The 144,179-nt window shown below is 36.4% G+C and overlaps 1 protein-coding gene across 2 annotated transcripts; it reads right to left on the bottom strand.

The window, feature by feature from the left end:
* Positions 1 to 24,956: 24,956 nt before the first annotated feature.
* Positions 24,957 to 105,684, bottom strand: SLC16A7 (solute carrier family 16 member 7). 2 transcript variants are annotated; one of them, XR_004253005.1, is made up of 6 exons: positions 105,464 to 105,684; positions 58,217 to 58,459; positions 32,671 to 32,814; positions 30,302 to 31,114; positions 26,382 to 27,700; positions 24,957 to 25,670 (listed from the first exon to the last, which is right to left on the bottom strand). XR_004253005.1 is itself a non-coding variant. In XM_032183366.1 (5 exons), the coding sequence occupies exons 2-5, from the start codon at positions 58,428 to 58,430 to the stop codon at positions 27,429 to 27,431; spliced, it is 1,443 nt and encodes a 480-aa protein (XP_032039257.1). In that variant the 5' UTR covers positions 58,431 to 58,459; positions 71,317 to 71,338; the 3' UTR covers positions 26,790 to 27,428. The 2 variants fall into 2 exon arrangements, 1 of the variants encoding a protein (XP_032039257.1); XM_032183366.1 differs by lacking the exons at positions 24,957 to 25,670; positions 105,464 to 105,684 and adding an exon at positions 71,317 to 71,338 and having other exon boundaries at positions 26,790 to 27,700.
* Positions 105,685 to 144,179: the final 38,495 nt, after the last annotated feature.

Raw genomic sequence — 144,179 nt, 5'->3', positions numbered from 1 at the left:
TGGTGAATTAATAGAGAAGGTTATAAAAATAAATTGCTTTTTATTTATAGCTCTTTTAATACCTGGATATGGTAGGGTAAGCTCCTTCATTCACCTATTTATTACATTATTATTTTTTATTATGATAATTTATTTTGTGTTTATTAAATGTTAATGATGGGAATTCTTCTCATACATCTGTCTCTAAATATTAGTCAGTGCTGGACCTGCAGACAGTCAAAATTAAAGAAAATAAGATGGTTGTTTTCAGATGTTTAAAACTGTGAAGGTGATTTTTTTTTTCCCACTTTGGTGCTAACTGAAAAAGATTACCTTCATTTTTTCCAGGACTTTAACCTAAATTTTGCTATGGAATGAAACACCAATGAAATTAATGTCTGTGAAATTTCAGAGGCTTTTGAGGGTAGAAGAAAAAGTGTACAATGAAATGTTAATATGTAGTGATATTCTAATTATTCCCATGGGCTTAAAATTGTGAGGGAGACGACAAAGATATAATAAGTAGATAGAGCAGGTTTTGTGTATTGTTCTTTTGAACGTATTTTTCAGGACAGCTCTCTTGGTATTAGCACTAGCTCCTTCCTGGTAAGATTTAAAAAAAAAGCAACTAACTTCAGTACACTGAAATTATTACATGAACAGGACTTGGCATTCTTTAACTTTGGAAACAACTACTTTGATGTTCTAGATGTTCTCTGAATGCAAAGTCTCCATGAAAGTGTGTTAGCCCTTGAATCTGTGACTAGTAATGAGTTTTAGCTTTACTCTACCTCAATTCATGAACACTCCTGTATTACAATTTTGTATCAAAATGAATAAAGAAACCTCTTTTTCTTTTAGAATTTTTTTCATGCTATCTTTTCATCTGTGAGTACTGAACAACCGTGGACACATATATATAATTGGTTAATACAATTGCACTATTATCTGTATTTTTCTGTTCAAATTCAGTGAACTTTCTACAAAGGTTAGCTGATTCATATATGCAATTTATTATTTCATGGTAAAGAAGCATTTTAAATACAAAGAAAAAATAAAATACATTATGCAAACATGCACTTAAAAATTATCAGCAGATAAAGATAAATCTGAATTTTGCATTCATAACTTTTTCAGGAACAGTTCAGAAAGCCATGAATATAGTAGTCAAAGGCTATATCTCTATGGACGTTCATAGAGATATGTTGTTTTCATGCATGTTGGTCTACATGCATGAGAACTCCACACCGAAAGTTACCTATCTCACTCTATGGCACATTTTTTTTCAACTAATCGCAATAACAATAGCAATAACAATAATAACAACTAGATTCTTGGAAGAGAAAAATATGTTACAAATATGTAATCCTCATCGTTATTTTCTTCATTTGTATCCAATGCTCACACAATCACAAATAAATATAAATTGACCAAAATAATTGATTTCCGTTATTGGGTAAAACAAGTTATAGCTAAGGAAACTTTCTAATGAACTTCCCAATAAAGTTTTATTTTAAAACGCACAGTTCCATCATAAGCATATAAATATTGTCAATGTCCCTTATACAGAGTAAGGTTTCTTCTCTCATTTTAAAAACCATCAGAAGTGTTGTCCCACAGATAGGAGCAGATTGAAAAAGTTTCTTGATACAAAGTATGTAGAATACATTGCCTTGCATTAAAAATCTCAAATGTTTCCCATTATGTCAAATGTAATTTCCTTCTCCAACTCCTAGGAGGTTTTGAAGGAGATTGATTCCTATAAATTTTACAGGCATATCAAGCTACCTTTTCTCAACAAAATAACTTTTTTTATTTGACTTCTGAGCTGCAACTCACAGCAACTTTTATCTTTCATGTAGTCTGTTTCTCTTAAAGTTTCAGTACAAGACATTAGGACACATTTAATCACATTTAATCAAGAGACTTGCTTTTTAATGAAGTAAGTCAAAAAAACAAACAAACAACAACAACAAAAAAAAAATAGCATTTTACTACTATAACTTAGAATGTCAGTGGATTTAGTACTCACAGAAATAAAACTGAATTTCAGCAAATCTGTCAGTGCACACTACCACACAGTGCAATCATTGTTGAAGGTATCCATGTCACTGTATGTGATTCATCGCTGAGACACACAGTAGGAGGCTAACAGTCATAAATGTCTTCTCAGGGTCTTTTGATGCAGTTGTGAAGAATGACTGAGTTGGAAACATTGACTTCTCTCATTTTCATTTAGTAAACCGAGACAACATGTGAACAGAGGCTACACAGATTAAATAAAATGTATTGACTGACAGTGTCATTAGCCACCAGCATTGCACGTATGGAGTTGGAGAATCTATTTCTGCTTGGAAAAATGCAAAGTTTTATAGAAAAAATATGTAAATCAATGGAGTTAGAGTACTGTTGCACTGACAAATTGACTCAAGAAAGTTTGACTTTCATAGCTCTGTGTAACAACAGGAAAGTATTTTTGACCACTGTGGGATTTCTACCTTCACATATTTGTAGCAATATTGTCTGATCATTATACAGATCTGATGAAAACATGCAAGACAGGAAGTGAAAATAATATCTTAGTTTTGGTTTAGTTTTTGTTGTTGTTGCTGTTGCTGTTATAGTTTATTTTCCATTCTGAATCTTTTTATATCATTATTGCTTTTTTTTTTTTTTTTTTCCTTGAGAATGTATTCTTCTAAATAAATATTCTGTTTCTTTTCATTCAGTAACAGCCAATTGCTTACTGTTTTCTGGAGGTTAGAATTAGATATTTTCCTCTTCACCAAAATAATTATTAAAAAAACCTTTGTTCTAGGGGGGAAAAAAAAAATAAAAAAAAGTTTTCCTTTCCTTTGCTGTTTAGAGCACTGACGAACAAAAGCAACCAGCAGATTTGGAATTACATTGGTAAATATTTGTCAGCTAACACAAAAAGTAGGAAGCACCAGTAGCACTCTTTCTTATTTCATGTGTGTTTACAGTATGTGGTGTCCCAGCTTGCTTCCACAGGAGGGACTTGAGAAGAATCGTGTGTATCTAATGCTGACCATCATCATCAAGAAGTGCTGTCTGTCAGATTACATGACAAACACTGCCAAAAGTGAAGTGGTTCTGAGTTCTGGAGTGGAACAAGGTGGGTGTCTCACGTGCTTGTGGTGCTAGCACATGGCACAATGAGGGTGTGCTCTCAGTGTGTGATGCTGGCCTGCACCGAGCTGGACCAGCTAGAGAGTAGATCAGGTGCCTGGGGCCCAGAGGAGGGTGTCCCTAGAACTGGGACATGTGGAGGCCTGGGGTGCTCAAGAGGCCCAGACTGCTGAAGGCAGAGCAGGAGGCCCCTCAGCCCCATTACAGGGGTATGTGACTGTGTGACTTGCTGGACAAGAAACAGCTCTCCAAATGTCACCGGCACTGTGCCTGTGACTCAGACTTTTGGAATCAATCTTTGACTCATCTATGGTACTTTGACTCATCTGTAGTACTATTACTGAAATGGAACTTTATTTTCCAATGAAATGGAAATTACTGAAATAGGGAACTTTACATTTCAGATTTGAATCAACATGACAACATTTTAAATGGTGGGTAATGTCATCTTTCAGTATTCCATTTTATAAAGTGATTTCCATCTGTTTATGAAGATTTATGTAGTAATGGGGAAACTCTTGAATTAGATCAAGCCTCTCTAGGAAGAATTGGATTCAGGTAAATCAAAATGGAATATTTTAAAAGATTATGGGGAATTGAAAAATAAAGGGTGGTGGAAACGTGACAGATCACACTGATCTGTGCGGTCTCTGGCCTTGAAGACATTCATGACCCAACTGGATAAAGCCCTGAGCAACCTGCGCCCCAGAGCTGATGCTCAGGGTGCCGTGAGGCTGGTGGCTCCCATGGGCAGGCAGTGGTGGTGTCTCCCCATGGGGTCTCTCATGGCAGGGCTTCCCAACCAAGGCCTGTCCCACCACCCCAGCAAGGAGCAGGACAGCCAGGGTCACTGGTATAACCTCTGCCCCAAACCTGGCAATGGCTGAGCCTAGGCCAGACTGGGCCCACAGTTGGGCCTAGCTCAGGAGGGCCTAAGTCCGGGCAGGACAGATCTGTGGGGAGCTGCAGCCCAGCCCTGCTATGGCCTCACTGGGGTGGGGGCTGGCAGCCCAGGGGACAGACATGAGGCAGGGAAGGGCAGGGGAGGGGAGGCCCTAGAAGATCAGGTCAGGGACAGTCAGGACTGTGATGAGATTCAGGACCCAAACAATGACCCTGCCTTGAGCAGGAGATTGGACTATAGATATTTTAATTTGAACTATTTTAGGATTCTGTGACCTTGGGAATCTCAGTTGCATTAACAGTAACAATTAGTATAGCCAGTGTTTTTTTGTTCTTGTTTTGTTTTGTTTTCCACAAAAAAAGCTGAAAGAATTATTTGTCCAAATACTCACAATCGTTTTTTAGTTAGTGGTGTGTACTCCGTTCATTAAGTTGGCTTTGGTATGAGAGAATGGAAGTCAATAAAAAGTGACGATTATTATAAAAATGTTTATGGGCTTCTCAGAAATTACTGTTCAATAAATCTGACTCTTTCTAAATCTAAAGCTAACTGAAAATATATATTTGACAATGGTCAGAAATAGAATACTTGGAAATATGAGCAGCTGCTCTTGTGAATGGATATTTGAGAATATCTGTAATACTATTTCATTTCACAGAGAAACAAAAGAAAAGCAGCAATACAAGAGATGCTAATACATTCTGAATCATTAAAGAAAATCCACAACCTATTATACCTGATTCATTTTCACTGGTTAAAACACAACGTAACTTCAGTTGTTTAAAGTGCTTTCGATTTACACTGTCAGATATAGTAACTGGATTGGGAAAGCTATTGGATTTTGCATATAAATTTTTATTACATTATCTGCCTGATGCTCTAATGAGATGAAAGAAAGTTAGAATAATAACCTTCTGTAAAAAGAAAATAAAGTCATTTTCTTCGTTGTTTTTTTTTTTTTTTTTTTTTTTTTTTATCAATTATAGGCTTTAGATGTTTGGTTTAGTCAATGTAATGTCTTCACGTGTTACTGGAAAAGAGGAAATTAAGTCTATTATTTGCTAATACTTGAGGTTTTATTTTCTCTCTTTCTCTCTCTCTCTTTTTTTTGGGGGGGGGGGGGGGGGGGGGAGGAGGAGTATAATCTCTGCCTTAAGGCACTTGACTAAAGTTTGGATATGTTCACAAAAAATGTTTAGTAAGGTTAAATACAAAATATAACCTTGCTGTTTTAGCGGATTTTAGGTGCTATAATGATTTCAGTCAGTAGCATGGGCACACTTTGAATGCACAATATTATTTAATTGTCCAGGGAAGAAGCCGGTGGTGATAGGTGTGAAAATGGAAGCTTTCTCTGGAAGAAGTGGGAAAACAGTGGTGACTGTGGAGTAAATTTCTAGAGGCTCAATGGTAAGTAACTGCATTATCAAGTTGATTTACATGTTGTACACTTACAATTACTTTTATAAGGAAGTCTGTGAGGTGAACTGACAGGAGAAAACATTTATTTGCTTCTCAAATATTTTTGCTTCCTAAAAGCATTTCTGATTCTCTTTGAGTTGCTTATCCACTAGGAATGTTTGTGACTAATAATGGCTTTTTGACACTCTGTACAAGAAGTGCACATGACCTCTTTTATGTTTTTAGGTTTCCATTAAACATGCATCCAGTCCCAGCTCTTTATCAAGCAAACAAACAAAAGATGATCTTTTTAAAATGTGTGGCCAGCAGGGCTAGGGAAGTGATTGTCCCCGTGAACTCGGCTCTGGTGAGGCCACACCTCAAGTACTGTGTTCAGTTTTGGGCCCCTCGCTACAAGAAGGACATCAAGGTGCTCGAGTGAGTCCAGAGAAGGGCAACAAAGCTGGTGAGGGGTCTGGAGAACAAGTCTTACAAGGAGCAGCTGAGGGAGCTGGGATTGTTCAGCCTGGAAAAGAGAAGGCTCAGGGGCGACCTTATCGCACTCTACAGGTACCTTCTTAAAGGAGGCTGTAGTGAGGTGGGATCTATTCTCCCATGTGCCTGGTGACGAGGTAGTGGGCTAAAGTTGTGTCAGGGGTGTTTTAGGTTAGATATTAGGAAGAACTTCTTTACTGAGAGGGTCGTTAGGCATTGGAATAGGCTGTCCAGGGAAGTGGTGGAGTCACCATCCCTGGAGGTCTTTAAAAGATGTTTAGATATAGAGCTTAGTGATATGGCTTAGTGGAGGACTTGTTAGTGTTAGGTCAGAGTTTGGACTCAATGATCTTGAGGTCTCTTCCAACCTAGACAATTCTGTGATTCTGTGATTCCCAAGTCCCTCTTATGCTGGAAGTTAAGTTTTCCTAGGAAGCATAGATATGAATTCCAGTTTCTCCCAGAACACTGAACCAGGGTATTGCTCTTAGTGATCCTTCAGATAAAAGGATAAAAAAGGCAAGCTTCTTGTACCACTGCCATCATACACAGACACAGAATAATTTGTATTCAGCTAAATTCTGATTAATAATCTTATGAATTAATTTCAGGCTCCAGTTCCTAAGTAGTAGTTGTTATACTTGTAATACAAGTTGTTATACTTGTAATACCAAGTAGTACTCAGTAGCCTGATTCTGATGATAAACTCTGAAGATGAATTGTTTAAAGGCACCAAAAATATCTGCCTTATTTAAGTTGAAGGCACCTAAGCATGTAACAGGGTTTAATCTAAGAAGATATTTGCAGGACTACCCTCTAATGCATAACAGGCTGTTTAAATGTAAGACAAACAATGGGGAGCAAAAACTTGGTGTTACCTTAATTAGTAGGCTGCTCAAATTCTCAAAAAAGCTGTTTTGTGTTTTTGTGTGTTTGTTTGTTTGTTTTTCATTTAATCCAGCATCAAGTGGAGATTATCTACGTGTTTTGTTCAAAGGAAAAATGATATTAAATAACCACCAGTACTAATTCCTGTATCATACAGTTTCCTTAAGGGTCTCCAATCCAAACTGAATGTCTCCACTTCCTTCCACACACCCTCAATTAATTTATTATGTCTGACAGGACAACAGTTGGGAGTAATATGGCTGTGAGGCATAAATTAATATTTAATATCTACTAAAGAGAAGATATTACCTTTGTAATATCACTGAATTTTACAAATGTAAGTCAAAAGAGGGTAAAGATTCTTCACAGCACTAAATGAGGTTCCATTCACATGATAGAACTTACTAATATACTTTCCAAATGGAAAACTAAGCAAACATGCACTTTAGAAGTTGACTGAGTCACACTGTTCCAAGCACTAACTCTTACTACTGGCAGGACAGACTGCACTTGTATTCCGGAATCCCTCAGAGAGTCTCAGTGCTGTGTGAACAGGACAATTTATTCTTTTTTTTTTTTTTTTTTAATATATTTGTCCAAAATACAGAATATGGAGAGATGCTGCATTCATGTACAACACAATACTACAAATAACAAGTGTGTCTACATAGCTTATTATTTCTTTATTAACCTACCTTACCCCTCCCCCCTTCTGCCTGCCTCTGGTTTCCCGTGTTTTTTCCTCTACAAACCACCTCAATCCCTCCCTTTCTGCACCTTCACTACATCTTCTAACAATTCCACAGCTAGTCCTGTGCAGTCCCAGTATCTCTTCCTTTCTCCCCAGTGGGAGCCCTGTATCCCAGACAATGTCCTTGGGCTGTGGGGCAACCTTCTTGGGCTGTGGGGAGAACCTCCTTGCTGATGTTGGGGCACCTGGCCTGTGGGCCTGTGGCTCCTCTGTGGTGGTGGCTCCTGTCTCTAGACTAGGATAATGGGTTTTCCCCCACAATCACAGCTTTGTCGTCCTTCAGGGCTGTGGCAACAAGCCTTTCTGCTCCCCATGAGACAAGACTCTGGTAACAGAGTTTAAGTGACTCAGCTTCAGAGTGCAGAGGTCTGCAGCAGCACCTGGAAATGGTGGCATGAAACCTCCTTTTTTTTTCACTCTTCCAAATTTAGAAAATTCCAAGTATATGTGAACCTGTGCAGGTCTCATATAGGACTCTGTCTTATAACAGATTTGATATTTTTTTATCTTTTAAAAATGAAGTTAGATAACAAGTATGTAAGTATATGCCTTATCCTTTATATGCAGTTTTCTTAAATAAGTTAAAAAATGAATTACAGCTTTGCAAATGTAATATTCTTGTTCTGTCTTGACAATGATTTTCTGAGCTCCATCAAATGCAACAGGTGAGACTGCATTTCCCAAAGTAAATCAGGATCTTATATTTGAGAAACCCCTCTGGGACATAAGAGAATGCTCCTTGAAATATTAACATTATTTTTTTTCTCTATTTACATTTGGTCATTTCTATTCAAATTGATGTTTTAATCTTGGCCTAGATACGTCACTCTTCTCAGATGCAGTAATGGACAAATTTAAGCACCTGTTATTGAATGCAAGTTCAACAAATCATCAGACACTTCAGTCTTCCTGCTGCCAGACTTAGGTCATCACGTATCTATTCAGCTCTACTGCCCACAAACAAGGCTTCCATAGTCTGCTATCACTGATAGTCTGTGTCACTGAGACACAATTATGCAACTTTGCCTCATGATGGGATACTTTGTTTCCACTAAAATTATGACGCAGTTATCCTGCATTCATTTTATTTTCCTTGCACAAGAAAAAGAAAAACAAAATCCAGAGTCTCCAAACCCTACAGGAGTTTGACTGAATGCTGAGAACTCTGTGGTAGAAGTTCCATAGGAATAAACTGAGAAGAAAATGATTTACTAGGAAAACAAAAACAATTAATCAAACAGACAAACAAACAAACAAACAAACCCTGAAAAAAAAAAAAAAAGTTCTTAAGTTTGAGACTGATTCAAAGACATAGTATTTGACTCCTGTATTATTTTAGTGTTTTTTGTTTGTTTGTTTGTTTTAATATTCCTGGTTCAGTTAATATTTTTTATTGATAATCAGGAGGAAAAAATAATTACCATTATCCTCCTTCCACCTCTGAGACATTATAGTAAAGAGCAGCACATCCTTGCAGGGGTGGGAAGATGAAGTTCAAAAATAAATACAGAAAAAAGAGATAGGCAATCATAGCAATGACTGGGAGAGAAGGCAATATATAATATCTACAAACTGGAAAAGATTGAAATAGTCACACAGATTTCAGTCATTTCTTTAGTGACAAAGAGAGTACATATGGCGCCAACCAGTTTTGTTTTCCTTTGTCTTTCCTACCAAGGCTGACCCAGCCTCACACTTAGTAATTACACATCTTTTATCACACACACACACACACACAAAAAAAAAAAAAAAAAAAAGTACATCTTTAACGTGTGATTTGATGAGACAGTTAGGCAGACTAGTTTCAAAACACACAGGGTGTAGCAGTTCTCATTTGGTGACCCTTGGATACCTGTGCTAATGGCTTTGTCTCGATTATCAATGTCAATTGTCAATTGCAAGTACTTTCATTACATATATATGTGTGTGTGTGTTAGGAACTTGATAAACTTTCCTAGCCTACCTGGAATACATGGACTGACATACCATTTTTATCTTCTGTTGCTGAGCTTAAAAATCAAAGCTGAATCAGTGAACTGGTGTGTCAGTCCAGGCCTAAATGCTCCTAAATGTGATCATTCTATCTGACACTGTGAACAGCAATTTTCTTTGTAAACAGCATGTTTAATTTAGACTGGACCAACATAATTGACAGAAAATGTTTGTATTTTTCTCTTATTACATAAAGGTGATGAATGAATCCTAGCTTGATTTTTTTTTTTTGGAATGTTTTTAATTTATATGTATAGAATCAAATGGAGTAGTCATTGTTCTTCAGTACTGTTATTCCTGTCTTGTCTTGGATTTTAGAATTATTTGTAATAAGGTAATAAGGTAACTTCACCAGTAAAGTTGTGGGGAATAGTAAACTTTCAAAGAAAATGTAAGGCTTGCACTTTAATATTTCGAGAAGAATAAGTCAGCATAGCATATCATAACATACTCTCAGGCATCTGAATTTTCATATTGAAATAGTACAAGCCAAGAAAATAACTAAGAGATAAAACATGATAATTTTCAAAATATACAGAACCTATGTGAAGGCTCTTGCATCATTTCCTCTGTTTTCCACTACTGTTGTAGGGGAAAAGGCACCCAGACCAGACTCTTCTGGTCCTGGTGATCACTGTACTGAGAAATCCTTGATGACAGTGAGAGTGAAAATAGCTTTGAAACAGACTGGTCTAATTAAAAAAAAAAAAAAAAAAAAAAAAAAAAAAAAAAAAAAAAAAAAAAGTTTTACTTTTTAATTTGAAAATAGCTCTTTTTATCTGAAAATAGCTCTTTTTATTTGAAAATAGTTATTTTCTTCCAGGATTTTTTCACTTTGGTGAGGTGTTTGTTTATTGTTGTTGTTGATGATGTTGAGTTTCTGGTATATTTTTTTCAGTGGAATCTGAACAGTGAAGAAAAATGAAACTTTACAAAGATAGAATGAGTGTGGAAGAAGGAGAGGAAGAGGGAGAGGAAGAGGAAGAATGGACACTCAGTTTGCAGATGAGACAGATGTCTCTACACGTAATTAATCTCACCTCACTTAGAGATATGAGGACAGCAAAAATCCCCTTTATTAATAGGATTAATGACCAGAAGGAGAAAAGTGGCTTATGTGTGAAACGAATTAAGTATCAAATACTAGCAGTTCAGAGAGAGAACTCTCTGAACAGAGCAGTTCAGAGAATAATAGTGGTTATTTTCCAATAGTACAAAACTAGTTCAATAGCACAAGACATACATTAAAAATATTAGGTTTATTGTGAGTACACAGTCAGATTTATCATGTAGCTAGTGTATTTCTACTGAAAACGCTGTATTTGCTCTCATGGAGAGCAAGAGCTCCTGGGTTTTGTTGTTGTTGTTTATTTTTTTTTTTGTATTTTCATGTTTTTCTTGTTTTTTTTTTTTTTTTTTGTTTGTTTGTTTGTTTGTTTGCTTGGATTGCCTTGTACCATGACTAAAAATATACCTTCATCAAACCCCATTGATTCTAGATAGAACTGCTCTTCTCTTTGTTTCCTTATTGAGTGCAATTATTGTGTAGGAAACAGACAAACAAAACTTATTTTTAAAAAAGAAATATACTGTCTTTGTGCTCTTTAAAACTAATGTAATTGTTCTAATTCACATCAGACAACAGTCTTAAAGACAGCATTATTTAATCAAGTGTTAAGGATATGATTTTATCTAAATCTATTTTTTCTGTAACACATGCTTTTCAGTCTGTTTTCAATCAGTTTTACAATTTAAACTTGTGACACATCAAATCCTCTTGTTTTTCCCTGAAATATTATTTATGACAAATTCACATCTCTTAGCACCAGGCTTGAAATGCTTTAGATGATATATGACTTACATAGTGAGATTTTCAAATGAACAAATATCAGATGACATATCTCTTTTCTATACTAGTCAAATCTCATTTAATTCTAAGAGTGTACTTTTATTTTTAAAGCTATTTCCTTTATTCTGCCAAAAAATTATTTTTCCCTTGCATACAACTATGTAGAAGGAATAATCCAAACATTTTTGTGGAAAAGTGTATGCTACTGAGGCTCAAGGAAACTTGTTACAAGATAGCTATGATGGAAATATTCTCCATAACGCTACTGGAATAAAAGAATCAGAGATGGAGGATCACTGACTTAGCACAGGTTTTCACTGCAATGCGCTGTGCAGCACGCTGGGAGATCAGGTGAACAGAAACATGCTGAAAGGTCAGAAATTTGTAGATGGGCATAAACTTTAAAATTCTCAGATGACTGCATATAGTGTTGTTCCAGCACATTAACATAGTCTTTGATGAGATTTAAATATGATTGTTTTGGAGTGGGTACATCTTGTACTTGGGTGTGCCTTGTCAAATTATTTTAAAAGATGTAGAGTCTAGATATCTTACAGGAAGACTTGAAACACTCTTTTTAGGCTTAAACCTAACTTTTTATTCACTTCATTTCAATTCAAAGCTTAAGAGTCTTGAAGTCTGAGAAGTCCAAGGATGCCTTTCATTTCTTTTGTTAAAGTACGGATTTCATGAACAGAGCAGCAAGTATGCTTTTTGACTTTACACAACTACGATTACCAGGATGTTTTAGGGACATTCTTTTAATCTTCTGAGAAGATTCACCTGATAACTCAGATTATAAGGATAGATCTCATTTAATGATCAGTGCAAGCAGACTAAATTTGTTATAATTTCAAATATACCCCCCCGGCTTTTTTTTTTTTTTTTAATATAATCTTCCTAACAGAAGAGCATAAGGAGCTGAAATATAAAATAGACAGTTAATTATGTATATAGAAAAACTGCCTGAATGAAATGAGGATTGTTCCCTGTGAGCAGGAAAGCTTTAAAAGTTGAAATATGAAACGTTTTATTTTTAATAATTAATATTTTAAAATTGAAATGAATCAAATGGAAATTCAGCTGAAAGTTACCTAGAGAGTTCTGCAGGAAGCATATACTCAGTACAGTGGATTCCTATGGACCTTTACACATACTTGCTAGAGAAAATGAAAGTGAAGTGATATAAAAGCTGTATTAAACAATGGAATTTTTAATTTACTTGATTGGGATTTTTAACACTGACAGAAAACTTGCCTGATCTTTTCTATATACCAATTTTCATTAAATGTAAAATGCAAATTAAGCAAATGAGTTGTCTTTTTTTTTTTTTTTTTTTTGGAGGGGGGTGCAAGGGAGAGGAAGGGGAGAATATTTACAAGATATTGAATACCAAGTAAAATGTGTAAATAAATGTGATAAAACACCTTTTATAAATGTATATGTGTTTCTTTCTGTTTACAGACATATGTAATTGAAATATGTGTGTATATATACATGTATTACCTCTCTCTCTCTTTCCCCCCGGGTCTTCATAGGTATTTAGAAATTCAGTTGTAAATCCAGTGTTAAGTTAGAATGTGTATCAGAATGGACATGTCCTATCCTAAAACACAACTGTAAAAGTGCTTCAACTAGCTTCCTAGAGGTTTGTTTCAGCTGTTTTGTAATGTAAAAGAAATAATATTTAAATAAAGAGTAGCATTCAAAATTACATCAAAATTAGTAGCATACAAAATTACAAATCAGCAGATAGAAACTCGACATTGCAGCTGAGGGTTGGGCTTTCATGTAATGCAACTGAAGGCAGTGAATGTGATTTTCATCAGTTTACAGTGGGTTTCATAAACCCACTTGTTAACTGAAGACACCACTACACTTTGAACTTCATATATCAGACCATAACTAACAACCAAACATATCTTACCTTTGTGGTTTGCATCTGTTGTTTCCTTGCCTTTGCACTGTTGAAATTAAGGCTTTGGAGAACAGCTTATTTCCTTTTCCTGAGAAGATGCTGTATTGTTATTGTAGAGTCCCAACAGGCAATTCATCTATGACAGTCTCATAGACATATGTAAGTTGGTAAAACTGAAGCAGTAGCAGAATGTGACAACAGAAGACCTCCTCATTCTCTCTTCCTCTCTTATAGCCTTATGAATGAAGAGTCAGACTCTGTTTTGAAGGGCTGTTCATCAATCCATTGCTGCCTGAAAGGACTCCCCACACACACCTTCTTCAAAGTTTCTCACCTTTGTACAGGAAATTTTTGCTTTCAAATGGGTAGAAACAGCTTTAGAGATAAATTCATTTGGTGATGTAGCCAGGCATAAGGACATACAGAGATGAAGTGAAAGATCTCTTAGTATAGTAAGTGATCCGTTTCTTCACCTTTAACATTGCGTAAGTGAAAGGGCTTCTGTTTTTTGTTTGTTTGTTTGTTTGTGTTGTGGTGTTTGTTTTTTTTTTAATTTTTTCTGTTTTAACATAAGTCTCTAAAAGTCTGCCATGAAAATCCCAATTGCTACAACATGCACACGTCACAACCCGTCATGCAGCACCAAAACTGTATTGCTGTGAAATTATTCCTATTCAGCAACTCTTATGTATATTTTCAGGTGGATTGCACTTTGAGACACAGAGGTGGATTGGGAAAGCCTCTGTGAAAGGAAACAGTGAGAGAAGAGCTAACCCAGCTACTATGTTTCATGGTAGATGCTATTGACATGTCACTGGGAAGGGTGAGTCTTACCCCTTCTGACCCTGACTGGGAATTCTGAGATACAATACTTTAATTTGTGAAATGGGGGGAAAGATGTAGTGGGAAAAGAAAACTTTATACCAGCCTTGCAACATTTGATCTTATCTTCAACTGTTGGTAACAAAAAGAAGCTGTGTCTCATCACAGCAGCTTTGAATGTTCAAGGGAATAGGCAGCTGTATGAACATTCCCTTGCTCCACATCCTCTAAGCTATGCAAGGCTGTATAGTGTTATCCAGTCAATACAATTTACGGGCAACCAGCAGATGCGTGTTTTCATAGTAAAAAAAAAAAAAAAAAAAAAAAAAAAAGGAAAAAGGGGTGACTGTAAGCAAGGTAAGTTATGTTTTCATGCAGACTAGATATTGTTTCTCAGGTACTTGGCTTACATTTTCAGTTTTGTCTCCTATGATAATAAGCTTGACAGAAATAACAAACTGAGCAGAGAAACAGTTGTCTTTAATTTAATATGTGACTGTGAGTGTTCTGAACTATGAAGTTATTCCTAGCTTAGAGGTGTTAGAAAGTGAGTAGCTGTTCTGGTATTCTTTCTTCAAGGATGTTAGCAGCCTCATGCTGAGAACATATTGTCTGCAATTCTGTAGCACGGAAAGTGGTTCTTCAGCTGCTACAAAGGTGACAAAGAAAACAGTATGTGTTTTGAGAACATAAAAATATCAGTAATCACTGATATTACACCTTGAATTCATAGGTCTCTCTCTCTCTCTCGGCCCCCCCCCCCCCCCCCCCCCCCCCCCCCGAGGTCTTTAGACATCATTTCTTGTATGCTTAGAAATGTAGGATAATAGTCCAGAAAATCACTAGGACACTAGGAAACTTCCTAAAATAATCCACTGGACAGATACAAATCAACTTCCAGTTATCTTATATTTTAATCTTCATTTTATTTATTCTGTGGTTCTATTTTAAAGATAAACTTTCTAAATATACAAGTTTTTCCAGAAAGCGTGTATGGACTTTCGAGAGAAATGATATAGGAGTGGAGGAAAGACTCCTGGGTGTGCAAATTCTGATTCTTCTTAAATTCGGTCATTTTTTTCATATTCCTTTCACCCACCCATCATGGGATAGCTAATGATTTTCACAGCCACATGTGATTGGTCAAAAGAATTATTCCCAAATGTATTCTTCCATACAGTGACTGAAAATTTCTTGGCAGAGATGAAATTATCTTAAGGACAGGTTGCGTGAAGTGAAAAAATCTATTCAGAAAGCTTTTTGATTCCTTCCAAGTGAAGAACTTAAGGTCTTTGGCAAAAAAGAGAATTCCCCATATTTAAAAACCTGGTGTTTCTTCTGGTGGAATATATTCATGCACACTGAATTTCATGACTAACAGAGAGAGAACCCTCTCACCACCACCACCACGCCTCAAACTGTTTAACCTATAAACTTTGTGTTTGTCCTTTGAGATGGTTTGGGGCAAACAGAGGAAGAATTTGGACTGTGTTTAAAACACATAACTTTCACTAACATAACTTTCAATGAGCTGAGCCACTGAACTGAGCAACTTGCAGACCTGATGTAAGGCATTGGTTAGTTATTTTGTATTTTTTGTATTGTGGATGCTTAGCTATAAGCTGGAGAAAGTGGGGGGAAAAAAAAGAAAAAAGAAAAAAAAAAAAAAAAAGAGAGAGACAAGCGGCAAGCTATTTTCACCTCAGGCTCTCCAGGTAGCTGTCTGATCTGCACTTGGAGGAAAGTGAGAGAAACATTATCATGGAGGCCTCTCAGTGACTTCCTTTGGTAAACAGAAAACTCATTGCTAAGACTGATGACACAGATGTGGGAATAAGTTATTAACTGATATACAAAATGGAGTTGTAAATAGTTCCAAGGTGTTTCATGCTTGTTGATGATGCCCTTCAACACATGCAGAACTTCAAGCAGTCTGCTGGCTGCAAACTTGTGTTAATTTCAAATTCTTGAAGGCTATTAAGCATGTCACACTTTTGAAAGCCTGTGACTATAAACTTCTGTCAAAAGCCCACTTGCAACCCTCTACCAGCTGCACTGAATCTCCAGGTTGCTGCTGCTGCTTTTGTTAAAGCAGAGTTTAGGAATGAGTTTTTAGTATCTTTTCACTTGATCCCTGAATTGAGATCATTTAGTGAGATCATTTAGGCATTTGAGATCATTTAGGCAGTATTTCACATTTTCTTTTTGCATACTTTTTATATACAGATCTAGATCTGAGGATGGGAAGAGAAATATCTAGTTGTGTGAGGTAGTCATTTTCAATCAACTCAAGTTCTGAGTTTGATACAAAAAATCTAGTGTCCACGTAAATACAAAATGTCTGACTGTGAATTTTATTAATATCCAAAAATTAAAACTTTTGTTTGCAGTGTACATCAACCAGGTAAAAGAAAGAGATCATCAATACAATCTATTTTTTTTTCATCTTTCAGAAGTGATGCATAGTGTATCTTTCTAAAACAATGCATTTCCTACAATATTACCCAAACACAATTCCATAGGATTTTTCTGGGTCTAGAGTAACAGAAAGTTCTTTCACTGGTGCTGTTTCACTTTGCATAAAATATTCACTGTTGAAAGACTTATAATCCAGGTGCTAGAGTCCATCCATGTGAAATGGAAGAAAAGATTACCAGTCACAGTGGCAGTAAAAATTACGTAGAGCAGAGAACAGCAATTCACTCACTAATCCTCAATTTTTTTTGGAAGAGGGAATCATGAGTACCTTCACAGAATGTACAGGCAGAAGAACTGAATCTGTCTGTATGAATGAATAATATGATCATGAATGAAACCTGTTGTTTCATAAATAGTATCCAAATCTTCCTTTATTTCCATTCAAAAGGTCCAAAAAGTCATTGAGAACATGTGTTTTGTAATTAAGGCAAAGAAACACTTTTTCCGGGAAAAATAAAAAAAAAAAGTTCAACCTAAATCATTTTTTTCTCAATTATTCAGTTCAGTGATTGAACTGAATAATTGCACTGCCTAAATGCTACTCATTTATCATTCAGACCAAAATGGAATTGCAGTTATTAATCAAAGTATATTATGATGGTTGGCAAAATGAATCACTGTTCCTCCAAAATAAACTTTTTGTCAGTAAAAAAAGATATATGTATGACACTAAAAATTTTGCCATTTCTTTTGATGCCTAGCTATGGCTTTAGGGTTTAAAAGGACCGTTTCTGAAAATGTTTGTTTTGTGCAAAGTATGAGCACATAAAAGTTAATTATTTCTTTTACTGTTTGGTTTAAACTTATTTTAATAGCCATAAGACCTGACTGGGAGTATGTATTGTTGGTATAGAAGGCACCAAACTTTTCTAGTATCACAGTAAATTGGCAACAGTTTTATACAGAAAATGGACTCCCAGCTATTGCTTGATTTTCTATAATTGAACAATTTACAGGGAGGAAATTATATACATACATATATATATAATTACATTCAGATTAAAAAAGAAAACAAAAAGAAAAAAAGAAATAATAAAAAAAAAACAACAGACATTGAAAGAAAGAAACTTCATATATTTTGTAAGAAAACAAAGCCTTGCAAAATACTGATAGATTCTGTTGAATAGAAGTCAACAATATGCTGTGGTGGCTGAAAAAAACAACTATATCCTGAAGTGCATCAAGCACGACACTGCTAGCCAGTCAAGAGAAGGGATTGTCCCACTCAGCTCTAAACTGGTGTGACCTCACCTTGAGTACTGTGTGCAGTTTTGGGAGCCAAAGGACATAAAAAGTGTCCAAATGACACTGTGCAGAACCAGAAGTTGAACTTGATGATCCTCATGGCTCCTCTCGAAGGGAGCCATACCGTACCAAGATGGGGATGCTAATACCACTTGAAAGTATTCAAATTAAAATTGAAAAAATCAAAGCAATAGCATCTTTATTATAATATAAATATATTGCAGTGTATTAGAATGGCTTTTATGAAAGCTGAACAATATGTCCTCCAGTCATGCTTTTTTTTTTTTTTTTTTTTTTTTTTCCCTTTATGGAGACATTGCCATTCCCAAGAATTTTCTGAGAGATTTTTATCACATATGGTATGACACTTCTTAATTTTCCAAGATGTTGGAAAAACAACAACATTTTTTCTTACAGTTTTTATTTAGGTGTTTGTGCTTTTGTTTCTGTTGCTGCTTCATTTTGTTTAGCTTTGATTTTCTTTTTAAATAAAATCAATGTCTAGCAGCTAAAATGTATCACTTTACTTGATGGGTATTTGTTTCAGCATGGCTAGTGTGGAAAAGTCAGGAGGAGAAGAGTACATGAAAGAGGAAAAACTACTTGGTTACCCTCCAGGTCAATTTACATATTAAAGCTCTAAACAGATGATAAAGAAAAAAAAATACAGACTGAGGTCTCCATCTATCTTGCCACTGAACTATCAAAATACAAAGGCTCAGAAACAAGTACATTTGGTTAAGTGTCTATTGGTCATTGTCTACTAATCAGAAATATATTTTAGTCAAGCACCTGGATTCCTTGAGGCAACATAGGTTCAGCCATAGAAGTGATAGCAACAATGTCTTTGATCAAGCTTAAATATTATATTGACATGGAAAACAAATGGGAAAGAGCAGTATTGGACTACATTCATTCTGCCATTTCTTTTACCACTCTGTATCTTCAATTTTACTTTTAGTCTTTGTTTGGTCTATGTCTCAAAATTGATTATTTATGAATATTACACATATTGAAATATGTAAATATTATAAGAGGCTAGAATCTAAACAAGATCTAAATATAGTTTAGCTGAATCAACATTTCCATATCAAGAGAATTATTGATAACATTATTTTAAAATTTGTTTTGCAGTTATTAGAAATCTAAAAATAAAGCCCATTTGCTTTCATATTATTTATTTATTTATTTATTTTGTATTCAGTAATTCAACTTTCTTTAAAAATTTGGCACATTTGTTTGCTACTAGCTTATTTTTCTTCCGTGTAGAAGGTTCATAAACTGTATGTAAAGGATATTAATCAATATCTCTAATTTTAAATACCCAATCACATTCTATAAATAGACACTAATTTAACTGGGGCAAGCAACCATAACATTAAGCCAATAGACAAATACATAAGACCTTAAACACTTAGAGAGATGAGAAGGAATAGAGTTTTCTATATCCAGCATTTCAAGCCAAATTCCTCTGAATTCAAGGACAAATTCCTCTTCTATATGAAAATGACTGTCAGTGATACATTAATGATATTGCATGTACATGGAATATAGAAAAACATCCCAACCAGACTAGTGGGTGTCCAGACATTTTTTGAGTAATGTACAAGATTCAGTTGTAATTACAGAGGAGGTAGGGACAGCAAAGGGCTGGTAGCATCCTTCCTATACAGGAAAATTTTTAGTTCTGTTTCTGTATGCAAGTGTAAGTGATTTTGAGATCTTAGCTAAATCTGAATAGTGACTCTATGAATATCTGCACATTTTAAAACTGCAAAAAAATTACTACTAAAGAATTAAATAATTAAAAAAAAAAAAAAAAAAAAAGGTCTTACATCTTCTCAGAAACTTTACATGGAAATTTTATTTTAATTTCTCTCTCTTTTTTTTTTTTTTTTTTTTTTTTTTTTTTTTTTTTTTTTAATTCTTATCATACACATTTTTTCCTTGTACTTTTCCATAAATATATATGGACAAACTGGACATTAGACACTACTACAGGCCTGGAATAAAGGTTTATGAGCAAGAATGCATTTAAGTACAATTTAATGCAGTGCATAAGCATTTTACAGGGTTAATATACATTATGAACAATGAATTTTGTCAGATCAAAAATGCATTTGGCATGTAGAAAGAGAATGTTATGATCCACCCAGATGTCTTTGGAACATAAATAGCACCTCTAGCTAATAAATGATTGTCAAAACAAAACAAAAATAAAAGCCTAGCCAATATATTCAAGTAAAAACCATACAGTATTGCAAAATACAAAAAAGGAAGAAAAAAAATTGTTAGTCAACAACAATGGCTACTGCATGTTGAATTATTGCATAGCAATACCAAGTTCTATTGGTAGACTGTAGACACGGTGAACTTTCCAGGTAAGTGGTAAGCGGAAAATACACCTATGTCACACTTAAGGAAGGGTATTCATTTAAGTGCTTTATGTACCACTCTGAAAATTTTCTCAAAAAAAGCCTTAAGGTAGAATGTTTTAAGAGTCAGAGACAAATGTAGACATTTCACTGACTTGCCTATTTGCAGACAAAATAAAAACAAAATGTGGAAAAGATACAAAAAATTGTCATTTTTTTATAGCCTCGTGTTCTGGAGAGTTTCCCATAATAATTTTATGGGAGTATTGTTTGCAGGGCCTTCAGTATCCTCATTTTCCATAGTTTTTACAAGAGTATCATGTCCATCAATTTTTCATATGATCTTGTCCTACATACTACAGTAGAAGAAAAATCAGTCTATATTTTACAGTCTATTCAGAGATCAAGTAGATAATACTTCCACAGCAAAACCAACCAACCAACCTCTCTACAATGGAGGATTTCTGCTGTCTAACAACAATGATAATTCTCGATTATTTTAAGCCAGGTGAATCATTATTGAAATATCAGTGTTATGGAATATTTCAGTTTTCTGAATGAATTTCTAATATAAATGAAACCACCAGAAACTGAGAAATAATAAAATATACTCTTGTAGAAAACATTTAAAATTTTCTGTCATTTGCTGCAGTCTTTTATCTGTTTACAAATACATTTATCAGGCACAGTATGCAACGTACTCTAAAACATTATATATATTTTATATATACACAAATATATATAATATATATAAATTAGAGTTGTATATATAGGGGAATACATATATACACACATACACATGTGTGTGTCTATATTCCCATATATATTTATTAATATGTACATTCCAAAAGACACAAACTACTTGCTCTGGAAAGAAGAATGGGGGGCAAAAAAAGGGAAGAAAAAAAAAAAAACAAAAACAACAACTGTTGAAGGAAGGCTTGATTGGAAGGAAATAGATAATTTCCTTAGGGGCTGAACAGATTAGATCCGATATATATTCAAATATATCCCCTATATTTATAATCTACATTCAGAATGTTTTTTGTTTTGTTTTTGTTTATTTACAGACTATTAAAACAATACATATTGTGCGTTAACTTAGGGACTGAGTCATTAGGAATATTATGCAGGGATAGCTAAATTTGCCAGTTGCAACAAATCTTGCATTTGCTGTTTTATATCTGACATTCCTGAGATTTGATATGGAGAAAATAAGGCTGAAGCCTCCACTGAAGCCAGATCATTTCCCATGTTTCATAAAGTTCTTTCACTTTGATAGTTTGTTTATATTGGCTTCAGTGGACTCTGTACTAGGTCCTAGAAGGCAAGAATGGTTTGCAGACTAAAAAGAGTATCTTTGAAGAAACAATCATCTCTGGTTTTGTAAAGATGATATGAACAACAATCATTTTTCCTTGGCCCCAGTGCAATATTTTGTGATCATCTTCCCCAACTACCCCACAAAGGGAAAGAAAGTTAAAATTCTGTATGAATTCCAAATCAAATAATTTTATTTATTTATTTTTAGGGGTGACGAAGAATGTGAAATATTCTGTAATACTTTTTAGAAATGTGTGCAGGTATTAATCATGTAATGTTTCCATTTAGTTGATTCCATTAATTCAGAAACTGGGGAAAAAGAAAAAAAAAAGGCAACATCATCTCACAGAAAGGGCTTTGGATACTTAAATGATACTTTTTACACTTCATTTTTTTTTTCTTTTAATGACACTTTTTACACCAGTTCCGTACTGTAAAAACTATACCAGTATGGCTTAAGTCTTCATACTTACTAAAACCTATTCCAATTGATTTAAAGAATTTGGTCATTTGGTTAACGCACTGCCTTAGAATATAATAGAATATAACTGTAAGCCAAAAATATTGGGGAGACTTTATAATATTCTGTATGTTTTACCACTATGCTTTTGTTAGCTGTATTCTTCCAGGGTCATGCAAGTCGCCAAACTGTAATTGAGAGGTAGATGACAGAGAAAAAAATGATTGCAAAATAATAACATGCAATTTATGTTGAAATTATATAGCAATACTTCTGCAAATTGTGATTTAAAAGGTGTCTATACATGCAAATGCTTTTAAAGTATATATGCACAAATATCAGAAAAGTACCCACTCCCCCAAAAAATCCAGAGAGCCTTGTTAAAATTGATGTCATCTCTGATAACAATAAGTATTTTTAAAAATTCCCTTTATATTCCTCAGTGTGAATAGAAAAATAGTAATCTATAGAGAAACTAACAAAAATTGCCATTTTTTTGGCAAAATTGTCAGTATCAATTACAGCAAGTTCATCTAAAAAAAAAAAAAAAAAAAAAGTAATTTGCTTTGTTTAATGAAATCCTGATGGCAGCACCCAATTTAGCTATGTTGTATCTGTAGCTTCCAAATATCTGAATAATACCACCCCACAACCACACAGACTTGAAAGCAGCAAGTGAAAAACATTACTTAGGCAATTGAGGAAAGACAATGAAAAGAAAGCATTTAACAGAAGTCACTACATGCCAGGTACAAGATCTTTGTGTCACATCAGAATGGAAAATTGGGGGTGGGCAGAACCTTCAAGAGCAATGAGAGTGGAAATGAAATTATAAAAATTGCAATTAGGTATGCATTTCTAATGGGAAATAAAATCAGTATGATTTCTACATGGGTAAAACTAAGTAAGATTAATCCTACTTCTTAAGTGAGTATAAGATGCATTGTTGCTTCATGGAATCTTTATGAGCAGTTGTACAAAAGTTGTACATTTGAAACTCCTCATTTGCCAGCACAGCTTGTGACTCTACAGAGTTCTCTGGGAGAAGTTTCAAACAATTATATACACACTGTCAAGTTTTTGTTTTGTTTTGTTTTTTGTTGCTTTTTTTTTTTTTTAAGTACATTGGATGCTGGCATGAAAAAAAATAAAATTAAATTAATGTGAATTTTAATTCATGAAGTTAGTGAAATTGCTGTCATCAACTTCAGCACCAAGTAACATTGAATTTATTCTCATAAGAAGAAAGTAAATAAAAACAAACAAACAAAAAAATCTATTTGAAGATAACTTTTTCCAAAGCAGTTCACAAATCACACTCCTGAAATAAAAGCATTGCAGTCTAACTACTTATGCTACAACATTTCTTATAAAAAAAATACTTTTGTGAACTTGAGGGAGATACAGAACTGGCAACAATTGCAAGCACAGTTGAATGGTGAGAAGTGGCAAGGGTGAACGTTTGTTCTTGAACAAGTACTGAGAATTATTGGTGAAAAGTCTTTCTCTGGAGTTGGAAAGGGCAATGCAGAAGAACCCTCCAGCTACTAGAGAAGTATGCTCCCCCCAAAAAATAAAGAGATAAAAGTACCTGGATATGTACTCTGAAGTATTTGAAATTTAACCTTGATGTTAAAAAGGAAAAATATGATTGATGTAGGTTCAACCTCCTTTCCTACAAATTTTAAGATTTTGGCATTACTTGATTGATCAGATAAAATTAAGATGATAATTTAACTCAGTGACACTATGGCAGAGGTTTGAAGAGGCTGAAGTATAAAGGAGGTTAAGACCAACTCAGGATTTGCTTGCATTGACTGACAGACTACTGACTCTGTACTGCCTAACATGCATGTGGTACATCTTCAAATTTGAGAGCACATTTCTTGATTGTAGGGCAGAGGCATCTCTTAATCTAGACCCTGCAGTGGTGCACACTGGAGGCTGAGGTAACTAGGAGGGTTTAGAGAGACAGCGTATACCCAGGTCTAATTCTGAAAGCAGAATTATAAAGAAATGATATGCAGTAAAAATTAGTGCTAGTACGAATGATATTCAGCGGGTTGTAAGCAAGTTATACTCATTTTGAGACTGCTGCTTAATATAGAATTGATGCAAGGCTATTTGTTATTACTTTTAGAAATAAGACCTACATATTCAAAGCAATTGCCTCTTTATAAGCTGTTACTTGGAAGACATAGTTTTTTAATTCCAGGCAGTTTTTGCATAGATATGGTTCCAATCTTCTTCATCCCACTACGGATTCAGAATTCCATAATACTCATAGAATCATAGAATGGCTCGGGTTGGAAGAGACTTCAAAGATCATGTAATTCCAACCCCCTGCCATAGGCAGGGATGCCCCCACTAGATCAGGTTGCTCAGGGCCTCTGTATCAAGTGTATTCTGATTTTTTGTTTTGTTGCCAGTTTTAAGAGGAAAAATAATGAAAGAGGTGTAAAGAAATGTTTCGCTTGAGTCAGTTCACGTTTTATATTGTTTCAGTTACTTGCTACATCATTTTACCTTATTGTATGATTAAAAATTGTACATTGGTGAGTGGTGGTGAAGCAGCTCTTTCATTCCTAACATAATTTACTGGTAATAAAAGAGCAAGAGCTCTGCAGAGGGTTGTGTTTATATAAATTTTGATTTCCTTTGAGACAGGAACATCATTTTTGTTACTCATGGTCAGGTGTGTCTATGGCTCAAAGAAGCTTGTTTTTCCCTTATTTCCTATGCCATGTGTATTCTGCAATCCTGCACAGAACAGATTAGATGCCTGCATGTTTCCTAAGAGCCTTTTTGCCCTTTTTTATCATCTTTCTTCTGAGTCTCTTATTTACCCAACAGCATCTTTTAACAGGCTTAAATCAAAAGATGATGCTGTCTTCTACCCTGTATTTTTTTATTTTTATTTTTTGTATTTTTTTTTTTCCCAAAGAGATAATGAGCACCTCAGTTATTTTGGCTCATTCAAGTACTCAAGAAAGGCTTCAAATCCTTTCAAATAATCTCTGCCTTTCTACCACTTGCTGTCAAGAATAGAAAGAACAGAGTAATGTTCCTGATGACTACTCTTTAGCTGAAGTTTCGGTTCATCTTTTGCAATCCAACCTTTATAGCTGATATTCCTAACTCTATGAAAGCTTAGTGCTTATGAAACTCTTCCTCTCTTTCTGATTCTGGGCATGTAGGGCCTTCACAGACTGGATCCTAGAATTCACCCATTATGCCCATATAGCCAAAACGAGAGAAATGCTTTTACCTCATGGGGTGTTGGCAGGACTACATCCTGGAAAGAGGTGTTTATTTGTTCTCTGGAACTGAGGGTTGGCAAAGGAACTGGAATTTTACTGAGATTAAATCATTTTCCTTTACACAGTTCATTGCTCAAATCCGAACATGTAACCCTTATTTTCTCCCAAAACTCTGAAATGCAACTATTTTCTTGTTAGTGTACCTACAGAACACATAGGAGGTGTTTAATTTTCCTGCACATAATTAGGTAAAAAGAAGACATTTATTTCTGTACCATGTTGCCAGTAGATTCATGATGTCTCTTCCCCAAAACTGCTGAGATAATGAAAAAGATCAGCACTACTGTGGAAAATCATAGTGGAATATCATGATGATAACCCTGCAAAACAGAGGCAAGCACTATCAATATTTTTTGGAAAAAAAAAAAAAAAAAAAGAAAGGAATTAAAGGAATTAAGATAATTGTATTGAACACTATTCTTAAGAAACTGCTTTCTCAAAAGCAGTAACATCTGCTAGTTTTTACTATTGTTCTTCTTTTGTTATTGGCACTTCAAAGTGTGTTTAAAACATCTGTTAGTCCAACATATTTGCAACTTTTTGATATTTAAAAGAGGGCTAAAATGAATGATACTATTTTTTCCTAAACTGAATGTACGTGTATCCTGCATAAACAGTGCATGTTTTAGGAATCAGACCCTTAATTTTCACAACATCCAAAGTATTTATATACAACACTCCAAAACAAATATCACCCTTCCTCACCTATAAATAGAATAAAAGTACTTTAATTTAATACCTTCAGAAGATTGCAATGCTAAATCATTTTTGTAAAGTAAAATTTTAGGCTTTGTTTTCCTTTACATAAAGGATGAGGAAAAATTGTGTACATTTTAATTGGTGTAAGTGAATGTGTGAAACCATAGACACAAGATCAAATACCCTGCACAAAAAAATGGTATGTCGATACAAAGCTCCCAGAGTGGCACTGTCAATGTGCCTTGCAGCATTTTTGTTTAAATCAGCAATATGAAAAAGAAGTAGCTTTTTACTAAATGCATAGGAAAAGGAGATAACTAGCATGAAGTTACCTGTCTGCAAGGATCAGGATCAGTTAGACCTTTTATCTCCTCTTAGGAGACCATCAACTGATGACTTGCCAATAAAGCCAAGCAGTTACACTGATGCCACTGCCATGAAACTGGTTCAGGCCACAAAAGACAAGGGTGGCCTGGATCCTTTTAACATCAGCAGGTTAAATCTAGTCAGCAGGGTTAATCTAGTCCCTGTAGAAAGAAGGCTTCACAGTCTGGTCCAGTTCCTTCAACCATACAGGAATACGCAACTGAACAAACTAATTGATGCTCCTGTTAGCAATGTAAATCCTGGTTCAAAATTGTTTCATTTAGGTTAGTTCAAATTAGTGAGCTGTGTTCAAATACATTTGTTGAAGTACAACATAGCCACCTATCACAGGAGGAAATAACCTCCAGAATATATTCTAATTCAGCTGTTTATTGCATTTTAGAGATGGTGCCCAACAGTTGTTTGTCTTCCAACCTTAACTTTTACATCCATATTATAATTCTTTATACAGGTGTAATGTATATTTTGATCATACATTTGTATATTTTGAGCATACAAATGAGAAAAAAACGTTTCCATTGTGCTTCACTCAGGTACTCTTGTTTCCTTTCAAACAGACCTTTGAGCTTACATTGGTTTTTGACGTAAGTGGTAAGTACAGTTTGGCCAGATTTTTTTTGCAGACATTAACAATAAGGGTGAACAAAAAGCATCCTCCCATATAAGAGTAAGAGATACTTTTGTATTAGATGTACTTTTGAAACAAAACTGTCACTGGAAGTCTTACGTGTGGTTTACCTGACTCTTGATTGTCCAGAGTCATAGTTTGGATGGGCTCATTGCATGGAGTCACTACCTCTGTAACCTCAATTTTGTATCTCTGAAATAAATAATCTGTAGATAGTAATTTAACTTGGAGTCTTGCCATGGGGCAAAAATCTGTTCCCATCCAATATAGTGACTGATCATTATTACCAGAAAACCTGTCCTGTGTGTTGAAGGCATATTTCTAATGGAAGTCATAAATGTTGCCTTCTGAGATACATTGCAGATTAAATATTGGTTTCTCTTTCTGAAGGATCTTCAAGAGCTTTGTCTGCTCTGCTGGCAGCATCTTCGTTCTCATTGTTTGTTAATGGTTCTGCCTCCTTCGAGTCAGCGTTCTTCTCGGCTTTCTGCTTTTCATCTTCTAACTTCTTCTCTTTTGCCAAAAGCCTATAGTTAATGGCATTACCAATGAACAACCAGATGCTGGCCACAATCACAATCACTCCACAGACAAAATACATGTATCGATATTCACCAGTAACATCCACTAACCAGCCTAGAATAGAAAAACAAGAGGAGAGATGCATTTTTAGAATAGAATACTCAATACAATACAAATATTTCCTCAGGAAAATATTTATATATGGCCTGGTTTTGAAGTTGGAGCAGAAAAGCTTTTTCAATTCTATATTCAAATTCTATAAAATACAGAGTGGACCTCTAACAAAACCTGTATTAACCAAACTACCAATTGTCACTGGAATCAAACACAACAATAAAATATTGAAGAATGAAATGAGTAAAGCTTAATGAATAATGATAGACATTTCCATTTTTTTTCATTTTCATTTTTTTCATTGTCTTATTATTTTATTCACCTCCTAATTTTGTTTCCTATTGTTTTGGAGTGACTGTCTGACACTCATAGAAGCTGCATAAAGACAATAGGATGAGGAGGAATGTGCCTTCTTAGGCTGCTGTCACTGTGCATCAAGTGCTTGCTTTTCATTTTTATTTTCCAGTGAGTGGTGAAAGAGATAGAAAGGCTTGTCCCTTCAGCCATCACCTTCAGCTGCTGAGTTTAGATGAAGCCTGTACCTTAAAATTATATTCACAACTCTCAGATTAGTTTGGTCACAACAACGAAAATAAAATCTAAGTGTGGTTCCACTTTATTAGCCATTCTTTCTGATTTTTTCAACTCCCTAATCAACATCTGTACATACCCAAGTAGTTAGCTCTGAACTCAGCTACACTAGCACTGAAATTCAAAAGATAACCTGCCCATTACAATGTATCTATTTAGATGCTTTTACTGGGTTGCAGCCATAATGCCGTAATTCACCTGAGACACACTTACAAGCCGTCAAACTATTTTAGTCTTTTCTCTATTTCACAAACCTAGTATTAGGAAACACTCAAGTAGCACTGCAAGTGTATAATTCACCTATTAGTGTAAATAGTACTATTTACCAGTTTTTATCTCTAAGTAGTCTTGCATAACATTAAAAATGAGATTCTGCATTAACATTACTTCAGCATAATATTTGAAAGGATATGAACTAGTCAAAACTGGAATTTAGCTTTTCCCCATTGTCTCTATTTAACAAAAGGAATCAATTACTCATACAGTTATAGCACAAATGCATGCCTTTCAAATTGTCTGCAAACCTAATATATTGAAAAATACTCATATATGCTATTGCAGCATTAATATTAGATTTATATCCTTAGAGTTAATTTTAATATCAATTTCACAGCTGGAATGAAAAGGCTGGACTCTGTAACTCACGGGCTCACTCCCCCCACTAGGTGGCATAGGCAGAGTCTGTGTGAGAAGAATGCATTTCTTCTGCCATTACCAAAATGAACTCGTATGTTAAAAGACGAGGAAAATATGGAATATCTTGTGGACTATTGAACATTTACTTTTACACATATAATTGTATTGAAGTAAGTGGAATAGTTTTGGCTTATTTAAAATTTCACTCAAGAATGCTCTTTTCTTACAGATACTGACAATAATCCTTAAAATATGTGGACGTGTGTAATGGCCTTTAGGCACATATGGTCTTGCTGACTTTTCTGGCACTGCTTTGTGTGTAGTGCATATTCACAGGACTGGGAATCTCAGTATCTTTGTATTTTTTATTGTTAGGCTTACACTGCAACACATGCACACACATATTTAACCTATACTTTTTAGCAAGATTTGAGCATCTATGTCTTTAGTCTCTTACATGCTAAGAAACATAATGATTATAAAACTCACTAACAGCATTATTAAATACTTACCAAAAAAAAACAAAAAGGAAAAGATAAAATAATCTAAGAGAAGATGCTTTTCATCATTTTTGGTGCCAGAAGCCCCAAAATTAAAAATAGCTATACACCAAGCTATACATCTAAGTTCCTTTTGAGATCTCCTTACTTGCAGTGAAAAGAGAAGTCAGTAATATTAAGAACTTCCAATCCAGGCAGGATGATTGAATTATCTTAAACATATCTACTGGCTATAGAAACAGGCTGGACAACAGGCTGATCGTTGGAGGTATGGTGTGAAGTCCATGCCAGAGCACAACGCTCCACAGCACAGCACTTGGAACCCTGCCTGGGCTGCCCTGTCCTTTCCAGCACCTCTCTACTGGTCTCTTCTGTTTAGATACACAAATCCTCTTCATTCAGACAAATTAAAGTTGCTACTTTAAATGTAAGCATGTGCTTCTCTAGCTGTAATGAGGTTGGAGGTTTACTGAGATCTTCATAAAAACTGAGCAGTGGATTTGATCAGTTCAGGAGAGTAAGAATTGTGCTGCTGAAAAACAAAGTGGAATTGACTACATGTAAATTAAGACCACAAAGATAGCACTAAGTGCTATCAGGAAAGCATACATCTATCACCTGGACTTATAGGTCAGTCGAGATATGCTCTTAATCTATCTATTGCATATACATGCAATACACCTTTAGATTTTCATGTGGGTCTGAAATTGTAAAGTGCAAAGTTAATAGATATAGTGCAGTGTTCCTATAGTTCATTCCTATTCACAGAGAAAGTGTTACATAATATTAGGTATAAGTTTTATATTAATTCAATACTATACTGCAAATTTCATGCTGTCATGTCTGGAAAACAAATAATAAAAGAAATTCTTACCTCCTAGAGGAGGGCCTATGAGCACAGGGCAGCATTCCACAATGGTAACCAGTCCAACCGCACTGGAAAATCTGGCAGCCCCAACGAGGTCCATCAGTGTCTCAAAGAGAACACTGCTAACCATTCCAAATGCAAACCCAAAAAATACAGCATATATCACCAAGCCAGTGTAGTTTGTTGCCAGAGGACACAAGATATGACAAACGCCATTGTAGAAGACAGCAAAACTAAAAAAGTACTGGATCTTTGGCCGGATAAATTTGGAGTTTGCTACAAGTCCCATTGAAGGCCTAGCAAACATGTCTACAAAGGCTAAAATAGATAGTAAAAAAGCAGCAGAATATTCATCAATTCCCTTGTGCTTGGCATAAGGAGCCAAGAATACTATTGGAGCAAAGAAACCAATAAACATAATGACATTTCCTGACAAATAGATCAGAAACCCTCTGTGTTTGAATAGGGATAAATCTAGGTATTTATTGATAGTTTGCCAAAAAGACTTCTTGTTGTTTTTGTGCAGGGTAGAATCTCCTGTGCCTTTTTCAACATCTTTTTTCACAGGAGGAATTGGTTTTGGTCCAACAGGTCTCATAAGTGACCCAGCCACACAGCAGTTCAAAAGAAGTCCTCCCAGAATGAGAAAGCTTCCTTTCCAGCCAAATGCATTAAAGAGGAATTGATTGAGAGGTGCCAATGTGCTCAAAAACACTGGACTTCCAGCCATGGCCAGTCCATTAGCAATGGGACGCTTTTTATAGAAATACTTGCCGATCATGGTCAAGGCAGGTTGTAAGTTGAATGCCAAACCCAGACCTAAACAACACATAAAACAAAGTATTATTGCATTTCATGCACTAAACAAAACATATCATACATTTACCAAGCTATTTTTAAAATGACCAGTATCTAATCTAGTGATTTTCAGTGAAGATTAAAACCAACTAGCATAAAAGAATGAAAAATACAACTTCTTCATGGCTTTCCGTGTGTGTAAATGCCAAGACTATGTCACAGTGATATTCTGTCATTTCTCCCTGTAGCATTGCAATAAAAGCCCAAATTTCTTGCTGTGTTTCAGCAATGATAGAGACAGTGGAATGACAGAGGAATGATGGTGTCAGTGCCATGACTCTCTGTTTTTTATTTACTAAGCTATAATACAATTCTCTCTTGGCTCATTTCACAAAAGTTATTAGATGTCATCTCAGCTACAATGAAAGCAGGGTGAATTTAAGTGCATTAATCTCCTCACTTTATATTTCCCAGCCTATTTAAGATTGAACTTGTGTATAAAACTGGAATTTAAAATGGCTAATTCTTTTGAAACACGTTCAGCTCTACTTCCTCAGGTACTGAAGTCCCCACTAAAGGAGGAAGAGTTGTGGAAGAGGGCGACAAGTATGGGAGCTGACCACACATCCACATCAGCCAAGTGCATGAGCTGCACCTCCAGGCCTTCTCTCCACATTAAGACATCTAGGCAATAAAGGCTAAGTAGCTATGAATCTTCGTGATGGCACAGGAAATAAGTTTTCTTCTCTGACAGACACATTACTGGCCCCAGACTTTACTGTTTAACTGGGAACAAGTTTAAAATGTAGTAAATTAGAACTTAAAAAAAAAATTAAGGAGGAATCCTTTAGACCCAGTGTAGAGAAAGGTAAGCTGCAACACAATAATAAGTATTATTCATTCATTACATGCCAATATTTCACCTCTAATCTCATTTGCCTTCCTTATTCTGAGGAGATAGTTCTTTTAAGGTACTTCTGGTAAAGAGGTTATTTAATTTACTGGCTTTATGACTACTTTAGTTCATTGCCTTTGGCAATATCCATATCTTTAATGACATTTGAATAATTTTATTTGGGGTTTGACATGGATTTTAAACAGAAAGCCATTGAGCTGAAAGTTGTCATGTTTTCTATGGGAGTTTATGTATGTATAAACCTACAGAAAGCTGGGAGTGGGTTTTGCATTTTCACTAGAATTCTGCTAGCCTCTGCCACCCCATTTGACATTTAATGTGATTGAAAGCTAAAACAATGAATGTGAAATTCCACACAAATTACTGTAATAAGTGCTGTCACAAGCCAATCAATTTTTATACTATAATTACAGTGAAGCATGAAACAGTACATACATACAGCATTTATTGAATAAAATCATCAGTTATTCCTGGAATATCCTATGAAATAATTTAACATTACACCAGCTAATTTAAAAAATTAGGCAGTTCAGCTAGCTAAAATGAATTGATCTTGCTACCTTCTTGTATTGCATTTGTAGAATGCCTTGCACAGTGGGTTCTTGCTCAGTAAGGTAAAACAGCATTAGAAAAAATAAAATATTTTAAGGAACACTCTTACCTCCAACAACCCCAATACATAGATAAAGCTCCAAGACGCTATTGCAGAAAGAGGAAGCAATCATGCCAAATGAACACAGGATACCCCCTGCTATCATAACTGGCCGGCTACCATACTTATTGACCAAAATGCTGCTTATGGGACCTGTTGGTAGAAAGAAAAAACATTAGCAGGTAACAAGTAACTCCATCATACATGCCATTTTCTTCAGGATATGTTGGAATGTCTTACTATTCCATCCTAGAAAATGTTTAGCTGTTTCTGTACCAATTTGTTGAACAAAAACTGTTTGTGGCCACGTGAGCCTGGATGTGGATACATATACTGCCTCCATGACAATATAACTATTGATTAGTCATGGAGATGGATCAAAAGATTAAAGACATCAGACAAGTGAGAGGGATCGTTACAGTTCACAGGGAATCAATGCTGAGATCAGTCAATGGAAGTTTTGAAAGTGCAAGGACTGAAGAATTTCACATACGAGACAGATATCGAAACTCCAGTTAACAGAGCAGAGGGAAGCTCCAGGCAAGCAAAGTAACAGATCTTCTTGATCCTGTAGCATGTCTTGGATACCTACTTAAAACTACACAGAGACATAGAAACACCATCAAATGAGAATGTAAATCTCCGGCCCCTGAGTCTCATTTCCCTTACCTGACCCAGAGAGGAGCATTAAGGGGCAGTAAAATGACTATAGGCTGTCTAAGAAAATCTAAGATGTGGTTTAGCAAAAAGACCTATAAACTTTAAAAATATTGCTACAAGCCTGTTTTTCAGTTTCAACTGCAGTTCAGTTTATAGTGTAATTATGTCCACACTAAACAAACAGCTAGTGTCCAATTTAGCATGACATGCATTATATGTTTTTTAAATGACCGTGACTAGAATAGATGGCATGCTACATATCAAGATTAAGAGGTTGTCAAAGCTCTTTAGGAAAACCTGCACACCATCTGATTGTACTATATTTGGCCCAAACCATTATGAATAGTCTTGTTTTTGCAATAACTAAACTTATTTGATTCAAAAATAAAAATACCCATAATAAAAAGTAATACATTTCAAACTGTAGCTGGCATAAAGTGGAGAGCCAAGCACTGAACCTGATTTCACTGCAAAACAGTTTTAAATCTCTCTGTATAGATATATTACTATTTAGGAATAAATGCCAGTGTTTCCATGATGCAAAGAAGCCAAATTCCAACAAATTTAAGAATGTGCGCTTCATAGGTACACTGTCATTTTAGACTCCATTGCTTGAATTGCTTTAAATATATTAAATTACTATTGTGAACATACCAAAAATGTTAATTACTGTATCTACAGCAGAAGTCTTAGGCATACTCCAGATGATCAAAATTTAGCTTTCTTCCTTAAGGAAACAAGCTTCTACCATAGTGTTGCCCTTTGCCTGTCCCCCTTTTGTGAATCCTGAAGTCAGTTTGAAATTACATGTATCTTGACTGACAAACTTTTCAGCTTGACTGACTGAACATTTAAAGTTCTAATTTACTACAAAATTTCAGTGATATTTAGATCTTACAGTCTGTGTATTCATTCAATAGTATAGGTCTCAAGGAGCCCGGGATCCCAGGGAAGCCTCTGTTAATAAAAGGGCAGCACAGACACTGGGAAATGTGCTCAGCTCTGCCCGAGTAAAAGCACGGTACATAAAAGCACTTTATCTTCTTGCCCTGGCAGCTGGGCAAGGCTGATAGGTGGGAGCATGGATGATAAACGGGATGGCTATTGTACTGGGAAGGTAAAAGATACTCAAAGTGAGGGTGTTAGGGCTCATCTTGAAGACATATAAAACAAGAGAGCAGGCTCTGTTAGCTCTGCTGCTCACTGAATTCTAGGTTAAGCATAACCATGTATTGAAACCAACAAACAGAATCCCACAGCACAGAATGACCCACCAAATATATAATAGCCTAGAGATTTAATAAAAGACTTTAAATCACATAAGAAGCACTAAAACATTTAGCTGACATGACACCTTATAGAGATACCCAACACTTTTTTTTTCTACTTGAAGAACTACTACTTTCATTTCTACTAAGAACTGTAGTGAGGTGGGGTTTCTCCCTGGAAGGCGTATGCAGAAGGCAGTGAATGATGAAGGACTGACAACGTATGTTCAGAGTACTTCCTAAAAGCACCATTCTTACCTCTCTTGTCTTAATAAGCTTGTGCACTTACAACTACACATAAGGATAATTTTGATCATTAGTTTTTCAGTAAACATTTGTATGGACAATTGGTAGTTTGGCCCATGTTTGAATTACATAGAAAGCCCTTTTAAAATACATGAGTGGTATAAATATTTTCTCTGGGTCAATAAAAAATAATAAAAAAACACTTTTAATTCAACTCTGTTTAACTAAAAGCAAAATGTTTCATCCCAATATCAATGATATTCAATATTACTTCAATATTATAGAAAAAAAATGAATTTTAATGTAATTTCCTGACAGAAAAAGTTGAATTGTTCTCATTGCTAAACACAGTAACAGTATTTCACTTCAAACATTCCAAATTAATTAATTTTTATTATTTTCAAGATCCTTTTTTTATGATGAGATGGAAGTACTTCTAAAATTGAACTGAGTACATGAACAATTTTTAGTATTTGTTAATATTTTGACCTCCCCTCAAATCACTGCAGTATTAAATGTTGCCTTTCTGTACTCATAATTAAAATATTCCTTACCTCATCCTTAGGGGAAAAAAAAATCTACAAAAGAGGCATGACACTAGGAATATTTGGCTATACTATTTACAAATTTATTCACCATAGGCAGCACATTGAATTGTACCTTTATGTACCTTTAATTGTACCTTTATTGTAAATTTATACTTAAGAAATTATCCAGATATCAAAAGACCTGTTTCTTTTCTCGTTAAACAAAGACAGTATGAATAACCAGGATAGGTATGAGACCATATGAAAAAAAGATTAGGCAAATCCACACATAGTAGACAATCAACTGTTGGAAAGAGAAGAATAGTAATAAAAAAGATTGTTGTATAACATTGCTAAATTGCAAACTTATTTTCAGTAAAACTATTGATCAAAAAGAAAGCATTGCACAGCACTGATAAAGTTTTCCAAATATAACCAAGGACAAAAATAAACTCTGCTGTAGTATCTACCACAAAATAATACCAACTGTAGTATCCATTTCTTTATTACTGTTCCATCAATCCTTCCTTCCTTCTATAAGCCAGGAAAATGAGTCAGACTCTTGTTTGTTTAGGGGGTAGGGAGGATATTTGCTTTTGGATTTTTTTATTTAAGGGGTGGAGGGTATCCAGAAATGGTGATTTTCATAGCAGAGAATTCTTTCAGGGAGATAGTTTAGAAATGGTTTAGGAACAAGAAAACTGCATCTCTGTGGATCGCAACTGTGGCAGCTGGGCCAGGACTGTAAGTTACAGCTTTTAAGATGACATGCATGCAACATCAGCCTCACTTACAAGATCTGTTAGCTACAGGTCAAATATAGATGTATTAATTCAGGTTGGTGGATGAATTCAGGATGAAGACACCAGAGGAAAGACAAAGCTGCCTCATGTGTCTGAGCTCTGCACTTCCAAATGACCTAAATCTGGACTGTATTATAAATTGAAAATTATTTTAAACATTAGACTCTCTTTGAGATATTCTCTTCAAGTTAATGATGTGTATTTACTATAACAGCTCAATCTATATTTCTATTTTTTGCATATTCTGGTCATTGGCTTAAAATTTTTGTATTTGGGAAATATTGTTTTATAAGCCATTATATTAGTTTAAGCTAACTCCATAAGTTATCTAGAAACCCTTGCAACCTGATGAGTAGGTTAAATATTTTCTTGTGACAACTGTGTACATACTTGGTTTTGAGTCTCATAAAATCATGCATATTCATTATCAAATGTATATTAATCTACATAAATTCCAGATGTTCACCTGTCATCATGTGTTTTATAGCTATACACAAATTTCACTTCACATTTAACAGCTTGTGCAATTACTTAAGCAATGCTCACATGCAGCAGTTGCCTTGGTTGTTGTTTTGTTTGTTTGTTTGTTTTGAGAAGCATCATTAAGCTATTTAAATAATGTATTACTGGCAAAATCATGCTATACATTAACACATGTTAATGCACTAAAGGACTACTGGATCTGTGACTCTACTTTCCTGAAGCCTGAAGTAACTACCTAACAGATGTTAAACTCACAAGAATATTTACTCTGATCTCTCCCTTAGCACCTTCAAAACACTGGCCACATAAGACTGTGTACTCCCTAAACTAAACTTAAGGCCATTATCATAATATGCTAACGGTCCCCTGGTTGTATTTTTGTTTTATATCTATCTGTTTGAAGTAATGACCAGACCCTAAGAAGGAGTTAGATAGCAACCATAACTGTGCCACTGAAGAAGAGACTCAGGAACAAACACCTTAGAAGAGGATGAAAAAACAAAACAAAACAAAACAAAAACAAACAAACAAACAAACAAAAAAAATGGAAGCTTTTCATGTTCATCATATGTCAAGGGAAAGATGGCAAAAGCTATTTCAGCTATGTGGGCAGAAATTGACTTATGCATTTGGGAACTGTTTATTATGAGTTGCTTATACATCGAAAGTTTGTTTGTTGTTTTGTTTGTTTACCTGTTTGTTTCTCCCTAAGGAACAGCTAAGGAACATTATGACTACAGCAAGACAACATTTACTACTACCATAATTTGAGGGGAGGTCAAAATGTTAACAAATACTAAACATATGCTCATACATACATAACAAAAAGCTTATAATAACATGCCATCTATTTTGATGGCTAAGTAAAACATTTACTTGTCTATCTGTACCGTGGAAAATGTGTAGACAAAGCTGCTTTGACTTCAGTGAATACCAAAATAGAAATATATTGCTTAAAAATAAAATTTATTATTATTTGTAATAGCAGTGTTAGCAATAATCTCTTTTCCTCTCACTTCCAAGTTAAACTTTTCACTCTCCATTTAAATCTTCCTTCTTCTGTTAAGCAATACTGTTGTAAATGAAAAGCACCAAAAAAGACTATGTAACTGAGTAGATTTTAAAAGCAGATGCCTGAAGAAATAATCACTTTTTTTTTTTTTTTCTTTTAAAAGATGTCTATTTTGCTAATATGTATTAAACAGAACTTGAACAATAGAGTTTTCTTCTTACAGGTATGATCGCTTTGTATTGCTTGCTTTTTTTTTTTTTTTTTTGAAATAAATATAGAGCTCAAACTATGCACTATACATTTAATAGTCTCTCTCTCATGTTACATTCTGACACATTCACATGCACACTTATGTACACATGTATTTATTTGCTTTTTCCAGTCCTAGGTAAATACACATATAAAAAAATGATCTGAATCTGGTTGTGTATCTAATATCTCTAAAAGTGTAAGGGATGCAAAACAGGTGATAACAATATTTCCACTTAATAGCTACAGGTAATACCATCAGATCAGTTTGAAGGCCACGAAATAGAATAAAGGAAGATTTACTTGGCATAAAATCTATATCTTGCTCAGCTCTCTGGTAGAGTAACATTTATCTGTCCACATGTATGCTCCATTAATTTACAAGAGGAAGGGAATCTAGGGAACTAGAATTCTTGCTGTCTTCTCTCTTTTCCACCTTTTTTTTTTTTTCTTGCTAAAAGGAAAAATAAAATATATTTACCTTAGTTCTCCCCTAAATAGACAGCACTTTCTGTGAGGGATGAAAAGAATGATCTGCGGCTTAAAAATGTAATAACTAGTCAGAACAATTCCAACAGGGTTTGTAGCAGTGTACTACAGGATCCAACAAGATATTTGTAGCAGTATCAAGCTGCCATAATTATCTTTTATTTCAATAATGAAGTCATCCTTGGGTCTTTTCTACATTTATATTCACTGGAGTGGCACTTTTTTAAAAGTATATAAAAAGCTAGGTTTTAGTATTTAATTTATTTGTTCTTGGTTGATTACTTGATGATATAATGTAAGATGCAATTGAAGATAATTCACATCTGTAATTTTTTTCATACACAACCCGTGCCTTTATGTTTTTTACTTTCCTACATGCATTATATTTGGTAGGCAACTAGAAAAGAACCCTTTTTGATATAAATGTAATTTTTTAACATAAATTGACAATGTCATACAGTGTTCATAGTGTCATTGACCCAGAGCAATCTGAAATGACTCAGTCTGAACAATCTGACATTTATTCAAATAAAGTGAAATCATGAAAGAAGCTGAGAATAAATGGAATAATATTTGAAGTTGCACAAATGCAGTATCGTAGATTGCATCCTGTCAAGGCAAATGATTTAAACACACATACATTTTTGGCACCTGCAGAGCATTGCACCAGCTATCCTTCTAGTCTGGCTGTATTTTGTTTCTGTTTCCTACAAGGCTGGAAAACCCAGAGGAGTTCCAAGAATTAAAATGAGGACAAGCTACTTGCTAATATCAGTCAGACTTGTATTTTTTTATTTTTTACTACATAGAAAATCCACTTTCTGGAGCTGATTTGCTTTGTTTGGCAAAGAGTTTCCAGTATTTTACTAAAGTAGAGTCTTACCTTTCATTTTAAAACTATTCCTTCAACCACAAATGCTTTATGCTAGTACTTAGTACTACTCTTAGAATTTCATCTCTGTCATTCAGAGGAAAAGCAAGTCAAAATTGATTCTGACACTGTTGAAAATCTGTTAATGAAAGTGAAAAGTGTTTTAAAAATTACTTTGTTTTTCTCAAGGTGGACTAACTCAGAATACTAAGCAACCTATGATATTTTTATTTCTAATTCAAAAACTTTTGGCTAAATACTATAATTTTTCTCATTACTCTTGGGTTTGTAAAAAAAAAAAAAAAGTATGCATGTTAAAAAGTCGGGAAACCTTTGTTGTATTAGATTCTTTATCACATTTGTGGGAATGGTAACCCCTTTCAAACACAGTCTGTTTGTGTAACAGCAACAGAGGTAACATAGTTCAACAATGGCTGTAAAGCTTTCTCTGTAGCTCCTTTATGCATTTTGCAGTATTTTCTTTCTTGTTTCATACAACATGGCTGCACTGATTCCATAAAACCAGATAATATAGTAACTTTGACAGAAAGCAAAGAGGAAAAAAAATGTTCTTGCAATAAATAGCATCCCAAAAAAATGGCTAACACCAATTTCAGGTAGTTGAAGTATGAGTTAAATAGCTCAGCAGCCCAAAGCACTGACAGGAAGCAAGCAGTCAATGGCTCAACCATCCACTGCCGCGGTGAGATTTGCTCATCACTTCCCCATCTCAGACTATGTTTCCTCAGTGTCATCACCTTACATCCTGAAAGAACAATGAATTACTTTTATAAGAAATACAATAATCATGTGATCATGTGTGTGGTATCCCATAAAAGCCTGGGTGATAGCAGAGTGCCTGCAACTTTTCTCATGTTTATTCCCCCTCAGAAAAAAAAAAAAAAAAGTAACAGATTGTAATTTTGAACTGATGTACTTATTCAATAATATATACATCCAGCTGTAAATATCAGAATTTCCTGAAATATTCAGAAGAAACGTAAATAAGTGATGAATAGTGCTGGTGCATACTCCAAATGAACTACTTTTATATAGAAATTACAGATCCTTGTACTTGTTTTTAATTTGTTTTATTTATTATTTTTGCAGATATATCAGAGTCATTACATACTTTGATGAAAGGTGTTGACTGGCTTGTACTTTTTTTTTCTTGTTTGCTAGGGTACTGAGGTATGTGGAGCTATGGACCACATAATTTATAAAAGTTATCTCCAAGTTAATGAACTGCTCTACGCATATGAATTTTAAAAAGTTGGAAAAGTACCGATTTTTAATCAAGGGGTAGACATGCTGATTATTATTTAAATGGATACATATCAGTGCTTGATATTAATTATCTTTTGTATGCTCTGCTATGTTTGTTTTTTTTTTTCATGAAAGGTTCAAAGAGTCAGTCACAAAGCTGAAGTCTTGAAGATGATTTATGATTTTTTTTTGGAAACTAGCAATATGAAACTTCGTCACATTTAATCAGAAATGAATGTAAATCTGTGTGTTGCTGAACACTCAGCAGTTTTCAGAAACATTTATGGTCACCGACTACCCAAAAGGAAAAAAATAAAATAAAATTAGTTGTCCAAATTTTGCATTAACATATTTATTTTCAGAGAGGTCAGAAGCAGCAGAACATTTCAGCATTTTTTAAAACTTCACTTATATTTGTATTCCTGTTAACTTCAGTATCCCTGAGTAAACTGAAGCACATGGTATATTAAATATGAAGCGTAAATAACATAAATACGAAGCATAAATATATAAATATGAAGCATATTTGCAAATAAATTATTTTTTCAACTTGGAAAAAGGAAAGAAAAGAGAAAGAAAGGATGGAACAAGCCAATGATAAGATGGAACAAAAGCACCTATAAGGGAAATGTATTTAAATAGAGACATTGTAACACCAGGCACATTCTTCTCACATAGTAGCCTGCATGCTTCTGTAATGCTGATAGCTGGAAATAGAACCAGCACATGGTAAGTGAATCCTAAACAGTCTTCTCAGAAACCTGTTGTTTTCTTCTCAGAAAACCATTGCAACCAGCTTGTAACTTAGTAAGCTGTAAATGTAATGTAGTGCATCAACATGAACATTAGAAAACTCAATTACAAATGTGAGTTTCCTGGAAGACTTAATGAAAGTTTCCTGTAGAAGAAAAGATGATGAGTTTTTCCAGGGTGGTATTTAACAGCAATCAACTTAGCTCCTTAGTAGCTCATGTACTTTTGTGAATCTAAAGTTAACACATCTTTTTCAATCTTAAAAATGTGCTGGAAATTACACCTAAATAATGCTAGTGGTGACAAGCACAATGAACCCATGCCATGAAAGGTTATTTCTCCTTCAAATGAAAAAAAAAAAAAAAAGAAAGAAAAGAGAGACAATCATCTTGCCTCTCAAAAATACATACAAAATAATACTAATACATAAATATTAATAAAAATAATTATCTATAGCAAATAGTTAACATGAATGTGTTAATAATAAACTTCATTAAATTTCTGTCTTTTTTAGGGTTTCAGCAAGAATTTCAGTAGGTACAGAACTACAGAATGCTCCAATGGACATAGTTAATGGTCAACATGCAGAATTTTGCATGTCAATGCAGATCACAATTCTTAGCAATACAAGTTGTCTTTACATCTTGCTACCTGTATGAATCAGATTACCAGACAAGTTCTGTATATTCTGATGCTACAAAAGGGGGATGATTTTCTGTATTCTTGCAGATCACAACACTGAAATGAAAGACAGCAATTACAGTATACCATTGTTGTAGCTACAATTTTAGCAACTAGAAAGTAAGAACAATGTTGTTAATTTCAGAGTTAATCACTGGAAAAAAAAAAAGAAAGAAAGAAAATAAATAGTCCTTGCTAATATTTAAATTATTCACAGGTATTTTTGCAAACAATGTTATTATATTACAAATATATAGTTACAAATATTTCCCTAGTTTTTTTCTTTATTTCCTCTTTGAGTAACAACTGTCTTTTCTCTCTCTGCATATGTGCATGCACACATGAGCACAATATTCATAAATGTTTATTATTCAACACTTTCTATTTATTATTCCCTATTATGATTCATAAATTTTTTTATATACTTTCTTAAAAATCACAGGCTACTTTTCCTGGAAACAGAACAAAACTGTCATTTGGAAGCCAAGCAGACATCACAGAGACCAAAAGTCAACGCAAACTCTTTCAGAAGACTTTGAACAGGCTATTTAATAGTTCTTATGAATGTAAGATACATTCTCTGCAACCCAATTCAGTATGTTTTTCAGATAATGCATTCACTGTGAAAAATTCAACCGACTTCAGTTAAGATTAATATTGCCATTTGGATTTCTCTGTCTTCTTCAAACTTCCCATTGTATTTATGTTCATACAATATCCCATTTTCTCCCTACACATCATCCTATGGTTTGTTTTCTTCCAGAATGATATTACATCTAACTCAACTTTGAAATCACAGAATCACAGAATCACAGAATTTTCTAGGTTGGAAAAGACCTCAAGATCATCGAGTCCAACCTCTGACCTAACGCTAACAGTCCCCACTAAACCATTTCCCTAAGCTCTACATCTAAATGTCTTTTGAAGACTTCCAGGGATGGTGACTCCATCACTTCCCTGGGCAGCCTGTTCCAATGCCTCACAACCCTTTCAGTGAAGAAGTTCTTCCTAACATCTAACCTAAAACTCCCCTGGCTCAACTTAAGCCCATTCCCCCTCGTCCTGTCACCAGGCACATAGGAGAACAGGCCAACCCCCACCTCGCTACAGCCTCCCTTGAGGTACCCATAGAGAGCGATAAGGTCGCCCCTGAGCCTCCTCTTCTCCAGGCTGAACAAGCCCAGCTCCCTCAGCCGCTCCTCGTAGGACTTGTTCTCCAGGCCCCTCACCAGCTTTGTCGCCCTTCTCTGAACCCGCTCAAGCATCTCCATGTCCTTCTTGTAGCGAGGGGCCCAAAACTGAACACAGTACTCGAGGTGTGGCCTCACCAGAGCTGAGTACAGGGGGACGATCACCTCCCTAGCCCTGCTGGTCACACTGTTCCTGATACAAGCCAGGACGCCGTTGGCCTTCTTGGCCACCTGAGCACACTGCTGGCTCATATTCAGCCGACTATCCACCATCACTCCCAGGTCCTTCTCTGCCTGGCAGCTCTCCAACCATTCCTCTCCCAGTCTGTAGCTCTGCTTGGGGTTATTGCGCCCCAGGTGCAGGACCCGGCACTTGGCCTTGTTGAACTTCATGCAGTTGACCTCAGCCCATCGGTGCAGCCTATCCAGATCCTCCTGCAGAGCTTTCCTACCCTCAAGCAGATCGACACACGCACCTAACTTGGTGTCATCTGCGAACTTACTGAGGGTGCACTCGATGCCCTCGTCCAGATCATTGATGAAGATATTAAAGAGGACCGGCCCCAGCACCGAGCCCTGGGGTTCTCTACACATTGTAACGGACATAACATACATAATTTCAAAGAAAGCACAACATACACGCTTCCTTTGCCTAGTTCCTTTGTCATCATATTCCTGTCTTGTCTCAGTCTTGCACTGTATAATTATATATGAAAGTGAAAATACTCAATCTACTGGCTACAATGTTTCTGTGGACCACTTACTGTGAATTATGGATCATGAGTGGATCATTAAATGTCATCTACATATTCCGAATATATGCAATGAGAAGTATAAATCTGGATTTATTTAGAATAGGGCGTCCTGAGAAGTCATCATATATATGTCATTGTCGATAATACTGTTAGATTAGTTTCAAATGCATTTGTTATTTAACACATATGTAACCCGATATTTAAAATATACTTTATATAAAATATTTCTAAAATATTATTTTACCATTATTTTCCATTATAATTGTATTCTTAATAATATCTGATAAAACTATCTGGTAATATCTGGTAACTTTCAGTGGTAACAATTTTAAAAGCTTAAAAGTGGGAATTTCCCAAGTTCCTTGATAGCCTCTAAACTAGCTGGTGTCTGAAAATTTGTATAAGGTAAATAAACATATCTCAATAATATTTAGGTCACAAAGTACTAAAGAAAGGGGGGAAAGGGAAGGGAATTTATTTTTTGTTCAGAGACTTTGTACAAAATGAGAACTGGGTGTTCTCATTAGATTTTGGCATCCAAGATATTTAGAGTGTAAATACAGGAGATAGCAGTATATTAATGGGATCACAACACATGCAGAATTTGCATTTTTCCCAGTATTTTGCAAAAAAGGAGATTGATCAGTCAGGGTAGTGGAATGGCAAGGGATGGGGTAGAGGCACAACTACATGCAGTTGTCAACTTAAAGTAAGAATACATATATATATATATATATATTATTTTTTTCCCCTGTTTTCAAACGAGTGAAAAATAAGATGGAGAAAACTTAGTGAACAATTCCAGAATTTTGGAAGTGTTCCATGGGTTCAGAACACTTTCCAATTCACTTAAAATGTAGACACCCAAAATTATTATTATTTTTTTATAAGAATACTTAGGAAAATATTTTACAGTCAATAAGTAATTTAAGAATGAGCTCTTTTCTCTCTTAGTTCTTTTTCTCTCATTTCTCCTTTTCCTTTTACAGCAAAATATACGCACATGACAATAACATTATACTCAATAGAGCTGAAAGTGAAATCATATCCAAAATGTTAAAAGTCAAGCAGGAAGGGCAGAAGGCCGGTTTGGTTGAGCAAAGATCTTCTTCAAGAGCTTTGGCAGAAAAAAAAAGCATATGGCATCTGAAAGCAAAGTCAGGCAACATGGGAGGACTACAGAGATGCTGCTCACCATTGTAGAGAGAGAATCTGGACAGCCAAATCTCAATTAGAGTTGAAGCTGGCCAGTAGTGTTGGGGACAAATAAAAAGTATTTTTTAAGTATTCTTACAGGAAAAGGAGGACCAGAACAAACACTGGTCTGATACTTGATGAGGATGGTCACTTATCAAACAGGGACATAAACAAAGCAGAGATGTTTTATAAATTTGACTGTCTTTAACAGCAGTGATGGGCTTTGGGACCCCAGCTGTCCTAAATTGGAGGATCATGACTGTGGCAACAGTAAACTCCCAGTTAACCCTGAACTTGTGCAGGATTTGCTGCTCCACCTGGATGTATACAAGTCCATGGGACCTGGTGGGATTCATCCCAGGGTACTCAGAGGGCTGCCTGATGTCATTGTGGGACCTCTCTCAAATATTCTTCAAAGGTCTTAGAAATCTGGAGAAATCTGGAGAGGTTCCAGTTGACTGGAAGCCAGCAAATATAGTCCCAGTTTTCAAGAAGGGCAAGAAAGAAGATCCTGACAATTACAGGCCTGTCAGTTACACTTCAGTGCCTGATAAAATTATGGAGATTATTCTGAGAGTTATTGGAAAACACCTAAAGGACAACACAGTCACTGGTCACAGCCAACACGGGCTCACAAGGGGAAGGTCATGTCTAACAAATTTAATTTCCTTCTATGACAAGATCACCCAGCTAGTTGACCAAAGGAAGCCAGTCAATGTAATCTTTCTGGATTTCAGTAAAGCTTTTGAATTGTCTCTCACAGTATCCCTCTAGACAAAATGACCAGAATACACTTAGATAAAAGCATAATAAGATGGGTGAACAATTATCTGACAGGTCAGGCCCAGAGGGTTCTTGTAAATGGGGTTACATCAGTCAGGCAACCTGTCACCAGTGGGGTTCCCCAGGGCTCCATTTTAGGACCTGTCCTCCTCGATGTTTTCATAAATTTTTTGGATGAAGGACTTGCAGGTTTTTGTGAGCAAGTTAGTGGACAATACCAAACTGGGTGGAGCCGTTGAGTCTGTCAAGGGTGGTGAGGCCTTGCAAAGAGATCTGGACAAATTAGAAAGCCGGGCAATCACTACCAATATTCAGTTTAACAACAACTGCCAGATTCTGCACCTGGGAAGGGGCAACCCTAGTTATATATACAGACCAGGAGACAAGATGCTGGAGAGCAGCCCCACAGAAAGAAATCTAGTGTTTTGATCTACAGCAAGCTGAACATGAGCAAGCAGTGTGCCCTAGCAGCCAGGAGGGCCAACTGTATCCTGGGATGCATCAAGAATGGCATTGCTAGCTGCCTGACAGAAGTGATTGTCGTGCTCTGCTCTGTGCTGGTGTGGCCTCTGGTATGGTGTGCAGTTTGGGGTGCCACAGTATAAGAAAGATATAAAACTATTAGAGAGTGTCCAAAGGAGAGCTACAGAAGAGTCTGGAGGGGAATATGTATGAGGAGCCGCTGAAGTCACTTGGGTTGTTCAGCCTGAAGCTATCACAGAGTGAACATCACAGTCTACGCCTTCCTCACATGGGGGAGTGGAGGGGCAGGTGCTGATCTCTTTTCTCTGGTGACCAGCAGTAGAACCGAAGGGAATGGCTTGAAGCTGCTACAGGGGAGGTTCAGGCAGGATATCAGGAAAAGGTTTTTCACCAAGAGGGTGGTTGAGCACTGGAACAGGTTCCCCAGGGCAGTGGTCAAGGCCCTGAGTCTGCCACAGTTCAAGACGTGCTTGGACAACACTCTCAGACATATGACCTGATTTATTTATTTTTTAATTCTATGGTTCTATGATTCTATACTATACATGTATATTTTATCTATACATTCATTATATGAGCAGGTGTCAGTTTATCTTTGCATATTCCCATACCTACTTCACATACATTTTGTCATCTGATTTGTCATCAGACTGACACTTTTTGATTTCCATCTAGCTACAGAGCTTTGTATAATGTGTCTTTCAAATTTTTAGAAGTTTCCTATGGATATTAGCCATATGCCATTTCTTTTGTGTTGTTCAACACATACTCTTTCCACAGACCGCAATCAGCCAAAACATGATGACTTCCTTTAATGTGCAGGAAAGTACACTTTCCCCTATAAAAAGAATATTTTATAAAATATTACCAAGTAAGGAGTGTAAGAGTCATGAAAAAATGAGTGGAAAAAGAAGATATTAGCAGGGAGCTGGGCAAAGTTATTTATGGCATTTGTGTTTTGCCTGGACTACAACGGAAACAACATGCATAATGTTGTCTACAAAGTCCTTTCCCTTATAGCAACAGAGAATATATCCCCGTAGACAAGGTGTTTTTTTAAATGGGAGGGGTTAGGGAGGTCTAACTCAAGTTTGCACATATGAATAAGGAATACTTGAGCTCTGCTGCAAGCAGCAACATAAAGTGTCTTGGTGACCCATAGCCATCTGATTGCACTTGAAGATAATATTTGTTTGGCTTTTGAAACAGTCATATTTCCTTACCTGTTGTGAACAAATAAAACAACCTAGTACTGGCAGAAACCTTATTCTCTACCAAGTAATATAAAGCAGCTTAGTTCTAATGATTGTAATGCATCATAAATTCAAAATAAATTAGTGGCCATTAAAATATAGGCTTCCCATGATTTGTATTACAGATGCTGCCTAGATATCATGCATTCCTGGAGCCACCTTTCATCTAAGGAGTTATGCTGATATTTTTCAGCCAGAACATATTAAAACGATCCAGTGAAATACACCATCCTCTGCAATGATTTAACATATGTGCTTGTGAGGAGAATATTGCTTAGGTTTCCTAATAAAATAATTATTTTCTTCCTTCGGGAGGAACTATGCTTCTCTAGTAAATTTTAATACATCTTACTGAAAAGCTATTTCTTAGAAAATTGAGAAAATTGACTTATTTAGGCAGTATGTATATCTGAACACCCTGTTGTTTTTGTTTGGTTGTTTGTTTGGTTGTTTTTTTCTTTGGTTAGCTGGTTGGTTTGTATTTATTCTTTAATAATATCTGGAGAAATGATCAAGAAGAAATTACATGATCCAGATTTGTTCCTGTCTTAATCCCACCTGCCACTTCAACTGGTTCTGAGTATAGGGTCAAGTGCTGTGCATTTAAGTTACTGTTTATATTTGAGTAAGTAAATATGAAAAGCTTCTGAACCAGAATAGCAATGGATTATATATCTTTGCGCATTCTTTCAACAGGTGTAGATTCACTGTGTGAAGCACAAAAAAATCACTCCCAGATGCATTACCTTTGTGAAATACTATTTGATTTTTAAGGAACAATACATAAATTAGAACTAGCATTGTATGAAACATTCTTTAACATCCATTTTATTCCTAAAATGAAATAAAAAATTCAAATCTCAGAATTCTCAGCTGAGTTAAATCTGTTAAAAATCTTCAAATAACTCGCTCTGAATTATCTCAAACTTCTTCTGTGGAACTAACTTAAGAAATCAGAAATAAAACTATGCAGCATTCCCATGTTCCAGGTCACTCAATAGTATTTTGCATTTCTAAACATTACCAAATCATCTAAAAAAAAAATGTTGCAGCTCTACAGTTTTTAACTGCAGCTTAGTGTAAGACCAGCTACAGGACTGTATTGCTCATTATTATACATAAAGTCACAAAATGTACAGTGGACATACCACTGGGATGAACCCCCATCACATTCTCAGAAATGCAGTCTTTGTGTAAGTCCAGCCAATTGGAAGGAGGGATTTCATTTATTTATTTGTTTATTTATTTTGAGATTTTCTGTAAGTTTCTATTACAATATGTGTTAATTAGAAATGATTGTTCAGGTTATCAACAGCTTAAAACCATCTCTCATGTCAACTGTATTCTCACTTGAGAATCATACAGTTTCAGGTCATTACCGGTGGATACTTTGTTACACTGTGTGTTACATCAGTAAATATCAGAACAATTCTTACAGTCAGGGTGCCTGCTTGCCTACTGCTCAGCCCACTTTGCAATACTGGAACTACACAGAATCGAAATAATTAACATTTATATTAGGAGAAAGACTCATACTTCAGGTCAAATTGTACTGCGTCCTTGAATTTTTATTTTTATTTTTAATTTATTTATGAAGTAGAGACAAGATTACTGACAAACAAGTCATACCAAAAAGGTTGGTCAAATGATTAATAAAGTGAATACTCCCAGTTTTTCTTAAATGCTATACACCCTCAAAACTACTCTTGCATATTTTATATTTTATTTGGGGGAAAATAATAATTTATGCATAATGTATTTTTAAGGTTGATATTAATAAAAATGAGATTTTAATGACTGCCTGTGGGAGCACTTAAGTCATTGAAAGTACACTGCCAAAAGACCTTTATGTCACAAACACCTATGCATAAACATATTTACATATGTTTATATGTTGACTTGAAGCAAGTGAGAAATAAGTCTTATCTTTGAACCTGATGAGATCACTTAGGCATTTGAAATTAAGCACATATTACAGGATTAGCATCATGGAGACCATACTTGGAACAGAGTCCCAGGCAGTTATTTTGCGTATCTCTGATAACAGCATAACATTGTTACTGAAACATGTAATTCATCACTATATATTTTATGTTTTAAGTTTTCCTACTGACTCCTTCTCTCTCCCCACTCCCCCCGCCCCCAAACAATGATTCTAGAGTATCTAGCTATAGATTCAAAAAAGACCTGCAGATTCATCATATGTTGAGCATGAACATATCTTCTTTATCAATAATGTATCTATTTACCTGGTTTAGTTATTTTATTTTACTGCATTTTGCTTGGGAGATGTCCAGGGAAACTAAAATAAGTAAATACATGAATAAATAAATCTTATTCACCATACGTAATGCCATGTTGCTTCTCACCAGCTTCAATACTTCATGTGTCTTAATTAAATCTTTCATGGCAACAGTTTTTAAATAGAAGATCCAAAAATAAAGCCTCCTGCACTTTGCTTATTTACTTGCTGCTTTGAAAATTACAACTATTCCGATTAGGCAAATAACACGAGCTTAATTAGAGACATTCAAGGCTTAGTAACATCACAATAAGGAGGGATTAATACTGCCATTTACATATATGATAACAGTTCAAGCAATTTAGAACAGAATTGGTCTTGAAGCATTTTTGAGTGAAATTTGACTTCCAAGGACACAAGATTACTCCGCTTCTAAGGAAGGCCAAATAGGAAACCTCTCTTCTTGAATTGTGCCTACTCTAAGAGCCACTGCAAAGAGTCCTTAGTCCTGACACTAAACTGTTCCTCTGAGTAAGTTATGTTTTACTATGTAGAAAATAACAAGAAGATGAAATCTAGGCTACATCTTCAAATCTGGAAGCAGCATGTATGGGACAGCAAAGCTTATTCTTGTAAAAGAGGAAAAAAATAATCACTCACATAATTACTGTTCCTGGAAAATCAAAGACATTCCTCCATAGGAGAGCGGTATGAGCAAGATTTGTAGCAAAACACATTTGGTACTGCCAGCTGATACTGATAGGGAAGTGTTTTGGAGCTTTCTACAAAAAGACTGAAATGTTTTCAACTTTCAGATCATTCACAGAGAATAGGAAAATACAACATAGATTATAGATTTCTGTCCATAGATTTTTATCAGCTTATAATCAGCTACAGAAGGATGTGGACTTAGTCAATTATCAAGCAAAAAACCTTTTCTCCCAGCTGGGTTTTTTAATTAGCTAATGATGGGAGCTGAAGAATTATGGGTATGAGGAAAGATTAGATATTTACAAGCTAATAAATAATTTTAAGATTACCAGAGAGTTTTAATAGCATCAAAACTAGTACAACCTAAACAGTGTCATTGAAACATGGAAAAATTACAACCTATGCAATATTCAAGAGATCTAGAAAGACTACAAATATTAATAAAACCAGCAGGACAAGTTCAAAATCACTATCAATTGGGTGCATATCTCTGCAGGAACATACTTAGATTTTAACGTCTCTAGAGAGTGAAATATATCATATTGGTATAGGGCAACAATTGTGTAGAGTAGCATCACTTAAGGTAAGTGCAAAATAGAGATCTGAAAACTTCCTCTAGGTTCCTTTAGCACTGAAAAGACAGCCAGTCTTTCTAAAACATAATTTATCTGTCGTGTTTTGGACAGTTAACATAGGAAAGGACAAATCAGAAATTTCCATTTTTATTGACTGACAACAGAAGTTGTCTAGACAACTGGTTCAGATGTAAGTACCTATGCTGAGGAAGACTAAACAACACATGAATACCATCCATATGATCTCTAGTTACTATTGTTAAAAAACTGTAAGGGTACAACTATTTCCTTCACAATTTTCCAAGAGTCAAAGCAGTTAATGAAAAGTGTTTCAAAGCAGTATATACGGAATACCTAAGAAGGCACAATTAATGTAAAACATGTCCATGGAAAAGTACTACAAGAATTGTTTGAACTAGATGATGAAATGAACAACTTATTTCACAATACATTCTCCTATTTTAATCACAATCTTCACATTTAAATCCATGCCATTTGGTTGTCTCTTTATAGTACATATTAATCTGAACAAAAGTCAGGTAAAATTACAGCCATTGCACTTACTGATTTCTTGATAATTAAATAAAAATGCCAACATTTGTGAAAAATGAAGATAAACTTGTTTTCTGCTTAAATGCTCCAATGAAACATATATTATTAATGAAGCTGTAGTTGTATGTACTCTTTGACATGGGTAATCTTAACAGCAATCTTAATAATCTTCACGGTAATAGCAATCTTAATAAACTTCAGTTACATGAAAAGTTTCTGACTGATTAGAAAACTCTCTGCGTGGCATGTATGTTTACATGCAATCTCTGCAAAAATCTTCAAAATCAGTTAATCAATTAAGATTGTTTGAAGTAATCTTAAAAGACAATTTAAAACCATCTCATTCTTTGATTTCTGTAGTTTCCCTGGCATCAGAATAAACCTGTCACTAAGTCCAGTTACCTCTGTTAGCAACTATGTATCTACATACCATTACAAATGTCAGTAAAAATTCAGTTGTTGCCAATTTATACTGGTTTGTAGTATCTTATAAATATCTCAGTTCAGCTCTGTTTCCCTTGGCTATACCTTTCAAAATAAACAAAGGAATAGTTCTTAGACATTCCAAAACAATGGACCAGTAAAATTCTATAATAAGTTCTTTGTAGAGTGTTAGGTTTATTATTTCATTTGAAGTGCTGGTGTGACTACAATGGTATACACAGCATGAGTAGATAGACTTTTCCTTCCCCACAGAACTTCTCTGGTATCTGCTTAAATATCTCATGATTCCCAGTTGTGCTACACCATTGTTTCATTACCTTTGAATTACGCGACACAGATCACAAATGCAGCCATTGTATAATCCAGTGATATGAAAAACTATATGGGAACTGATCCAACATTATTAGTATACAGAAAGAAGAAGAAGAAAAAAGCATTCCTTCGTCTAAGTTTTACAAGCTCAATGAATATATCAAAGGCCTAAGTTAGTCCCTTGATATCTTTTTAAAACAAACCCGAAGTTTTAGTCCCTTAGAAAATGTATTTTATGATGAATGCTATTTATTATTGTTTGTCTTTGACCCGTTACTTGAAATGAAGTGGGAGAGAAAAAAGAATCTTCTTTATGGATAAAAAAGCTGTAAATATTGATTACTTTTACCTATAGAAATGAAGATCAAGAAAAATACAAAGCCTTAAATGGGAAAAAAAAAGAACCTAACTAATGTTCATTATGTAGTCTATTATGTTGCCTGCTTGTATATAAACAAGAATTTTTTTCCTTATAGGATGGAATTAATTTAATTAAAGTCACCACAACTATCTCTATGATAATCATTACTATTATCCTATGTCATGGACATGGAAAATGTTAGTAAAAGTACAGTGGGAATTTTCTTATAAATGGTTTTCTGTCAATTACTGAAAAGACAAAAATATTTCTCTCAATGGCAGCATGTCCTTAACTTTAAGACTGGCTTTTTGAGTGTGGCTAAACAGATCCCTGTAAAAACTGTTTCATGAAAACTTGACAAAATTGGATAACCAAAAGGCACTGAATAACAATTGCATCTTGTCTGTTCAGCCAAACATAACAAGCTGAAGAGTAAAAAAGCAACTAGCTCCTGTAGACAGAATGGCACTCCTGTTCAAAAAAATATTACGTATATATATATATAAAACAATCTACAACAGGTGTTTTTTCTCATCCTTCTTCCCACATCCAACTTTAAGGGTGCTTACTAACTTATTAGGGTGTTAGAAACCTCTTTGTGTTTAAAACACTCATTACTACCACAGAACATTGCCCTACAAGGTACAGTTTTATTAAAACGCAAAGGCTTCCAAGAAATGTAAGAAGTGGCTGTGTTACCCTTCAGAGGCTTTATCAGAACTCCTTAGCATTCACGTCTTCTTTTAAAAACTGAACTACTGTAAGTTCATAATATTTGTGTTACTCCTGATACTTCTTTTTTGTACTTATCTCCATTTGTTAGTAAGATTCAAAATGCTCTGTTCCTGTGTCACCTCATTACGACTTCTTTTCCTTTATCTGTGAGTCTCAAATTAACTTGACATAGATGTTTTACATATATTTTAGGCTAAATGTGAAGTATTCCCTCATGCCCATGAGGCATTTGGAAAGTTGATAAGTTCTGCTTTCAAGGACACTCTAAATGAGGTTATTAAAATTCAACACTTTGCATATTCTGATGGAGAAAAACATTTGTCCCTGACTACAAAGGACATAGGTCAATTCAAGAAAGCTTCTCAATCTTCTTATCCATGGGTACTGAAGGCCTTGTACCAGTATTTGTAAAATCTAAATAAGAAAATGTTACCAGGGAGGGAGAAAAGTGTAGGAGCATAGATTCTGTCCAAAAGTAAAAATCCATAACCATCTGTTGTTTGTGTTGCATGCATTTCGCAACTGTCATCTCCACTGTGCACGCCATTTCATCTTCACAGCAATATCTCTAAAACACCCACTGAGATAAAATCACAAATATTTTGAACATACCATATGATACGTTATTTTCCAAATTAATATTCGACAAAGTCATAATGAGAACTTTTTTAGTTTACTTTTGTGTTGTCACCTGAAAACTCTTTTAATAGTTTGTTACTACCTGATAGTTAAGCTCAAACTTGAACAATTAAACAAACAAACAAACAAACAAACAGAGATAGAAAACTATTAAATGCTGCATTTTTTTAATTGTTGGTATGTTTTCAAAAACAGTAACAACCACTATTTACAATTCTATAGCACTTTTCTCTTCAAAAAAGGTTTCCAAATGCTTTTTTAATCATTTACTTGGAAAAATCATCTAGAATTTTGTCACTATCCCTTGGGTGGTTTAAGAAAAGGTTGCATGTGGTACTTAGTGACATGATTTAGTGAGTAGTATTGGTAGTAGGGAGATGCTTGGACCATATGATCTTGAGGTCTTCTCCAACCTTAATGATTGTATGATTCTAAGACAATCCTACATTTCACAGCTGAGTCTGGCTTGGAGAAATTAACAGCTCTTAAGATAATTTCTACAGTGCAACGTCAAACCCACTAAGTAATTTTTGAAAACAAACAAACCAAAACACCAACAACAACCAAAACCAAAACCAAGCAAACAAATAAAAAACACCAAATAGAAATCTGTCCTTGGAAAAATGACAGAAAAAGAGTTAAATAAGTAAACCAACTGCTTTTTCCCTAAGGAAATCTAAAACCCAAGGTCAACTGTGTCTGAAATCAACAGACCTGTCACGCAGCTTTCATGGCTGCCACCAAGGCTCCCATCAAAACTACAATGAAATTATTAAAAACATTTTGTGTTGTGTTTTTGTTTTGCTTATTTTTAATTTTTTTCTTTTTTTGCTGGAAACAGATTGAGCTTTGAAAAGAAGCTCTCTAATCATCTTTGGCTGGTTAATGATGCACAAAGCAAAAGGTGAAGTTTAGAAAAAGAGAATGAACTGAGAGAACTTGGTATCAAATATATTTGGTCTTTTTCTTCAGTTCCTTAATGCTTGCATGTATCAGAGCACACATACAGCTCTGTAAGTATACATACATAGTCGATATATGTAAGAATACATATATGCACACATATCATATATACCTATGTGTTCATATACACACAGAAACACAGGGTACCCTGTCAAGATAGCTCAACTAATTTCATCTTATCCCAGATTCTGTCCTCCAGCACAAGAAGTTTGGTGGTCTCAGTCACAGTCCCTTGTGTGTAGGAGTCCATCACAAAACCATCACCCCTAATCTAATACAATTGACAGTCTCTGCTCAAGAGAGGCAAAAGAAGGAGTTGCCATGGAGACTGAACTATTGCTCTTCTCCAGAGGATGCTTCTTTCAAGCACAGGCTGAACAACAGAGGCTGTCCAATATCTGTAACCTTGATCACATTACAGGATCTTGCAGTTCGGGAAGGCTTTTTAGTAAACTCTAACAAATATCCAGGAGACAAGAACAGGGGAGAAAACAGAGAGCTTGAGGGGAAAAAAATAATAAAAACAATAAGAACAAACAAACAAACAACAACAACCACAACAAAAAACACCACCACAACAAGAACTATATGAAAGTACATATTATGGTAGATTGAGAGAGGGAAAAGAGTTTCATATTGACTTGATTTATCAGATTTGTCACCTCTGTTTAGTGCTTTCCTAACAGGGTGAATGCTGTGCTTGACCTATTTGCTGGAATTAACCAGGACTGCAGGAGACCATATGGATTGCCAGATGGTCTGCTATAATTTAATGCCATTTATTCTAAGTATGAAGTAAGTGATAAACATAATTAACATTCTTTTAGCTCCTTACTGGATGCCTTTTATTAGTGTTTTTTTTTTGTTTTTTTTTTCCTCAGGAATTGAAAGGTAAGTTAATACCTTGTTATTGAAACGCAGATGCCAGCTAATTAACTGCAAGAGGCTGCAGCCTCTAAAGCAAAGAGTGTCGGCACAGACTCTTACTTATTCACTGACCCCACTGTGATGATTAATAGGTTGAATGCTAAGCTCTAATGAGGATGACAGATCTTAGATGTTTTCAAGTTACCTTAATTAATATCATGATGAACAGAGTGTTCATGCAGACATATCACACTTCATAGTAAACACTACACCCTGTACCATGGTCTTAACGTGTCTTTCACATTACAGCACATCAAATACTAAGGAATCAAACCACCTTCAGACAGTAGAAACAATGCAGTGATTTCCTCCAGAAATGTTTTTCCTGATTCCTATTTCATACTCTGCCAGTGATTGTCTAAATGGCCTATTTTTTAGGAAGTGGTTCTAGAGAAGCTGTGGCTTCAAAGAGTGTTTTATCAGGCAGGATCGTCATTCTCAGCATTTCAAAACCATGAGTCCATAACAAGATATGCAAACAACTTTGCCTACTGTTCCTGTGCTAACAGTCTTCATAGGGACTGGGCTAGGTCTTAGCAGAATGAATAGTCAACTATTCTGTAATGTTTAACATCAATGTACAGGTGAAGATATCATGCTGGTACTCATAACATTGAAGGAAGTACTAGAGAAAAGGCAGCAGTACTGAATGCTTTGCATTTTACATTAAGTATTGTGTACATTGAACCTGGTATATAAACATGACCACAGCCGAATGCCCTTTGATTTGCATCTGTACTGTTATTAAAACTTAGGTGAACTTTGAGATGACAGAAATGGCATAAATTAAATGTTATTCAGAGATTAAAACAAACAAACAGCACCTGTGCTATAAAGCAAATCTGTCCTTAGAAAATTTAGCTATGTATTTAGCTAAAAAATACAATGAAATAGGGTCCAGACCAAAAGTCATAGCATAAGGTAAGTAGAAGCAAAACACAGCTCTTTATCATCTGTGTTCTTCCCTTCTTCCAGATGGGTCCACATTTGTTCAGGGGCTTCAGAAGCTAATTTAGAGGGGACCTGAACATGACATGCTGTCCATGCCCAGAGCAGCCATGCATACTGCCATGCCTTTGAATTGCTTGTAGACAGTCTGTCCAGATGTGCCTGGCAGAGTCCTAGTCAAGCAAGCCTGGGCACATGAAATGCCACATCACAGGGTAACTCATTTCTAGGCTTGCAGTACCCATAAAAGCCAGTCTGGTTTAAGAATGACTTGGTCACACATAGCAAGAACATACATGATCTTGCTCTTTACCCTGCTCTTGAAGGAATTAATTCAAGTTACTTCTTCATTTGGTGAATTTTCTCATGATTGTTGCTGTTCCTATAAATTCCTTCAGGATTCTCCATATGAACAGATATAGGTTAAAAATATCTTAACAGCAGATGTTTATTGCTATTGACACCACTTGTCATGTCATCTTTATTGGGTCTCTGCCTCTGTCACCATTTGAAAAAAAAACATTCATTTTTCATTCCATTAACCAAAAAATATTTACCTGCAGTACTTAAGACAACACTGTGCTGGCTGCAGGATCTTTTTTATAGTCAGAGGTGAAAAACAGATACTTAGAGAAACTCCCATAGCCTGAAATCTCTTCTATGCATACCTACCTCTCTTCCTTGACTGCTAAAGCAACTATGACAAGTGCTAAGATTTAGGAAGGCTGAAATCAGTGATAAAATAATAACCATGAAAAAGTAAGACCATGGTTGTTTCAACAGGTTGTTTACTGGACCTGACAATACCATACTTTATTATAGATACCACTTCTGAAAAATATTGGAGTGATGCTTTTCAGTGAGTAAAGACACAGTTCTATTGGCACAATGTTTTCAGTTTCTCTTTATACACTTTTATACATATGTACATATGCATACATAATATATGCATTTAATAGCTCCATTACTGCAAATGGTCAAATGTTCCAGGTGCTTACCTTACAACATTTTTATTTTAAAAAGGGCATTAGGTAAATTCTTACCTGATCTTAAAATTATTACCTAATAAATTTAGGTAATAATGATAAAATCAGAAAATAATTAACTTCAACTGCTTTAAGATCATAGGGAAAAAAATAGACAAACACAATATTTGCAAATTTCACAAACATCTTACCTCCTGCATACATGACAGCCAACATTATTGATGATATCCAAGCTATTTCACTATATGATGTGTGGAAGATTTCCTGTATTTCTTTGAAGAATACTGTGATGGCTTTGGGGAATGCATAGGAAAATCCAATGGAGATAAAAGCCCCAAAGACCACAACCCATCCCCAGCCTCCATCTGGAGGAGGGTATTGTGGTGCTCCTGTTGCTGGTGGCATTTCTATTCTTTGTCTCTTCTCCACCTAGGCTGAAAAAGAAGAGAAGAGACAAAGTTTCAAACAGTTTTCCTTTTTTATCAAACAGCAGTATTCTGTCATCATCTGCAGAATCCTCAAAGCTGAGACCTTCCAGTTTACATGGGACCACATGGGACCTGTTTTTAGAAGCAAAACCTGTTCTGAAAAACAAAGAAACAAAAAATATGTCAAGAATATTTGAAATATCCGATTCAGTATGTTCCACTATTACAAAGGACTGACCTCAGTTACTGAAGTTGTGCTTGCAATTAGTCACTTAGAACATTAGTCACTTAGAAAGCAAATGTGTCTCTATGGGTAAATTTATGTAGCTTTATGCTCTACATTATGCTCTACAGTATGGATTTATGATAGGTATGAAACAGAAAAAAAAAATGAAATCAGATGTACAGGAAACAATGGAAAAACGTTATAGTAAATTATTCCTAAATGCTATTTTTTTAGCAACATTTGCAGGTACTTCAGAAAAATTATCAGCAATGACAGCAAGTCATAACACAGTGCTTTGTCATATGCTGCCATTTTCCAATTGTTGACAATTGTTAATATTACTTGCTTAACTCATGAGAACATTTTAAAAGCATATTTAAAAAAAAAAAAAAAAAAAGAGAGAGACTTAAAATTTCTTGTGTTTCCATAAAATAAATGTAAAATATTACAATTCCAAATTGTATTGTTTTTAATGTTTTCATATGTGAATTGGTAGATGTTGCTATTACTTGCAGGAACAAGGTGGTGGTACTCTTTTTGCTGTTTCCACATGTTTAAAGACATCAGGAAGTCTTTCACTAATAAATTTTCAAATTTTCCACAACTATTCTCTAATTTAGAGTTTACCATAATAGAGGACAGCAGAGTGATTTTTTGTAGAGGTTCTGAGAGGTGCAATCAAGAAATTCAAGGAGCTCAATACATCATAAGTAATTCACATAAAACTCCTAAGGCCTGAAATTAATTTTATACTTAATCACCTTGATATCTAAATACTTAAGATGACTATATTATCCATTACCTTTCTAGAAAACACGTAGTAGCAAGAATCCATTTTGTAGTTTAGAGATTTTTCCAACATAAAAACCCTTTATTACTAAACAGAGTTGGGAATCTACTATATTTTCTTCTGTGCAATCCAGCCTACACAGACAGCATGAACCGAAAATTCCTCCTTCCTCTGTGTTCCTTCCTTGGGCATTTAGGTAACTTAGTACTCTTGATTGGTCTCCAACCACACCAGTACAAAAAGCTGTGATTCATAACAGTATGTAGGTTTTTGTTATGCTTATGATTAACAGCGAATCTCTGTAAGACTTCTATGCCACTTACGCCATATCCCAGTTTCTCACAGCAAACTGCATTAGCAGTGGGATGATATAATTACCTTAACAAAAAATAAAAAATGAACTGTGCCAGCTTATATTAATCTCTCAGGATAGCGTCTAGAGTACTCTCAGGGTAAATGCCATGTAGTACTGCCTACAACACGACAAAAAAATTGCAAAGTGTTGCTTTTCAGATTATCACAAGGCCACTGCTGTGACAGAAACCTCTGTATTTCTGATTCTCCAATTTACTGCTTTTCGTTGTAGACATCACCTTCATATTGGCAGACCTCCAAAGGAGCTAAATCAACCACTAAAACATCTGGCTTCTACGCAAGGTTGGAGAAGCCCAGGTAATTTGGCTTCTGCATCATATCATACAGATTTGCTGCTGGCAGCAATAGGTATTTGCCACTCTGTACCCAGACTGCATATATATTTTTATATGCACATCTAGAAAGAACCCTTGGCATATATTTTGTTTCCAGTTACCCTGGTCTCAACTTAGTCCACTGACATACATCAGTGAGGAAAACCTGGGTCTGCCCCTAGAAGATGGACAAGTAGAGACACTTCTGGTTGCTAAAACTTAACATTGGCAAAGCAGTTAAACACCCATTTGCTGTTGCTGAATCAGGACCCATTGGTAGGAAGAGTATCTCAAAAAAAAAACACTGGACTTGAAAAAACACATAGTAATTGATTGCCACCACAAATACCAAAACACAAATTGGTATGAAAAGCAGAGCCTATTTCTGTAACCTAAGTGGTAGTAAACAACAGAGTTTTCTATCTGTCCCAGAAAGCTGTTGTTCTGCTCATCAGAGAAAACTTTTGGTTATATCCTAAAAAAAAGGGTAACTATTATTTTCTTACACTTCAAAGTTTGAGCATATTTGTTTTCATATTTCATATTCATATGACAACACTTCTATCTTTATTATAAATTTTAGTAATGCAACACTACATCAAGGCATTGCTCCCCATACAAATGGCAAGTGCTTACCAATTTATTGAGGAAGTACTCCTTTTTCTAAAAACAACACACAACTGTTTTGCAAAGTCACTGCCACCATATTGGTCAGAATAACTCCAACGGTTCCTGAGTGTTGTAACAACCCAATGCCCTGATACAGGCTTGGGGAAGGGTGGCTAGAAAGCTGACCAGCAGAAGAGGACCTGGCGGTGCTGGTCGAAAGCCGGCTGAACATGAGCCAGCAGTGTGCCCAGGCGGCCAAGAAGGCCAAGGGCATCCTGACTTGCATTAGAAATAGCACAGCCAGCAGCGCTAGGGAAGTGGTTGTCCACCTGTAAGTGGCACTGGTGAGACAGCACCTTGAATAGTTTTGGGCACCTCACTTTATTAAGGATACTGAGTTGTTCAAACGTGTACAGAGAAGAGCAACAAAGAAGCCTTTTGTAAAGACCCCATTATATCTGCTTTTCCAGAGGAGCAGCACAGACTCTGACAATTCAATGCTTTCCCCCCTTCAAAAGCTTCACAGTAAACTAAGAAGGCACCAGGGAAAAGAGCAAAGGGGCAGTGGCTGTTCCTATGCTTCAGCCTAGAGGCAACCTGCTGCAAAGCCAACTGCACTGCCAGCTTCTAGCCCTGCTACAGTAAAAGACTGCCTGCTAATGTATGCCAGGCATTACCCTGCCAGAAAGAAGAGTCTGGATCATCATATCTCACACCTCCTATTTATCCCACAGAATACAGTTAATAATAGCTTCCCTGATATTTCTTTATGATTGTGATAGTCAACTTAGCAGCAGTTAAAAGGTAAAAAGGGAAAAAAAAAAAAGAAAAAAAAAAAAGTTATAAACAAATACATTTACACCAAAAGGAAAAAAGTATTCATTTTGTCAGAAACATTAAGCCCAACATTTCAAGTATTCTTCTTAGCAGCTTTCTTTTTAGCAGCTTTCTTCTGTAACATTTTCATTTAATGTCCCTGAAACTGAACTTCTAGAGCAGTCTAGCATGTTAACATCTTCATCTCTTATCTAAGCCTAACTGTAAAGATCCGGATAGTATAGGAAGTATACAGACAAATGCAAAATCCATTAGCAACCAAAACAAAGCAGTGTTTTAGATGAGTGGATGTAGATGCTGAGAAGGTGAGAGACAGAAGAGGGAGGACTGAAGCAGTGACAAGTGAAATGTCTTCCCAGAGCTCTCAGGGCTTATTATGGGCTATGAAGAATAAAAAGACATAGGGTAGAAAATGTAAAAGCAGGCATACATGAAGATGTTCAAGTGAAGGACATTGCGCCTGAATAACAACAACAAAAGCTGCATCTGAGTAAATAAAGGTCACCAGCAGAATCCATAGTCAGTCATGTGAATTCCACCATGTGCTCAGGGCTTACACGGGAGCATTGCTCATACCCCTCCTTTTACAGGCAGGTGGTGAGTGAGGGACACTGCCTGCAATCTGTACAGAGTGGAGCAGGGCAACAAGTTACTGAAGCATGTCCCTGGTGAAGCCATCAATGCCTCTTCTCTCTGTCAGGTACAGAAAGGCTACTCAGCCTTTCCATACCCTGAATGAGGCTGTGCACAAGGATCTTCTCCTCTGTATAAATCGCATTTATGAAAGCAGTGAACAAATACATAGCTTACAGTAATAAGAGCTCCATGTGTTTACTAATAAACAGTAGAAAGAGGACAAGAGGACACTTTAAAAACATGTGACGTGCTACACTATTATTATGTGGGTCTCTCATCACAACAACGTTTAATTGGGCAAAAGAGAATTGAATTAAAAAGAGAGAGGTGGAGAGAAAGCAAGGGAAGGAGGAAAGAAAGAGAAAGGAGGAAGAAAAAAAGAAAAAGGAAGAAGGAAAAATGGAAGAAAGGGAAAGGAAGAAGGAAAGGAGGAAGGAATGGAGAGAGAAGCAAGCAAGCAAGCAGCAAGGTCAAACTAAGAGCAAATGCTACAGACAATGCACCTTGATGCAGACTTCATTCAGTCATGATCAACCTGTTCAGACTGCTCTTGTACCAATGCTTTGTTAATATTCTGCAGCTGTCAGCTGCCAGAACCAGCTATCAATACAACTCTTCTCAAAAGGAGTTGTATTGTTCTCATGTTTACAGAGACACTGATTTTACTGGGAGTTTTAGTTTTGCATTTCTGCAACATTAGAGCAACCCTTTTCTTTTCCATTCCTGTTTTGTCTGCCTTGCCCTCAACACGCCCCATCACTTTAACTCAGCAGATATTTGTCCCAGAGGAAAAGAGCTGGTATGAGAAAATTCTGTCCCTAGTTGTAGAGTACAAATATTTGGCATGTGTGTAGGGCATTCCAGCTCCATGTGGTAAGCCAAGGACCGCAAAGATTTACAAATTTGAGCTAATTCAGTCTTGTAATATTCCTGCAGGGTGATTCAGAAGTATCATCCACTTTCAGACATGGGAAACAAATAACAGCAACAGGTTAAATAACTTGACTAAGTCTTGCACCAAATGAATGGCAGAGCTGGAATGTGGACTAATGTCTAAGTAAATTGTCAGTTAAGCCTGAGATGAGAACACGTGTTTTAAAAGCTCATTAGGTAATAAATGCTGATTGATCGTACAGCTTGATACCTGAGCTGAAAGCACAGGTGTGGTACAGTTTTTGCTTTATAGGTTTGGAGAGTCTGCTGCTCTAGCTAAAACCTAATGAATATTAATTGCATTCCTATATTTGAAATCAATGATTTTGTGGTAGCATTACCTAAAGAATGAGCTATATAGGAATTACACTTTTATTAAATACCCTTTTTTTAAAGATATAAATAATAATAATAATAATAATTGTGATTATTTTAAAAAACATCAAGCCCAAGCAGGGAAAGGGGTATCATCTCACCGAATGGTACTGCCTCAGCAACTTCTACAAGCTCTTCCCATTATTTTGAGAGCAACATTCAGTATTTGAAAAAAAAAAATCTTATTAGTTTTGAGACATGATGTTGTTCTGACTTGGGATTTTGTTGTGGGGAAAGGGAGGATGTGGAAAGACTTGGACTGAAGGGACCAAGAGAGATTGTTCTCTGCTCTTATCTCTAACTACTCACTTCTAGAGGCAAAATAGCTCCTAATGAGCACTGGTACCCAGACTGCTGATCTTCCTGAAAGAGGAAAATAGGCTATATTTTGTGTGAATATTTGTATTCAGAGACTGAAGAGCATGTGATAAATAAAAACCAGGTATATTACATATATACTCAGAATCTGAGTTTACCGCACTTTTTCCACTGGGGTCTAACCTGCAGGACAAATACTCCCCGTGAGAGAACAAACCTGCTAAAATGTACCAAGGTTATCAAGCATTATCGAAAGCTGTTGGACTTTGTAGTTTCTCCAACATGCTTGAATTGAAAGGCAATGTCTGTGAATGCTTTCCAGACAGCAAAATGTGACAATAAAATACATTATACTATAGCTATAGTATACTATATTCATTTGCATTTATGGGGCTTATGTTAGGATTTGTTATTTCTGATAAAACTCTAGGCAAATCTTAAAAACAAAAAATCACTGGCCTTAATTGGTTTTAAACCCTTTTTCACATCAGTCCTCAACAGCACAATAACCAACAAAGTTAAAATATATTACCATCGTTATTCTACATACCCAGTTTTATCCTACTAAAAAAAAAAAAAAAAAAAGACAAATTATTTTTTCCCTTGATGAGGGGATGAAGGAGTAGCTCTAAATTTTCATATTTATGAAAGAAACATGCTGTTAGTCAACCCATCCATAATTTATAGTTGAGAATCAATACTGGAGAATACTTTTCATCCCACTGAAGCAGAACCAAGACAAGTATGTGCCTGAAGACAGCGTGGGAAAGTAACAGCCCCTCACACATCCAAAGCAGGCATAGCAGTATCTTTCTTCCAAATGCGTGGAAGGTGAACATAGGCAGGCTCTGTGGAAGGAGGCAGAAGGAAGGGAAAGCTACGTGTTGTCAGATAAAATAAATGAACAATCCTAGTACCTTTCTTTCCTCTTAGGGTTTGGTGTTGTAATGGACTGAGTCTTAGTAACAGCATCAGCTGAGCAGATAATTGGATGGAAAAGCAAGAACTGTTTGTTGAGTAAAACAAGCATGATTACAGATGTGAATTCCTGATGCCTGGGGGAATAATGAAAGGTCTAATTCACTTTTACCAAGAATACTGGAATAAAGGCACGTCCTCTGTTTGTACCAGTTTGAGGACTCATAATAGGATTACTGAGACAGAAGTGAGTCTGGTGTGGTAAGATATTGTCCTATAAAAAGCAAAAGTGTATAAATTGCACTGGGAGAGAGTAACAAATCCCATTCACACTAAGGCACTGTTTAATCGATGTTTAAACAAAGTCTGAGGCCAAAGGCTGTTTCTAAGTCACAAAAGTCAGGTTTTTACAGAACTGGGACCTCCACCTGACAAAATTATATTGAAACTAGTGTTGCTACATGTATGAGATCAGATTGTGAGCACTATTAAGTCAGTAGTGAGATGAATAACATTTCTCAAAACTAATATTAATGCAGCATTTATAATTCCTTGGATTTAGTTTCCTGTTGATGTTGTTGTTGCTGCCTCTTTCTTCTAGGAAATCATATTCGAAACTTTAGAAACCTGTTCTGTATTCACAGTCATTCTGGGTAGGACTTCCATTCATCATGCCTTCTGTTATTACCTTTTTTCTTTGACTTTATGGGAAAACTAAATGACTGGCTTACTCTGGATGACTAAATGCCTAGATGAGTAAAGTTAAGTGAAATGAATTCCAACCAAAGTGATTGCAATTCTGTTTTAATTACTTCAAAAAAGAAGTCAATAGAATATCTAACCCAGAGAGGCTGGCATCTCACCCAAATTGGAGCACACTGAAATGAAATGTTGATGGCTACATTGAAAATGACAGTGATACAGTCCGAAGAATTAATTAGTTTTAACAGTAAGTTGACTGAGGACGATGAAAAATTCTGTGCATTTGAAAAAATCCCCAAACTAATCAACCTTTAAAAAACAAGAACAACAACAAAAAACAACCTCTGTTGTACCATTAAAGAACAAGCTTTAATAAGCTCAGCTAAACTTGTTTGTTATAGCTCAAAGTATCAGCTCTCTGCACTGTAAGAATATTGATCTGCTTATTAGTTTATTTCTAATCACCACTACCATCCTTTCAGTTCTGGGAGTACTCCATCATAAGCTTATTATTTTAACCCTTCAGAAACCAGTTTTGGACCACTGGCAATATACATGTAAGCCTTTTCAGTACATCGGCACGTGTATATTCTTTAAAATTTATGTTGAATGAATGTTATAAAAAAAGTATATCCAGAATAACAGAAATGACTTCATATAAATCTGGAGCTGTATGTTTGATAGATATTTTTAACAGTTCTGATATTTGGAGGGAGTAGAGTTATATATTCACTTACTTGTAATATTTTATACATGGAAGAACAAAGATTTCAAGTCAGTGTTAATGGAGTTATCTGCACTGCTGCTGCACATTATTTGAAAAACATATAGCATAATCTTTCCAAAGCAGCAGATTTTCCATTATCAATAATAACATATATTCATTTTAATATCATTCTCCAGTACTAGGCTGGATATTGATGATGGGGAAAAAATAATCTGTTCTTAGTCTGTGCAACTAGTTAAAGTTTTTAAAATCGAGACTCATCTCTTTTTACATAATTATATAATTCAGAAGTGGCAATATTTAATTCAATTCCTACTGAAGATAATATTCACATCCATCAGTTTAATATTTAATGTTATGAAGATGCAATAGATTCCAATTCAAATTCTGCTGACATAAATTTCTGTAAATGCTATCAAAGTTAATCTCTGCTCTTGAGGCTAGAATCCAAGCCCTGGCTGTTTTCTTTACTTCTACATTACAGACCAGAGTACTTTCTGCACATGTCCTAGCACTCACCTAAATCCTGTCCTGGAAACATCATCTCAGACATAATAAGAAAACATTTTCTTCAACGTTTGTGCAGCACATGACTCCCATGGGTGGAAATAGTTACTAATATTTAAGTCTCAGTGACAACTACTTAGATTATGTAACAGGAAGCAAACTGATCTGGATTCTGTTCCTAGGAACATATGACTGGGATCAAATAACAGTCCAAGCCTGGAAAGTATCTCCAGACTGCAAAAGCTTATGAAGGGTTCACACTTCAAGTATTCCTGCCAGTTTGGAAATTGTTACTGGTTTAAGAAATGTTTTCTATATTATTAATAAAATGGAAAAGGTTAGTAATGCTTCTGATGAGATAGAAACATTTAAAAGTGTGAACTGAGAGATCTAAAGAATTATACATTACCTTAGCTACAGTTAACTTGTGTACTGTACTGAAACTTACCACTTAGACAGGTAAGAAAGAAATGGACAGAACCATCAAAACTTACAATAAGCAAAATGCCTTTTAAAAGAAATTATTTGGGAACTATTGTATCTTGGAAAAGCCAGAATATTTTCTGCAGTTGTAGGTATATGGTCTAAAAACTTCCAAAGAATTTAGGTCATAAGTAAGAAGCTATTCAGGTAATGTAGAATTTTTAAAGCTTTGTGGGAGCTAAGAAAGTGAGCCATCTATTTGTACAAAATAAAATTAAAAACGTATAGTTAATTCAAACTGAAAAATCAAATCAATATATCTCTGCCCATAAAGGCTTGATGCATGAGCTCTTTCTGACAGTGGAGGTTAAAATGTGAGCCACTGATTCCAAGCACAATAGAATCAAGAGAGAAATTAATCCAGAGGTCATTCAAGGATTACTGAAACCTATATAAGGCCAGTAGAAATGATGAAAATAACTATTTCATCCATCTGCCTTAACAGAATTTAGCAGAGATTAAAACTTTGTATACATTTATTTAAAAAAAGAAAAAAAAAAGATTTGAGAACTGAATCAGAGCGAGCTCATAAAATAAAGTGGAAGAATTCTGAAAATGTTAACACTTTTCTTACAGTCACAGTTTACCCAGAAGTCTTCTCAAGATGGAGACATTAATTACCATTGTATTTATCTTATGACCAGTGCTTCCTAGGGCTCTGGAAAAGCAAAACTTGTTAAAAAAAAAGTGAGCAAGGTATGCTCACTCCAACCACCTCTGGTTCCATGCAATAGATTAGCAAGCAGATATACTAATACATCTGTGTTGTGGCCATGCAGAACCCATCCTTGCAGATGCACTTGCCTTTCCTTTAGTATGGGTATCAGATTTTAATAGCACTTTGAAGACTGTGCAGGGGGAAGGTAACATCTCTAACCACCTAGCACTAAACAAGACAGCAAGTCCAGCACATCCAATTTTACAGTCTCTCTCATACTGATATTTATGTTAGTAAAAGATTGTAAAAGAAGATCTATTTTTATTTGTTAAACTCTAACTGAATAGACAACTAAGTAAATGGGGAGTTACATATTTACATGAAACACTGTAGTATTATGCAGAGATACTCACACTCTTTTGATGACTAAACATGGCTAGTAGGAGCAGAACAGCTATATTAGCTCATTACCCCTTCTAAGCAAATTAGTTCTCCTCTGGTATCATGGCACTGTGCTACATAAAGTAGGTACATGTATGACGATTATTTGTCCAGTCTGGAACATGATGATAAAAAATTCATTTGAAGTATGTACCAAAACTAATATAATTTAGGCAATGACAATGTTTTAGTATAAACAAATACAGGGAAGGAAGAAGTTAGGATTGTATTTGATTTCCATGGGAAGGAAGAGGATGTTTAATTACAGACTTACTATGTACTTTGTCCAAGTGTTAATGAGGTGACCTGCTGATATATATACAACATAACTTTAAAGACCAGGATGATTTAATCAAATTCTGATTGTACTCTGCCACCCATTGTGAGAAATTGGACATGGGGAGTTCAAAAAACCTCTCATGCCTATTATGGGGGACACCTTCCTAGCACAGTACACATTGTCCAGAGAGTGTATCATACAGCTGTACCTCTCATAGAGCTGTTCTACAATGGTGGAGCTACAACATTCTCTGAATACTTTACAGAAAGTTTTAGAATTGATCAAGAGTTAAACATACTGTTTATACCTGTATCATTTGCAACTTTTACATTCTGCCCTCATTGAATGTCCAGAATACATGTATGAAGTCTGTGCCTCTGCTCTGGCATAGTGTCAGTGAAAAGTCATTGTTTGGCATTGCTTGATGCACTTAACAAGATGAAGAGATGACCAGCCACTAAAGGGATCAAGAGAAGCACTATACAATTCTGAAACCCCTTCCCTCTCATGCTGACATGAGAAATGACAAAGACTCTTGAAATCAAGTATTTACTTTTCCCATTTTTTCAGATTTTTCTGTATTTGTCCAGATTTGATTCTTTGATAATATTTTTCTCATTGAGCCCAGAACAGTGTTTACCTTATACACCACCTGTTTCCCGTGCTTATGGTGGCTCTGCAGCTTTTTCCAGAACTTAAGCCTTTTGATCAGAACTTATGAAGCATCTTAGCCTGTTACAAAAGGGCTCCTTTCAAACATTAAGAGTAACTCCTTTCCTTAATACAAATGGACAGTCTAAAGAGACCATCGTCTGGGTTGCAGGCCCCAAAAGATATGCAAAAAGGAGTTTTGAAGTCTGGCAGCCTATATGTGGTATGAAATTGCTATTGTGATAGTTCTGTTTTAGCTGATAAATTACTCATTTTGGACACAGCACATGAACAAGGGCCAGCATTGTTTCATTATTCAAAAGCAACCTGATAAATCCACAACTAGAAGAACTTTTGTGCTGAGCTCTAGTAGTAATATATTAGGTGCTGTAATTTGTGAATTGCTCTTAGATATAAAATAAACATACTGAAGCTCCACACTCAGAATCAGTTTGGTTGTAATGAACTTGTATGGCTATAGTGGCCAAACATTGCTGTGGGTTGCTCCTAAATAGCCTTGAATCATCCACACTTTAAAGCTTTTACATCACTCAGTGAAATTCACTGTATCCTGGTTTCTGCAAATGGAACATCTCCCAAGGTTCATTAAGGTAGGTTTAAAAAAAGAAAAAAAAAAAAAAAAAGTACAAAAAGGCATAATTCTTCACAGCTTAACACAGTCTGAAAGAACTGAAAGAAAAGTTTTACAAGTTACCTTTCTCCAAAAACCTAAGAAAGTGAAGACTTAACATCCTCTGTGAATAATTATATAATGCCAAAAAAAATCATTCCAATTATGAAAATAGACTTAGAAATAGCAATGATGTTGACATGAGCTAGATAACAAGGTTTTACTTGTTCCTCCTCCAGAACTGCATAAGGAAAAGATAACTTGCAGTTATGTACCTCACATACACAAGCTGCAAGTCTTTACAATGAAGATATATGCACAGGTGCACCTCACTTTGAGAAAATTATTTCTTTTGTCTCTTAACACTGCAAAACAGTTTTATTTCTCTAATATGTCATACATACCTGTTCTGATGTGCAAAAATGTGATACTGCTCCACCATATGCTGTCATGTAGCTACAAAATCATTGTTAATTGCCAATAAAGCACTTGAAATAAAGTGCTTTTTTAAGCAAAGGAAAGCAAAGAGGGCTCTAGGGCATATTTGACACAAAATGGCTACTATAGAATCCCAGATGGAATCTTTATCCTCAATTATATATATATATGTATATATATATACAGACCATCATATGTATCAGACATACATGTATATGTATGTATGTATATATATATATAAAGAGAAAAAAAAAAAAAAAAAAACACTCTATCCAAAATAGAATTATTATGTGCATCCTAGGGTACTCCACTTACTTCACAGAAAATGATACACACAGATGAATGTAGATATAATAACTGGTTGTAGGTTTTTGTTTTAGTTTTTGTTTTTCTGAATAACAATGCTGTCTTAGCAGCTGAATGTGCAAAATATGCAATATGATGCTTATTTTGCAAATAGGTTGATGTAACCAGGACAGGGAACATGTAGCAGAAAGACATATGAAAGTCTTCAAAGGCATACATTAGTTCTCTCACCACAGCACATGCTTTTAATCCAGTATGAGTTGACTGGTATATGTCAAGTTGATTGATACATTTAATTCCTTCTTTTAAGTGTCTTGGTTTTAGTTGGTTCCATTATATTTATTCTTTCATCTTAATGATTTTTTCATAATCTATAATATGAGCGTACCAATAATAATAAGTATACACCTGACTTATTTTTAACTCCCTGCATTACACAAAAGCATATTCTTCCAGTCAAGGAAGTGACTTACATTTCAGATGACCTGGAGCCATTCTCTCACTCTGCATCAAACCTTCTAGTAATTTTAGGGAAGCCTTTCATATTTCATTTCAACAAAATGCTTAAGAATTAGGATAAACTTATTTATATTTTAAATAAAACATTTAGTCTTAAGACCTTTGCAAACTGGTTGTGAGTTACATGTGCCTAACATGTCTGTATCAGAAAGAAACCACTACAGGAAAATCTCTAGAGCTTCAACTCACCTCTAAAGCAGCAACTTCTCTAGCTCAAGCTAGATTTTGTTTGTAGTTATATTTTCAGCAGCCATGGAAAATGAGATTATTCCCTCCAAAACTGAACAATTTGATTACATGGAGCGGCAATGTTCTCCTGAACAGTCTCACAACTGAAGTACTCTCTTGAAATAGAAAACATGCTGGCTAGAATTCTGTTTGATAGAAAACAAACCTGAATGTTAGGTAATGCTCTGATCACTGCAAAAGCAGCTAAAAATGAAGTGACAGGGTCACCTGACATGGCCAACAATGTGACACCAACTAGGTGTACTCTACTAATGTCAAACAGCCCAGAACTATCAAATAACCTTATGTTGTTTACTTAACAGATCCCAAAGGCAGAAAAACATCTAGCACGATCAAGACTGGGCATTTTTGACCATGCTAAGCAGCAGAATTTTAGAAGCCTGAATCAACTAGAAAAAGAAATTTAAGGGCATTCAGTGATACAGTGGCTGTTTGAAGTTTTGATTATTGACATTTATATACTTGCTAATAAATATAAGCTTATATGTATGAAGCTTGTATATCAAGCTTACATGTGAAGCTTGTACTCCATTTTGTATCAATTGTATTGAATTAAGGGATGATGAGAACTGGCCAAATACATTTCTACAAGGCAAATACTAATGATGACCATTTATTCAGGTCATGAACAGCAATCAGTGTAACTGTTTATATATTAGCAGTTCTGTTAGTTTTGTTTTGTCCATTAGAGGAATTCAGTGATTCTATTGTAGTGTATATTGTTTATTGGCTTCTTTTCTCTTTCAGCCTTCAGTAAAAGAATATGTATTCTTGATGGCAAGGTCTTTAACACTGTATTATCATTGCCCTTGAAAACTGCCTTTTGTGCAAGCCAATGTCAAATCCTGTTTAATCTATCTGCATTTTTAAGTGTTTATCGCCATGTCAAAGTCCCGGGAGTTATGCACAAAGATTAAAATGCAACAGGCAAGCTACCTGCAGGTAGGTAGTGGCATCTGTGGTTTTTGAGAGCTGTGATACCATGAAGTTTCTCCAGAACAAGTATGGCTGACAGAAAAAGACCAGCCATGGCAGACATTAAAAAAAAAACAGAAAAAGAGACCAGTGCACAAAACTTTCCAAAACGAGAGTGGTAGTAGGGCTGAACTCCAAATTTCAGAATGTCTTTTTTTTTTTTTTTTTTTTTTTTTTTATCACGGATTTTTGTGACAACATTAAAGGTTTGTTTATGCAAATAACCTTACATGTAAACTGATAAAAATAAAGTGATAACTTCCAGCAATTTAGGTAATAGTTATCAAAAACATTCCATACAATAAAGCCTGAAAAGATAATTCAGTGAGAGAAAGGTTATTTCAGAAACATTCTTTCTCACCCTCTCTTTTCTATAAAAGAAAAATAAACCACAGATTTTTAAATGCAACTTTCTTATTTGGTCTAGCATACACATTCAAAATTTACAAATTAATTTATTTTGCAAGGAATACAATAATGAGTTTGTGTTTTTTTTTAGCTGAAAAAGAGGCAAAACAAACATTGAAGTCAACATTTCAGATGAGGATAATTCTTTGTAATATGAGATACTGTAAAATATTAAGGCCAATGTATACTTTGCAAAAATATTTCCCTATGTCTTCAGTATAAACTTGGCAATTTCAATGACAATCTCTATTTTAATTGGGAGTGAAGGAAGCCTAATAGCAATGCTAATTTATTGATTATATGTTAGCAACTTTCTCTCTACAGTTCATCCCAATTACTTCTCTCTCCTAGGCAAAGAAATGTATCTCTTTTAGTATTATTACTTCAACAGATTCCATCTTTAGCAGGCCAAGTTAGAATCTACGTCCAAGCTCTTCTATTGGAAAAGTATGACATCTTGATTTTGAAAATCTGAAATCATTATGTAGCCATAACCTCCCCTTTTTACTTGTTGCAAATGAAAGAGGGTAATCTGTAAAAGACCCAGTATTCATCCCCATCTCCAAATGTATGGATTTACTGGAAAAATTGAAGTCAGTGCTGGCTTTGTGTCATATGCCACTTAGCAGAAATTGTATATCCAAATTCCACACATTCTGCACTAACAAAGTTACTGAAAATTTGTGTTTTGCAGCATGAGCAAACATTTGTTAAAAGGCATGGGAAGAGGAGCATATCAGCCTATTTTTTTGTGCCAAAATACAATTTACTTTTAAAAAATAAAAGTTGCTATAAACAAAACAGTATCTCATTTGAAGGGAATAGCATACTATGCATAGTATTATTATTATTATTTTTTTGAAACCTCGATTCTCATCCATTCTGGTTTCTATATTGCCACACTCATCTTATTTAAACTTATTTATTTTTCCAATACTTCACTACCTGTGCTAACACTCAAGGATATAGCAAGAGGACTCAGTTCAGGTTTCAGATAAAATATTTGGCAACACAGCACAAGGTCACCTTTTAGCCTTATGACTAGAGGTTTTGGTTCTCCATCACTGACCCTGCCTGTACTATATTCTGTGTTAAGTCATGCAGGGAGGTGGAGAATTGTGTAAGAAAATGCAGACAGACTCAGCAGTGTGTATAGCCACATACACTTGCTACAAAAGAAGTACTCAACTCTCTCCTCTCAATAGGGTTTGCTTCTCTTTATGGCCTTACAGATTTTTCTTCCTTTCTCCTCTTTTCTAGTCAATCCAGAGGAAAAATCTGTACTTTCACACAAATAGTTAGGGCATGTTTCTTTTGTATAGTATCAACAGAGACAGGTATTTTTAAAAAAAACTATTCATGGCTTGCTATCACACTGCAGCACTTTTTCTAAGAGACACTCCCACCTCAGATGACCAGCTCTGAATGCCACAGCATTTCTGGAGAACTGATATGCCAAAAAGCTTTCAACAGTGACATCATTCAATGGATTTTGGAAAGGATGTAGATCTGGGCCAAGCTGCTGAGTGTTAAATAGAACTTATCAGCAAAGAATTTCATGCAGGTTTGTAAGAAAATTTAAGTTTTTAGTTTCTTCATCAGATGGTCTAATTAAACAGTATTTCAAGGAGCAAATACAACATAATTTCTGTGGTGTGGCAAATTACTGAGAACAATCAGCTGACAATGTAGAAAATGAAACACACAATATTTCCATATCCTTAAAAGGATATGGAAATATCCTTTTTTGATCCCTGTCAAACCTTACAGCTCTGAGGACCAAACAATATGTACTACAGCCAAAGGAAAAATTTCTAGTGAGTTAAACTAAGAAAATGAGGACTCTAAATTATTCCACTAAAAACATTATTCCTTTTAAAAACTGAAATTTTAGTTCTGTGGAAACATATAAAACTTCACACCAATACTGAAAATGAAGAATGGGATCAAACGATCTCATATCCATGGTGTTGATTTATGTGATATAATTAGCAAAGCCTATTTAACCATGTCATATATGGTACGTAATAGTTTATGAAACACAAGCAATAAAGCAACAAATGCACAATGGCAAACATTGGAAATGATGTCAAATGAGTCAAACCAAACCACACCAAAGCCTAATTTTAGTTTTACTCCACACACTGTCTCTCAGAAATTTCCGGATTCAAGACTACAAATCCCTTTTTTCAGGACTCAGACTACAAATCCCTTTGCTACTACTTGACAGGGGTAATTAATGGTCTATCAAAAATGACAAGGAAGTAAATTTTATACTAACAGAGTAACTTGCTGAACCACCCCCAGCTAGCTGAAGCCAGATAAATGAACCAAGTCATTCTGCACTGTGTCAAAGCTTAAGTACAATTTTCCTACTTGCATGGTATGCCTGCAACAAATACAACTTGAGGTTTCCAACAACAGACATGCTGTTATTATGGCAACTACACAGGATAATAAAAGAAACCTTGTGAAAGTCACATGTAACAAAAGTTGAAAGGAAAGTCGCAGTAAATGACTGAGTCCCAAAAGCTTGGCCTATTGCTGTTATTTCAAGTATTTCCATGATTACTTGGTAGTTTGCAGGTTACATAAATTTCATAAAAAAATATTTTTTAATCAGTATTGCAGGCAAGCAGATGACACAACATTTTGTAAAGCAGGTTTTAGACTAGAGGGATGTCTTAATTTTTGATTACTATATCATGACAGCATCAACTATTATCTTTAATTGACTTCATCCTCCCTTACAGGGCATGGGAAAGAAACAAAGTTGGTTCTCTAGTCACAGAGATGATAAGATCTTAAAAAAACAGCAGGAGTCTCTTGCATCTCAAAGACGTGTCTTTGAATCTTCTGTGAAACAAAATAGCATTTTATCCTTATACTTATTTAAATAAATAAGGCATTTGTGGTTATTGATATAAAGATGTATGAACTTGACTGGAGGAGAAGTAAAAATGTGCATAGGAATTTAATGGATGACTTTCAGCATTTAAATAAAATGCAAAGAAACTTTTACAATTTGTAGCGATATAAGATATTTCCATGACATCTCCACTCAGTGTCTATGGTGACATAAGGATCTTCTGGAAATCTAGCATTTCTAAAGTTGGATGAACCTTTTCAGTTCTGAGTAGGCAGAATCACGTTTGTGCTGTTCATACAGTGGAACGAAGGAAAAGATTGAGAAGTAGCTAGAAGTCTGTAGCTAGGCATTTCTGGTATAAGTTCAGAAAAATCCTCCTTCCAGTTCAGTACAGTTGTGGTGCTCATAATGAACAGATAAGCTAACTGTGTTCTGAAAGCAAGTTCAGATACTATTGTCATATGAAATGAGGGAACAGTGAAAGCAAGCCTTCTTGTGAGAGTATACCCCTCTGACCTGCCATTTTAGACACTGAAACTATTTTTCAGAGGCCATGGTCTTGCTCGCCAGTTTTAAATTACCCACAGATTGAACAGACAATGTTTTTTTTGTCCAATGCCATGTACAGGTGGCCATCAGGTATGTGGCCATCAGGACAGTCTATGCTTTCTGCTGATATCTCCACCACCATACATCTCTTCATGGCACTGGTCCTGTTAGCAGGTACCCACACACTAGGCTATCTTGCAACTGGAAAAGCAGCTATTTTCTGCTACCTTGGAGAACATCTGAGATAAATACTATGCTGTTGCTGGATTCACCTACCACCTGAGTGATGCAGAGACACCTACACACCCCTAACCACTCTGGGGAACTGCAGATACCTCCAACTAAAAAATGTGCTCTAGGCTTCCAAAACACACAAGATATCCCTTGATTTCTCTAATACCAATGCTTAGAAAGCATTAATGCTTTCTAATTTCTCTAATACCAATGCTTAGAAAGCATAATGCAAGCCTTAGATGTCATACAGATAACTAGACAAACAGAGAGTTCTTACACTAGCTGCAGAACCAAACCACAACAAATTTGGGGTTAAAGAATTAAAGACTGCACCAACGTCAAAATAATTCGGGGAGATGAGAGTTTGGGGAGATGCCATGGTCAGTGCTGCTTAGGATCTCAAAGTCAGAGCTTGCCACCTTAAGCTTCTTTTTGAAAGTAAGGGATGTTACAAACCTTCAGTAGAATCTTGGTTGGATAAGGAAAAAATGAATTGTGTGTCAGATGAAGGGGAAAAAAGAAAAAAGGGGAGGAAGAGAGAGAGAGAGATGGATGGATGGATGCATGGGTGGATGCATGGATGGATGCATGGATAAATTAATACCTGGGAGACAAAAAAAATGATAATTGCTTTTATTGAATATTGGCAGACAAAAAAAAAAAAAAGTTTCAACTTCTGCACTCTTATGGTTAGCACAGAAGGAGAGATGAAGAATTTATATTTAGCTAAAGGACAATGTTTTCCTAGTGGGATAAGGAAATTCAGTCATACCTACTTCTCCATCAACTTAAGGTTAACTTGCCCTTCAGACACCTCTGTGTTTGAAATGAAATGTTCCTCAAGAACAGGTATCAATTGTTACCCTAGTCTTTAGATGCAATTTTGTGACTCAGCCAATAGGACAACTGCAATAACTAACAAAGACACATTTTTGTTGTTGATACATTTAATTGTGATAACATATCTACCGGTGAAAGATTTGTTTCTGTCATTTCTTCTTGAAACTTCTGTTTCAACTGTACGATACCCAGCAAATCACCAGCCTTACAGCATGATTTGAATACATACATGCCTAGCACAATTTTTCCTGTTTATATCTGCTGCTTAAATTACAGTAACTTTTATTTTGGAACTAATTACATTTTCCCATATTAACACATCTCAAACTGTCTCTGCTTTGTTGGTCTGTTTAACCAGCACTGCACAAGAATACTGGGCCATTGAGCCTAAAATTATGTATATTTGCTTGCCATTTTCTTCTCTTACTGCTATCGCATGAGTAATTCAGCTGCACTATGCAGCCAGATGTTAGTACATACAGTTGATCTAAATCATTCTTGCCAAGTCAGAAATGAATACCATGGGATCATTTTGAACAAATAAAGTACTTACTGTGGGATGGAAAACAATGTGTCTTATGTGAAGGATACAATGCATCTCACAAGGCTTTTCAATAGACTGTAATTAACTCTTTATATTTTCATACATTATAGTAAGTCTTCCTTGTGAGTCAGAGATGAATTACTAAGCAAAAAATATTAATGTTTGTTCCAATGGTGCATTTCATAGTTATGGATACAAATGAGTTTCCTAATAACATGTGAAAGAGAGTTCATTACTAATGGAAAAATTCCTAATCTATGGAGTTACCTTCCTGCTTATGTCTTTTCTTATTTCCAAGTTAAAAATGAGTCATTTTGAATTTCAGATTGAGGACATACCAGTAACTGTATACATCGTAGTGCTATTAAAATTCAATTCATCATCTCTGAAAAGCCCATCTTACTAAATCAATAGATAGGCAGACACAGATAATCCAAGCCGCTTAAGATACAGCAATGTACACGCTGAGGCCTTTAAATGATTGTTTCATTATACCAGTCATTTTAATACAGTGATGGTCTATATATAAGGAAGTAAAAGTGTCTGTAGCACCAGATTTGGAAAAAATACATTTTATAGATTCTTGATTTGTCATTAAGCAAGATTTCTTCTTTTCCCATCTTTCTTTATTTCACTATTCAATATATTTTTGAACTACCTGTTTTGTGGGAATGAAGGTGCATAAAATGAAAAATTGCTTCCTCCTGAAACTATCCTTTGTCTTCTGATTTGCAGAGGGTGTAATTTTGCCCTCATTCAAACAGATCTTTTCAAATGTTAATGATGTCTACTTTTAAGATGAGTGGTTGTTATAAAACTATTTGAGGTAAAGGCTTTCTGTTTCACAGCTTAAAGATTTCTGCATTTGAGTAGATAATCTTAGGTCACCATGCTCAAAAAGAGCCAGTTCATGTTCCTGTAGCCACATCTCAATTGTCCTAATCCAAAAAAACAGCAAAATGAAGTGTTTTCTGGCTGCTGCTCATGCAAACTTCTCAATTTAGTACAGTCAGTTGTCCCCCACGTCATATTCTCTTCATCACAGACACCTCCTTAGTCCTGCCTTTCCACTGCATGTCTCAAGGTCTCACATCACTTAGGATTGCCACAATTCCCATCGCACACAACGACAAAACCAAAGTGTGTCAGAGACTTTCTTCCCCACAGAGCAACTGTTCTATTTTTGCTTTTCTAACACCTCTCCACCTAGCACACTAGCCGTAATGATTGCTTGAGCTGAGCACCACCATAACATTACAATGATCTCAGGCTGATGGTGTATCCACCTGCCATTTCAAATTTAGATTAAGTTTTTCGCCTGGAGCCATAACTCAGACAACTTCAGCAAGGGCCAGCCAGCAGCATAGGTATGAATTACCTCCCTAACTGTTCTGAGAGCACTGGCTGCTGTGTGAAGCCTGCCAGGGGCTTCCCTTCAAACAGTGGCCTGAGTACCAGGCTGCACCAGCATTTCTCTGTGTCTGCATTCCCAAGAAAGTGAAGGCTGTGAAACAAACACAAAGACCAAGCCAAAAACGTTCATACTGTATTATCAAATGAGTATCCTTTTTCTTTTTTTTTTTCTCAAAATCCATTTGTATCATACTCTTCTTTCACAAATATCTGAAGTTTACTGTCAGCCAAGGCAAGAGCTTCAATGAATCTGACAGGAATGGGGGAGAAGAGAAAAATGACATAACACTTCACACGGTCACCAGAGATAACTGTGAATGAAGTAAAACACATGAGGTGGCTCTTCCCAGGCAGTCTGAAGGTGATGTAATGATATTAATCACATATTCTTGCTGCTGTGTCTGTGACACTATAAAATCTGAATGATGTAATAAAGGAAAGTAAGAACCACTTGCTGTTTCTCACAATACAAAGGGGGGGCACACAAAGAAAGGATTAGGTAGATTTAAAAATAGTATTTTTTTACAAACACTTCTCAGATTGACAGGGGGAAACTTGTCACAAGACATGATGGACATCAAACCACCAAATGTTTATTACAAGATCATACTAGACATTTCCAGTTTCTTATAGTCTACGCATATCCAGTGAAACACTTTTGTAAACAGGATACTGGGCTGACTGGAACATTAATTTCACATCATCTGTTAGCTTTCATGTTCCTGCAAGGGACATAGACTATAAAAAGTGGTGTAAAATGGAACCTAGTTTCCATTAGGAAAGTATTCTATAGAATGAAGGATTCTCAACTGTACAACCAATATAATTATTAGATTTTTTGTGAAGATTTCTCTTAATGCATACACACATATATATACTTTTGCATATATATTTAAATATAATAACAAACTACTTACTCATTACTATTCCTGGTCCTTTGAAAAGGTTTCAAAGGAAGAACTAAGGACATAAAAATCAACAATATGTTTCAGAAGATGATTTATAAGAATTTCCTACAAATTTCCTACAATATTTTAATTCTCCTTTTCCTGTGCATCTACATTGTAAAGTTTGTTTTCTTTAATGATGCATGTTTTTAAGGCAAATCCAGAAGGAGTGAATTGCATCCCATTCTACTTTCCTAAACTGCACTTTGAACCTTGTCTAAAATATTTCCAAAATGTGGAAGAGTCCTATTCCTCAAATAGATATATAGCAATGCCACTATTCCTTTCTCTTAGAACAAGCATTAAAAAGGTAGTTTGATATTATTTCATCTTTCTCCCGCAGATCTAGGTATAAGAAGACACTGTGTGGACTAGAACATTTTGCAGTTACTGTCAGTAGTGTATTTCCTGAACATATTGCAAAATTAACCATTCTGAAGAAGGAAGAGCAATTATTATTCCCAAATGCAGGAGTTAGTCTTTGGAGGCTAAGTGATAAGAGCTTTCCTGACACAAGGCAATGCTAAATTTAATGAAATGTAAAATAGTTCATTATTAAGCATTGTAAAATGGTAGTTACCAGGAAAATACTAATTTCTTCAGACAATATTCCCTAAAAATAAATAAATAAATAAACAATGTTATTATCTCTCCCAACAAGGACTGTAGCATGCCTCTAGGAAAAGACTCTTTGGCGGTTCAGTGGCACAAGCAGAGGCTAATTATCTTTTTCTGGTTCAGAGCTAGAAAGCCCAACACACACAGGGACTGATTTCTAGACAGGCCAAATGACCACTAAGAAGTTCATCTTCCCCTTTTTGCTTCCTGTTTGCAGCTCAGCTGCATCCTGGATTGAGAGCATAACTACTGCTGTCAGGCTGATCTCATGAAAAGGAGGGGGATATACAGGACAGCTGGCCAGCAACAGATGGGGATATGCTGTTCCATCTCGCAGCTCCTTTTGCATCACATGCTGTCTAGAAGGAATCCTAACTAATGTAGCACTGGTCTTCTAAAGGGGACCTGGCTTTAAACAACAGTTGAGTCCTAGAACTCAAAGCACTTCCTAAATTGCCTATCCACTACTTTAATAATCCAGTTCATTTAAGTTCAGATCAGTTGTTTGTGCTGGAATTTAATTATTCAGTTCTTTAAATTTCTTTTTGTTTAAGACAAGGTGAAAGCATGCCATAAAATTTTCCAGTTTTGTGAATAGAACTTGATCCACCTGTTGACACTTTAAAGTATCTTGCCCTTGAAGGAGAAAGTTCTTTGCACTTCTAATCACATGATAAATGCAAAAAGGTCATCATCTGTCCCATTTAACACAAGGATGACTGCTTCCACTCACTGCTTTACAGCAATACTGGCTTTGACAGTCAAACGACTTCTGAAATAGTTAAGCTGCATTAAAATTAGACTGTTGTTATTGAAATTTACAATGAACAGAAACTATCTTTTATTCATTCTCATCTTTGTATAGACACCTAGAATTTAATTTTGTTCTTTTGATATTTCAAATTAAATATTACTTGAAAACAAAAAAGTAAAACTAATTTGAAAGCTTATAGAAGCAGAAATGAAGATACCAGTTCATTTTGACTTTCCAAGTGAAAAGAAATGAATAAATTAAACATTGATGCTGGTTCTCATTATCTAAGGGTAACTGTAGGGTTCTTATTCTATACAAACCCACACTGACCCAACCAGTGATTGTGTGTCGATTCAAAAAAATCACCACCTTGATTAATTGCCTTAAAACATATATACTGTTTATTATGGATAAAGTTATCTATATATACCATAGACACCACATCACAGCACAGTAATCCTCTGTGATAGGTTTACGCCAGGGTTTAAATTGCCAGGTACTATTATATACTAATGTAAAAACTGAACCCAAATATATAAAATGTAACAAGCAAATTAAAGGGGATTGAAAAATAGGATTTGGCTGAGAAATATTGCTTCATTGCATTACTGTCCGTGGCACTGCATCTTTATACAAAAAGTGTTATAACATCTCAGCATATGACTGGACACATTTAGCTCATATTTGGCAGCTTGTTAGAAATGTTATGCAAAAGACACTTGTCAATCCCATAGAGATCCACAAGTGTCATTTTCTTCATGTGTTTTTCTTCTTTTAAAGTGGATTTTAAATTAAAAAAAAAAAAAATCTATATTAACAGCAGTGTATAAACAGAGCTCTGTATTAAATCATTTTTAAACATACAAATTATGAATTAGAAAAATTGATTTTGCATAATATTAATTAAATTTTATTTTCATACTATTTATCTATATTTAACCAAAGGGTCGGTTTTACATACATGTACAATTTGACCCTTTTAATTCATTGTTTACTGATTTCAAAGAGAATTTCAAAGAGAAAGAACAGAAATGCATTTTTACAGCTTCCACCTTATTATCAACAAATATTTCAGTTTTTGAACTAAAGGAGCAATTCTTGTGAATGCTTACACACAGCACTTTAGTACTTCTGCATATTCTTAATAGGCTGCATGGTATAAAGTTTCACTCTGATTAGCCTCTTAAAGGAAGTACTGATGGGAAAAAAAAGAAAAAAAGAAAAAAAAAAGAAAACACACAACTTCACATAATGTGCTCTATGAAAAACAACTAAATATTCTTTTATATGAATAAAATTAATATTCAGATTAAATGTTTTCAGATGTGAGCCTTTATACAAATGCAGTGAACTACAATTGAGTTTACCTTACTCTTAGCTACTAATCACCCTCACCAACAAACAGAGCACGCATCAGATCGAATATCACCCAGAAAAAGGAGTTACCTCACTGAATAAAATTTTGCCATTTTTACATCTTTTCTTTCTTGGCAAAGTCACAGCCCATTCTTTCCTTTTTTTGACCTTTCTGTGCTTAAACTTGAGTCCTGCAGTTAAAACTTACTATTACTACTACTAAAATAATTAGAATTGTTATTACAACCTACTACTCCTTCTCCAGTTTCTTCATACACCAGATATTTATTGCTAGTTTTATATGTGCATTATTATCCATGTAAATCACAATCCCCATATCAGAGTTCAAAATGCAGTGCAAAACCACAAGTATAGATAAAATTACAGTTTATAATTTTCATACCTTATTTAATTTGCATATGTACAGTTCATAGCTTGTGCATCAGTGTACACCACATACAGTGACGATTTTATGATCAAAGAAATGCATCAATTATGATACACTGTTTCTAAACCTATAATACTAATTTGTTTTAGCATAATCAAAGTACAGAATTTTAAATGTGACAATGCAGATAGTTGAGTGTTTTGCCAGAATTTTTGGGACCTTCATGCATCACATATGGTAATTTTATTTGAGGTTGATGGCTATATCCATTTGTCATCTACAAGAACTTGATTCCATCAGTTTTGTATTGTTTTGAATCACCAGATGCCACTTTTCCCTTCTCTAAAGACTTGCCATCTGAGTGTGTAGGAGTTAGGTCTGGTAGAAACACTGTCAGCTGAACTGAGATGCTTTACAGATCTTGAGCACCTTACCAGTAAAATAATAATAATAATAATAATAATAATAATAATAATAATAATAATAATAATAATAATAAACTCTTGTCTCAATCTCCCTCTTTAGCTGGGAATATTATTTCTCAAATTAGTTGCTGTATATAAGCTATGTCTACAGAAATGGAAAAAAATAAGAAAACAAAAACAACACTTGTCAACACATATGCACTACCCAGGGACATTTTTAAAGGCATTCTTTCACATTCTCTACAAGATTATATTTAAAGTTGCACTTCTAACTTGAATAAAATAATATTCACAAGTTCAAATAAAATTGTGTTGAAAAGTTTGTCTCTGTATAAGTGCCATTATAATTTTGCCACTTCTATTTTAGTTACTTTCTTCAAGTAATTTCTCTGCCTTGTTTCCATGTGCAATCCACAAAAACATAACAAAACAAAACAAAAAAATTAGAGAAGAATGCAGTCATGGCAAGAGCTCTTAGCAAAGTTCAACCATGATTCATTGTCATCACATCGTAATGGAATATCTCAGTGGAAACACCATAAAGCAATGTTTAAACATCATGCAGTGATTATTTTATAATGTCTGTAACTACACTGCACACGTCTTTCACTCTCCTGCATTCTTCTGTTATGTGGGTCAAGCACAGTGCTTCCTTTCTCTGTGACTTTTGGGAAGAAAGGCAAGCTGATTTTATTATTTTTTTTCTACTCCATTTCTTTCCATTTTCCAACTCTTTAAGGGGACAGAGAGGTGTATTAGCAAGTCGACTTTGTGTGACAATCTGAAAAACAGAGTTTTAGGAGGTAAGCTAAAACAAAAGGAATTGTCATCATTTTGAAGCTTCACTAAGATTGCATGTTGCATCACACTTGTTCAAACATGAGTCCTTTATATAAAGATTCAAAGGCCTCTCTATCTTTATCCTTTTGGAACAGCATTCTGTTATCTCCTTTTATCTTTACTAATACCAAATGACTGTTTTTACTGTTGGAGAGTTACAATACATCAGTTGTACATCAGGATGGGACCACATGAAAAAACACTGGGGTTCCAGCACCTGGTGAAAAACAGTATTTTTTTTTCTAATCTTCCCAATATTTTTTTTTTTCAGAAACAGTTTATGTATAATGCTTCACGTAGATTTAATGAGAAACATACCGTGAACAAATAAGAACCAAAAATATATACAGAGAGGTATAAAAATACTCAATGTAAGTTAAGTGTGAAAACTGTCACCACTGACCTGTTGAGTAATTTTTGATTTTGTAGTCTTAGTTATTAAGCTTTGCTAAATGGGAAGCCATTAGAGTGCTTTAGAAGAGCTGTGAAGATGACAATGAAATTCTGGTCACTGAGCCATCTCTAGTGAAATCTAAGACAGTTTTGCGCTCTGATTTGAGCTCAGTAAGCATAGAATTAGACCTTGAAGCTGCAAACATTGATAACAGAGGTAAAATAAAAACAGAATTTAAAAATGACATCCTATCTCCATGAAATGAGCCCAGTAAACACTTGTCCACAATGTTGTATAAACAGCCACTGTAAAACTGCTAATGCATCAACCACTAGAAAAACTGTTTAGGTTGGTTGGAGGTTTTGGAGGGGGGAGTTTGTTATATATGAAAAACAGAATTGGAAATTACTATTTCATTTGCTTCAAAGGAATCTAATAATTTTAAAGTGCCTACAGCTAAACTCAGTCATAGGACATTGAGTTCTGAGGTTGCAAAAGACTGAAACAAAGTTACTTGTGTCAGTGAAATAGACACCCACAGTGCTTGCTTTAAAAGCAGTCCATCATTCTTTATTATAAAAATCCCTGGCACTGCCAATGAACCAACCGCGTAAGTGCTCAGCAAGGCAGAATAGCTTTGATTCCATTACTTGGTTCCATGCAAGGGGCTTATGTTACTGCTGCCCTCCCAAATGCTTATGAAAATAAGATGTATATGATAATGACTTTTCTTGTAAGTAAAATTGATATTGCATTTATAAATTGTATGTTACTTCAGAACACAAGATTAATTTTCCCTGTCAGCCTAGGCTGTAGTCTTTATTACCACACGTGTTGCCACAGAGATCATCCACCTTCCCTGTTGTCTCAGCCGTGTCCAACTTGTCTTCAAATCTTCTTCCTGCCCTCATTCATCTTTTTGCATATTAGTTGTGAGGTTCTTGAGTTTCCTAGAAGCTGTGCTTCTGCCAAACACTTTGCTTGTGCTCTTCATCACCATCTTATCATTCTGCTAATTCAATCCAAGTCACATAGCCACATAGCAACCTCCATCACATCCTTCATTCTAACTCCAATTTACATTTCACATCCATCAGTTCTGAAATCTGACCTGAGCTACACTGATCTGAGCTACTTCTTCAAGTTCCTCCTTAGAAGTCTCATCTTTGAACTCTATTTTCTCAGAAATGTTGGCAAAATACATGAAGAACAAATGCCAATCAAACCTATAAAGCCTGACAAGACCAGGGAATTTCACCATTCAGTCGTATCAATCCTTGTTATAAATCATTAGAGGTAGGAAGAGTGTTAGAATATTTCTTTTGTAAAGCACTTCACTCTTTTTTCTTTTTTTTTTTTTTTTTTTTGTCAATATATGCTATATAATCATTAAAAAAACGATAGCAAATATTGTGCAATGTGTACTGGTGCACTGACTTGTCTTGAATTTAATTAGTCAATTAGTTTTGCATGGATTACCACAGTAATCTGAAACTATCTATTACACAAAGTAAAGCTAAAAGGAAATAGAAAAACAGCACATTACCTGGCAGGGAGCTGCTGTCCAAGACAATAATCTGAACTTGATAGATACAGAGCCTTTGTTCAGTTTGAACATTTAAAGGCTCTTTGGAGACCTGATTGGCTGATGATCACACATGATGTTTGGATAGTTTATTTTGTGCGACCAACTGCCAAACCAACGAGCATCTCAAATTACTGAGGCACAAGAGGTTATGGTGAAGCTCAAGACTCAGAACATGATCCCACAAAAGTGTATCCTTTGTTTATGAACTCTGCATAGGGTTTCTTTCACAGTTTCTTTGTCTGACATACAGGACTTTTCTTTATCATCCCCTGTAGAAATGTGTGCATTCAAAAGTGCATTCAAATGCTATAGCCTCCAAAATGACTGCTACTGTCTGGGGACATCTGCACATCGCTTATGCCTAATGCTGCAGGAGTTCAGCATTTACAGAGATGGTGGGCGTGAACTTGCCATTTAAAATGTAGAGCATTAATATGATTTTGTTCAACCAATTAAAAATTTAATACAAAATGCTCTAAAGATCATAAGCAGAAACTTAAAAGCAAAATGCAGGCACTCAATCCAGCTAATAAGTTCCAAAAGTCTAATATTTTTTCTCATTTGAAGAAAATTGTCCAGCAATTGACTATAAATATGCAATTAACTTAGACTTTTTTAGACTGTTCCATTTACAGGCATAGTAAAATTCCACATTAGGCTTTGTAGAGTAATTAGAAACTTCTTTGTATTAATAAGCAATACTAGCCACTACATTAATCAAAAAGCTGTACTTTGCTGACAATAATGCAGAATTTGCTTCAGAGCTCCAGAATTTATTTGTACAAGAACTCACCATTTTTGTATAGAAAAAAAAAAAAAAAACATCTAATTATTTGCCATACTGATGACAAAATAAATGCATATATAAAAGGCAAGTTGTACCTTGGAACAAATCACAACTTCACTCATGAATTCTAAGCAAAATGCATACACAAGTTCACTTCAAAACATCTTCCTTTTTAATTCAATAATGACCTTAACTATTTTGCTGGAGAAGCAAACAAAAAGCGTACGTGTTGTTACAGTTGTTATTTTTCACCAGTTCCATTCACTATTCCTTGACCCGATAAATGCTGGAAGGGATGAAACTGCACACTGAAGTGAAATGGAAAAAACATTCTGATGACTCAGGTTAAAAAAAAAATGAAACTTCTTGTCCCAAATATCCACTGTGCAACAAATATTAAAGTCTCAAAGGTCTTAGAAGAGCATTGTTTATGAATTTTAGGCTGTCTCTCGGACAGATTATATGAGAAAACTGCTGTAACTTTTACAGCCCAGCACTTGGAATATTCAGAGGGAAAGAAGCAATTCTTACACCTTTTTTTTTTATTATTATTTATCTGAAAATAATGATGCTAATGATGAGAACTGTTCATAAGAGCTGTGGTTATCTGTCATGGAAATTGAGACAATTTTAGAACTCCTATAAAGGTACCCAATGCAAGGGTTACTCAAAGAAAAAGACCGGCCTAAACATTAGAAAATATTATCATTTAATTAATCTCTGTACTGTGTGAAACTTTAATTTGAAGCTGAAATGTCTCCTCCAGGAAGGATGAAATATAGTGGAGATAATATGTAGCAGGCATAGGTAAGTCTCTAATGTAGAACTGCAGGGAGGGCTCTTCGCAAGCGGCATTTATCTCAGCACTGAGGACAACGGCAGGAAGGGAACATGTTTGCTGACAGAAGCACATAAGAGAAAAAAAGGGAAGTAAACACGGGTTGTTGAACTCTGACAGAGAGAATGTGGTAACAACAATACTGTGTTTCCTATTATTGGGAAGAAATAGGAAGCAAGCCATTGTTTCTGCTGGACACCCTCTGTTAAGATTTTGACAACTTGCATGTAGTTCTGGGTGCAACTTCTCACTTGTGTCAGCAAAGCTGTTCCCCCCACCGTGGCCTTCAGGAGGGGCCCTTCCTTTCACAGGCTCCCTGTCCCACCCAAGGAAAAATGGGACTGGGGAAGACAAATCAGTTGCAACCTCCAGATCTCTGCAACCATCAACAGCAGATGCAGAAAAGAGCATCAACACTGGGTACCACTTCAATGTCCCTAGAAGGTGAATCCCCAGCTGACCTCTGGAGACACTGACTGCACAGTCAACATCAGCAAGCACAGCACAGAACAGCATTAACTTGGCACCACAGTGGCGGATCAGAACCAGCTTTTGTCCACCCACTTCAGATACCAAACAGAATGTCTTAAATCCACTCCTACAGCAATCCTAATCTTCTAAATTCAGGGAACTGAGCATGAGGTAGAAGGTCAGAGCTCACGTTAAAGTGTGCTTCTGAGTGACAGAGCTAATTGGCACAGGGCACAAAGGTGGCAGACAACTGGCTTCCAGTTCACTGTCAGCTTGAACTTGACTAAAATAAAGTTAATGCTGTCTTGGATTGTTGTCTATAAAAATGTATAGATACCAGTAGGGCTACTGCTCAACTCAATGTACAGGACGAATCTAGCAGGGTATTTTGTGAATAATAACTGCAGGAGATTTTTAAATATGGATCTAACTACTTGAGAGCACCTCTGATATGGATGCCTTGATGTAACTGCCTTACTGCACCTTGCAGCCCACTCACACATACGCACATACTCATTAAATTTAACCACTCACTCCTGGAAGAGATCCAGACCTCAGAAAGAGGCTGAGATTTTATTCTCAGATCATGAGCTTAAACTATAAAAATCTAAGTAGGTTCACAACAATCATTTACTTCAGATGCTTACCTTCCACTCAAGTTTGCAACTCACTAATGTCTGTTCTAGTACAATGCCTGCTTATTTACAGACATCTAAAAACTAGTCCCATTTGCATACAGCCAAGTAGTATCTTTAATACTCCAGCACAATTTGTCCTTCAAACACAATTTAATGATGTTGGCTTTCTTGAATGCTTTATGTTAGCAGTAGTAATAGTGCTTAAAACTAAATAATGCTTTGTTCTAATAATAGGGATTTGGTCACAGTGTTTTCTGTTGGTGTGATTTATTTATTTATTTTGGTCTGATTCCCTACAACACCTCAGATATTGGTGGAGAGTCTCGATTTCTCCTGCTTCTTCTACTGCCACATAATTTTAGCTTTTCGTATATTAGGAAAGATTAAGGTTTGTAATAAAGCACTTCAGGGTATTCTTTGCCTTACACACCATGTGTCACTCCTTATGATTTAAGGGAGAGATTCATCACAGACATTGAAATTGACAGTGCTGATATTTACATGGGATCTCAGTATCTGCGTTCTCAATGGGCAAAAGTCAATGGGCAGAAATGGGCTTTTGGGATGTATCTCACTGACCTTTTTAGGTGTCTAAGCTACAATAAAAGTATTTGTTGCCTAAAAGTGCCCATATGTTGCTATTATATAAAGTGAGTTTAGGTAACTAGCTCAATTATAGATATCTATGCTGATGAACTCAGCATTTGATCAGATGAAACCAGGCCTACATGCTCATAATACATTTTCTTGGTATTGCAGGAGACTGAAATAATAACTCATTTGCTTATTTGAGTCAAATACTTTTAAATGTTAAGTTTTGGGGAGTAGGAGGTGATTTTTCTTGTTTATTCAACTCATAATAAAATAAGAAATTGAAAAGTATGTGTTCTGGATTCTAAAAATAGTTCTTATAATCTTCCTTCAAATAGATCCACAGATAGACAGCATGGTGTTGAAAACTGAAATTTTGCTATCTTTTCTTCATTGCTCAGAAAAAAAGAAAAAAAAAGTTCATTTTGGCTGAGTAATGAGTCTCTGAACATCATGTTCTGCAATACTCATATTTTGTGCACAATTTTATTTTGCTGCGTTTATAAAATGTGCAACTCAGAAATGCTGCATTACTAATGTTTTTGTGGCTATCATGGCTACATAGAAGAAAATATATGGAAAGGGAATATGAAAATACACTACCTCATGCTTTATGTACATACCATAGTCAACTAATACTATCCTTTTTGAAAGTAAATCTTCAGGACAAGTCTTATATAGCAAAAGCAAATATCTAGCTGTCTTTAGTCCAAAAAAAAAAAAAAAAAGTGACAAATTTCATATGTGCCATATTAATTCACAATTTACTCAACTAAGTCATCACATAAACCATCCAAAGAAACACCAATTAAAACTTAAAAAAAAATGTACGATGTTTTACAGAACAACATAGAGGACAGCTTACCTTATGTAAAGACTGGACAATTTCCCAGAGCTGCAAAATTGGAGAGGCAGCATTTTCAGAGCCAATTTTGACTGCACTGATTAAATTGCTAATAAGGCATTAATTTGCATAAGGTACAAATACTTTGTCTCATATTTTTTGTGGGATTTTGTGAGACTGCACTTTGTAAAAGCTGAATATGTATCATTCTGAAAGTCTACAAAATGTGTAGTACTAAATACAATTTCTTGTGAATGTTGGAGTAGAAGCAACAGAATATATTTTATTCAAGGCAACAAAACAGCAAAGGATGTTCCTGTTGATATAGATATTGGATATTCATGAGAGAGAGTTCACTACTGAACAGAAAAACAGTAACTGTTTGCTAGATAAAGTGGCAAACTTTTTGAATGAGGCCAAGAATTTCCTAGTAAATCAACTTGCAGGGGAAAAAATAAAATAAAATAAAATAAATATTCAGTTAAAGTCATTCTCTGTGAATTACTTTAAAAGTGTTATCATTCAGGCCTGAAGTTTTGTTGACTTAGGTAACTGCAGATACACAAGAGCTTGAGTAATAAGGCATGCCTTAAGGCATGATAGTACTTAATAAAAACAAGTTTGAGTGTGTTAGGTATGAAGAAAATGCAAATCTGAAAGTTACGTTGCATGTTATGTTGCCTAACACTGTGTGAACTCATAGCCTTTTGGTCTGGTTCTTGTTCGATTCTCCTGCAGGCACTTGTTTTCAGTGGTTAGCATTAAGAGATAGCAAGAAGTGAATGGAGAAGACCGTAAGGAACCATGAAGAGACAACAGCAGGACAAGGCAGAGCTGCTGTACCTGGGCAGTGAAAAGAAAAAAAAGGGTTTTCATCTGCCTCCAAGGTGAGGAATGGGGAAGAGGTAGTGGTAATAATTCTCCCTCTTGCACACCACCCTTCAGAATTAGCCAAACACACCGGTGGATTGGTTACAAGCTGCAGCACACCGTGTACACAAGTGTACTTTTGTGCACAAGTTGCAAAAGCTCAGGCTGAAGAGAAATATCAGTAGCTTCCTTCTCACTACCTCTAATCTGGCATTCACTGCAATGGCACTGCTGCGAAAACACATGCTCCCTACCAGTCTGCCAGCCCTCCACAGCAGCCACCGCTGCGTCTGCCTGCCCCACAGGAGCACATGCTGCCAGCCTGCTGTCCACTCTGCCTCCCTAATCCACCAGCCTCCAAGGCTGGTGGGTTCACCCCTCTTACTGTTACAGCTCTAGTAATTCAAGCACACATTCAAGCCAGCATACAAAGTCCAAATGAAGAAAAACTCCACAACTGACTTCAGGCTTGTTCACCACAAGAGTGTTGTTTAATGTTTCCCCTAATCTTCTGACCACCTTATATTACCTATATGAATGTATACACAATCAGACACAAGATAAAAGAATGCACTACCTCCAAAATTATTTTTAAGGCTACAGATGGCTGTAATGCTATAAGGGCAGAGCTAACAGCTGTTCTTATCTCAGTAACCCCTTAATGCATTAAATAAAGCAGTATAATCATAGCCACTAACTTTCTTACATTTTGTGGTTGTTGTTTCTTTGTTTTGTTTTAAATAGCTCATGAAGGACATGGGTGAACAAATCATTAATATTTTTGCCATTCTTCTGTTTTACTCAGGTCACTTCAAATTCTGGTATTGAATCCCTCCATTTATCTTTCATGGATTATGGTGTTTGCAGGCAGTGTATTTTTTTTAGAGTAGAAAAATATCTTTTTGTAGTCAGATCAGATAATGTATTAAGCCTAATTCTGTAGAACCGAGTGTGTGTACATGAGGATTAGTGAGTTATAGAAAAGGTGTTCTTCAGAGGAGACTGTATGCTGTGAAGGCATTACAAAATATAAGGTAAAAGGCAAATGAGCTTGAATAGAATTATATCACTGTCTTTTCTGGCAACTTAATTTTTAATGGTATTAGTCTTGTGAAAGGCTCCTGTAACTCTTAGTTTTAACTTGACAAATATTTATAGTTGCATAATTATGTTAAGGAAAAACATTTGTATCCAGCCTGTAAAAAAATACACATGGTCTACAGCTTTTAGGTTTATAATTTACATACATAAATCTTTAAATATGTGTTATATTTGTTGGAGGTTCACTCAGTTTTCATCCAAATGATGAAAAACAAGTAAGCAGTAAGTGTAGGTGTACATTATAGTGGGAATGTGATAGTTGTATGCATTACTTCACATAAGCATAGTGACAAAAGTATTCGGCAATTGATGAAATAATTTTATTTAAAGAAGGAGATATACCGCTTACTGATTAAAGTATAATTTATTTCTGCTTTGCCTAGAGGGGCAGCTGTGCTGGCAGAAGCCCTCAGCCTTGAGGGAGAGACTCTTGGCTGTAGTATCTACCAGGGTAAAGCAGGTTTATTTTTATGGGCAGAAATCCACACAAGTCCTGCCAACAGAGTCTCCTCAAGAGAGATACAAATTTTACGCAACTCCCAGCTGGCCTGAATACTGCCACAGCAGCACCTTTCCCTCACAGCTCACTTTTCTTTTTTCTTTCTCTCTGAACTAATCAGCTTCTTTCAAGCCACCCTGAGTATTTGAGAGAAATATAACAGCTTTAACAGCCACAGACAAAAGATTCAGATTGTACAATTTTGTTATAGCTCTACAGCAGCTATTTTGTGCATGTACGTGTTTTTTAAAGATTGTAAACTTAGCAAAAACAGCCTCTCAAAAGTCAACCTATGGTCCACAAAAGAACTGCTCAATCTGATCTAATATTTATTCTGCTGTATTTTAGGGTTTAAATTAAAGCCAGTTCTCTGACAGTACAGGATGTCCTTTCCCTTTGAGGCACAGAGGTTTTTTAGGTATCTTGGGCTACAATGCCTTCCCTTAAGAGCAGGGCAGCAAACGAGTTGATGCATTGCTGGACTGCCTGAGAATAAAATCCCAGCAGCCTGATGTAATATATCACATAGCTTTCCTTCCTTTCTCTGCTTTCAAAACCTTGCATCTTTTCACTGCTGTCACCAGTATTCTTATTCCTGCGCAAAGAATCACTGCAACAATATCCAGACAAGAAATTGCCATTTCTCTGAAAAAAAAAATAAAAAATAAAAAAAAATCTTACATAAACTCTTCTCTTTTTTGGACAAACAATAGTTTCTCTTGGTTCCCTTTTGCAGCAGAAAGTAGGCAGCCCATATCTCCCCCGCAGGCCCCAGGTAAACTTGTCTACCAAGTGAAGAAATAAACAGGGATTCCCTCAGGCAAGGTCAGTGGGACAGATGAAATTGACCGTGGGAGCATGAGTTCAACCAAATACAAAAGATTCCACACTGTGTGGGGTTTGGATAAATAACTCAGGTCTAAGTCTTTTAGGAACACAAACGCAAACTGTTCCCTTCTTGATTGGGGTAACAAAAAAAGAACACACAAAATTAATGAACTTAGCAGGGACTGACCAAACAGTTCAACCTCAGAGCAGTGAGAATAGCCATGAAGTAAGTCTTAGCCACTTGGCACTGGAAAACAGAACCTGCTCTGCTTTTCTGGATCAATAAAAATTTCCGTTACTTCCGTTTCCTTCATTCTTTAGGGGTCTAAATTTACTATTAAGTAATTTCTAAAGGGTCAGTTCTGACAGTTCACGGGGTAAGACAAAGCAATGGCAGTAAAACATCTTCTCCAAGTATTCAATTCTTTCATGTTCTTACTAGGTGTAGAATCTACATCTCCTTACTCTCCAGTACTGACAACATGCAGAGCAAGTTCCCCTCCTTCACCCCTATGCCTTCTTTCACACTGTTCTCCTTGAAAGAAATAGTCTTCCTTTTCTATTTATCAATATCTATTAGTCCTTCTATGAACCTGGTCATAGAAATGTTCCAAACATCCTCTGCTTATAGAACTGTATTTGCTTCTCAACGTACTTTCAAACTAGGCTGTTCAGACTACAGTTGTAACTTCTGATTTCATTCTGTAAGTGTTAGGTAGATGAGAGGATTGGCTTGAAAGTAGGATTTAAGCTCCAGTTATTAAGAGATAACAACCTCCTTATCCAGGACCCAATACCACTGAAATTAAAGAACCCAATTTAGGTGCCTAATTTAGGTTTGATTTGATGAGACTATTTTTCTGCATATATATATAAAAAAAAAGTATTTATACAACTGGGATAAAGCTGGTAAATGGTGAAAAAAAAAAAAAGTGTAACTACCTTATTTGGGTCAAAAACATATTCTCTGTCCTCAATAAAAAGTATAATTCAATATTCTGAAAGAACCCTATTCTATTAGACTGGCAATTTGAGTATAATAATTTTAAAATAAGCTTGTACGTGTTAACTACAATATTTCTGCTAATTTTTCAGGAAATAGGTACAAGGAAAAGAAAAAGAAAAAAAATGGCCTTGTATATTCATGAGTGAGTGAGAACAGGATTTAAATTTTAGATATACAGCTTTTAAGCAATACTTAAATACATCCAGAAGTGCAAGCTGATTACCTAGTTAAGCAAGAATGTCTAGTTTCATTAACAGCTGTTAATGTTGTCAGAAGAACTTATTTTAATTATGGAAATGACAGGTTTTTATATCCGATTACATTATAAATACAATATAACTAGGTTTTTCAGATTGCATAAAACAATCAACTTTATTATTAAACAGAATATTGGAAGTAATTTCTTCATTTTTTAATCACAAAAATAATTCTGAGTTGGAAACCCTCAACAGGATCAACACTCCCTTATGCATTTGGGCAGTATAGGACATGGCAATGTACCCATGATCTATCTTCATTTCACATGTTGGAGCACTTTTTTCATGGCACTGAGGGAGAACCACCTGTGCATGTGAACATGAACCTTGAAAACAAGCACTGCAGAATGAGTTCACAGGCTGCATGCTGGTACCTGGCTTCACAGTGCTGTACAAGCAATAAGTAGAGAATAATGCCTGTTTCACCCACCCACCACTAAAGCACCTGAAACAAATCCATACTGCAGAGTCCACATCTCCCACTCATGAGGTCACCAGCTATTATTACTCAAGGAAATCTTAAAGATCCAACCTTTAATCATTTTTACAGTGTTAAGTGTAATGTTTTTGAATGTATATTTTTGTAAAGTAGTTCTGGAATCCAAGATATTCTCAACAACAAGGCTTAACAATGACCATAAAACTCAACACTTTTTATTTTCAATATTTTAGTATTACTGTTTGTGAATTGTATTGTTTGATTGTTAACTCTTCTCATATTGTATTTGGTATTCAATCTTTTATTAGCATCCTGTTTGACAGATATACTGGTATACAAGACAACACAGCCAAGACTGTGTGCCCATTGTGAACAGATAACACAACAGTTCATCAAAAACAAAGACCTTGCTGGCTATGGCCTACAATTACCATACAAATGTAATAAAAGCAAAGGCCAACATTCTTTCCAAATAAATAAATACATAAACAAATATCTGAAGACAAATAAATACAACTCAGAAAATATGACCCGTTATTCTACTTCTTCTAGCTTGAAGAATATTTGCCTCTGTGAAACTCCTCAAAGTAATATTTTCTCAGGTTAACATCTCTTGTCCTTCTACTCTATTTTCATCTCTTATGCTTGTCATCCTTCTCAGGCTACATGTTTTCCTTTATCCTCACCATAAGGAGGCAGAATATGAAAGGCAGAATTAAAAAAAAAAATGGTAAAAATGTAAACACTTGTAAGTCTAAAGATAGCGTGAAAAATACATAAATACTTGTTACTATGGAAGAGCATCAACTATGCCATATAAAAGCTGTCTTACAAGTGAGCATGTTTGTGACAGTTTCCAGTTTTGAACACAGAATGCTTGTAAGATGAGCAGAGTAGAATAGTAACTTCACTTTTTACCTTGGAGTAATATTATCATATATAATATATAATATATATTATTATAAAGGAGGAGAAGGAAAATGCTCTTACAGAAAGAAAGAGGACAAAGAAAGACACAGGACACATCAAAGGACAAAGAGGATGGATACATTAAATTATTTGTCTGGAAACAGAGAAATCATTTTTCCTTCTCCAAGTGATACAGGAGCCAACAAGGAGATACAAGAGGTATTATGCTGAATCTCATTGGGAGATTCGACTTTGGGAGAGCAGACTTTGCCCTCCTAAGGGATCCGCTTAGTAGAGTATCATGGGACAAAGCCCTGGATTGAAGAGATGCCCAAGAAAGATGGTTGATATTCAAGGATCACCTCCACCAAGCTCAGGAGTGATGCATTCTAACCAAGAGGAAGTCAGGCAAAAATGCCATGAGGCCTGCAAGAATGAACAAGGAGCTTGTGACCAAATTCAAACAGAAAAAGGAGGCCTACAGAAGCAAGGTGGACAGATAGCCTGGGAGGGATACAGAGACATTGTCCAAGCAGCCAAGGAACATCACAGAAAAGCCAAACCTCTATTAGAATTAAATTTGGCCAGGGATATCAAGGGCTACAAGAAAGGCTTCTGTAGATACATCAGTGATGTATGATATATGATGTATGCAGTCTTCACTGTCAAGAGCTCAAGCCATGCAGCCTGGTCCCGAGAAGGCAAAGGCAAGGACTGAAAAAATGATAAGAGGGACACTACAGGCCCACTGAAGAAGATTGGGTTCAAGACCAGCTAAGGAACCTAAAGATGCACAAGTCAATGGGTTACATCCAGGGGTGGATGTATCCACAATGGGATACGTCCAAGAGATACATCCAAGGATCATGAGGGAACTGGGGGATGACATTACTAAGCCACTGTCAATCATATTTGAGAAGTTACAGCAGTCCAGTGAAGTTCCTACTGGCTGAAGAGGGAAAACATAACTCTCATTTTTAAAAAAGGAAAAACTTAAGACCCAGGGAACTACAGGCCAGTCAGTCTCACCTCTGTACCTGGCAAGATCAGGGAGCAGATCCTCCTGAAAACTATGCTAAGGCACACAGAAAACAAGGAGGTGACTGGTGGCTGCCAACATGGCTTCACCAAAGGCAGTCAATACCCTCAGTCATGCCTGACAAATCTGTTGGCCTTCTACGACAGGTTTACAGCATTGGTGGATAGGGGAAGAGCAACTGACATCATCTATCTGGACTTCTGCAAAGCATTTAACACTGTCCCCCATGATATCCATGTCTCTAAACTGGAGACATTGATTTGACAGATGGACCACTCAATGGGGAAGGAATTAGCTGGATGGTTGCACTCAAAGAGCTGCAGTCAACCGCTCAATATGCAGGTGAAGATCGGTAATGGGCAGTGTTCCTAAGGGTCAGCACTGGGACCAGCGTTGTTTAACTTCTTTGTCGGTGACAGGGACAGCGGGGTTGGGTTTGCTGATGACACCAAACTGTGTGGTGTGGTCAACACACTGGATGTAAGGGATGCCATCTAGAGGGACCTGGACAGGCTTCAGCAGTGGGCCTGTGCGAACCTCAGGAAGTTGAACAAGTGCAAGGTCCTGCACATGGGCTGGGGCAATCCCAAGCACAAATACAGGCTGGGTAGAGAATGGATTGAGAGCAGCCCTGAGAAGGACCTGGGGGTGTCGGTTGATGAGAAACATAACACAAGCCAGCAACTGCAACCCAGAAAGCCAACTGTATCCTTGGCTGCCTCAAAAGAAATGTGGCCAGCTTGTCGAGGGAGGCAATTCTCCCCCTCTGCTCTGCTCTTGTGAGACCTCACCTGGGGTGCTGTGTTCAGCTCTGGGACCCGCAGCACAAGAAAGACATGGAAGTATTAGAACAAATTCAGAGGAGGGCCATGAAGCTGATCAAGGGGCTGGAGCACCTCTCCTATGAAGACAGGCTGAGGGAGTTCGGGTTGTTCAGCAGGGAGAAGAGAAGGCCCCAGGGAAACCTTACAGGAGCCTTTCAATACCTAAAGGGAGCCTACAAGAAAACTGGGGAGTGACTCTTTGCCAGGGAGTATAATGCTAGGATAAGGAGTAATGGCTTTAAACTAAATGAGGGTAGATTTAGATTAGATTTTAGGAAGAAATTTTTCACTCAAGAGGGTGTTGAGGCACTGGAACAGGTTGCTCAGCCAAGTTGTGGATGCCCCATTCCTGGAACTGTTGAAGGTCAGATTTTATGGGGCTTTCAGCAACCTGGTCTGGTGGGAGGTGTCTCTGTCCATGGAAGGAAGGCTAGAACTAGGTGTTTTTTTAAGGTCCCTTCCAATTCTATGATTCTATGATTTTGTCAATAATTAAAATAAATATTTTTAATTTAAAAATATAAGGCAAGTCAAAGCAAGTGATCCAAAAGGCTAAGTCTTCAGAAGAAATCAGAAGAGTATCTTAACCCTTACTGTGTGCAAACCAAGAGTAACACAGTGCAATAGTACCAAGGAATGCAGATCAAGATTTAGAACTAGTCACAGAAACAGAGGAATTGCCAATTTAGCAGTACTGTTGAATTGTTTGAGTGCATCTCCAAACATAAGTTACAGAAAATACCACAGTGTGTTTAAGTGTCAGTTTTAAGTGCCCTTCCTTGATTTTTCAGCCTCATGTCATTTTGGCCCTTACATTCATCAGCTTTGCTTATAAACCTCTTCTACTACTCTAATATAGCTAAAACTGAAACAGGCCATGTATGGCACTCATAATAATATAGTATTGTGTATGAATGAGAAAATAAGCTAAATTGAAATAATACTCTCCTATCCAGCATAACCATATCAAAACATCTCTTTTTGGATAACTGTATCAGAAAAACATGAGAACAAAAGCCCATACGCCTCTAGCCAACATAATTATATCTGCACAAGAATAAGAGAAAAGGTTCTCTTTTCCCATTATTCTTCAGCAATACAATGCATGCTTCATGCTTTATACATACAGGCTATTATGGCATATTCTTTTCTATGTATTTTCCTGAAATATACAACCTAGAGGTCACAAAATATACAAGCTTTTGTCACTCCTTCCTAAAACCTGGTGTTGTGACTTCTAATCATGGGCTACCGAGTCCCCTTTTATAGTGCTGATGAGAGGAAGAGAAAGAGGATGCCTAATGGAAGACAGCCAGTTAGGACCTCTGTGTGATACAGTGAACAATCCCAAAAAATTCCTCAGTGCAGAAAGGAAGGCCTTAGTTTAATAGTATGTACAAATTACTACAAAGATGTATATCTTAAAAAAGTGTTTGGTAATGGGTTGATATGCTCATTGCCTTCTTCAGACTCCAGCACCAATTTCCTCCTACAGTCCATTCTGTTCTCTCCACCTGCTCTCAGACGCAATCTCTTTGCTCAGCCAGGTTGAGTCTCTGTCTCAGGCATATTTTTTTTCTGAACTTTAAATCAGTCATCGGTTCCAGGCTACAGTTTATGTCTCCTTGGTCTCCATTTCTAACATCAGCAGGAGGCATTGTTAGATGCTGAAAACATGGGGTCTAGTATCAAGCTTCAGACCCAAATCCAGCCCAGGCATAGCACTCAAAAGCAGCTGACTTCTAGAAGAGACTCTAGTAAGTAAATTCTAGTGGAGAACTTACCCACCAATAGGAGAATCATCAAATAATTTAGCAGATACAATTCCAATTGTTAAGAAATCAGACAACTACATTCCCATGGAGAGCTTATCTGCATCAAGTTGTTTTTTTTTTCCCTTCTGTTTGAAACTTGTCCTGAGGGCCACATTAAGAATGCAAACTATAGGAGCCCAATTTAGTAACTGCAACTCCTATGGCATTTTAATTCAACAGTGTTGCAAAACATTAAATGTCCTTCATGTTAAGGCTTTCAATTTCTGTCTCCCAATGTGGTCAGCAGAGAAAAGCAGCAGTATCTAAGAACCCAAGCTGTTAGAACCGGTAGTTCTAACATAGTCCTATGTCACTTCAAAAATTCTAACCCTCACTGCCAAATATTTATACAATTATCCGAGAAAATAGAAAAAAAAGGTCACAAAATACTTCATTTCTAGTGTTAAAAAGTTCTAACATATTTTTTTTTTATCTCCAATACCAATCAAATAAGTTATAAGAGAATCCAGTTTTGTTTAAAGAAATAAAATATGCATGTTGCATGTGTGTTTTTTTCACTGTAACGTACACATTTGTTTTCAATATTTTTTTTAATTTGGAAAACAAGCACTGAGAAGTATAAGCCTGAAAGTTCACAGTATGATGTTGAAACAATTTGAGATTTCATCCTTTATTTTCTCCTTTTTGCTTGTTCCATAGACTTCAAGAATATCTAAATGATTGGTAGCTTCTTATACTGGGAAGCATGTTGTTAAGCATAAATGTGAAAATGTAAATTAAAAATATATTTCTTTGAAAATAAAATCACTTCTATGCTTAGGGATTACGTAGTGCTGTTTTGTGACTCTTTTTACCAATTTCTGTTGCGTGGACCACACGCATGAGGCAACATACATCATCATACTATCATTATCACCATCATAGTGACAGCAAATGGAAAAAGTTCTTTGATGCCAAATACACTTTGAACACAATTACAACTCTGTCTAATACTTGTTATCCCTGTGTGTCAAAACCAGGAATGCTGCCAACAGTCTGCTACCACTGAGGCCATATGATGGGAGGGACATGCACATGCCTGAAGGAACAGCAGGAGTCTGCAAGCAGGTGTGGAAAGCTACTCTAAAGGATCAGAACACTTTAAAAATATAGAGAAAGATAAGAGAAACCATGAGTACAGGAGATGTTCTGAGCTGTCTTCTGCATAGCATGTGCTTTCTGAATGTTCTCAGATTGATCATCACCTTGATCATCACCTACAGCTGAGTCCTCCGTAAGAAAACCTGAAAGAGAGCTAAAAGTGAAATAAATACTGTCAAAACAACTGGAAAGTGCTCTTTTGAGGGGTATTGAGAATGGAGGAAAGTAAGCACCATTTAAATAACCCTGCATGTGTTTGGGCAACTCAAGTCTGCAGAGGTTTATACTTCAACTGTTAAAATCACACACTGTCATTATCTCTCATGGCAACCATATGAACGGAATGTCACATCCACCTACTCTGAAATATTCCTGTTCGTGTAATGTTTGGGCTTTCTACAGTTTGTCAATAGTTGGCTTGCAGTACAAGTTTCCTGCTGTATAAAGTTATTTGAGAATTCTGTAAGTTTTCCACCATTATTCAGAACACCACTTTCTTGATGGGTAGAACTGAAATACATTCAGTACTTCACATTGAATAACTATGACACCAAGTTAAAACAAAACACATCAGCAGCTAAACCTAAATATATATATAAATAATAATTTCAGGATTAAGTTTATTCTCTAGTGCTTAAGTGCTTAATTAATTAATTAAGATTAATTCAATTTTCTTAAGATCTTATGTCTTACAGCCACCAATGGGAAGAATATACCATGAAGTGTCAAGATAAGGTCCCATTCTTTTCCAACAGTTTTCCTCTTTCTTTTGGGGGAACTTTTTTAATTGCCCTAGTTATGTCAATATCCTTTGGGAAATGGTTATTCACTTTTTTTTTTCTCCCCCAGCAAACACTCTTCATGCACATCCCTGATTACATATTACTGCAAGTGTCACAAGACAGGAAAGCATCATCTCCTGAAAATAAAAAATTATTAGGAAGTAACTGGTGACTTGACCTTGATGATAACAAATAAAGTAACTATTTAGCACTACTGTATAAACTAAAATCAAAAATATAATCAACAAAACGAGATCATGAATCACCGCCCCCCAGACATAAAAGTTATAAACTAAAATTCTTGAGACTGCAAGGGGAGAAAAAAAAAAGAAAGTGTTTGTCAGCCACCATGATTTGGTGAGCTAAAATTTTGTTCTTCAATAAAAGCTTAAGGTTGTTTTGATCACTTAACTTTATAACTTTAAGAACAACAGCTATAAAAAATATTGGAAGCACACAAGCACACAATAGATTGTAAAGCTAAGCAGTGTTCCCCAGTCAGTAAGTCCAACAGCCTGTACTCCTGAAGTCATGGATATTATCCCCTTACTCCTATAACCCCATTACTTTTGTTTAAATGTTCCAAGGTTCACAATAAAATTATGAAAGTTGGCACAATGGCTCACAAATACATACAAGCCAAGGAATGCAGGTTTGGACTAAGATGCACATGTGGAATGCAGCCTGCTTCTCACATTCACTTGATACATAAAACAGTTGGTCAGTGAGGTCCTGTTTTCCTATGTAACCTTTTCCTTGGTGTTGTGCAAACTTTAGGCCACATATGTATTACATGTACAGGAACAGAAACTAGTAACATTCCCTATCAGCGATTAATTGCAATGACCTAACCCTTTTTTTTTTTTTAATAAATATCAAAAGAAAATTACTTCTTCATAGACATACTGACCTTGAAACATTAAATTCATTTAATATCACAGGTAATTAGTATAACCAAATACTATTCTTCTTTTTCTTGATCTTCAAATAATAACATGGACAGCATTAACTCTAGCGAGTTTAAGGGATAGAGTTAATTCAGAATTGTATACAGATACTGTATTTGCTAAAGCGGGAATCTACTCAAGAAAAATTCAACTCTTCACAAGTATCTCCTGATGTTGCAATAGGAAAAAAATCAGGTGAGCTGTAGCCTCTTCCCTTAAACTGGAAAGGGCCCAATAATAACCAGAGTTACTGGAAGCAAAACCACCTGCATGTCATAAAAAGAAGACACGATAATTTACTTAAGAAACAACGAATACTGAAGAGGATATTTTAAAAAAAAAAAGTCTGCCCCAAAAGTTTCTATCTACTGTTCCTTCACCACTTTACATGTAAAACACCTCTTCAGATCAGTTGTATCAGCATGTAATCGAAAGTCTTCCTATCCATAAAATGTAGGAATTTAGTTTTCTGCAATCCACTAAGACCCACATCTCTATCATTTTGAAAAAATAGTGCTGAATTCATCAACCAAAATCACTCAGTGCAACCACAAGAAAAAAAAAGAAGAAAAAAAAAAAAAAAAAACACACAACCTCCAGCCCTCCAGCTACCACTCTCTGCCCTATCCAAAACAATTAGCTGCTTTGCTCTGAAGCCACTTACATTAAAGGACTGTGTTCCAAACTAAGTTAGCTCAGTGATTACAGATATGCGTAGTTCTATAATAACTTGCACAAATAATGAAAATATTGGAATATACTTTCTTCCTCTTTGTGGAAGGAGTATATATTCAGCACTCATTCTCACGTACAGTATTCAAAGTAGGCATGGAAGAAGAGAGGAGAGCACTGTCTTTTAAAATAAGAAGGGAATTGTTTATACTTTATTCGCAGATTTAAAATGTATACATAAAAGCATTCGCCAGTTTTATTGAACTACTTGTCGGTTTTCTGTTTCCTTTTGATATCAGTCTACCTCACTCTGTCTTGAAGACTAACTTTCTTATCATGATTCATCTCGACAGAGCTGAGGCAATATATTTTTGGCTTGATTGGTGTGCAGTTAAGTTTATGGCCCCATTCGTGCAATGGAAGCTGCAAGCACCTCTTTCATTACCATTTGATAAGTAACGTGAGACCCACAGGTGGATGTCACTATGGAAACAGGAGTGATTATTATAGAGACCAATGAAACAGGAATGGATGCTTCCGTGAGGCATCAGCATCCCTCAGAAGGCTGTTTTGGGGAAAAACAAGAATAATTTCAATAACATTTCTTCTTTACTGAAAGCTCAGACTGGTGCCTGAAAAAACTGCTCTCTCTAAATGTTATTTTACTTTGGTTTATTTTCTTGTGCACCTCTGACTTAAGAAGCAGCGGGGAATCCACATGAATGCTGCGGGCCTGCAGAACTGTGTGGCAGCCTGCCCTCCCAGGAGCACCGGGAGACACTCTGGTCTTCAAAGTGCAAACAGCACGGCTTCTTGGGCTGTTTTATGATTGTTTCTAGTGTCTTGTTGGGGCTACTTCAGCAACCACAAAGCCAGGGCACAGAAAACACTGTGAGCATGGAGAAATGCTCTTCTCTCGGGACAAGCCTACAACTGCCCCTGGCCACAGTCCCCTCTGTGCTACAGAGGCCAAGGAGAAATAAAGATGGAGAAGGGGCACCCTCCCTGCTCCGGCACGAGCCTCGCAGGCAGCTCGCCGCACGGCCCCCAGCCAAACCCAGCAGCCTTTGGGGATGTCACCACCAGCGCTACGCGGCTCGGAGCAGCCCGACCCGGGGCCATTGGGGGCCACCATCGGGGTCCGCCCGGAGCCCCCTGCCCAAGGTCACCCCGACCGCTGCGCTGTGACGTCACGGCCCCTCACTCACGGCGCTGATGACGCCACACGGGGCAGCCCCGCCGCCGGCACTTCGCTCCCCCCGCCCGCCCGCGCTGCCCCCGCGCCCGGCAGTGCCGGGGAGGGACGGGGCTGCGCTCCCCCACCCCGCAGCCGCGGCCTCGGCACCGCTGTCAGAGCCCGGAGCCCGCAGGGGCGTCTCTCTGGCAGCGGATGCTTCGGTACCGCGGGGTGGAAGGGGGGTGGGCAGCGCATCTGTCCGTCCTTCTGTCTGCCTGTCCATCCACCCGTCCCTGCGTGGGCGGCGGCTCGTGGGCGTGTGTGTGACTGACACTGCGGCGGGGCAGCCGCCCTCCCGCGAGGAACCAGGGGGCTGGGAGGGGGGACGACGACAACGCCGTCGCCCCCCGGCTGCGGCAGCCCCGTCTCCGTCCCCCGCAGCCCTCCCCGGCGGGGGCGACCTCAGCGGCCTCGCTGCTCCTCCTCCCTCCTGGCGGGTAGGTTACGTTACCTGCTCTCTAGCTCGGGCTGGATCTAATCCCGCGGCCGCCGGCTCCCTTTCGCGCTGCCGCGGGGGGGTGAGGGGTGAGCGGGGCTATTAATTTATTTATTCCCCCATGAGGCGTCCTCGGCAGCACAGCCGCGAGGAGGGAGGCCCGGGTGCTGCTGCTGCTGCTGCGGGGCCGACGGGGCGCCGCTATCCCGGGGGTGCCGCGGGGGAGCGGCCGAGGCGCTTCGGCACCGGCGCGGTGGGGCGGGGGCTGCCGAGGAGACGCCTCCCGGGCTGCCCAACCCGGCTCCGCGGGGCCGGCGGGGGCGCGGCGCCCAGCCCGGCGACACCGAGCCAGCGCCCGGCCCCCGCCCGATAGCATCACCCCCCCGCCACCTGCCCACGCCGGGTCGCGGAGCCTTGCCCCGCGACCTCGCCGGGGGTGGCGGCTGCGGCCGCGTGCCGCGCTGTGCACCTCGCTCCTGGCACGGCGAGTCGGGTCCGGCCCCCCCGCGGCCGGCACCACCCCGTCCTCCGCCCCTCCGGGGCGCGGAGGGCCGAGGAATTGGCGTTATGGGGCTGTTTGAGATCGCTAGCTGTTCCACGCGGAGGTTGCAGAAAGAAACACTCAGTTTGTACGTTAAAAAAAAAAAATAAATACATAAATACATCACAGCGAGCTTGTTGTCCAAAATATGGGAACTTCATCTCATCAAACAGGCCAGTCAACAATGAGTTCTTGATGAAAATCGTCATCTCTCCCTTCAATCCCCTTTTCTCGCCTTCCAAAAGTCAATCCCCTCTTCTTCCCCCCCCCCCCCAAAAAAAAAAAAAAAGTTACACAACTTTTTTGTGTATGTCACGAACATATTAATGAGAATGGCCACTAAATTCTCCTAAAATCCTATCCTTGAGGCTAAAAGGCTCATGGGGAAAACTGCAGAACATAACCACATAATTGCATAATTAAAGCCCTTACCGTAATGCCTACTCACACAGGTAGGGTTGCACTTTATGCAGAACATTTAAAGTAGTCTAAGAAGCATAGAGAGTAATTACAGTTGTTGAAGTGGTGTTGCAAAAGTAAATATGGTTATCAGGATTATTTATTTATATATATATAACTTTATTGCATGTACATTGTTTGGCATGAGCTTTATGAATAGGATCTTTATAGGCTTATCAGGAACTGAGGCTACATCTAGGAAGAAAGAAAGAGAACTGGGGTTGGGTATATTCCAGTTTGCTGAACAGCTGTTGAACAGGACAAGGACTTGATAGGCTTGTCTATTTTCCGGTAATAACATTTGAATCCCTTTGATATCATCAGCCAAAATGAACAAAGAAGTTTGGAAAATAATCTGCAAAGGAGCATGGCACCCCAGAAAAGGCTGCAGCATGAATGGCAATACCTATTACCCATCAGAGTCCAAGCACAGAGGACTGCCATCTTGAAGAACACAAGTTCATAAAAATCTGGTTTCTTTGGGTCCATTGCTTATTTACTTTATTTGCTTTTATGTGAGAAATGTGAGGAATTTTTCTATTTTAAAATAACGTTAAACCAGAAGACAGACTCAGAAAGCTCAGTAATGTAATATTTTATCTTTCCTTCTTTAAGATATTGTTCTTGTAATGCATCATCAGCTTCCACTGCCAGTTCTTTAGATTCAGAAGGAGAGAGTAATTTGTCATGTACTTGTAAAGCAGCCAATATACTCCAGTCTCTGGGCAGATCCTGGCACAGTAGTCGTGTAAGGAGCAGTAAGTAGTTCACTGGGTGACACAGCAAACACTTTTGTTGCTGAAACTGACTGAAAAATTAAGAGTCGTTTTTGCGGCATCACATAAGCTGAGCAGTACCTGAGTTACTTTCCTGAGTCCACACATATTTTTAGGGACAAACATCCATGGTGACTGCCAGGGCAGCTCAAAGTCATAGTTGCTTTGATGTAGGTAGCAGTGTCAGTCATCCCTTGTGCAACTGTGTGAAGGGAGCCTGTGCCCAGAATCCCCAGTCACATTGTCCGCCCCGGCATCGGGTTGCACTGCAGGCTTTGGAAGACCAAAAAGCAATTGAGAGAGGCCCACTACAACAAGCAAAGAGGAGAGCGGTCACCAGTGACTCTTGGGTCTATGAGCAAAGGGGACTTTGGTACAAATGCCTGTGGCATTGTACCTGCCTTCCAGGGAGGCCCACAATTACAGGACTACAATTAGGGTTTTTCAAGCTGCTGTTGCTGAAATCAAAGCTTTATGCTGGGCATTATAGGAGTGGTAAGCTGTCTTCAATATTGAAACACTTTGTGTGCCCTGAAGAAAATCATAGGCCATAGGGGATCTTAGACGGTTCATGTAAAATGCAGAAGAACATGGGTGAATTGTCTTTTACAGTGAAATATTCACAGTTTACATACTGTTATACAGAATGTCAAAAGTTCAAAAGGGGAGCTGAGACAATAGGTGCATGAAGGTGGAAATGATACTGTTTTTTCATTGCATAGTTCTATTTCCATCACTGATGTGCCTTAACTTGAATGAATATATAGTTATAGAATTTCTTCATTTATAAATGTATGCAATATATATTATAGATAATACATTTTGCAGTGATATACGTGATAAATCATGTATAGTATTTGTTGTGCATAGTACATACAACTCACTATACAGTACAATGCCACATGCACTACGAATAGCTATACGTTGTGCGTATGTATAATAAATATTTATACATTACCATAGTTATACAGAAATAGTAGATGATATTAATCTGTTAACCATTATATAGATATATACATATTCTGTATATACGTATATATATGCAGCTTTTTTCTACATCTCTTTTCAGAACAGCCTCTCTAGGAAACATGCATGCATCTTAATTGACTTACTGCTTCTGTGTGCTTCATCACATTTTGAATTTTCTAGTCTGAGGCAGAAATTGAACACAGGCTATCTGCAGTTATAATGGTGTGATTCTGGCCTACAGTCTGCACAAGTTTTGATACAGTTTAGTGGCCTGCTTAAAGTAACAAAAAGCTATGATTTACCCTTAGATTAAAAGTTGGCATATGATTTTATTTTTTATGCAGACCCTGGTTTCAGTGGCACTATTTTTTAAAGCAAATGAACTCCTCTGTGAGTGCTGCAGAACAAGGGCTCAGGAGTGAGTCAGGTCCTTGATGCAGATACAACTGTCATCATTCTACATCCTTCCAGCCTCTGAGCATCTTCAGTGTAGGAAGCCCAGTATTCAAAGTAAAAATGTTCACAGCCACCCTCTAAGGGTAAGAATTAAAAATGTATTAGTGATAGTGATTAATAATTTACATGTGAAGCTAGCAAAGGTTCAGAGCTGTGTGTGTACGTGTATGCGTCAAGGGGGAGGAAGAATTGTGTATTTTCAGTGATCTAATTGAAGGAATTAAACAAACTTACCCATCTAATGTATGTGTGAAAAGAAGTCACACATTTGGTTATTCATTCCACATCCATTTGATAGTGAGATAGATTTTAGGGCATATCATACACTTTCCCCTTTGGGTTCATAACAGTTTGAAGTCTTTTTTAGTGATTTTAATGGAAAATGTTTTTAAATATTTTTTCATCACCAGAGAAAAAAAGAAAATGCTTTAAATGTTGAATAACTAAAGATATTTCTGTGAGTCTGTCCACTGACAGTTTGGGTAAGTCTCCTACTGAATTAGGCCATATTCCCCACCACCACTTGTTATGCTGTTTCATTTGAATGCAAAATTTTTCACTTTCCTCTGCTGCATTACATATTATGTCTTCTAATCACAGACTCTGTATCTAAAGGATCTATGCATCATTCTGGCCTACAGCATACATAAGGTTACATTTTTTCTGGACTGATTCCTGTTCCACACACACACTACTCATATTTCTCTCATGTACATATGTAAGCTGCTGTGGTGCTTGCTCTCCATTTCCAGAAAATATTCAGTGTTATCATTAAAAACATATTGGTAATTCACCTCAGCCACTTTCTGCAAGTTTTGTATCAACAACTGCCAGCCTGTGTCCCACTGCACCTTCACTTGTGCACACACTCACTAACAAAAAACTTTAATCTTAGTTTGGCTAGTGAAACAGATGTGTACTCTTTTTTATGTGTGATAAAATTCATATGATTATGATTAGACTCTAAAATTTCTAATGATAAAATACAGCCAATAGGTGTTTTTCTATTGAGGTCAGTTTTCTCTACAAGCATCAACCACACTTGTTGCAGGCCCAATGAAATTCTTGTCTTTTACAGCACCTGGATGCAGAAAACACAGCACGTCATAACAGCAGCAATAGACTCAGCTGTGAAACATCTTTATCACACATCACAGAGAATTTGAGACAGCTGGCAGTTATCAGCTGAAGCAGGTAGTCAGTAGAAGTGTAGTAGAAGTGTAGAAGATAGATAGATAATAGAAAAGCAATCTGGAAACTTAGGAGATATAATAAACCTCTGTTCTAGAGGAGAGGTAACAACTCTGGTAGGTCAGCTCAACTCCCAGATCAGTACTGCATCTAATACTGCTGAAAATACAGCAGCAGTTTGCTGTTTGTGCCTGTCAGGTCTAAAGTAGTATTTAGGATGTTGTTGGAAACACAGTTTGATATATTCAGTTATAGAAATTGCTATCACAGTTAAGTGAAGATGGATCATGCTGCTGAAAAGCAGCTGACCACAATCCCAGGGACACCATGACCCTGTATTAAATTATGCTTGCCAGAACAGAAAGCTACTTACACCCACTTCTTATTCTACATGCTGTTGTGTCTATGCTGCAAGTGTAACCATTACATAACATTCCTGTCATATTGATCATGGTTCTTTATGAAGAACATGATTTTATTAATTTTTTTGTGTGAGTAATTTCTGGTTGCCTAAAAATAGTTGAACCATTATATTTTCAATAATATGAGCACAGAGAAGAGAGAGAAAGGTCCATCTCTATGAGTAGGAGAAGAATGAGCTGTAATTAAAATAGTCTACAAAAGATCTTTTGCTTCAAATCACTCATAGTTCCCAAATTCATATCTATAGAAAGCGTGAAATCCTGCATTAACACACAAAGAAAATGATACCATACGATCTTCTCTTGCTGTTTTCTGAGGTGTCATTGAACAAATGGTGGTAGGGAGACAGCATCAGATGTTGATCTGTCAAGGTGGCCACAGAAGAGAAATCTGCTAGTGGCATCGTTCTACCAAAAAAAGTGTTAGAGTGACATCCTTCTCGATTCATTAACACACTTAGGTGGGTCACATAAAGCAGCTGATGTCAATGAAACGTGAATTTTTATGGAGCTGAACACACATGGGGTGGGGCTGGGGGGAGGCTTTTGTCCCATTTGCTTAGCAATATGCTTTAAAAAAAAAAACAACTGTATAACAGGAATTATAATTCATTCTATGCTTTTACACTGAAAGACCAAAAAACAAGACATGCATTAAACGCGTGTTGTTTTTTTTTTTTTTTAGACATTAGCTACCACTATTAAGTAAAATTCTAACTTTCTTTATGAATGCAGCATATTATATTCACAAAACCCCTTAACAAAATTCGGATGTGTCCATGTTGCTGGTTATTTAAATAATGAGTCCTTTTAACAGTCTTCTCTGTAATTCTTTAAAAGTAACTGCAGTACGTGTTTTTATTTTTAATGTGTTGTTTTAATGTATTTTACTATGCCACTGAACGTGAAATAATTGTGTGCCTCTGTAAGTTCCAACTCTGAGTGGTGATTGCTTAGGATATTTTCCTTTCATATCTTGTCAGATGACTGCTAAAATAAGAAAATAATAACAGGCCAAACTTTCAAAGCTTACATACCTTACAAGTCTAAAATGACCATGAGATCTTAGTTTGAAACTTGATTGGTCTTGTAATTACAGGAATATAATCCTAGAGATAGACTTTGGGCCAGTCTGAATCCATTTTTTATATCACTTACTTAGTTCAGCTGTTGTGGAAATGTAAATTACTATCATTGTGTTACAAGCTATACCTAACTTCATTAGATTACAAAACTTTTTAAGTAGCAGGAGACTTTTCTTTCTGACTTGTTTCATTTTAAGCAGATGACAGAGAAATAGTCAAAAATAACTTACTCGATAAAATTCTAGAACATACCTAATTTTTTTCATATAAAATTATCGGGAGTAATTATCGGCTAACAAGATGTTGACATGTTGTCCTAAACAGTGCAAATAATACACCAGGAATATACAAAGCTAGAACTAAGAAAGTATCACTCCCAGGGTATGATCCTTATTGTTGGAATATAAACAGGTCTTTTTAACTTTTTTTCTCCTTCTCATTAATTCTTTGAATATTTCAGTCTTTTTTGATGCTGTGATTCAGATTTAACAAGAAAAATGAAGAATAACTTATTCAGCTCAGTATCCAGTCACATAACTCTCTGTTACAGTGGCATTCATGTGGGAGGTATAAACAAAGGTGGGTTCTAGAATCTTTTTCTGGTGACATTCCCTAAATGGGAATAAAGAGAAGCATCCTTCATTATCTGGTTGTTCGCAAAAAGTGAATTCAGTGCTCTGAATCTCAAGGGATAAAGGTACCTGTTCTGCATAGATACATGAGTTATCTAACTGTTCAAACAAACATCTCGGTTTAGTGTACCCAAAGACACTTTCTGTACTGCCAATTGAAAGGTAAAGGTAAAGACAACCTACTTGAGTTTTCTGAATTTCCTCTTGGAATCATTTAACCCACTGACTGCATAAGAGCTGGGTTACCCAAGAGAAGATATCTGAATCATCCTACTATGTAGATGTTAGCATACTGGCAGCTACGATAGTCTGAATTGGATACCCTTTACCGTAGATTGGTTTGCAGAAACATTAAGCCTCAATAAGTGTACCCTGATGGGATCACATTCTTCACTCAAGGTGAAATAAAAAGCCAACTCCTGAGTTGATTGTAATTTGGTCTACAGAATACCATGAACATCTTGAATACTGTGGACCTATTTAATGTGCAGTTAATCTTCAGTACTTTCCTTTATTGTTGAAAGCACTGGACTATATGTTCAGAATCATACATGAAGAGCTTTTGCTTCTTGTCTTTATGTCTTCTTGGTAAAATTAGGGTTTTCTTTGCGACTATCCTCTGCAATAGTGGCAAACCTAACAACAAAAAAAGAAGTGTGTTTTGGTTAGTTCTGCATGCTTCAAAAATAAAACTCCCCAGGATATGAAGTATTTTCTTTCTTTACTGATTAGATCAAAAAATGTAGTTTTGCAATTTGAAGGAATGATGGGAGGTTTCAGGTGTTGGGTACGTAGCCCTCAAAACTTAAACATATTACTACAAGTCCTTCTCTCAACACACAAGTCAACACCAGGAGACTTTGGAAGAAGGAGTCACATGATACTTTGTGTATGGCTCTGTAGGGAATTATGAGGAAGCAAAATTCATCTCTCCTTTTGGGAAGGCTTCAGATTGCTAATTAAACCCTCTTGTCCATAAAGAATGGATGGTATGACAGCTGTATGTTTGCAGGTGTTCTCGTATTCTTTTTGGTGACTCTTATCTTGTAACAGCCTGTGCTGGAGCTTCTGCTGTCACCCTGTTCTGTTTTCATTTTTCCACTCTGTATTTTTACCCTTTACTTTGCAGTCCTAGGAAAGGTCTAAGTCCTTGGCCTTCATTTTGTTTAATGAAACTGCTTTCTCTCTGTTGTGCTGTCTTTACTCTCTCCAGGTACTTCCAGTCATTCCTGTGCATCAGCCTGTATGGGAGTAAAATATTTATTTTTTTCCTGTGGGTAGTGAATCACTGTAACAATGAACTGGGGGACTGTACGGCTATGTCAAAAAATCAGTAATAAAAATTGCTCTCTTCATGTTATGACTTTTTTTTAATCAGTCATTGTCTCATTGTCACTCTCACTGCCAGAATACAAAACTGTGATATCTTGTATTGAAATCTTTACTTCCCATCAAATAATGAATTCTGCAGCAGTTTATAGTGGTCTAGGGTAAGATTCCAGTGGAGGTTAAGACACCTCTGGGTCTCTGTGTGGAAGAGCTCAAGTGTAAACTATGCATGTAAACTCCTGTTCTAGACAACAGAGTTAATCCAATCCACAGAGCCTAGTCAGTGCGTTGTCAGCTGGTGAACTGCCTTGCATATGTTTCAAAATGAGCTGGGTTGTGCTCTAGGCTCTATCTCAATACAGAGGAAGAAATGACATCTTGTGAAAATATACTGACAGTTTTGCATCTTTTGCATCTGGATGCACCCAGACACTGAAAAATATTCCACTGTAATCATTAAATTTCTTAGAAAAGTAATAAAATCTCTCTAGATTTTTTTTCCAAGTTAAATTGGGATGCCATGAAATTATCAAATCTTTTGTCATTTTCTGTGGTTTGTGCACATCATACACTACACTACAATACTGTAAACTGAATACACCAAATAAATGCAGTCTTTGGTAATCTTCAGCATGCCTCTATCCTGAAAATATCTATCAATTTAATAAAATCAGTTCTTGAATTTCTTGGACTGTTTCAATGCATTAAGATATTAACAGGATTATGTGAGTTCATGGTCTATGATAAGAGGAGGCTACATTTGCTGATGCAGAAGGTTGCTTTGAATTCTGTGTTAAAGTGTCTTTCTTACCTGTTCCATGTGAATAAAATACTTAATTTTTTTACAAATATATATTTATATTCATAATGAATGATTGTATATATCGGTGGAAGCCATTTGTCCCTTTGTCTAAAGATTTCTGTTTCACATATCCTCCAACCTCCAACCTGTTTTGTTTTAGAGCATTGGGTTGATCTGAAGGATCAGCAGCCAATATACCATAAAGCAGATTTGAATCCAACCATCAAGTAAAAAAGGAAAGCAATTGCACAGGACACAATCCACAAGTTATGGTAGGACTAAGGTTACAGAGGGTAGCTACAGACCCAGGAGAGCTATAGAGACAGAGCCTAGACAGCCGCAGAGCAGTGGCAGCCAGCCAGTGTTCCTGCACAGATGAAGATGAGGCCAAAAGGAGGAGAACTTAAATCTCAGACATTAGCTACACTAATATAGAACAAACAAGCTATGTACCTTACATACTGTGACAAGAATTACGACAGCTAGTGGACTGGGGACAACTCTCCCTGCCATGCATAACTATCCTGCCTCACAACAGATCTCTGGATCTCTTAAGGACTTGTTTAACCTTAGACAAAACCTTGAGTGCATTCTGGAGACATACCAAGAACTAGCTTGTCTGAATATTCCAAGCATAGTCGAAGCTTTGGAAAGCTACCATAACTCGCCTAGAGGAGAAGAAAGGAAGAATGAACCAGTGGGAAGACACATCTTCCCCTAACCCTACCTCAGAAACTGTTAACAATGACACCTTTCACACTTTTTCCTCAGGGTGCCCATCTCAGGAGGGGTCGGGGGGGGAATGGCCAACAATAATTTTTTTCTTTCTAGTTATCTCTCTGAAACTGTACCTTCTAGCAGATTAAAGGCTTTTGACTTGCTTGTTGTGAAAACAGCATTTCTTTTATGAACAGCACATTCTCACAATTGACACTTTGCAAAAGTAGCAATAACACCACCAGTGTCTACCCAAACCTATTTCTTCTTACCACAAAGCAAGGTAAGAATTCACAGTAAGGCACCTTTTTCATACAGCCTGTTGTTCAGTCTTCACAAATACTTAGAAACATTCTTCAGGGTCAGCCTTACCTGCATGTGCTTGAGCTTCTGAGGTTGGCTTTCTTAATTAATTTATTTTTTTTTAATATAATTATTAAGTTTTATGGCTGGGAAGGAAGCTTAGAATCCATGTAAGTAGCTTCACTGAAAACAGACAAGGTGAAGGAAGTACTCAAACTCCCCAATACGAAACAACTGTAGAACCCAGGGAACACTTACCTGCCAGCCTCTGAACTTGAGTCACTGCCAATCTACTTCCCAGTGAAGTAGTACCACCAGGGTTTTACTGTACTGAGAAGGCACCGCCAAGGTAACTAGCACCTAGAGTCTCTAAAACTATTTCACAGAGACAGTAGAAAACATGAAGAAAAAGCAGCCTACTGGGGAACACTGAGTCCATTTCACCACAACAGTAGAATAGCACCCTAGGTAACCTAAGCCTCAAACTCCCCGGGGAGGCAATTCTTCCCATCAGTCCTCATGCTTCCTATATAGCAAAGGTCAAATGATCCCCACCTGACAGATTTCACTTCACAAGGGTGGAGCCAAGAGACTTTGTGGAATAGGCTCATCTACCTGTGTTTTAATGTTTTAAGGTCCTTATCACTAAGAGAAATAACCTGACAAGGGCTTACAGTTGACCTAATGAATTAACTACAAAAGGTGCATAAGGGTCATATTTCTGTCAGGAAATACTGTGAGGAAAATTAGTGCAGAGCCTGTTAAAATAAGATAAATAAACATAAATAAAAGAAAAAAAGAAAATGACCTTAAAGGCAAAATTTCTGTCATAGATTTTCATCTGTCTAGTCACGACAGATAAAGAATATAGCAATCAGAATGACTTTTCTTGACATTACTGTTATTTAAATTAGCTTTCCTGAGATCTCTTCTTTATGCAGGACTTTTCAAAATCTAGCACCATGACCTCTGACTACAGTACTCTACAGGTACATTCTTAAAGGAGGCTGTAGCGAGGTGGGGGTTGGTCTATTCTCCCACGTGCCTGGTGACAGGATGAGGGAAAATGGGCTAAAGTTGTGCCAGGGGAGGTTTAGGTTGGATATTAGGAAAAACTTCTTTAATGAAAGGGATGATAGGCATTGGAATAGGCTGCCCAGGGAAGTGGTTGAGTCACAATCCCAGGAAGTCTTTAAAAGACGTTTAGATATTGAACTTAGTGATATGGTTTAGTGGAGGACTTGTTAGCATTAGGTCAGAGGTTGGATCAGGTGATCTTGGAGGTCTCTTCCCACCTAGATGATTCTTTTGCAGTCTCCAAGCTCAGAGCTAACCACCTAGTAGTCTGGCACAATGGACTTTTGTGTTCCTTGCACTAGCTGTTCCTTCACCTCCTCTTCAGATACAAGGACACGCGTCTCTTTCACGCTCCTTCATGAGTAATCAAGCCAGGATAGATTAAAGCCTCTTCAGGTCAGGAATATACCTGCGTTTGGTTTCAGTGAGAATTCAGGCCCTAACAACTCAAGTGTCTTCTGGACGGTGTTTCTTCTGGGTAGGATGATTTCATTTCCCTTTTGAAGATTTACAGGTATAGAGTAACAAAAGCAAAGGCATAAAACGGTACCTGAGGCATAGGCTACTCTTCACCCTGCAGCAGACTATAGGTATGATATCATTTCAGACAACTATGATCTACATAATGTGAAGTGTTCCGGCTTGCTTACGATCTGCCAAAGGCCAGAAAATGGGACCTTCATTTTAAGACTGTATGGAAAAGGAAACAAAGACAACAACAACAGAGAAGGAACTTTTCCCTCACCTAATTTTATTATGTTGCAACTCCTTCAGGTGTCCACAAAGAATTTTGCTCCTCCCCCCTCACCCCCCCAGCACCACCAAAAAAACAAAAAAAAACAAAAAAACAAAAAAACAAAAAAAAAAAAAAAAAAAAAAAAAAACAAAAAACAAAAAACAAAAAAAAAACATTGTGTCATAGAGGTATAATTTCAGGTCACACTAGAAGACATTCTTCTCGCTACAGTACAGTTAAGCCCCACAAAGTGCCAAAAAAATGCCAAAGAGTAATGTATTTACAAATTAGTTTTACATGTTGGCGTTACTTACTTGACTGATCTTGCATTCGGGACTTGATCTATCTGGAGGGGAACATGTAATGCCGTGCAAGGTTGGTTGGTTGTATGACTGACAACGGGACTTTAAAAGTTTGAACTGTTTGTGTAGAAGCAAAATACAGAAGAGTACACTATCCCCAAGGGAAACATAGAAAACTGCCTGTTGCTTCTCAGGTTTAAAGTTTTCCCTTCAACGGTGTAAGCATCTGTTAAGGTGTAAGAAAAGGTGTAATCAGCTGTTTGAGTACAATTCTTACGTATACATGAACATTTTCCTCTAAAGTTTCCAACTTGGAGCGCAACATTTTTCATCATGCTCTTAGATCAAGATTCTGATTCTAAAAATGGTTCCTAGTGCAGAGAACTTTTCCAGAGAAGAGAGAAGCAAACCAGTCCTGACTGCTTTGAATGAGATGGAGAGAGCAAACAAATGTAAATGAAGAAAATAAACCTGTGTTTTCCCAGAATTGTCATAGTCCAAAAGCTTTCAATTGGTTCAATCCCTGAAAGTTAATTAGCGTAAACTCAGGTTGCATCACTGAATTTGAAGTAGTAGGATAGACTTGCACCATTGCAGAGCCTCAGTCATGGATTGAATTGACATTGCCTCTAACTCTATACAAGAATGAAAGAGAAAAGCACACCTTTCTACTTTGTCAGCTACTGGCAGAAATACAGAGAGAAAAAAAAAAAAAAAAAAAAAGGAAAAAAAAAGTTGTTAATTAACAAGTAATGTTGTTTTAAGGCATTTCACCAAATATATAATACTTGGTAGTAACCAGACAACAAATGAAAGGGAAGAGGAAAGAGTAGAAAGTACATGCATGGCCTTAATTTACATGGCAATTGACAACAAGGACAACCTGCAATGATTTCTAAGTGCCTTACACCATTCACCCTTGAGACAGAAAAATGGGATTCCCATATGATGCAAGGGAATGTAATACCTCTCAAAATACAAGCGTCTGGGGTACGCTACTGAGTACTGAAAGTGCTAAGACTAGGCAGCACTGAACTCAACAGAGAAGGGAGGCCGAGTCCCTCTGCCTGTTCATGTAATAGAAAAGAAACTCAGATTTTAGTCCTAAGCAACGATTCATAGTGACAGGCAAGGAACTAGTTCTTTTTAAGCCAGGGACGATTTCAGCATCTACAAAGCTAAAGAACTGGTTGATGGCTCTGTGGCTTCACGTTCCTGGAGCAAAAATCTGGGAACCAGGACTGGGGACCTGGACTGGAGATCAGATATCCTCCCACTGTCCCTGCCACGCATAACCTAATAAAAAGCCCTACTAAAAATAGAAAATAAAAAGGCAAATAAACAGCTCAAAAAGTAGTGCAGTGTAAAAAGTTCTCTTCATAAAGCCTATAGCTGTCTGTGACACTGTGTGACAACTAGTGTTGTCTGTGGGGTATACTCTGGTATGGTTGTTTGTATTAGCCACAGATACTCAGAATAGTCTGTCTTTTAAACCTTTTCAATTTTCCATTATGAAACTGTGGCATCAGATATGACACAGCCTCTTACACTTTTTTTTCTTTTAGTGCATGTCAATGTCAATAGAATTACTTTTTATTAAGTTGTGTGTTATGTGCTATGGATATTCTTTTTCCCTATCAAATTGAAAAAAAAAAATCCTGATAAGGGCATCTTTTCTCTAAGTACTTCTTAAAATAGAATAGCTTGATTCTGTGGATAGTACTTTGACATTGATGAAAACCAGGGAGATACAAACAAATTCTAACAAGTCTGGAAGTGGCGCCTGTATACTTCAGAAAAGGTTTGACTCATTAGTAGATTAATAGGAAGTACAGCGATCTGAATCTCTGAAAGAAGTCAGTGAATTAAGGGCAGACCATTACTCTGTAGCTCCCATTAGCCTGCACATTAGTCAGATAGATCTACAGATATTTCTGTCCCACACAAATCACTGGAACAATGGACATGGGCTTTATATAAAATCAGCATGTCCATAAAGTGGAATGTAAGAACATTTTACAATTACTGCATTTAGCATAGTCAAAGGTTTTGGGTAGTTTTGTCACGATTTTTATTCTCAAGGGCCTATCTATTCACAGACCTGAGGTAGCAGAACAATACAGATGTGGGTCATATAATATGGACATTTTTTCTCAGTAATAATTCATGAAACCATCTAATAGCTTTCATGTAACATGCATTTTGATATACCTCACAGAAAATATGCTTGGTCTTACCTGAGGGCAAGATGACCCGTCTTCTGTGACTGAAAGACACTTGCAGTCCTTTTAAATATGGGTCACTTGCAATGACAGATGCAGTGACAGATTCAGCAAGATACAGCAGTTCCTTCCAAAGGGCTTGTAGTGTTCTGCATGTGCAGGAAGATCCCAAACACTACACATAAAAATGCTTGGTTGCGAAGGGCTTCCCCTGCAACACACATTTTGGATTTCAGTTGTTTTTTGTGAGATTTGTATGACCAAATGGAACTTTTGCAATTTAACAGCTACATCTGAGGAAAGCTTCTAGACTACCCTTATTTTCAGTAGTAAAAACAGGCACCTCAAGGACACAAATACTTGAATTGGACAGGTCTAAAATGGGTGAATTGAACACAATAGATGAATTGTCTACAAAGACAGTCCAGGGTGTTTGTACAGAGATAAATGTCTGCAGTTTAAATATCTAAAGTAAAGTGAAATGGCTTCCATTCTAACTTTTGCCTTGTTTGCCATCCTTTTTCAGGGAAAATTTGAGCAGTGGACTCATAAGAGATTTATCGCACCACCGTTAGCTGTTTTTTGATTGCTTAATAGTTCATTATATTCACTCTATCTGTGTCCTGTCATATAATGACTTACCACAGGCTTCCAGTTTTAGCTGATAGTTCTGCACTAGATAAGCACGTTATTAGCTAAACTGAAAAATAATAATAATAAAAAAAGGCATTGTTATTGATGAGAACTTATGATTTTCCAGACAGGTCTTTCTGCTGTAGTCTTTGACACAGAGCAGTAAGAACTGAGAAGGCACAGGTTATATTGTCTTCCTTGGTTTTACTTTAGATATATTAACAGAAATTTCATCCTTATTGCTACTTGCCCATCAACATATACCCCTAAATATAGTCTTAAAACTTCTTTTCATCACTTAAGTATACTTTAACTCCAGGTTACTACTTTTATCTATCTATATTGACTACTACTTGAAGAGTGGGCTTTGAACAGAATAGTTCAGCAGTAATAGCCAATAGAAAGGGAAAAAAAGCACAATTTTACTGCACTCTTATTTTGTATAAGGTATAATAAAACTACTTGCAGATGGCTTCAACAACATAATGGTCTCCAGAAGCAGGATTATGGACTGACAAGTCCAAAGATATGGCTGATGAACCCAGGCCAACAATGCAGCTACCATAGACCTGCACATAGTTGGCAGCTGTTCTATGATATTTGTGGAGCAGATATTTTTCTCCTGCGTGCAACATTCCTTTGCCAAGTGTATTCAGACTTGGCACAGGTAGAAATATTTGACGCTCAGCTATTTTCTACTTTGAAAGGAAATGTTGGTGTTTGGTCATGTGTGTTTTTTTTTTGTTTTTTTTTTTTCCTTCCCATGTATGAAAACTGTATTCTGTGTTTCTCACAGCCTTCATCAAATACTTGGCTAGCCATGGTTAGCTCTGATTGCTCTTCAGGATATGCTAGCTTTAGCTACTTCTTACACACATGTGAAAGTCCATCTTACTGGTTTCTAATTATAAAGTCTAAAGGTTCTTAGAAAGCGAAAAGGAAAATTTTTGGAGTTTTCAGGTGTTAATGAATTTATGCTTTGCAAAGATTTGCTCATATTACAAAAAAAAAAAAAAATAAAGTAAAATAAAATAATATCCATTAAAAAAATTCTACCAGTCTTCTTCTAGTGATACTGATCATTTTCAATTATCAAATGCAATAAGGCATGATTTTCAAAGGAGACCAAATTGGATATGTATATAATGGATTCAATTTCCATTTATTTCTCAATGAGAATTTTTAAAGGAGAGAAAGATGTAAAAATTATACTCATCAGTATGCAGCACGCACAATGAGACTGATTTATTTATTATAAATGAACACTCATGCTCTATTATATATATATGACTATATGATTAGTTTTTCATCTTCAGATGCAAACTGTGTTTGATTAGTTCTTTGGCATGCATTTTGTCAGTCTCCTGAATGAAAGGGATGAAGTTAGAGTGGCTAAAATAAGCAATTATATTGATATTATAATTATATTATAATTATTAATAATAATTATTATTTCTGATGGAGAAAATTCTCTTTATATTTATATCATATTTGGGATAATTTATTTGTGTTTGTCTGAGGACCTAATTTTGGTGGTATCACAATATTTTCATTGTGAATGTAATCAGAAGCATCCAGATTTACAAATGAGTGCTTTTCTAAATCTTAATAATGAAAGATCAATAAGTGATTCCAAAATTACTTGTGACAGATCTCAGCAATAATAGAGGAATATAGTTTCAATTCTCTTGTGTACTTCAGCACATTTAGGTCAATGGGACTGATTATGTTTTAAAGCTGTGCAAAGAATTGATTTTTCAATTTAGCTTCTGAATTAAGCATCAGAAATAATTTTTATTCTGAAAAGGCCGTGTTTTTTGTTTTGTTGTGTAATTTAGGTTCTGGGCCAATAGAAAAAAAATCAATTTGTTGGAGATCGAAGTATTGTGTGGCCTTGCACAAACAATTTTCTTAGAACACGGATAAGAAAAAGCAAAGGAGATGGGCCAGATCAAGACAAGCCTGCTGAGAAAGTCAAGTATTTCTTTCTGCTGGAGTGTTAGAATATCCAGCTGTGCTGTGTAACTTCAGTTTACTTTTCAGTTAACCTCAGAGGAATTAAATCTTAAATTCCTCTTAACTGCCATTATACATGATTTTATAACGAGAAGAACAATTCTGGCAGAAGTAACTTAAGTGTCATCTTCCCTCTTGTCTGCATTGCCCTCAGAATATCTATAACCTTGAGAGGATAAATTCATTTAAAATATGAAAGAAACTGATTCAGATTCCTGCCCTCAAACAGAAAGGGAACAGATCTGAGTTCAGAAAGTACCGTAATAGGTGTGGAGCGTGCTAAGGATGGAAAATCTATGGCTAAGATATGTGTATGTTGGAGACACTGTTTTGTGTAAGATGTCATTACTGAGACAGAGAGAGCAATTGCTTGTTTTGGGTTCAGGGAACCTTTCAAGAGCCACTGGATTTATAAGCACTAACATAAAACAGCTCAGTGAAAGCTAAATATGACCTCCCATTTCTGCTTTATATTTATACTTCTGTTTCCTCTTGAAGTTGGACTACTAACCCAGGATCTAGGAGAAAATTGGGAATGTAAGCAGGGACTGCCGAATCTTGTATAAATATCAGGAACATTAGTTTGAACACCTATAATGATAACTCTACATTTATGTGTAATGAAATTTTCAAAATTCTGGTAATGTACACATTTGTCTAGCACTTACATCATTTTGAAGTGACTGGAAATGCATTTATTGAGGAATTTACACTTGTATCATCATCAACATTGCCATCAACTCTCCTCACCTTTGCTCATATGACAACAGCTTTAGCTTCAGTCTTTCAATGGATAAGAATGGAACAGAATTAAGGGATACTATTGGGAAAACTTGGCACAATGGATATGTTAAGTATAGGACAGGTTTAATTTTGCATTGTGTTACTAAATTACTGCAGTTACAGGAGGGGGGAGAGGAACTATTTATTGTTTCTCAAATTTAACAAATGCTGGAAATACAGTTTGTTTTCTTAAAGAATTAACATGCTTATATGAAGATTAAAAATAATAATAATAATAATAATAATAAAAGTTAAGATGCTGTTGCATTGCAAATTTGAAACATGACTGTATGAACAAGGACAATTTGACAACATGGCCATCATTCATTCTTCTGTTCATGAGGCTTAGTGACTTCCCTGACTGTTATTTCCATGTCATGTCTCTGTGTATTTCATAGACTGAGTTAAGAGATCTCATTCAGAATTCTAGCAGGTTCAATTCCCTACCACATTAATATTTGCTCAATACAAAACTCTCCCTTCTCTCTGTCCCACCTACACAGAGAGCAAGAGAGAGAGAAAATTAAGGATAGGCATTTTTACACAACCTGATGGTTTAGAACTTTGTAGATGGAATTAGAGCCTGGTTTAGATCAAAATGAGTAAGAGGTATTAAGAGTTCATCTTTATAGAACATATATAAATATATAGAAATATTTGTTTAAACTAAAAGAACAGTTGATTATGCAGTTTCAAGGTTTTTAGGGAAGTCATAAAAGTGCCTTAGTGAGAACTTAAAATTTTGTTTAGAGGAAGTGTGCATTTACAGCACCACTAGAGGTTTGTTCTTTATAGATCTCAGAAACAGGATATGAAAGGGTATCTTAGGCAAACAAGTTCAATCAAGTCCAATCTCCTGCTATTGCTGTCTATATTGTTATAAAATAATTTTTTCTTCCCAGAATTCCTCAATATTTACTTCCCACAATTCCTTACTTCATATGGATACATTTCAGAACTTCTCTCTGATAAGTCTGTGATTTCTTTTTATTTAAATTGGGTAAAATATCAACCACCTCTAAGGTTCGCAGCCAGTTTGTTCTATTCCTATTCACATATTTACCTTATTTTGACATTGATCTTTTTAAATTAAACTTACTTTTGGAGGTAAGAATGTCTTTTTTTTTTTTTTTTTTTTTTTAAATTCCCAACCTACAAGCTCTTTCCTGTAATTAATGACCTAATAGCTACTTAATGGCTCAAGAAAGGATAAATCTTTTTTATTCAAAGAACTCAAACATACCTTTAAGAGTAAAGTATTTTTCTTTGCTACACTACATAGTTAGATCAAGCTGCCTATTAATTAATACAAACAACTTTGTTAATGTATAGTGTTTATGCTGGTTCTTGACTGAGGCTGTTTACAATGGCAGTCAACCACTGATATAATAGTTTTGTGCATGAATCACCCTAAGACTATTTCTGAAGCATATCATAAAAATTATGCCAAAAAACAGAATTACCTTCAAAATTGTTAAACTTCTATGGCATTTGCAGATGCCAGGCAGATTCCATCCCAGCACTACATTTTTTCCTTCAGCTTCCTGTACAAACCAAGAATAGATTTCTGATCTCCTTCAGGACTGAATTCCCCATTGTCTGCAGCTATTTGAATACAAATAATAGCCTTTACTATTGTGATGGAAGGATGTCTTTTCCTGTGATTTATAGAAATTATTTTTTTTTTTTATCATACTCATATTGAATTTCAGGTTCCCTGCTTCAGGCACCTGAAACAGATTAAAATATCCATGTCTCAGAACGTACATATACTTGAGTGACTTCTAACTCTGGAAATGTCTTATTCAATTAGCCCCTCCCTTTCAGTCTAAAGATTTATACTTTTACTACAAAATTACATTGTTCAGAGCAGCATTACCTTTTCTGCGTCTGAATTCCATTATGATTTAGAAATCTAAAGTGTGCTGCCAAAATGACCTAACTGTACATTGGACAGTCTCATGAATTGGCAGCAGAGTTCAACCTAAGCCAAACCAGAACCTGTTCCTTCAGAATCAGTGCCTGAGAAGAGATGTTATGGTGGTGTGTACACTTTACAAAATAGCTGGAACATTCTGATGGGAAGAAATTATACATGAAGTTTAATCATTGCTCCCTAGATGATTAGTGGAGATTGCATTACTTTTAGAGTTAAAACAAAAAATATTAACAAAAGCACAAATTATCCACCTAGTACAGAGTAGATGCAAAACTAATCTTTCTAGCTGCATGCTTTGGGTAATACTGTGAGCCCCAGGCTAAGCTATAGTCTTATGGTTAGGGCACTTTATTAAGATGTGGAAGTTATGGAATTAAGTTTGTTGGATTTGAAGGAAATTCAGTAATTCCCCAGAATATACATGTATTTACAAAATAGGCTACATTCATAGGATAGATAGCATGTGGCGTGTTTTAAAGAAGGAAAGAAGGTGAGCCCTACTTGAATGCTTATGTGTTTACTTATGTGTTTAGTCTAGGGAAAGGACTTAGCACCTGAATCCAATGGTTAGAGAAGCCCCTTTAGATTCCAAATCTGGGAGAAAAATAATAATAATAATAAATAGGTCTTACATACCTTCCTTCAGCATTTCCTGTTAACCTGTTTCTAGACTTCATATTCAGAATGTGCAGCCCATCAATAGCTAAACCCTGCCAAGTTCAGTGACTTTCTGCATAAACAATACCGCTGACCTACATCCCCAGCCTGGCAACAACTGGTGGCATCTGCACTTGAAAACAGGTAAACCCGAAAACACCAACAGAACAGTCATCAGCTTTAAGGCCAACTGACACAGACTAGCCACACCCACACAACATTCTTGACCTTGGTTCTGTGCCTGGGATGGTGTTTTTGGATACACAGATACAATAATGTCTTTTCTTTCTTTTTCTTTCTTTTTTGAAAAAATGAAAAAATGAAAAAAATATTGCAACCCATCAGCAATCAGCTTTTTTTTTTTTTTTTTGACTATGTTACTGAGGGCACCTGCTACAGGTTCTAGAGTGTCAGGGCATGTGGGTTTGAGGTACAAGACTTGCTGGAATAGTGCAGGAAATGAGAGGGATGGGAATTAGGTTAATAAGGGATAGCAGAGTAGAGAAAGCTCTGGGGCTGAGAATGGCTCTCAGCACATGCAATTCCCAAGCATTGTCTAGGAGTGCTGGTTAGTACAAGGTGAAAACCATGCCAGAGATTATGTTAATAATTAAGTATTATGAGCGGCTGGGTTCAGAGTTTGAGCTTGCTCTGTAGTCCAATATTTTTAGCGCTATAGACATAGTCAATTGAGATAAGATTTTACTGCTGGGCTCATTTTCTCCTAATCCAAAAAAAATGTTCAAACATGACTAGATAAGAAGACAGAGGAAGATAACATCAGTTTTGTTTCAATAACAGGGAATGAACAAAGGTACCAGAAAATATTTGCTTTTTCCCTTTACAGCTGAAGGAAACTATGATTTTACCCTCTGCTACACATAGTTGTTTAGTGGGTTTTATTGGAACAAGAGCTCTGTAGGGACATCAGATCAGAAACAGAAAGTAGAACAGAAAAACAGATCAGAGTTGTGAAGAAAGGATGGAAGCTTAGAACTACAGAAATGGGCAAAAGCTCAAATAGAACTTCACAAGTACAACAAAGGTTGCAATGACACCTTCATTCTAGTACTGCAATAAGCCTTTAAGAAGGACTATTGACACTAATGCTGCAATACTACGTTTTATCCAGATATTTATTTTAAATAAAAGATGAAAAAGATAAATGAGCCCAGAACTACATCATTAAAACAGAATCTTATGTTGTCTGATTTTTAAAAATGAACACATATATGTATGGTCAACTCTGGTGTTCAAATCTATTTGTCTTAAAAAAAAATATGAAAATAAATGTCATACTGTTGCTCTGAAATGTCTTCAGATAAATTCTCCATAAAGTACAACAAAATAATATCTATACCCATTCAAGGAAACGTGACAGTTTAATTACTTGTTGCCTATGGATTTTTACATTATCAATTTATTCTAATGATGGCTTTGCAAAATAACTACTAAAATACCAATATTGCTGTTATTTGTATATCTTTGATTGCAAATAACTGTAGACAATTCACTAACAGAAAAAGAAATGACAAGTCTTTTCAGTTGGCAAGTTTACAAAACAAAGTAACAGTATGTATTGCATAATGTATTGTTAATGTATTAAAGAAAAGTAAAATAATTGCAAATACATTAAAAATCAGTTGTAATAATGTGTTAAAAATACAGAACAGCATTGTCACTCCTTGAAAAAAGTCCCTTTTCATGGCATTTTCCTTACAACACTTTCTGCTGCTGGTTTTGCAGTTTTTAACCTAAACTAATGTTAAATTGTTAACATTATGGATGTTAACATTTTTTAAAAAAATTGTTAAGCAGTATAAATGATTACCAGTTACATGGTACTGATGTTTATTTAAATAAGAAAATTAACACTGAGACTACACCTTGAATGAGGTGCATTGACAACAGTAAAAATGTGTATCTGTAGAAATCTGATGTGGCAGATCTTTCTCCATGCAATGCATTAATCTCTCAATTCAGTTCTGATTTTTAAAAGTTAATGTGAAAGGTTCTTCACAGAATAATCGCCTGAAGTGAAGAAGTGCTGATCAAGCATTTAGTCATTGCAAAGTAAATTATCATCCTGCTGTCGTTAGAATCCCATGAACATGGTTTTGGAGCGTGATTCGGAGAAATATTCTTCCTAATTTTTCAAGGAGATGAGCAAATCTATGAAAAATATTTGCTGAGAAATCAAGAAGCCAAGTTAGGAGGGAGGGATAAATAGTCATAACACATTTAAATCCTTTGACTATCCTTGCACTGTAACTCTGTCTAGCTGTAGTTTGTGGTGGAGTCACAAGACTTCTGTTTTGTTGTTTTTTTTTGTTTTTGTTTTTTTTTTTTTTAAATGTATTGACAGCCATATAAATCTGTAAAGGTACTGAATCAAGTATATTATTTACTAGTAAAGATGGCAACAGGAAAAGCTTGAATGGCAGCTTTAAGTTTTGCATTAACATATAAAGATGCAGATCTATCATAAATCTTTCACGAGGCTTTCATAACATGTTTGCCTCTCAAAACATAGCTGGAAAGACTGCAGCCCTGTACTGATGAACCTGAGAAATGCAGGTCTCTGCTGTGAATAGGAGAAATAGTGCTGTGCTGATTCTTCTGAGGGCAGGCTGCTAGCACAAAACTCAATAAGCTTGGCTTATGTTCAGTGTGTGTATGCTGTATAAAAAGGCTCTTGCATTGTTTTGCTTAAAAAGATCTCTGATCTGCTCAGACAAGATGATGAAGATCAGCCTCAACCACCCAGCCAAGTAATTTATTAAGATCTTGGCTTGCGTGCAGATTCTGCTTGCTACCGTTTCATGAGTTGCAGCTGCCTTGGAGACCCTAAATTGTGAGGAAACAAAATTTAAACAAATTTCCTCACCTATGTGCAGTTCCACACCTCTATCAACAGAGACAAATATTGGTTCTGTATGACCATAAAAGCATCTTTTTCATTCTTACATGAAAGTAAATTCATCTTGGAACTACACAAATTACTGCCAAAGCTATTTTTCACTGGGCTGATGTATTATTTTCAGATAGCAGAGGGGATTGGTTTATATTTATCAGATAGCTCAAATCTGTCATCAGGCACTCTCTACAGGTGTCATTATTTGACAGTAAAACTGGGAAAACCCTTCTTGATCCTTGTGTCTTTAAAGGCAGGGAACATGCTCAGATAAAGTATGCAAAGCAAATATAACTGTGGGTGAAGTGAGAAAGGCAAAATGAGCTGACTGGAAGTGGATGGGGTTGCTCTGAGACTTAGTGATGACAATTCCACTGTATTAATCCTTTTCGTCAGGGAGAGGATGCACTTCACACAACAGATGTCTTGACTCAAGGTGTTTGGGAGACTCTGTGAATCCCTTGTCAGATCAAGTATGAATCATTTCTGGAAGGAGGAAAAGAGCAGATTAAAGAGATGAGACAGACAGTACTCAACAGCAGTGAGATGTTTATCTGAAAGGGAGAGAGCCACATTCAACCTCCTGCTCCATGTGATTCAGAGCAGAAATTAAACCGTTGGTCTCATTCAGACTTTAAGAGAAGAAATCCCATTTTGAGACACTCCAAAGAGACTATTGCCATGTGCAATTGTGTAAATAAGAATAGTTATGCTGTAGCTGAATTTGGCCCAGAATTTGATTTGAGTAACTGCCATATTTCCAAGTAACTGGGAATGAATATTTGACTGCAGATATTTTCCTTGATCATGTAAGTGTCTTATACCTTATTTGCAAGTAGTTGCATTGAGCATCCTGGCATTTTTTCTGCCTATGTGGCTGTATATCAATAGAATTCTGATGTTAGCTAATAAAATAGTTGAAATGTCACCCAGTGCAGTTTTTTGTGTGTTCTGGTCATAACTCAGGAAATCATTTCAATGGATGTCTCTCAGTAAATAAAGGACTAGCTTTCTCAGCTTCAGAAATGTAAAGTGAAGCTTTTGTTTGCTTCATCTGTAAGATAACAACATTTTACAAATAGCTTTGACCTTTCTTCTCATGGATAAATAAATCTACCGTTATTTTCTAGAACCTTTTTATTTTTGAATTTGAATGTTGTCCTTAAGAAAAAAATAAAGGATCAACAGCAATTGAACCCACACTTATTAAATAAGTTGTGAAAAATACTGCAATAGTACTTAACACCAAAAAGAAATTGATTGACAATTCATATTGATAAGGTTTGAATTTCTATCACTATAAGCTATATTAGCATCATATTGCTATGTTTCATAATGTTGGGAATACACAGCTTCATATTAAATATCAGCATTTTCTATGACCACAGCTTTTCATCCAGGACTTTAATATGATATTAGAACCTGCTAATAGTAAACTATAATTGTGCCAGATGAGTAATAAAAGCAATAAAAAGATGAAGGGACAGGCACTTGAATAGAAATATCTATGAAATAATCACTTACATAGAAATGAATTTGAACAAAAAATTCTATAGTCATTTTTTCTGTTTGTGAATGATTTCCACACAAAGAACTCAAAAGAACATCATATAAAGAAAAGGACAAATATGTGGATGTACTTGCAAGCATTGTACCAAAATGTTTATGAATCTGATTCTGAGCAGCTGCAGAATGATCTAGGTAGCTGTTAAAATAGAGATGAAATTCAATACCAATTATTGCACAGAAATGCACAAGGAAAGAAAAACAATCCTAACTATAGAGTTGCATCATTCTAACTCTTTCCACCTGGAAAAAGATCTTGGGTCTTTTTGGTTAGTTCTCTGACAATGCAAGCTTGATTCTCAGTAATAGTCAAAAGCCAATCACAATTATGTGAATGATTAGCAAAATAACGTAGAACAAAGCAGAATACATAATTATACCATTGTATGAAACTGTGATGTTTGCAAAATTAAAATATTTCATGAATTTCTGGGGAAAAAAAAAATAAAAAACAGATAAAAACATCCAAATCTGAAAAACTATGGAGAAAGTTTCATGGAATGATATGTATAAATAGGTATAAAATTACTTAGGACAAGAGAAAAAGGAAATAAAGATCCTGGGTTTCCTAATTCTGATTGCTTTATTAGATACAGTTTATGAATGTATAGATGCAGATAGATAGAAAATATATAATATCCTGAGTACATGCTTAACATGTTTCTTTATTGAAAGGAAAATATTTTAGCATATCCCATGACGCTCTTTAGGATTATATGTATATATATTAAGTGAGGTGTCTTATTTTCAATGACCTAAGTCTTAGCTCATCACTTCAGCTATGCTAAAAGGGCCTAGAATGACTACATCAGCAACTGTAATGTGCTACAGGTGTTTCTCTTGTAGGATGAGTGTCTCTGGCTGTTCACATAGAAGAGGCGATCCAGGGACAGGATCTATGGAAGCTTAGAATCCATGTAAGTAGCTTCACTGAAAACAGACAAGGTGAAGGAAGTACTCAAACTCCCCAATACGAAACAACTGTAGAACCCAGGGAACACTTACCTGCCAGCCTCTGAACTTGAGTCACTGCCAATCTACTTCCCAGTGAAGTAGTACCACCAGGGTTTTACTGTACTGAGAAGGCACCGCCAAGGTAACTAGCACCTAGAGTCTCTAAAACTATTTCACAGAGACAGTAGAAAACATGAAGAAAAAGCAGCCTACTGGGGAACACTGAGTCCATTTCACCACAACAGTAGAATAGCACCCTAGGTAACCTAAGCCTCAAACTCCCCGGGGAGGCAATTCTTCCCATCAGTCCTCATGCTTCCTATATAGCAAAGGTCAAATGATCCCCACCTGACAGATTTCACTTCACAAGGGTGGAGCCAAGAGACTTTGTGGAATAGGCTCATCTACCTGTGTTTTAATGTTTTAAGGTCCTTATCACTAAGAGAAATAACCTGACAAGGGGCTTACAGTTGACCTAATGAATTAACTACAAAAGGTGCATAAGGGTCATATTTCTGTCAGGAAATACTGTGAGGAAAATTAGTGCAGAGCCTGTTAAAATAAGATAAATAAACATAAATAAAAGAAAAAAAGAAAATGACCTTAAAGGCAAAATTTCTGTCATAGATTTTCATCTGTCTAGTCACGACAGATAAAGAATATAGCAATCAGAATGACTTTTCTTGACATTACTGTTATTTAAATTAGCTTTCCTGAGATCTCTTCTTTATGCAGGACTTTTCAAAATCTAGCACCATGACCTCTGACTACAATATTTACTTTTGATGCATATAAACTATCATATAGAAATGCCAGGATCTGGATCATCACTCCCTATTCAAGTCAATAACTGGGTTGAAAGTTTTGGCTTTAATTTGGTTACGTGACTACATTGCTGTTGCTGTGGTTTCCCCCGGCTGGCAGCTAAGCACCACACAGCTGCTCACTCACCCTCCCCCCTCCTTCTCTGGGAAGGAAGAGAGAAATAGGAAAATGAAGCCTGTGGGTCGAGACAGAGACAGTTTATTAAGACAGGAAAACAAAGTAATAATAATAACAATAATAGTACTGCTACTACTAACGTGTACGGAATAAGTGATGCACAATGCAATTGCTCACCACTCGCTGACCGATGCCCAGCCTATCCCCGAGCAGACAGCCTCCCCATCCTGGCTAGCCACCCCTATGTATTGTTTAGCATGACGTCAGAGGGTATGGAATACCCCTTTGGTAGTTTGGGTCAGCTGTCCTGGTTCTGTCCCCTCCCAGCTCCTGCTGCACCCCTAGCCTGCCTGCTGGCAGGACAGAGCGAGAAGCTGAAACGTCCTTGGCATAGTGTAAGCACTGCTCTGCAACAATTGAAACATCAGCGTGGTATCAACACTCTTTTCATCCTAATCCACAACATAACACCCTACCATCTCCTAGGAGGAAAATTAACTCTATCCCAGCTGAAACCAGGACAGCTGTTTTCTGGCAGGTCATGAGAAGAAGATTGGCTGGCTTGAGGGAGCTTCTGTACACATGCCTTTTAGGCTGCAGCCGAAGTGTTCCTCTAGATCAGGAAGTTTGAAGATGGTTGAGTGGTTAGAAAGATGCCTGGCAGAGAAGGACCTGGGAGTACTGGTTGATAGTCAGCTGAAGATGAGCCAGCAGTGTGCTCAGGTGGCCAAGAAGGTCAACAGCATCCTGGCTTGCATAAGAAACAGCGTGGCCAGCAGGGCTAGGGAGGTGATTGTCCCCCTGTACTTGGCTTTGGTGAGGCCGCACCTCAAGTACTGTGTTTAGTTTTGGGCCCCTTGCTACAAGAAGGACATCGAGGTGCTCGAGCAAGTCCAGAAAAGGGCAACAAAGCTGGTGACGGGTCTGGAGAACATGTCTTACAAGGAGCAACTGAGGGAGCTGGGATTGTTCAGCCTGGAAAAGAGAAGGCTCAGGGCGACCTTATCAGACTCTACAGGTACATTCTTAAAGGAGGCTGTAGCGAGGTGGGGATTGGTCTATTCTCCCACGTGCCTGGTGACAGGATGAGGGGAAATGGGCCAAAGTTGTGCCAGGGGAGGTTTAGGTTGGCTATTAGGAAGAACTTCTTTACTGAAAGGGATGATAGGCATTGATATAGGCTGCCCAGGGAAGTGGTTGAGTCACTATCCCCAGAGGTCTTTAAAAGACGTTTAGATGTTGAACTTAGTGATATGATTTAGTGGAGGACTTGTTAGTGTTAGGTCAGAGGTCGGACCAGGTGATCTTGGAGGTCTCTTTCAACCTAGATGATTCTGTTGCATATTCCTAAAGAATAAAGAAAAACTGTGAGGCACTGTGATGTCAATTGTTTGTCAGCCATACGTATTGCTTTGTAACATTGGGATAGCAATGTATTTTTCCACATTCCCTTAATCACATGATTTTGCTTCTTGCCTTTCTTAGCTTCACATTAATTACCAGATATCTTAAACCGAATTTGTGATGCTGATGTGAAATGAAGTGTACAAATATGCCTTTTATTGTATATTTTTTGCACAACATGGCAAGATTTTGAACTCAACCCTTTTACATTCAGTAGGACGAAATTTAGGAGTCCAACTTAAAAATACAGGAGTTTGATCAGATCTAGTGAAAGCACAGTGCAATGTTACAGGAGGAAAATAAATGCATCGGGAGTGAGTTCGGACAGACAAAGGAAACTATTCAGTAGAATTAATTAACATTATCCTTTTTATTCCTAAGCAGTGAATATAAACACTATTTTATTCCAAGTCATTATTCTTCTCAATATCCAGTAAGAACTGGGTAAAATACGCCGTGATTTTTAGAAGAGAAGTTATGTTTCTGCTAGAATTAGAAATGTGAAATATGTGGTAATTTCACTCTTGGAGTGTCCATTTTGTTATGGCAACTATTACATTTGTTTTTTTATTAAGTATGAAAGATTATCTCTCATCTTAACAAATACCTCTTTTACTTGCTAATTAGAAAAAAATGTCTTCTACAACAAATTTAGCTGTAAATTTTGTCAATAGAAGCTTGCACTGTTTAGCATAGTTCTTTTCTATATTTCTCCATGTTCAGGTTATTACAGAATATCATTGGTAGTCTTGGGATTATTTGTGATGTTAGAGTATGGTGTTAGTACATACAAGGGACAGCAAACCAGTATTATCCAGGGGAAAGCCAAAATGCTTTTCTGTCTCCCCATTGTTCCAAGCAATGAGTTAATTCTCATGAATATGAACTAAATTTCTGGACAGGCAGAGGAACAGGAGAGGATCCTTCTGGGAACAGTTTATTGCAAAGTCCAAATCAATCAGAATAATTCAAAACAATATATATTCAATTTTTTCCTCATAAGAATGTTTTTCCTTTCCTAAGTGAGACCTGTCCATCCTCCATTAACTGATATTACTTGAACCTTACTGACTGTTCTCTCAAGTTAATACCCAAAGCATAAGAGAGTTGTGCAATCAAAAAAGTTCTTTCTCCATGTCTCCTGCTGGTTTTTGTTGTTGTTGTTGTTTGTTTGTTTGTTTTCCATATACAAATATATCTGAAGATGATATTTCAACCTATGGCTACAAAGGTCTTCACAGGAGTGAATTCTGATTTCAGAATAATTTCTGTCTTCCATCTCAACTAAGCATAATTATTTATATAAAGAGAAACAACTGTATTAAGAAATGAATATTTAAGACAATTACTTGGCATGTACAAAGGATATTTAGGAAACTGTCCAAATTTGACATTAATGGACTCATTCTTTAAGCTATACTATCGATTTCAGGCTGATTGTCTAGGATCTCCCTAAGTTTGATACTCAAGAAGTATTGGTTGGAAGTATTGTAAAGTACAGAATGTTATTAAGGGAAATCCACAGACATTGAAAAATGTGGGAAATGGTTGAAAAGGAGGAGGTAGTATGTTAGACATGTTAAGTCCAAATGAACTGAGAGATGGCACATAACTTATTAATTAACAAAGTTTTATAAGATTTCATGAGATTTGGTCAACCAAAATTAAACAAAAGAACCTTCTTGAACAAACATGAAGGGTCGTATATCCTTCCCAGCAGGACCGTGGAGGTGATCATCCCCTTGTACTCTGCTCTGGTGAGGCCACACCTCAAGTACTGTGTTCAGTTTTGGACCCCTCACTACAAGGACATCGAGGCCCTGGAGTGTGTCCTGAGAAGGGCTATGAAGCTGGTGAATCATAGAATCATAGAATATCCCGAGTTGGAAGGGACCCATAAGGATCATCAAGTCCAACTCCTGGCACCGCACAGGTCTACCCAGAAGTTTAGACCATGTGACTAAGTGCACAGTCCATTTTTTTAAATTCAGACAGGCTTTGTGCAGTGACTACTTCACTGGGGAACCTGTTCCAGTGTGCAACCACCCTCTCGATGAAGAACCTCTTCCTGATGTCAAGCCTAAACTTCCCCTGCCTCAGCTTAACACTGTTCCAGTGGGTCCTATCACTGGTGTTCACAGAGAACAGATCACCTGCCTCTCCACTCCCCCTTGCGAGGAAGGTGTAGAGTGTGTTGTGGTCCCCCCTCAGCCTCCTCTTCGCCAGGCTGAACAGGCCTAGTGATGTCAGCCTCTCCTCATATACCTTCCCCCCCTAGGCCCTTCACTATCTTCGTCGCCCTCCTCTGGACACCCTCCAACAATTTAATGTCCTGTGGTGCCCAGAACTGCACACAGTACTCAAGGTGAGGCCACACTAGCGCAGAGTAGAGCGGATCACCTCCCTCAACCGACTAGCAATGCCATACTTGATGAAGGATACAGTTGGCCCTCCTGGCTGCCAGGACACACTGCTGGCTCATATTCAACTTGCTGTCAACCACAACCCCCAGATCCCTCTCTGCGGGGCTGCTCTCCAGCATCTCATCGCCCAGTCTGTACATAAAGCCAGGGTTGCCCCATCCCAGGTGCAGGACCCGGCACTTGCTTTTGTTAAACTTCATGCCGTTGGTGAAGGGTCTGGTTGGTGAAGGCTACAAAGCTGTTGAAGGGTCTGGTATACAAATCCTGTGAGGAGTGGCTGAGGGAACTGTTTAGTCTGGAGAAGAGGAGGCTCAAGGGAGACATTATTTCTCTCTACAGCTACCTGAAAGGAAGGTGTGGGGAGCTGGGGGTCAGCTTCTTCTCACAGATAACTAGTGTTAGAACTAGAGGGAATGGTCTCGAGTTGCACCAGGGGAGGTTCAGGTTGGAAATTAGGAGACATTTCTTATCAGAAAGAGTAGTCAGACATTAGAATGGGTTGCCCAGGGAGGTGGTGGCATCACCATCCCTGGGAGTGTTTAAGGAAAGGCTGGATGTGGTACTTAGGGACATTGTTTAGTGGATGATATTGGTGGTAGGGAGATGGTTGAACTAGATGATCTTGGGGATCTTTTCCAACCTTAATTATTCTATGACTCTGTGATCTTATTCTGTGTTTTCTTATCCTGTATGTTCAGGATATGTAAACCCTGTCCAGAATCTTTACAGTTTAATTTTATAAATATTTTTTGTACATTTTTTTGTACATTCAGAGAAAATTCTGAATTTTCTCTGAACACCTGACATTTCCACTTTTTTTTTTTTTTCAAGCATTCCTGTGGTACCCGTTTTTCAATTTCCCACTATGCCAACTGGCCTAATATCCCTGTAAAAAGACTTATTCCAAGTCCTATTTTACGTATACAATTAACCTTATACATTGAGTTCTAATAATTTCCATCCATCCCTGACAGATTTCTCTATCTCTACAATGTAATTAAATAAATACATTTCCTTCATGAGCATGGCTGTGAATAAAACCTGGCTTATAAATATCCTCTTCCATTCCAAAGAAAAGAAAAAGGAAGAATAATTTGCAATTCCCCTCTTCAGAATAGAGTTTACAGCTCAAACCTCAAGGGAACCAGCTATTTATGCTGAGGGATGTGTAGTCCAGATATCTGCTTGTCATCGTTTTATGTTTCTATTCCAAAAGATGACTGCCTGCTTCAAAAACCTTTGCTTCTGTTAATATAGAGCTTAAATTGAACACCCAGATAGTCTCAAAAACAAATAACAACCTTAAGTTCTCTTATCTTTTGGTAATCTACAATATCAATTCAAGGTTTTTGTTTGTTTGTTTGTTTTTCATGAAGAACCATTATTAGCAACATTGAAAATGAAAAATAAGTCATTGGTAAATAAAGTCAGCCTTGCTTCTAAATATAATTTGCTCTTAGCATGATGGTATGACTGTTATGGCTATTACTACATTTCTATGAATAAATAGTTCATATTATTAAGAGACCTATTTCCATTCCAAGTAATGTGCCTTTTTTTTTTTTTTTTTTACTAGAAACAGTCAACCAGAATGTGATTTGCAAATATTACCTAGTTTTTATGTTACAATGTTGCTGTTAGTTTTTTTTTTTTTTCTGTTAGATATTCCTATACACATTCATACATATATAGATATACACATGTTCTCATATATTTTTATACAGTTTTGAATCTGCCAATATGAATTATGAAATCATATAACTACTGCAAACAAAGGAAACAATTATTGTATTAAAAGAGACTCAATATACAAACTACAATGATTATTATAAAATTTCATGACAGTGAAAACATTAATATTTCAAATATGATGTTAGAGACAAGTGACAAAGTCCCCCTTTCAGTGTGTTTTTAAATACTTTTTTAATTTTTCAGATTCTCACTTGTCTGTGAAAATGCTGTGAAAGAAATGAATGCAGTATGTGAGCAGGTATCCTGAAATCACTGTTCAGAGGTTAAAAAGCAAATCAAATGAGAGCTACAGAAGTTAAAGAGAAAGGACATCCTTATGTTTTTACCATGTGTGAGTCTCTAAGGAGCACGTTTGAATGAATAACAAAATAGAGCAGCAATGGTTAGATGATTCAATGTTATTTAAAGAATAGCTACTACAGATGAACAGAATTTCTCTAAAATTAGAAGACAGTCAACCAGTATAAACTCAGAGGATAAACTATGTCTCACAGAAGATTCATTCTACCATTATGCCAGCATTCTTCTGTTTTCTGATTCTAGATGATGAATGCAGTATTCTCATGTAATTGCAAAATTTCAAATAAACTTTCATACAAATATATGTTGTTATGGACAAATATGTATTTTAGGTACAAAATCTAGAAAGTTTTTGTTTGTTTGTTTGTTTTCCATAGAAAAACATAGTATCTGACAGAATAAACATTTATGTATTTACACAGTTAAATAAATATTTTACAGCAAAAACATCAATCAGTTTTCTATTCAAATATTTTGGGGTAGTTGGAGGACATATTTTTTGAAATTAATCTTATGCTTGCAGTTTTCTAATCTGTTCTCATACATAAAACGAAGTCACATTTCAATCCGAGAAAGCAGTTAATGGTTATCTATGACCAGGCCTAAAGAGTGTAATCTAGGAACACCTAGTCAGACACAGTGCGTTTGTCTCCAAAATCCCAGGAATGCATCAAACCCTTCCCACCTGTGACCTAACTAATATGGAAGGTAACCTAAAAATGTGACCAAGAAGGAGCCACATCATGTATACAACCTACAAAATCAAAGGAACAGGTCCATAGAGCATGACATTCGTTTTAGAAAAGTGAAACTATACTAAGTATGATCAAGTAGGGGAAAAAAAAAAAAAAAAGATTTTAACTAAACATATTCCAATATAGAGATTTTAGGAAAAAAAGAAAAAACAAAACAAACAAAAAAAATCACTCATAAAAGACATGCTATTTTGGCAATAGAAAGCATCTTTGAAGTTTGAATATCTGCAAATAAAAGTACATGCCAGATTGGAGATGGATCGGAAATCAGTCACTTTTTGTTCTGATTCCTAATTATTTCATGTTTCCTTGGAAAGAGATTAAATTCTACAGGAAATGAAAGCTAATTGTGGGTATTTTCCATCATTATTTGAAGAACAAATAACTTTTAATATTCTGGATTACTTGCTATTACTGTAATATCCCAGCACAGATGCAGTTAGCTGCTAACTTAATGTACAATAACTCTTCAGTATTATCTTGTCTGTTCCCAGGCAAAAATTTCAAGCCCCGTGCCTGATTAGAAATAGTTTGTATGAAACTTTGACAATCTAGAGAAAAAACAGTCCTTCTTACCAAGAAAAAGTAATATTCCACAAAGAATCACTCTAAATTTCTTGACACTTCATATGCAAATATGTCCCAAATAACAGATTAAAAATATATCTTGGGCCATTGCTTCTAGATGAGCCTGTGACTAGTGGAACTGCTACATGTACAGTATACAGAGTATTTATCATTGCTGTTCTCATAGTGAAATTGGAGCTTCAGTGATAAACAGGAAACGTCATCCCACCACTTTTTTATTAAAAAAACATTTTTATTAAAAAAAATAATTTTGTTATTATTTAGTGGATTTTCTGAAAAGAATACAAAATTTTTCTGTCTTGGTTCAGGTTGCTCTAAGTAGAAACTGCTCTATTTTCAAATTCATCTAATATTGAAGTAGACATTGCACTATAGAGCTGAACAAATTTGCCTGGTGAATGAAGAGTAATAGCAAATGCAAGTTATGAAGTAATATCAAAAGAGTTGGACTTCCAGGATTTCTTCAACAGTTATTTAGGATTACTTAAGTTATATGAATCAGTTGAACTTTTTCAAAGCCTTCTTTTCTGTAGTGAGGTCAATAACACAATAGCCTTAACCTCTATTTCATTTCTTGAACTATTTTACCAGTCTTGCTTTCCCACCCTACTTTTCTCCATGCCTTTCAGGAACTGATCCCTGTCTAAATGCTCCTAAAGGCAAGAAATTTCCCCTAGAGCCATATTTTAACTTTTTTTTTTTTTTTTTTTTTTTTTTTTTTTTTTTTCCAGTTCTGGTCCTCAGCACCCTTGAAAGAATTTATCATTGTCTGTTTCTAGTGAGATAGCCCGTCCTCCAAATCAAATATATTCTGAGGAGCCCTAGATGAAAGGCTTTCCAAAACGTGTCTGAAAAAAAAAAGGGATCATTTGTATAATTATATCAGTAATTATAACAAGTTATATCAATAACATCTGTTATAGTTACCTATCTGACATTATTGTGCGTGACTGCAGATGGCTAAGGCTCTTCTCTTGTTCTTTTGGATCCATCAGTAATTTACAATAATGGAGGGTAGATTATGTAGAAGAAAATCACAAAGCTTAGGACTTGTTTTAGCATTTTAACTGTCTTAATAAACTTTACAGCTATTTATTTTATTGATTTATTTATTTTTATAGAGCGATCACACTATGACTATGTCACTGAAATTACTTCATTACATCAATGCTAAAAGCATGCAAGGGGCAATAATCCCTTTTAAGAAAATTTTCTTGAGTGATAAAAGAAAATCTGTATTTCCCCTTGTAGCCATAATAACTGCTAAGGTGACATGGGCAAAAAGAGTTTTGTCCATCAGTAAGGTTTCTGGCACTCCTGATAGAAGATCATTTTACCAGTTTGCTTGGAGCTTGGTTTTAGAAACTTCTTTGCACTGTTAAGTCAAGGACAGCAGTTGTTTGGCAATAAAGGTTGGGATTTTTATTCTTGGAATGTAATTTGAATTTCAGTGAGTAAAGGGAAAAGTTTGCTAAAGAGCAAAAGAAGTGATGGGACTCAGTAGGTCAAGCTGATGGTTGGACTTGATCTTGAAGGTCTTTTCCAACATAGATGATTCTATGAGATTCAGAGTGAAAACTAATGGAATACGAAAGGAAAGCAGGAGGTTGTGAGACTTTGCTTTGCTGTTTGTAGCCAATGGTCAGGACATCTTAGATATACATGGTCACTCTCCAGGAAATAATGCTGCAAGATGTCATTAATGTCAAACTCTTAATTGAAATGGAATTTCCTGACATTAAGTGGGAACACAGCAAAGCACTGTGAGAGCTGGGAAGTTTTAAGAAATATAAGTCCAAAGGCTGGATTTTCTCATATATTTGTAGCATCCTCTTTCCCTAGCAAATGGAAAAGGTTTGTAATAGTGTCAGTTAATTATCAGCTGTATTTCTTGACAGTATTCCATATACTGTGCAGAATAAATATAGAGAAAAAAGTGGCTCCAGAAAGGTATGTTTTAGAGTATGAAGTGAGAGCCTTTTTTTTTTTTTGTTGTTGTTGTTGTTGTTCTGTTTTATTTTGGTTTTCTCACAGAAAGAGCTTAGCAACAGAAAGGGAAACTCTAATGCTAATCAGGATTTCTACACAGGCAGCAGATGATAAAGAAAAATCAGTGTGTGTTTCCATTGTGAGTTTCCTAACGGACCAGTAGGAAATGAACCTAGACAGCAGTCACAGCCAGCATGTATCAGGCTCCCCCGAAATCCTCTTTGCAATAAAAGCAGACTCAGCTGTGGGTGATATCACTGGGGTACATAAAAGATGTGTAAGACAAACCCATCAGGAATTTTGTTGTTGAACTTATTTTCTGTTATTTATTTATTAATCTCTCTCAAAACTGAAGACCGGGACATCTTTCAAGTAGCAAAGCTTTGTATGCAATCTTTTATTCTATACAATTTTTATACAAATAATTTAAAATTAAGAATGAAATAAAGGGTTTGATATAGAATGAATCCTCGGGCAAAAGTGTATAATATATGTATCCAGCACTGAATTTCCCAGTTGGATTATTGCAGTATTCTGTTAAAGAATAAGAAAGATTTTAGAGCTCAGGAAGTCTCCACAGAACCTTTCCATGTAGATACCATAATGTAACATATTTTGATATATCTTATTTAGTTTCCAGACTGGGTAAACAGAGTCAGCCACACACTGTGTTTCAGCTGAGAATTTCAAGGCAGTTTGGGAGGTGAAATGTTGGTCTCCTGTTCACAGTACTGAGGACTACAGGGACTTCATTAGATACAGTATGCGCAGAAAAACCGGCATGTTTATGATGGTATCTAGAGGAATGGCACTATAGGGAAACATTTAAGTTATGCAATGATCCCTTAGTAGGCTATGGAGGTTATCGGCATAACATAGTAGATAAAGAAATGGTTTTGTCTAACCTTCTACCTAAGATTTTTTTTTTTTTTAATTGAAGAATTCCCTCAAGAAACTCAAGGTATGGCTATAAGTTGTTAATGAACCAACAGCTAGGATTAACAGCTTTACCCAAAGCAAGGGAGCAAGCTAGGAAACAAGACTACAGGCCTGAAATTTGGGGATTCATTGGAATTGCAGGACGAGACCAAATTTTTGATGTTTCGGGCCTAGTACTTCCAATTGTAAACTGCTTATGTTCCTCTATCTTTAGTGGTAAATAATAACTATAATAATAATAATAATAGTAATAAATTTTGATGGCATCTCTGATACATCATCCAGCATTATAAAATGCTGGGAAAGCTTCATTGAAGTTTATGACTTGACAGTTTCTATTTCACAGTTAATTGATTAGTTTTTAAAAGTCTAAAAAAAGCAAACAACAAAACAACAACAAGCTAAATTTGCAAGCTCTTGAAATGCATTTAAAGACATTACATAATGTTACAAGAAGCTTAATGGTACCCTTATGTATAATAATGCTAAACAAGAAAAAGGGTGGTTAATTCTCCAGAAAGAATGTGAACGTTGTTGCGATGGTCACGTTATATGGGTATAGTTTGCAGCATACTCTGACTATGTCTTGGTCCAAGCTGAATTATGGAAATACAGGATTATGGGTCGGTCACTACTGACCTGAATTATCCCTGTGAAATGATAAAGAGTTCATGAACATTATTCATTCTGGATGGAACGGTGGAGATTGACCAAGCAAAGGACTCCTCTCTGTGTCCTTTCTCAGGGTACCTGCATGTAACTGACAGTAATGTGGAATTTAGTTCTGCAAATACCAGATGATGCAGATAGAGACAAATAATGCAACTTCCCCTATATGATAAGGCACATCTGTAGAAGAAAGAACCATGAGTACCGTAATCAGTCATCAAATCAGCAAAGTGATTTTGGATGGGATGTGAACTAACAATAAAACAAACAAATGAAAACATAACAGGAGAAGTCAGAGATGTTTCCAGAAGAAGTAGAGAGTATTAAAGATACCAGTGAAGTATTGTATTAAGCACTAAATACGGTTCTCTTTGATGATCAAGACAGGTGAGCTGTATAAGTGAAAAAAACATAGAATGAGTGGACGCTAAGGGTCAGTATTATCAGTAGATATTGTAAGAGCAAAAGTATACCTGCAAGAAAATATTTTATAATTTGTAAAAGTATCAAAATAATAAAAGCTATAAAAGAAAATAAAAGTTTTACACTTAAAGGACAGTGTTGGCACATGGTTAATTATTATAAATTTACCTGCAGAGGGACCTGGACAGGATGGGTCGATGGGCAGAGGCCAATGAGATGAGGTTCAACATGACTAAGTGCTGGGTCCTGCACTGTGGCCACAACAACCCCACACAATGCTACACACTTGGGGCAGAGTGGTTTGAAAGCTGTACAGAGGAAAAGGATTTGAGGGTGCTGATTGATGCTCATCTGAACATGAGCCGGCAGTGTGCCCAGATGGCCAAGAAGGCTTATGGCATCCTGGCTTGTATCAGGAATAGTGTAGCCAGCAGGACAATGGAGGAGATCATCCCTTCTGCTCCACTCATTCACCACTCTGCTCTGGTGAAGCCACACATCAAGTAATGTGTTTCAGTTTTGAGCCCCTCACTACAAGAAGTACTTCGAGGCCCTGGAACATGTCTTGAGGTGGTAGCATCACCATTCCTGGGGGTGTTTAAGGAAAGGCTGGATGTGGTACTTAGGGACATTGTTTAGTGGGTGATATTGGTGGTAGGGAGATGGTTGAACTAGATGATCTTGAGGATCTTTTTCAACCTTAATGATTCTGTGATTCTATAATTTTTTCACCATTCATATACTTTTTCAGTACATAAGAAGGTAAGACATATTAGATTTAATTATTTGGCTTGAGCAGTGTCTGACATGATAAGAATATGAGTTCTTAGGTATGAAATTTTAAGTTGCATTCTTGTTCAGCTAGTGGAGTTATAGATTATGACATTTCTATATGACAAAAACAAGATTTCAGAGTTGGTCTTTGAAGTTGAACTGAAAGTAGTGACTTACCTATCTCCTGCCAGGCGAGGGTGATGTGTGGAAAAGATGGACCATGACGCTTGCAGAAGTGTGATCTTAATCATAATTTTTTGTTGCTGCTGTCAGTATTTACAGCTTCTCCAAC

Source organism: Aythya fuligula, chromosome 1 (genome assembly GCF_009819795.1).
Source record: "Aythya fuligula isolate bAytFul2 chromosome 1, bAytFul2.pri, whole genome shotgun sequence".
NCBI classification, from domain to species: domain Eukaryota; kingdom Metazoa; phylum Chordata; class Aves; order Anseriformes; family Anatidae; genus Aythya; species Aythya fuligula.
Note: the sequence above shows the minus strand (reverse complement) of the source record. Positions and strands in the feature narration are given on the sequence as shown.

What these genes read in the sequence shown, in the direction of transcription:
- SLC16A7 (XM_032183366.1), bottom strand. Translation starts at nt 58,430, where the DNA reads ATGCCACCAGCAACAGGAGCACCACAATACCCTCCTCCAGATGGAGGC. An exon ending in GGCTGTCATGTATGCAGGAG is followed by an intron (nt 32,815 to 58,216) that starts GTAAGATGTTTG and finishes TTCTACCAACAG; the next exon opens with GTCCCATAAGCAGCATTTTG. An exon ending in CATAGGCCCTCCTCTAGGAG is followed by an intron (nt 27,701 to 30,301) that starts GTAAGAATTTCT and finishes TTTCTATTCTAG; the next exon opens with GCTGGTTAGTGGATGTTACT.